The 137,172-nt window shown below is 45.6% G+C and overlaps 2 protein-coding genes across 6 annotated transcripts; one reads left to right on the top strand and one right to left on the bottom strand.

Annotated features, from left to right (window-relative positions):
* Nucleotides 1–19,017: 19,017 nt before the first annotated feature.
* Nucleotides 19,018–113,226, top strand: LOC140420936 (MICOS complex subunit MIC27-like). Of its 4 annotated transcripts, none has more exons than XM_072505104.1 (10): nt 19,130–19,182; nt 47,821–47,928; nt 48,737–48,841; nt 54,240–54,359; nt 74,839–74,893; nt 81,966–82,064; nt 84,489–84,580; nt 85,654–85,752; nt 108,982–109,093; nt 112,896–113,226. In XM_072505104.1, the coding sequence occupies exons 1-10, from the start codon at nt 19,171–19,173 to the stop codon at nt 112,982–112,984; spliced, it is 891 nt and encodes a 296-aa protein (XP_072361205.1). In that variant the 5' UTR covers nt 19,130–19,170; the 3' UTR covers nt 112,985–113,226. The 4 variants fall into 4 exon arrangements, with proteins under 4 accessions (XP_072361207.1, XP_072361205.1, XP_072361206.1 ...); XM_072505105.1 differs by lacking the exon at nt 19,130–19,182 and adding an exon at nt 28,392–28,448; XM_072505106.1 differs by lacking the exon at nt 47,821–47,928 and having other exon boundaries at nt 19,018–19,182.
* Nucleotides 113,227–114,048: 822 nt separating this feature from the next.
* Nucleotides 114,049–136,429, bottom strand: LOC140420937 (diamine acetyltransferase 1-like). Of its 2 annotated transcripts, XM_072505108.1 has the most exons (5): nt 136,381–136,429; nt 124,731–124,814; nt 117,933–118,034; nt 115,525–115,565; nt 114,049–115,416 (listed from the first exon to the last, which is right to left on the bottom strand). In XM_072505108.1, the coding sequence occupies exons 1-5, from the start codon at nt 136,409–136,411 to the stop codon at nt 115,246–115,248; spliced, it is 429 nt and encodes a 142-aa protein (XP_072361209.1). In that variant the 5' UTR covers nt 136,412–136,429; the 3' UTR covers nt 114,049–115,245. The 2 variants fall into 2 exon arrangements, with proteins under 2 accessions (XP_072361209.1, XP_072361210.1); XM_072505109.1 differs by lacking the exon at nt 115,525–115,565.
* Between the last annotated feature and the right edge of the window lie 743 nt (nt 136,430–137,172).

Raw genomic sequence — 137,172 nt, 5'->3', positions numbered from 1 at the left:
GGCCACTGTAGCCCTGCGCCATGTTGCGTTGAGGCCGGCACATTGAAGGAGGCCACTGCGCATGCGCACGTTGGTGCCGGTGCCACTGCGCATGCGCGGATCCCGCAGCGCACAGTTCGCGCCGGGATCAACAGCTGGAGCGGCGCAAAATGTTCCAGCGCCTTGTTGGCCCCCTGTAAGGGCCAGAATTAGTCCTGGCAGTGGCCCGTTCACGGCATTGTAAAACGCGACGGTGTTTACGACGGCATGGATACTCTGCCATGGGATTAGAGAATCCCGCCCATCTTTTAGCCACAGAATGGTGTGAATGTGGAATTAGATACCCATAGGGAGTAGTTAACTAACATAATGATTAGCATAAATGCATCTAAGGGGAAGTTAGATAACTAAGTGAGAGCTAAAGGAAGTGAGATACCCTCAATTACAACTCGAGAGAGATGATTGGTAATACAAAGGCTTTAATTAGCAGAGAACCAGACAGCTGCAGAGAAGTGTGCTCACTGCCCACTGAACATTACCTTATATATGGCTCCCTGGGAGGGCGGAGGTGGAGTCCCCCAGGGTTCCAAACCCGGTCTTAAAGGGATCATGACATGAAAGGTACAGTTATCATTCATCACAGGAAGAGAAGAAAATCTGATGGGATCAGATGGAGAAGGCTGTCCAGAGGCAAGTGTATAGCTTAAACTTGGCTCAAATGGCTCTGTTTTTGTTTTGTAAATTCTCTCCAATTCATTAAATACATCCTGTGAGAACATTTTGAGATGCTCTACAATGCGATTCAGGTGAGATTGATTTCATTCAGTCCCCAATTTGTGTAGATTAGCTGCTCTTCCTGAACAACAGTTAGTTGGAGCACCATATTTAGCCACAGCTCTCCTGGATAAGGGAGGCAGGTTAATCGATGACTGCTGATCGCAATCCAGAAACTTCTGGTTGAAAGTGTGCATGTGGGAAGGTCAAACTCAACTGCCTCCAATGCTCCTGGTTCAAACTTGTACACTAAAGCACACATATGGAAAATGGGCAACTGGGAAGGTGCTGGAGGGCTGCTGAAACCCCTTGTTCATACGAGAGATAAAACAGGAGAAACAGGTAGGACGTTTAGGGATTGAACTGAGTATATAATCTTTTTAAATAGATTTTGTATGGAAACAGTTTGCAACAAAATCTTCACAAAATTATTGGATTTTGTTTTCAGACAGACACGTATTTGGCACGTCCCTTATGTGTAAAGCTTATTAGAATTCTTTATTCACGGAGGGTGGGGAGAGATAAATGGGCCCAATTATTCATTGAACGATATTGATGAAACGTAAAGAGTAATAAACTCCTGAATATATTGCAGTTATCTCTATGATATTTAGTTTGATTGGTGCGCAGCAATTTTTCTCTCACAAAAGGTTTTAATAAAAATATCACCCCCACAATGGATGACATTTCACTGCCTGTATTGAATGGAACTAGAGTTCAGGACGTGATGGACAAAAAGCAGATTATGGTCTGTTATTATGATTTGTACATCCAGCCTCATTAGGCCTTGGAAAAAGAAAGATGCGGGGGAGGGTGAAATTAGTCTACAGACTTGTAGTGCACCGGAGGTCTGTTATGCACTGCACAAGTTTTATTTTCCATTGACTTGAATTTTTAATTTCAAACCAGGAAAAACAAAAGTTATTTTATTGCGAACATATTCAACGTAACATCCAACAAGGGTATGCAGTTTGTACATTTTTTCCCCCTCCCCACCCCGCGACAAAGCTCCTTAAATATAGCCATGAACGGCCTCCACTGTACCTCAAAGGCCTTCTTCGACTCCCTTCAGGCAAATTTGATTTTCTCCCACCTGAGAAACTCTTACAAGTCTCCCAACCATGCTGCAATACCTGGGGGCATGGCCAACCTCTGATTCAGTCCCTTCCCCTACCTCTCCCCCCAGAGCCTGTCATCATTACCCTTATGCTCCGCCTCCCCAACCCCACTCTGAATTGGGCCCACCCAAGATGGCATCCACGCTGTCCAATACCAAACGCGCCCTCCATAACCGCCATGTAGGAAGAGCAATGCTTGAGAGAGGAATCTCATTTCCAAAGTAACTTTGTGATGTGTTATGTACTCTGGGATAACACAGGCTGCAACTGGATGCAGCTGTGCAGCTTTAACCAAAAGATACTCCAGACCTTGAAGTTAGTTCAATCTGATTTATTGAACTGTTAGCACAGTTCTCTGTGTGTTCGACTCTCTGCTAACCTAAGTGTGGTTACTCTGTCTGACTGAACCAGACTAGCTCTTAGCCACGTGCTGGAGGTATGATACTGTACATACACCCTGACTCACTCTGTAGATGTTCATCAGTGGAAAGAGGCGGAGTGTGAGTGCCTCATGCCTTTTATAGTGAGATAGCACCCCTGAGTGTCCTGCCTGCTCATTGGTCATGTCCTGTTCTCTGTGTTCATTAGCTGCCTGTCTATCATTTTCTGCATGTCTGCATATCATGACAGTTTGCTCTATCGTTCTCTAAACTTCAATGGAAAGAATATCAAATGTACTGAAACATCAGCTGCCAGTTCACAAGACACCTGTTTAGTGTTGCTAGCATCATTTCCACTGCCTCTTTTCATTCTATAAATTTTGAGCACAGATTAAAAGTGTGGTATTATGGTATAGAGTTTTAACAATATGTATTTTGTAGTGATAACTTCGATCTTCTGCCATAGAGGAATTTGAGTAATAACATGGTAACATTTTTTATTTCCTCCCCAGATTGTGTTTTTGCCATGATTCAGTAGTAATATTCAATGTGCACCTTAATTATAACAGTTAGTGGCCATTTTACCTGAAATACTGCATTGCCTGGAGAGAGAAGGAAGAGGTTATGATCAGCCGAAGGTTTGCTTGAGAGGCTGGGAGGCGGTGTGGTGGAAGAAATCTCCTCCTCTGTTTGGCCCACAAGCAGTACTGTAAAAAACACTGACATTTACGAGCTGCTGCTCCTGTCTCCAATTCGCTGATGGACAGCTCAATCCCTCAGAAAACCAGTTGGTTGCTGTAATTAGGCTCCCAAAGGTCTCCGAACGATGCCTGCATCCCATAAAAGAGTACATTTTTAAAAGATGTGCAGCGTGAAAGCCCAAATTTTATTGTTATAATATGCCAATATGATGGGAAGTTGGAAAGATGTTCCACAATTTTTAATGTCTCCCCTGCCACTTACTTGGTCGGTTTATTATCAACCCATATTCCTTGTTGGTAATCTGTGATGTTCAGTCTTTAGCACAAAAAGATTTGCTTGAATTTCCCATTTTACATTGCTGTCGTTAAATTTGAAACTCTAACCATTTGATTTTGAATTTTATATGGAATTTGTTCAGGAGTTTGGAAATGTTCTTGCTCTCAATGTGATTTGAAATTGACACCATATCCCTTGGGGAAATCCAGGCAATGGAATCATTGTTTTGTAACTTCACAATCTACACAATGAATATCATCTATTGGCATATAGCATGCCTTGAACAGTGGCAGCATGCCAGTTGCTGGAATATCTAGAATTAACATGGAGGTTACTTAGATTGGCATCACTGACTGTATGCATATTGAACTATTTCTGAGGACGCAATATAGTTTGATGGAGTCTGAAAGGTAGTGTGGATGCAATTGACATGCCGTTTCCCTTGGAGACTACATTAAGAGCAGAGTCGGTGATATCTCTTTCAGGACTATTCCCTTTGTGCCTCACAGCTATTTAAAATGCAAGCACCGATTTATTTTTCAACTGCAGGCTTGCTTTTTCAAAATGTAAAGGGCATTAAAAGAGGAATTAAATGGGTCGACAGTTTGACAGGTCCACAGACCTCACCCACTTTTTATGCATGTTCGCGTCTACTCTTAACAACCCAAAGGGGATAGCTGAACCTCTCCATCAGGGTAGCTTGACCCCTTCAAAGATCTCCATTGCCTTTTTCTCTAATTCGTAAAGCCCATAAACAGTGTTTCAGAAACTTGATGACCAAAATCGCTTCTGTTTTAAAAGTGTCTTCATGAACTTCCCTCATTCCACACCCCCGGCAAAAAAAGTGGGTGCCAGGTTTGGGGGAGGAGCAGGACTTCTAGATTCCGGGCCCCAGTTTCAATTTGGCGAAGGAGTAGAATCCTTCCAGCTTTGCGAAAATTCAGGCCATGTTGTTACATTTACTATGACTCCCAGATCTCGTAGAGTATGATCCTATGTGTTACCGTTTGCATCTATCTGCACTGCATTTCATTGTCCGTAGATCTACATTTTAACTAGATCCTTGTGTATTTCCTCGATTCCTTCATTAGATCTGTATGACTCAAGCCTCCCAATAATCAAGTCACATTGTGGTTCTGAATGCAAGTTATTTATGTACATTAGAAGTAATCCTGCATCCACACTGTAAATTCCCCCCCCCCCCCCAGTCCAACATCATACCCCTAATTGGTGTCACAGGCACCTATAGCCTGTTCCTTATCTCTATACATGCTTCACAATGTTTAAACTAATATCGCAATCTTTCCTGAAAGACTTTCTGGAGCTCCATGTACACTGTATCTACATTGTGCACTTGGGATGTAGCTCCCTCAAACAAGTCAAGGAACTTGGTCAGGTAATCTGAAACAATGGCTGGAATTCTCCGCTCATTGCGATTCAATTTTCCTGCCAGCAGTGCAGCCCTGCCAGCGGGTTTCATGGCAGTGTGAGGTGGCTACAATGGGAAATCTCATTGACAATCAGCGAGAAGACACACGGTCAAGAAACACGTGGCTGGCAGACCAGAGAAACTCACACAATATTAATTGAAATTTATTAGATTAAATTTGTATAGGTATCCTCAAGTTTGTCTATAATTATGGATTCCATTCATTTGTCAGATAGGGATGCAAGATTAATTGATTAATGTTGTTGCCTGGATATGTTTTGTCATCTTTGCTGGAAATAGGTTCCAATCCATGTTCTAATCCATAATCTTCTGGACCTCATCAAGACCAGCAGGGCTTTGTAGAATGTAACCCTTGTCCCATTTCAATTCATTTAACAAGAGAATTATATCATTGCAAGGAGAAAATGCTTCCAAAAAGCTGCCATTTCCCTCTAACGCTGAAAAGAATTTATTTTGAAGCCTTATTTTGCTGATATTGATTGTTTTTCTTCTTGCCATTCCAATGCAATATCAATTTTAGCACATTGTCATTTCTGAGAAGACTTCCAATCATGTTGTCTCACCAGTGTATACAGTTGCAGAAGGAGAGCTGGATTCCTGCTGAGCACACTGTCGAAAAAGTTGGCTTCCCGTGTAAACTTCATGCATTGCTCTCTCTTGTTTTGTAAACTGATGAGTAAGGACAAGAAAGATGATGAGAGTTGACAGGGTCGGGACAATGAGCAACAACATTCAAAACTGGAGTAGATTGGCCAGACTTACTGCAGGAATATTAAAATACTTTTCTCGCGGCAGGAGGCCATGAGGCTGTAAAGTTGCATTTCCTGAGTGAGTGCACAGGGCTACTTAAGAAATGGCAACTGTCACTTTGCGTTAAGGGAATGTGCTTGAAGAAAGTCTATCCTGGAAGTGAGCAAGTCATACTACATCTATTCACCTACCATCCTTATAATTTGGAAAGCAGCCAAATGCAATGACTAAATATACCCGAATAAAAAATGGTGATGCTCATCATTTTAAAGCTTCCCCCTTGGAATCATAGTCTACCTTCTATATTATATCTGCACTGAGATATAAATTTGAAAAAGCACATTGGCTGTGATTGCAGTTTCATTATCCTGGTGCATCATTGATGTCAGGTATTATTTTAATTTGTTTCCTTGAAAACTGGGATAAAACTGCACCCTGAGAGAACTGGTGAATAATTGTGCCCGAATGTTAATTTTACATTGAATTTGCTCTGGGCTTTACTCAGGAAATGCAACATCTTTCCTCTGATTTTGATTTCGGTTTCATTTCCAAAGAATGGTTAGAAATACTTCAGAATAAAACTGTAAATCGGGATCCCGCCAAATGATTGAAGTCTAATCTTTTTTTCATAGGAAAGGTTTCAAAAAGATCAATAAAACACAAAGCAAAAAGATGCTGAATAGAGTCAAGATTTTTTTGTCATGGTCAGCACCTGCAACATAACGCTTTGGTCCTTCAATACGTTGCTAATTCTTCACCAAAAGATAAAGCTCGCCTAATCTAAGTGATTACTAACTCCCTGATCACTAACCATAATATTCAACATAGCATCCACTGGGAAGCAAATTAATTGACCCAATACATTTTCACACAGGCAGCACCTTTTAATTGCAGCTTATTTTCTCCCATGTTCAAAGCGACAGCACCTCGCCAAGCAAAAAGTCAGAATGTTTGGTAGATGTGCACTTAAGGATCAATGATTACGCAATAAATCCTGGGAAGTTGTTTCGGAGACTGGTAGGATGTGTTTTATCATGGCTGCAACAATGATTAGTTAATCACCATAGGTTTTTTCAGTTTTTAAAAAAATTTAGAGTACCCAATTAATTTTTTCCAATTAAGGGGTACTTTAGCATTGCCAATCCGCCTACCCTGCACATTTTTGGGTTGTGGGGCGAAACCCACGCAAACACGGGGAGAATGTGCAAACTCCACACGGACAGTGACCCAGAGCCGGGATCGAACCCGGGACCTCAGCGCCGTGAGGCCGCAGTGCTAACCCACTGCGCCACCGTGCTGCCCTTTAGTCACCATAGTTAATGGTAGCGTGTCAATGTTTTGAAAAAGAAATAGTACTTGGCATTGGAAAAGCAAAGGTTGCTTTTGCTGATTATGATGTTGTCATGTGCAAGTGTCTGTGATGCAAACAGTACAAATTACTTTTCCACTGTGCAGTTACCATGATTGGAAGTTGCAGGGTGCGATTTAACCACCGCGTTGCGCCCTGCGCTGATCTGGGTGCGCCGGTTACATCGGGGGAAAGGCCAAAATTGAGATCTGTGCCGGGCGAGAATCAGTTTACTATCTAACCGGCCCGCTCCCGATGGCGAGATCCAGATCTCACCCAAATATGGTGACTATATCATTAACCCCAATGAGCACCAATTTCCATCTCGTTAGCGAGATTGAAGTCGAATGTAATGGGAATTAACCGGCTCCCCTGCGAGAAATAACTTTGGTGTTGTTTAGCACTCCTTTTTAAAAATGTGAAGCTGGCGCAATGGCTGCCGAGGGGATCTGAGGTGGGGGGTAGCCATTTCCATTTCCTCGCATGCAGCCCAAGGGCACTGAAGTGCCACCCCAGCACTCAGAGGACAGGGGTGGGAGAGATTCCTCAGGGGGATTGGGCTTGGTGGGGAGGCTGATGGCTTCCAGGTTGGAGGTTGCCCCTGGGCTGGGTTGCGGGGAGGGAGGGGGGGGGGGTTGCTGAGGGCCTTATCAACTATGAGGCCTTCAAGCCATCCTTCAATATTGTGGATACCCGTAACAGTGGCAGCTACAGCTGCTGCCTGTATGTCCTACCAAAACTGTCAGGTCAGAGCCCTGTCAAGGATGTTCAACTGCACCTTGAGCGCCAGTGGAATATGTGGATGCCAGGATTTGGTTCCGGTGAGATTTGGTTGTGTGGGAAGGACTGCACAGTGCGGCTCCTGGACAGGGAATGGCGCTGATACATGGAACTAGTCACACATTGATGGACAGATCAGTTCTACGCCAAAGTTCTGGACATGATAACAGATTCTCAGGCTTATCCTCTGGTGAACCACTGTAATAGGAGATGTAAGGTAGGACCTGCACTACAGGTTTGCCGGTAGCTCCTGCCGGCTGGCTCCGCCCACGGAGAACTGTATAAATATGCATGACCTCCAGTGCCCTGCCATTTCGCCAGCTGCAGCAGGAGGCCACGCATCTGACTGTAATAAAGCCACAGTTGTGCCCAACTTTAGTCTTTGTGCAATTGATCGTGCATCATCCTCCATTTCTGATGACGAACCTGTGCGAGGTGACACCGTATGCTTGGGTTTTTTTGTGTAAATAAACTGATATAGCTTTGAACTGGTGCCAATATGGAATGGTGATGCTTCCTTGTTGTTTAATGGTTAATGTGATGTGTGGAATATTGTTTGGCAGGCAAGGAGCTCTGCATGATTCCCGCTGGGTGGAGAGGCAGGTTCTTGGGCTAGATCTTTTATTTTTGAGTTACTTATTTATGCATCATTAAGGAACCTATCGAATCTCTTCACAGGGTGCTCACTAATTCATCCTTCCCGTCCTGGCTTTATAGGGTTAAAGGTCCTGGTGCAACATTTAATTAGCACCTAAACGCACATTCACTCAGTGCAGCTCTGGTGTGTTGGGAACATATTATCCATGGCACCAAGAAGAATGAAATCCTCTACTCTATTGTTCAGCAAGGCTTCCCTGGAGAGATTCTTCCAGGGCATCTAGGACAGGCGAGAGGTCTTATCTCTTCATACTGGGAGCAGGAAGTCCAACAATGTGACCACACTAGCCTAGGAGGTGGTCATCAGGAAGATCTGTGCCTTGGACCCCAAAAACATAAGATCATAAGAACTAAGAGCAGTAGACAATTCAACCCCTTGAGCTCCACCATTCATGGCTGATCTCACCTCGGCCTCATATCCACTTTCCTGCCAGTTCTCCATAATCCTTCAATCCATTACTTTTTTTTAAATGAATTTAGAGTACCAAATTATTTTCTCTCCAATTAAGGGGAAATTTAGCATGGCCAATCCACCTAACCTGCACATCTTTGGATTGTGGGAGTGAAACCCACGCAGACATGGGGAGAATGTGCAAACTCCACACGGACAGTGACCCAGGGCCGGGATTCGAACCCAGGTCCTCAGCGTTGCAATCCCACTGCTAACCACTGCGCCACATCCCGCCCCCTTTAACCCATTACTAATTAAAAATCTGTCAATCTATGTCCCGGCATCCACCACACTCTGCGGTAGTGAAGTTCACAGATTTACAACCCTTTGAGAGAAGTAATTTTAATCATCTCTATTTTAAATCTGCAACCCCTTATCCTAGAACTATGACCTCTTGTTCTAGATTGACCCACAAGAGGAAGTATCCGGTTCACGTCTACTTTGTCAATACCTTTGTCAATATCATTCCTATATACCTCAATTAGATCTTCTTTCATTCTTCTAAATTCGAGACAGTTATACACCTAAACTGCTCATTCTCTCTTTTGTAAGACACCCCTTATCTCTGGAATCAATCTAGAGAACTTCCTCTGAACTGTGTCCAATGCAACTACATCCCTCCTCAAAGAAGGGGACCAAAACTGTACCCAATACTCCAGGTACAGTCTCACCAATGCTTTGAACAGTTGCAGCAACGCTTCCCTACTTTTATACTCTATTCCTTTGGTGACTATCTGTGTGGAATTTGTATGTTCTCCCTGTGTCTGCATCGGTTTCCTCCAGGAGTTCCGGTTTCCTCCCGGCGCTGTGAGGCAACAGTGCTAACCACTGTGCCACCATACCGCCCATGGGCTCACAGTAAGTCACTGACCTGTTTTGTACTGCACATGATTCTCCAAGAGTCTTTTCCATTGGCTTCAACCATTTCCTTTTGTCTACTTAATGTCCCACTCTTTCTTGGTGCTTTTTATGAGTTTTTGAAGTATTGAAATGCTGTGATAAAGTTGCATTGCACAGTAGATTTTGAAAACTTTTTTGCAGTGGGAAGCAGCAATCAACAAATTCTTCAAACTTGCTGATCAAGGAAACACAGATAAAATTGTGAATCATTCAGTCTTTGTCGTCTGGCCTCTTAGAAATTGTGTTGCACAGAGACACCGGAAAGCTCCATGCTTCTCACTGACAGTGAAGACTTCTGTTGTTCAATCATTCCACTTGGTTTCTCAGGGGTTATTTGATCTTTGTACCCTGTGAGGTTACTGATAAAATAGAATCCAGTTACACCCCTTCTATGAAATAATTATACTGAATAATGTCATTCACCCAGGCAGGAATGGAAAAGGTCTTGTGAAGTTTATGTGGGTTGCAAGCATTGGATCTTTTCACCAAATATGAATGTATTGTCACGGTGTTGATATGGTGCAATGTGCAGAACATGTTAATGAGGGCTGAGACAGTCACCAAAATCAATGTTATCGTCTGCACAATATTATAAATAACCAATGGGATATTTTCCTGTCAAATTTACAATATTTCTTGATGTTGACAAAGTAAAATTTGTACACTCTGGTTTGTTTGATAGTCATTGTGAGATCACTTGTAAGACACACAAAGTATCACTGCATTTTGTCATTGTTACTATTACTGTTCGTGACTCATGCTACATACAGATGGGTTCGATTTCTGTGATTGGAGAATCTTCAAAGGGAGGAAAAATATCATTCATTATTGAGGGGTGGAGGGGGGCGTGTGGTTAAGTGATGGGGAGATGGGGCATAGGGACTAAGGGGCTCAAAATAGGAGAATCACCAGGGTGCATGATTTCTGGGCCGTCATGGTGGTACAGTGATTAGCACTGTTGCCTCACAGGGCCACGGGCCCGAGTTCAATTCCGGCCTTGGGTGACTGCCTGTGTGGAGTCTGCACTTTTTCCCTGTGTCTGCATGGATTTCCTCCAGGTGCTCCGGTTTCCTCCCAGAGTCCAAGGTTGGCCATGATTGGCCATGATAAATTGCCCCTTAGTATTCAAAGGTTAGGTGGGGTTATGGGGATGGTGGGAACGTGGGCCTAGGTAGGGTGCTCTTTCCAAGGGTCGATGCAGATTCGACAGGCCGAATGGCCTCCTTCTGCACTCTGGTGATTCTATGAATCCATGGTTCTCTCCCTGGCCTTTGCAGTCACCGGCCGAGGGAGATCACCAGTCAACACCTCATCCTGAGCTCACAGGCCACCTCGGATAAGGATCCTGAGGAGGCATCTGATGAACACCTATCACTGTATTCACCTGCACCCTCGACCAACACAGATAAACACACCTCGGTGGGAGGACCTAGTTTAGAGTAGGCTCTGCGTCACTATCTGCTGATCACCCCACAGACACGGGTCCACAGCAAGCAGAGACAGCTAAGGTCACTGACACTCTGAGGATTGCGGGAGACCAGGTCCCTGCTGAGACTGAGGAGGAGTTTCTGCAATCAGCCCTGAGAAAAATGTTGGAGATACAGAGACAGGCAGGGAAGATCAGGCAGAATTGTCAGAGACATCAACAGACTGGAACGAAGGATGATTGACTCCATCCATGTTCTGTTTGACGTCATGGCTCCGGCATGCAAGCACATTGAGGTCACCACTGGGAGGGTTGGGGATGCTTCGGAGAATCAGGTCCAGGAGATTGGACAGTTTCTGCTGGATTTGAGTTGGACCTGCACTATAATGTTCCAGCGGTGGCTAGAGAGGGTGTCACGGGGCACCTCAACCTCCCTCAAGGTGCCTATTCTTCTCAAGGAGTCAGGGAGGGATCATCAGGCACCCGCTGAGGAGTGTCAGCTGGACAATCTGGAGGGGGTCCAGCCCTCCAAGGGAGTCCAGCCATTCCAAATCCCCTCTGTGTTTGACCTCATCAACTCAAGTTGGTCAGTTCAGGGAGGGAGGAGGCCGCATCAACTCTGAGCAAGACACCATTAGCAGGCAGGGCTTTCAGGCTTCGGGCCTCCAGAGGACGTCTACCAATGACATCGCAAGCAACGGGGCAAAGCAGCGATCAGGCCGCTGTTACCTCTGATATGGATGTTGGAAACACACCAAGAGGTAATGTTAAGAGTTAGAAAAATTAAGGAGTTCTGAATACACCATGGTGGCACGGGTGTTTAATCACTGTACACATTTTGCACCTTTGTAAATATATTTTGCTATTGTTGCTAACTTTTGGTTGGCTCTTAAATTGTTCTGTTTGTTTAACCTTTGCTCTAGAGTCGCCAGGTATCTTTAAGATACCGCCACGAGGTTCAAGTTTGAGTAATGATCAATAACTCAACACACCAATTAGTAAGATTCAAATAAAAGCCCATTTATTATCCACAGTAAATCACTACTCATGCATAAGCTCTACTTTCTAGGCTATTCCTATCACTAAAAGGCCTATACTTAGCTTCGGACGGGCCCACCAGGTCAGGGGAACAAATAGCCTTTTGTTCAGGTCCTGAGTCTGCAGGATTCAAAAGCTGGTATGGACTGGTAGCTAGGAGCGCCTATCTCATAGCGAGCATTGACTTGAGACTTACTTGATTGGCGGCAGCGAGGCAGGTCACTGTCAAGGGTTGGTTCAAGTTGCTGAGTGACCCTGCCAAAGAAGGACGATTTGAACTTGGGGGCTTTACTTTATAGTCCCAGGGGCTTCCCGTCCTTTGGGGCGGACCCCATACCTGGTTCCATGATCACTTGGATCGATTTCTCCAATACTGGAGTTGTTCCCTGATCGTTGGGCGGTCCCTAAATGTCCGTTGGCCTCCCTTTGTCTTGGCTCCTGATGGCGCCGAGTAGTCTGGCTTGGCTTTATTCACCTTAACTGTTGCCATTGTGCCTTGGAATCGCTCATTACTATGCAGATGGCTGCTGGTTTCAGTGCTGTCTGGTTGTTTTGCAGGTTCCAATATACATGATTTCTGTATTTGCTAGTCTTTGCCTGTGTTGGCTGAATTTCCCTTCAGCTTTTGCGGTTCTCCATTTTAAGTCGCGAAGTGGCCACCTCAGGTGGCTACACTATCTCCCTCAAGTCTCAGGTACTGAAATACTCTTCCATGTGATGCAACGTTCTGCAGTCATTCAAGGATAACAGATGACCCTCTCATCATGTATCTCCCATTGTCTCCCTCAGTCTCAGCTCAGGCAGTTGCCATTAGTTCTACATAAGTGACATGAACAAAGTTCCTATATGAACACGAACAGAGGTTTCCAACGTCCTTGTTTCAGATTCCAGTATCCACAGTATTCCGCTTATTTTTCCGTTATGAGCATGATGGTTGATCAATGCTTTCGTAAGTCTTGAGGTCGGAGGACCATATAATGTGGCCCCATGAGTATAGTGCTTGGGAGGTTATTGATTATCCTGAGGCGTCTGCGCTGACTGTCAGGTCAGGGTTACGGTTTAATCAACCATTGAGGACCTGACAGTCCTCAAGCCTGCTGCAGTGTTATCTCATTAGCACGATTGTAGCTGAAGGCTACTCTTTCAGTCGTTCCCAATCTCCACAAGCATGATACGGAGCAATGGAAGTTGGCTGCACTTGGTGACACTTGAAATTTTGGCGCACCTGGTGAAGGCCTCCCGCCCCTTTGATCGCCTCAGCATGCACTTCAAAGGGCCCCGCCCCTCCACCGACTGCAACACGTACTTTCTGAATGTGATTGAGTACTCCCGGTTCCCTTTCGCCATCCCATGCCCCGATATGACTTCTGCCACGGTAATTAAAGCCCTCCACAGCCTCTTCACTCTGATCGGTTTCCCCACCTACATCCACAGCAATCGGGGATCCTCTTTTATGAGCGATGAGCTGTGTCAGTTCCTGCTCAGCAAGGGCATTGCCTCGAGCAGGACGACCAGCTACAACCCCTGGGGAAACGGGCAGATGGAGAGGGAGAACGGGAAGGTCTGGAAGGCCGTCCTACTGGCCCTGCGGTCTAAAAATCTCCCGGTCTCCCACTGGCAGGAGATCCTCCCCGACGCGCTCCATTCCATCCGATCGCTCCTCTGCACCGCGACTAACGGGATCCCTCACGAACGTGTGTTTGCCTTCCCCAGGAAGTCCACCTCCGGGATCTCGCACCCAACATGGCTGACAGTTTCTGGACCCGTCCTCCTTCGGAAGTATGTGCGGATCCATAAGTCGGACCCCTTGGTCAAAAAAGTCCACCTCCTACATGCAAACCCACATTACGCCTATGTGGCCCTGACGGGCGGCAGGACACAGTCTCCCTCCAGGACCTGGCACCCACTGGATCCCACCCACGACACCCGACCTGACACCCCCCCTCCGCCCTCCTGGTTGCCTCATTCACCCCTGCTCCACTCACCCTCCCTCCAGCGAACCTCACCGCAGCCCTCGCCCCAGTAGGATCTGTCCTCCCACTGGTCCCACTCAGGGGTGACGAAGACGAGGACAACACGCTCCCGGTGTCGCAAGTGACCAAGTCGCCGCCCATATCACCACCAGGACTGAGGTGATCACAGAGGAGGGTCAAGGCCCCGACAGACTTAACTTTTAATGTTTTCCACCACCCTGCCGGACTCATTTTTAACAGGGGGTGAATGTGGTGGTCACCACTGGTAATATATTACATGTTTTACGGCACTGCCCATATAGTAGAGGTACAGGGGTAAATCCCTGCCGGCTGGCTCCGCCCAGTAGGCGGCGTATAAATGTGTGTGCTCGCCGGTGCTGCAGCCATTCTGGTTCCAGCTACAGGAGGCACCACATCTTGTTCAATAAAGCCTCGATTATTCCACTACTCTCGTCTTTGTGGTAACTGAGAGTGCATCAGCTACCTTGCTAAGATCTTGACATTCTGCCATGTGTTATGAATGTAGAAATTGTTATATATTTTATATTTGTGGCAGTGAAGCCCTAGTTTAAAATATATACAGGTAGTATGTCTGCTAAAGCTGTAATTAAAGAGGCGTAAACAGTGAGGTAATCATTCATTGCAACTGCTTACTTGGTTACAGATAAAGGGCTAATGGAACATTGTTTACATTTTGGATGTTTCCCTGGAGTGTAGATAATTTATGAGGGCTTGTATTTAGTCCTAGATAAGCATGTCATGAAAATTAGTGGCAGACAGATGACGTCATTAATAGGAGGAGCCAGGTCTGCCTGCAGTTTTGCAGACTGTTATAAGATTTTAAGTTTTGTCATAGGATTTGAGTCTGACAAGACAGAAGTGTACTAGGTCTGCTCTTGAAAGGATCTCTTTCCAAAAGTCTCTTACACAGCTAAGTAAGTTACCTTTATTTATAACTGGAATTTGACCTGTATTGTGTTGATGAATTGTTTTGGTGGCAGGTGTAGATAGTAAGTTAAAGTTTTTTTCCTTTTCTTTAAGAATTGTTTAACTGATAATTGTGCAGCTATTTCTTTGATCTTCATGTGGTTAATTCTGTGATTAAATTAACGTTTTTTTTAACGTAAAAGATACCTATTGGTCAGAGTCATCACTCCTGGTGTGAAGTATCCTTTCCTCACAGTTTTAAAAATTGTTTGGAATTCTCGTCTGGTATCCTGACAGACGAGTGCATTGATGTTTACAGTAATGTTTCTGCCTCTTGGAGGCTGCCATGGTCAGTGAAATGTTGGCACAAAGGTTGAAAGGACTACACCATGTCTACTTTCTTCAGATTGAATTCTGCTAGAGTGCTTATTCCAATACAGAATAGTCACATGTTCCCTAGGATGCTTGGCCTTCTGAGGATGAAGCCATCATTGCCCATGAATGCGACTATTCATTCTTGGATTGATGACTTTCACTGAGATGATGAAGATGTCAAAGAAGGTCTTAATGTTTACCCTGCATCAAAGGGACAGGAGAACTGTGTACGTATCAGCCTGTCTTCACCTTATTCCTCCTGAAACCTTGCCGCATTGAGGGTCTAACGGGAACGGACACTAAGGGTAATTTAGCATGGCCAATCCTCCTAACTTGCACATCTTTGGACTGTGGGAGGAAACCGGAGCACCCGGAGGAAACCCACGCAGACACGGGGGAGAATGTGCAAAAATTCACACAGACAGTGACAAAAGCCGGGAATCGAACCTGGGACCCTGGAGCTGTGAAGCGACTGTGCTAACCACTGTGCTACAGTGCTGCCCACATAAGATGTATACCTGCTCCATGCCTCCTTGTGGAAACTCATCCCCCCCCCACCCCCCCCCCCCCCCCCCCCCCACTTTGCAGTGCTAGGTTGTGTAGGGCACTGCAAACACTGATGATGTGGATCACTGTCTGAGGAGAGTATTGGCGAGCCCTGCCTGATCAGTCCAAACATCTGAAATGCATCTTCAATGGGGGAGAATGTGGGGATGGTCCCTGCAAGTCACAGTGCATATGGCTTCATGCAGGGGAAGGGGTCAAGTTGACAAAAGGCATCTACATCAAATGGTTTGCATGGGAGGACAGGAATATCAACACATATATAAAGATTAGGCCCAGGGTAACGGGGGAGGCAGGAGGGAGATTGGAGTAAGGATGGAGGAGGGACCTGGAGGGTAAGAGAGTGAGGTTGAAAACCAATCACCCAGACAAAAGGCAGCGCCACCATGATCAAAAGCTAGGAATCGCGCAGTTCAAAAATAGTAGTTGGAAAGATTTGCCCAGGGAGGGGTCTGAGAGCATGTGGCAGTAGTTTACAACAGCAATTTTGGGCTCAATAATGGGCACCCTAATACGTATCATCTCAAGACATGTAGATCAAGGCTCAGCTGAGAAATGTTAATGTGAGCTTGGCACCTTAACTCATGGAATGCATTCATGCATCTGTTGAAACTTGCTGAAACATTTGATTTGGTCTGATTGCCCACATGTTCATCACAGAGGCATGTAAAGAACGAAGGAGGATCAAATTATTAAGGAGCCACGATTGCTGCAAGCAACAAGCTCAGCATGACGCTCCACGTTATCATTTGAATAGTCATGGCTTGGAGGCTACAATGCTTGAAATTAGAGCGAGGCTGGGTTAGTTTCTTAGCTAAACAAGGCAGGCTGACAGTAGCTTAATTGAGAGTAAGAACACCTGACTGCATTGACCCTGATGCAAGCTTATTTGCCAATGCACAGTCATGTTGCACAGGGAATGCTCAGCCACTTATAAACATTCAGGATGTGCTTCAGCTAAAGGGAAGGCCTGGTGATGCAATGTCTGGAATGAAGGCAGACCTAAGGTTTCACACTTGCTTCCTGGCTTGGTGATGGAGGGAGAGCATTCCAGCGTAAGGCACAATCATGTCTCTATTCTATCCATTCACAGATCATGTAAGAGCATTGCCCTGAGGAACAAGAGCCAGCGGGGCCTCAGGCAGACCTAGACGAGGGGAGACAACATCGACAGAGGAGCTTTCTGTGGCCAGGGCCTCGAGGGGATGTCTATCATTTAGGGAGCTGAGTGAAAGACAGTGCTAGAGATGCCTTCGCTTGTCTTGGGATATGGTGGATGCTATCGAAAACATTCTCCGAGAGGATCTCATTCACTCCGCACAGTCTGGGAGACCATCCAATGCCAGTTGCGCTGGCATTGCTGCACTCAACATTTTTGCCAATGGATCATTCCAGGACTCTACAGGGGACCTCTGAGGAATCTCAGGATCGTCCACTCAGGTTGCCAGAGCTGTGGGACTTGCAATGATCTTCAGCTTCCCACAAATGCTGGGTTCCATTGGCTGCACACATGTGACCTTAAGAGCAGCCAGTAAGACCTTTGAACAGAGAGGGATTCCACTCTGTATGCAGCTGATCTGTGATCACCAGAAGTAGATAACTTATATTTGTGCAAGGTACCTGGCAGTGGGTATGACTTACTACTTTGAGGGCGCTCAGCTCATTCAGGACTGACTCCTCGGTGATAAGGGATACCCCAGAAAATGTGGCTAATGATGCCTGTTGATCGTCCACATAGTGCATCTGAGGAGAGGTACAATGCAGCATATTTTGTAACTTCTGTAACAAGGTCTTCAATAGAGCAAACCATTGGATGGTGTTGAGGGTAAGATACTGACATGGATCGGGGATTGGCTGGCTGGCAGATGAGTGGGGATAAAGGGGTCTTTTTTAGGATGGCAGCCAGTGACTAGTGGTGTGCCTCAGCGGTTGGTTTTGGGACAACAACTTTTCATAATATACATTAATGACCTGGAAGAAGGAACTGAGGGCACTGTTGCTAAGTTTCCAGATGATATAAAGATATGCAGAGGGACAGGTAGTAATTGAAGCAGGGGGACTGCAGAAGAACTTGGACAGGCTAGGAGAGTGGGCAAAGAAGTGGCAGATGAACTACAAGGTGGAAAAAGTGTGAGGTTATGCACTTTGGTAGGAAGAATGGAGGCATAGACTATTTTCTAAATGGGGAAAAAGCTTAGGAAGTCAGAAGCACAAAGGGACCTGGGAGTCCGAGTTTAAGGTTCTCTTCAGATCAACGTGCAGGTTCAGTCGGCAGTTCGGAAGACAAATGCAATGTTAGCATTCATGTCGAGTGGGCTGGAATACAAGAGCAGGGATGTACTTCTGAGGCTGTCTCAGGCTCTTGCTGGACCCCATTTGGAGTATTGTGAGCAGTTGTGGGCCCCGTATCTAAGGAAGGATGTGCTGGCCTTGGAAAAGGGTCTAAAGGACGTTGACAGGAATGTCCCTGGAATGAAGAGCTTGTCATATGACTAGCTTTGAGGACTTTGGGTCCTCAGCAACTAGAACCCGAGGGCACAGCCTCAGGTTGAAGGGACGATCCGTCAAAACTGAGATGAGGTGGAATTCCTTCAGCCAGATGCAGGTGAATTTGTGGAACTAATTGCCGCAGAGGGCTGTGGAGGCCAAATCACTGAATGTCTTTAAGCCAGAGATAACCTCATCGGTGGTTATGGGTAGAAGGCAGGAGAATGGGGATGAGAAAAATGTCAGACATGATTGAATGGCGGAGCAGACCCGATGGTCTGAATCGCCTAATTCTACTCCTATGTTTTACGGTCTTATGATATTGTGGACAGTAATAATATAATCCAGATTTCTGAGAAGGTGGACAGTAATAATAGAATCCACATTTATGAGAAGGTATCGTTTTGCTTTGGTTTATGTTGGTACTTTTTTCAGTTTGAGTGGTCTCATATTAGTGGTGACCTAAAAAGGGACCTTTGCTTGGGGCGATTTTTTTGTCAGTGACCCTGAGGTTTTGTCCCTGGATCAAAACCCAACTAGGTCACTTTGGACATCGCCCAAACCTCTCACTGAATGGGGGGGACGGGGCATGCGCATGTCTGGAGCCGGAGCTGGCATTGAGCGCAGTGCGCATGTCCAAAAGCCATTGTGCCACAGCTAGCGTTGCATTGTTCTGGAGTCGGCAGTGCTGGCACTGCGCATGTTCCGTTGCCGGGACAACCGACACTTCACATGTTCCGCAGCCGGCGCCGCTAGCATTGCGCATGTTTCGGAGTCAGTACCTGCGGCACTGCGCATGTTCCGGAGCTGTCGCCATGGTGTCTCAGGTGAGTAGTCCTGGGCCACCGCCCGGAAGGGCCCCGGATTCACTTTGCCCATCGAGCTGTCAGGGGAGCGGCCTGCGGCGCCGGGGTCAGTGGAGCCCAGGGCCTCGCTCTTGGTGGCAGTGGGAGGCCGCTGACTGACGGGCCCCCTTGGGCTGAGGTTGGCACGGAGTGTGTGAGTTATAGATCAACATAGAGTGCCTTTAATGTAATCCAGCATCATAATGTGCTTCACAGGAGAATGATAAAACAAAATACAACACCCAGCCGAAAAGCAATATTAAACGAGGTGACCAAAAGCTTGTTCAAAGAGGTTTCTGTCTCTTTAGTGAGCATGACCTCAGAGCTGGACATTATGATCATGGACCTCTATGCTAATTTTGCTCTGGAGGTGTGGTTTACCTTCGTTGTTGGCACATTCACCCGGTCGGCGTGGCTCTTTCAAGATAATCTGTTGCCCACCTCGATGTGGGCGAATGTAAAATAGTCCATTTAGACCGGCAGAGGTAAAATGCTTATTTGAAAGGTGAGAGGGTTGTAGAGCTCTTGAGATGCAGAGGGATCTGGGCATCCTCGTGCATGAATCAGAAAAAGTTGGTATGAAGTTACAGCAAGTGATTAGGAAAGTTAATAGAATTCTGGGGCGGAATTCTCCCCTCCTACGCCGGGTAGGAGAATCGCCGGGCGCCGCGTGAGTCCCGCCACGCCGCCCCGGCACCTCCACGCGATTCTCCTCCCCCCCCCCCCCCCCCCAAAAACCCAGCGCGGCGAGAATCATGGCTGGCTGCTCGGAGAATCGCCGCTTGCTGTTTGTAACGGGCGAGTGGCGATTCTCCAGCCTTGATGGGCCGAGCGGCCTGTCCAACACGTCAGGTTCCCACCGGCGCCTTCCACACATGGTTGCTGCCGGCGGGAACAGTGTGGGAACAGCGCGGGAACGCATGGTGGGAGGCCTGGGGGGGGGGTTCATCTCAGAAGGAGGACCTCCTTTCCTCCGCTGGCCCACAAGATCCATCCGACTTCTTCTTTCAGGGTGGCCGCGGGGAGGACGGCAACCGCCCATGCGTGGGTTGGCGCCGGTCGTGTCATTTACGCGGCGCCGCTTTTACACGACGCCAAGGTGCGTAAATGACGCGGCGCCGCTCCTAGCCCCCCGGGGGCGGGAGAATAGGCGGCTGGAACGGTCTCCGACGCCGGAGTGAAACAATATATAAATTTAGAGTACCTAATTTCTTTCCAATTAAGTGGCAATTTAGCGTGGCCAGTCTACCTAACCTGCACATCTTTGGGTTATGGTGGTGAAACCCATGCAGACACGGGTAGAATGTGCAAACGTCTCACACTCAGGGCTGGTCCTCCACTTAGTAGGCAGCAGTGCTAACTATTGCGCTACAGTGCTGCTCCTTTATTTCATTCTAATGCACATTCTATAAATACTTTTTTGGATATATCTCCCTGGCTAGATTTGATTTGATATATTTATTGTCATGTGTACCAAGGCACAGCAAAAAATATTGTTCTGCATGCAGTCCAGACAGATCGCTCCATACATGACTATATAGAACGTATTATAGATACACAATGTAAATACATAAACATAAGACACTGTGTGGAGCATATGGAATATAGTGCACTGTAGAGAAGATACGTAGTGGACAAGAAGCTGTTTTTGAATCTGTTAGTGCGTGTTTGTGTTCTCAGATTTCTGTATGTTCTGCCCATTTGGAAACATACAGTGCAGATGGAGGCCATTCAGCCCATCGTGTCTGCACCGACCCACTTAAGCCCTCACTTCCACCCTATCCCTGTAACCCAATAACCCCTCCTAACCTTTTTGATCACTAAGGGCAATTTAGCATGGCCAATCCACCTAACCTGCACGTCTTTGGATGTGGGAGGAAACCGGAGCACCCGGAGGAAACCCACGCAGGCACGGGGAGAACGTGCAGACTCTGCACAGACAGTGACCCAGCGGTGAAGCCACAGTGCTATCCACTGTGCTACCGTGCTGTGGTAGAGGTTGAAAGAGAGAATAATCTGAGTAGGAGGGGTGTTCGATTATGCTGCCCGCGTTCCCAGGAGGTGTAGATAGAGTCAATGGTTTGCGTGATGGACTAGGCTGTGTTCACGGCTCTCTGTAGTGTCTTACAGTCTTGGGCCAAGCAGTTGCCATACCGATTGGTGAAGCAGCCAGATAGGATGCTTTCTTTTTGTAAAAATTGCTAAGAGTCATTGTGGAAATGCTGAATTTCCTTAGTTTCCTGAGAAAGTATAGCCGCTGTTGTGCTTTCTTGGTTGTATCATCGACGTGGGTGGACCAGGACAGATTGTTGGTGATGTGGACACCTAGGAACTTGAAGCTGTCAACCAGCTCCACCTCGGCACCATTGGTGCTGTCGAGGGTGTGTATGATACTTTGCTTCTTGAAGTCAGTGACCAGCTCCTTCATTTTGCTGACATCGAGGGAGAGATTGTTGTTGCACCATGCCACTAGGTTCTCTATCTCCCTCCTGTACTCTGACTCATCATTGTTTGAGATCTGACCGACTATGGTGGTGTCATCAGCAAACATGGAGGTGGAGTTGGAGCTAACTTTTGTCACACAGTTGTTTGTGTTTAAGGAGTATAGTAGAGGGCTAAGTACGCAGCTTTGTGAGCCCTGGTATTGAGGACTATTGTGGAGGAGGTGTTGTTTATCCTTAATGATTGTGATCTATGAGTCAGGAAGTTGAGGATCCAGTTGCAGAGGGAAGAGCCAAGTCCTAGGTTTTGAAGTTTGGCTGGGATTGTGGTGTTGAAGGTGGAGATGCAAGCAATGAATAAGAGACTGACGTAGGAGTCCGTGTTGTCGATATGCTCCAGGGATGAGTGCATGGCCAGGGAGATGGCGTCTGCTGTGGACCAGTTGTGGCGGTATGAGAATTGCAGTGGATAAGACATCTGGGAGTATGGAGTTGATGAGAGGGAGAGATTGTTGTCATTGCATTTTAGCAATGAGGAGCCAAGTTAAATTTAAAATCCTTGTTTGTTTGAAACTGTCAGAGGTGGCTGCAGTAAGGCGTAGCTTGCAGTGGCGCTTTTGCTGGTGAGCGAGCCTTTGACTTGGCGGTGCTGTCGGCATCAAGATGATGGTTGCCACTGCGAATGATAAGCTCGGCTTCGTCGTGCAGGTTTTTTGTGCTCACTTTGATGAACTACAAAATACCCTCGAGAGAATAGTGGAAGCGGAGAAGAGAATCCTGTTGTTTGATAGAGCAATTTGCCTGATGCAGCCTCCCCTTCAGTCCTTGGAAATCCTGTTGCATGGGATGTCATCTATCCTGACCGGCTGAGGGAGTAGGGGCTGGACAAGGAGTGTTCATGCGCCTGGTCTCTTGCAAGGAGTGGAGGGGCAATTTCCTGACCAATTTGAGGTTTTGCTGCCATGCTTTTACAATCTTGATTTGAAGGTTGAGTGTTTCATTTTCGATGCCTGGGGTCAGTTGGAGGCCCTGGCCACTGGTCTTATGCTATCCTGCCCTCAATATTCACCGTGAGGATTGAGGCGGGTGGATGTGTCACGTCGTTACCCCCATGGCTGGGGCCTAGTTTCCTTGCGGTTGGACCGAAGGTGCTTTTTTCGTTGTAAAATTGGAGGGATCCTGAGGGTTTCTCAATGATCCTGTTGTGGCTTTGGTCTCTCTGAGCAACATAGATGATTCATCAATAATCCTGGAGAGTATTCCCTTGTGAATTATACTGTTGATTTGATGTTGTTCTCCTTTTTTTCCTGACAAGGTTGTGCGATATACGAGCATGAGGGTCGTTTGTTATCCTATTCTGGTTAACTGAGTCGGTAATGTGACATGTGGTTTGTGCATAGGTTTGTCCTTTTTTAGGTGCTGTAATCCTTGCATTTATGAAGAGGGAGTGCATTTATTCATCCTTTAACTCATTTATAGAGAATCTAAGTAGAGCGATGGCAAGATGGTGGGTGGATAGTTGGTGATGGGTGGTATGATTAGAGAAGTCCTCACTTGTATTGAGGAAAGCCATTTTATTTTGTTACTTTGACGCTTGAGAATCCGTTCTTATCTCCTATGAAAGCCCAGACAAATCATGTATCCTGGAGAGGATTGGGTTCCTTGTGATTCATTTTTGTGATTGATGTCTCTGGAGTTGTTGGAGTGGAGGGAAATGAATGGTGGAGCGTGCCCGGGTGTGGTTGAATCTGTTGGAGTGAGAGTCAGTATGCTGTGGATCTGGGTTGTTGGAGCCCTTTGGTTTGAGGGTAGGCTTGATGGGGGGGAGATAAGCGCCCTCCTCCAAGTGGTCATATATGGTGGCTTACTGAGTGCCCTCCTCTTTGTAGTCGGATCTTCCATGGGGAGGCAGTGTTTGAGGCAGCAGTGCTTTGTTCCCTAATACCCTCCTCGCAGGCATACAATGAGATATGTGTTTTCTTTCTCATCTGGGTGGGCAGCGCGAGATTGCAGGTCCTGATTTGGTCCAACGGGTTACAGGGGGTGGGGGTGGAGGTGGGGTTTCCCTCACCATATCGGGGGAGAGGAGGGGATTGGTCCCCTCCCAAGATGTCCAAGTGATGAGTATCTTGACGATTCTTCTTCTTGGTGGTGGCATCTCCTTGGTTGAGGATGACGTGTACTGCCCTGGGTGTGGTTAGTGAGTGAGGTCAGCTGAGCGGTGAGTTTTGGCATGTGCTGGGTATCCTGGGGGTACGGACTACTACATGTAAAGAGTGTGCTAGACGAGGCCTGTACCTGTACTGTTCTGTGGCTGGTATCCTGTTGCGCCCTTACGCTTGTGAAGTTCCTTATTGAAGGCACTTAGGGATATCTAGAGAGGCTGATTCTTGATATTTTCTGAGCATCCTTGGTTTATTGACTCCTTGGTTCATGGGGTACGGGGGCTGGTTGCAGTCTTGTGGTTAATACCCCCCCCCCTTCCCCGGGACGTACCTTCGCCAGGATGTTATGAGAGGCTGAATGAGGTTTGAATGAGCAGCTTGTTCTCTTCTTTGTCTTATGGTGAGGGGTGTGTGCTGGAGGATCATGGGTTTGTTGCTGCATCCTGGTCCTTTTTTTCCTCAGACCCTCCATTCCTGGTGGTTTTCCTTTTTATCCTGTCTCGGTTAGCTTGTTGGGAAGCACTGACGTCACTGAGTATAATCCTAACCTATTGTATAAATATTTTCTGATCTTCTCTGTGTACAAATGTGGAGTGACGATTGTTCTGTACTGTGCTTGAGGTTGGGGTTTTGTTGCATCTTGTATATGTAAAATATCTCTTTGGAACTGGGATTCTTTATCATTTTTTATTTTGGGGTTAAAAAATCCGTATAGACTTCTGTTAGGGTACAGACAGGTCTGGTATCCGAGGGGAGGAGGTTATTGCGTGTTATTGGTGCCTCTGGTGTTGCTGGAGTTGTGGGAGATACCTTCTGGTGCGTGCCCGAACATGACATGAACCTCCTGAATTCTCATGGTTGCTGCAAGCAATCGCCGTGTGGGAAGGTGTGCACCATTTTACCATGTTTTCATGGCCTTCTCCTCCTCTCCCTTGTTCTCTGGTAATGTGTATAGAGAAGCTAAATTGATTCTTGTAATTGTACTGGGCCAACTGTATTGCTGTTCTTGTGCCCTGTATCTATGTATGTTGGGCCATTTCTGCTATGCGGGACCATTCTTGTGGTTTTGTTGCATTATTTGATCAAATTAAAAAACTTCAATAAAAATACTTTTATAAATTTTTTAAAAAAAATGTAGGGAGGGTATGCTTCCTTTTTATAGGACATTGGTGTGACCACATCTGAATTATTGTGAACAGTATTGAGCTCCTCATTTAAAGAAGGGTGTAAATGCATTGGAAGCAGTTCAGAGGAAGTGCACTCAATTGATTCCGGGGATGAAGGGGTTGAGGAGAGATTAAAGAGTTTGACCTTAGACTCACCGAAGTTTAGAAGGATGAGAAGGGACCTGATCGAGGTATATAAAATACTAAATGTGATTAAAAGTAAATGTAGAGCAATCTAGAATGAGAGACGCGTATATAGCTTGAGGGGCGGTAGATTTAAAATTGAGATGAGGAGGAACTACTCGCAGAGAGCGGTGAATATGTGGAACTCGCTGCCTCATGGTACGGTGGGGTCCGAATCATTAAATGGTTTCGAGAGAGCGATAGATATATTTCTAATTTTAAAAAATGGGTCATAGGTATATGGGGATTGATTTGAGACCTGGAAGAGATGAGTCAAGATCTGATTGAATGGTGGAACAGACTCAAAGGGCTGAATCGCCTACTTCTGCTCCTAATTCCTATGTTCCTATGAAGCAGTTCAGAGAGGGTTTACTAAACTGATACCAGGACGGGGCAGGCTATTTAAGCGGAAAGATTGGGCAGGCTAGGCTTGTACCTGCTGGAGTTTAGAAGAGTTAGGTGACTTAATTAAAACACAAAATCCTGAGGGGTCTTGACAGGGTCACGTGGAGAGGATGTTTCCTAATGTGAGAGAATCAAGAACTAAGGGTGACTTCTTAAAAATAAGGAGTCGCCCATTTAAGACATAGAGATGAGAAGGATTGTTGTGAGTCTTTGGAACAGTCTTCTTCAAAAGGCAGTGGCAGCACAGTCTTCGAATATTTTCAGGACAGAGCTAGATAGATTCCTGATTTAAATTTAAAAAAAAAAGAGGGTGAATGTTTACCGGGGGTAGTTGGGAGGTTACAATCAGATCAGCCATGAACTAAATTATTGAATGGGAGAACAGGCTTTAGGGGCTGAGGGTCCTGCCCCTAATTGGTATGTTCGTGTAATCTCTTTTACCATTGATCAGCATCAGACTTTATCAATCTTTATTGGAAGCATCTCCAAAAGTTTGCTTCCCTTCCTTGACCGCTCTGCTTCCATTTTCGGTGATAGACTGATCACGGATTCCCACAGCAACCTCCACTACAGCTCCTCACACCCTGCTCCCTGTAAGGACGCCATACCATTCTTGTTTCTCTGCCAACATCACATCTGTTCTGATGATGCTACATTCGAAAATGGTGCTTCTGACTTGTCTGCTTTTTTTCCCTAACCGAGGCTTCCCTCCCAGTAGTTAACTGGGTATTCAACCATGTTTGACCCATTTCACACAACTCTGCCCTCACCCCTTCCCCTACTTCCCAGAACTATGTCCTCACTTTTCATCCCACTGGTCTCTGCATTCAAAGGATCATTCTCTGCCATCTCCAGCATCTGCTCCTTGCTCTCCCTCTCAGAATTCCGCAAGGATGCACTCCTCCAACATGCCCAACTCCCTATTCCCTTCCCATGGAACCTTCCCTTGCAAGCACAGAAAATGCAACAGCTGCTCCTTTCCTTTCTCCCTCCTGCAGCGTTTAAGCAGCTTTTCATTTCTACTTCCCTCAATTTGATTTATTGTATTCACTGCTCCCAATGTGCTCTCCTCTACTTTGAGGAGACTAAGCACAGACTGGGCTACTGTTTTGCTTAACACCTTTGCGCAGTTTGCAAGCGTGACCCCAACCTTCCTGTTGCTTGCCATTTTAATTCCGCACCTTTCTCTGATCTCACAAGTGTCCTTGGCCTGCTATGATGCTTCAGTGGAGCCAACGGTGCTAGCTGGGGGGCAGCATCTAATCAGTATAGGCAAATTGCAGCCCTTGGAACTCAACATTGAGTTCAATAACTTTAGATTTAGATCTTTCTTCTCCATCTTAAATCCCTCCCTTTAAAAAAAATATTTCATACATGTATTACCTCAATGCAAAAAACCCTCTCCTCCTCTCTCACCAGACCATCTGTTGTTTGTTCTTAAACTTGCTACTTTTTGTGACCGTATCTTTTGCTGTAACAAGTTCTCCCTCCTTTCAGTTCTGACAAAGGTTCCAGACGCGAAACAAAGCATCAGCATCTATCTCCCTGATAGATGCTGATAGACCTAGAGTTTTTCTGGCTTCCTCTGTTCTTGTTTCAGATTCCAGCATCCGTAGTATTTTTTTTATTTTGGAAATATTGCATTTGGTTCCCTCATCTAAATCATTGAAAGATATATTGTGAACTGATTCTTGTGGTACCCCACTAGTCACCGCCTTCCCCATCGAAAATGACCCCTTTACTCCTACTCTGTTTCCTGCCTGCCAGCCAATTCTCAATTCATTGGAATATTACTCCTATTCCCATGTGTTTTAATTTTGCACATTGACCTCTTATGTGGGACTTTATCGAAAGCTTTCTGAAAATCCAAATACACCACATCCACTGGTTCTCCCTCATCTATTACGCCCAAAAAACCTCCAGTAGGTTTGTCAAACATATTTCCCTTTCATGAGTCCCTGTTGACCTTGTCTAATCCCATTGATATGTTCTAAGTGCCCTGTTATCACATCCTTTCTTATAAACGCTAGCATTTTCGCTACTACTGATGTTAGGTGTGTAATTCCTTTCCTTTTTTAAATAGTGGAGTTATATTTGCCACCCTCTAATCTGCAAGGACTGTTCCAGATGTACAGAATTTTGAAAGATCGCAACCTACATGCAATCCACTATTTCCATGGCCACTTCCTTTGACACTCTGGGATGTAGATTATCAGGCTCTGGGGATTTATTGGCTTTCAGTCCCATTAATTTCTCCAGCACTTTTTATTTAGTAATACTAATTTCTGTCAAATTTCTTCGTCTCACTAGACCCCTGGTTACCTAACATTTCTGGGAATTCATTTGTGTATTTCTTCGTGAAGACATACCTAAAGTAGTTGTTTAATTGCTCTGCCATTTCCTTGTTTTTTATTATAAAATCTCCTGTTTTGGAATGTAAAGGATGTACATATGTCTTCATTAATCTCTTTCTTTTTAAGCACTTTTAGAAGCTTTGCTAAGAAATCATAATAATATGAAAATCAAGGAAATACAGTAATTGTGAATGTGTTCTTCTGATTAATTGTAGTTTTTTAAAAATTTGAACTGTAGTGGTAGAGACAGTTTGGCTAGGTTGATGGAAAAGTGTTTTTGATATGTTGATGTGCCTAGCAACTCTGTAAACAGATGCTTATCTGAGGCAAGTTGGTCACAATGGAGAATAGAACTTCAAGAGCTTGAGTAAGATGTTAAGAAGTTCAAAAGAAGGAATGAGGTGTGAGCTTTACTATTACATTCTAAAAGGTGGACTTATGAAATGAATAATTAAGAGTGGCTTCTGAGGAGTTTAGTTCAGAGAACAGAACATGAACAAGGCCAGCTATATATCAGGAGCAATTTCAGCCTATGTAAGTTAGTTGTTTTGAGACCTCAGCCCACAGCAGGAAAAGCGGTGTGAACTCTCAGCAAACTGTGTCTGTGAAAAAGCCTTTTTGAACAAACTGCCCTACGTCTGAATCAGCCCAGAAATATCTAACTGCCTGTTGTGTTAAACGTTGCTGAATTTTGCCTGTAGTTTGTAAAAGCCTATAGGACGTTTGGGGAGGATTAGCTCTGAAGTTAGAGAAATAAAGGGGTTTGGAACTGCGTAAATTTAGGGATATGTTGTATAGCCATTGAGTTAGATAAGTGTATTTCTAGTTAACTTTCTTGTTGTGTGTTTCATTGTTTAATAAACATTTATCTTGTTTAAAAATTATCACAAAGCTACTATCCAGCGCAGACAGGAGAAGCCAGGCTGAAGTTGGCTAATGCGTGAATTCTGTCACGTTAAAATCTTGGAAAAGTCTGAGCTGGTTTGGAGCCCAAGTTCTAGATATTCCAGGGCTAGCCTGTTGTCACTTCCATTAAGATGCATTTTGTCTAGGCAGCATGTTGGCGCAGTGGGTTAGCCATGCTGCCTCAAGGCGCCGAGGTCCCAGGTTCGATCCCGGCTCTGGGTCACTGTCCGTGGGGAGTTTGCACATTCTCCCCATGTTTGCGTGGGTTTCACCCCCACAACCCAAAAGGTGTGCAGTTTAGGTGGATTGGCCATGCTAAATTGCCCCTTAATTGGAAAAAATTAATTGGGTACTCTAAAATTTTTTTTTAATGATGCATTTTGTCAGGAATCCTTGTGATTGCCCCACTCTTATTTAGGGCTTTTCCATCTTTAGTTAGTTTGCTCTTTTGATATTGGCATCATTTATGGTGAGAGTTGCTGCCGTATGTGAAGAGTTTTAGTGCAGTGTTTTTATTTCTGTAGCAGGGTAATAATGAATATGGTGTATTACAATTCATTAAGGCAAACAACAGAGTATGGTTTATTAAGGGATCTATGTGCTTTAAATGATTGCATCAAAGGGGACTAGGGAATGTATGTAACTTAGTAAAGGGATTTTTAGAGGGATATAGTTGTACTAGAAAGTTCATGTAAAATTCTACACTTAGGGTAAAAAAACACCACCCAACTGACGTGCAAAGATGCACAGGCACTGCTAGCTGGATGCTTATGTGGTTAAACAACCAGCTAATATCAGTAAACCTCAGGCACCTTCATGGCCCATATCAGTAGTTTGAATGCATGGTGACCTCTGTACTACTTCAAAGACCTGACTTATCAGGCAATGCTAGCAGCAGTGGAAGGCCGGGCCTGGTTGGAATAAGAGATTAAAAGGAGTCTCTAACGGTGGTCTTTCCTTTTCCTTTTGGCAATAAAATGATGCCATGGGGTAGGAAGGTCACCAAGAGTAATAAAGAGTGTGCCAAGAACATGGTTATAAGTATTTACCAAGTTTGACGGAGAGCTCTAACATTTTGTCCTTAAGCTGCACTGTTTCCAATATATGTTTGTCAATTATATAAAAAAAGAGGAGCCTCTAAGATATAGGGAAGACAGATCATTTTGGGGATAATGGACAATTGTGAAAATCTGCAACTCCTTTTAATATGAACCTAAAACAGATAATGTTGAAATTTAGGCAATGTACAAATACCTGACTTTTACTGTATGAATATCACCTAGCTTTCCAGTTGGGTACAATCCTGCTTCAGAGACACTCTCTGAAGTATTCCTCTCCAAACGTGTTCGCAAAATTTACAGTCTTTATGTACTTGAGTCGCCTGAGATTATTTTTTATAATAATCTGCTCCATAACCTTTCCAAATGGGTTTTTTGACCCAGTGTAATTGTTTTTAAAAATATATAAAACGCACACTATGCAGTGCCTAGTCTGGTTGCAGCATGTGTTTCTGTCTCCAGCCTCTTGTAGACTACACTGTCTTCTTGTAAGATTCTGTAAAGACTCTGTGGAGTTTAAAAAAGAAAATGTGAAGAACGGTGATACTTTTATGCAGTCTGTTACAACCTCTCCTCTCCCAAAAGATACCTAAACTGAGAACTCAGTGGGGTTAAACATGACTGTGTCTGCCTCTTTCACTGAATAAACTCTACATTTTCTACATTACAACAGTGACGATGCTTGAAAAGTGCAATTGGTTGTCAAGCTTGTCTTTTGAATTATGTCAAACCGAGACTTCATCCCCTCTCTCAGGTGGATGTAGCACTATTTTGAAGAAGAGCAGGAGAAATCAGATATATTGGCTGATTGTAATCCCTCAACCAATACCCAGAAACAGATTATCTGGTCATTGTCACATTACTTTTGTGGGAATATTGATAGCTACTTCCTAAATTACAGTGTAGTTTTTATATGTTCATGGGATGTGGACTTCGCTGCCAAGGCCAGCATTTATTGCCCATTCCTAATTGCCATTGAACTGAATGGCTTCCTAGGTCATTTCAGAGGGCAGTTTAAGAGTCAGGAGTCACATGTAGGCCAGACCAGGTAAGGGTAAAAGATTTCCTCCCCTAAAGGACATGAGTGAAAGCAGATGGGCTTTTACGACAATCAAACAATAGCTTCATAGTCATCGTTAGACTTTTAATCTCAGATTTTTATTGAATTCAAATTTCACCATCTGCCATGGTGCGATTTGAACCTGCATCTCTGCATTACTAGTAAATGACAATGCCACTTAGTGTGTATACTTAAAAATACTTCTTTAGGTGTAAAGTGTTTTAGGGTGTCTTTAAATGTGAGAAAAACTCCCTTTTTTCCTTTGTTGTTGGTGAATGTGGCCTCAACTTTTGGCATTCCAAAGATGTCTGTTGGCGACTGACACAACTTTGCTTTACAGCTCATGGAACAGACCTTTCAATGTCACTGTAGCCCATTAGGAAAATCCCACCCAGACAGTGAAACGTTCCAATGCTTCTACAAACTAACAAGTTGTACAAGGACCAATTATGGCATTTACTAGCTTTTATCTCTTCAGCCACATTGCTGCCTTTCACCGTAGTTGACAAATGGTGATAGATGTCCATTTGTGAATATCTCATGTAAGAGATGAACATTTACACATCCGCAAGAGCAGTCATCCAAATAATGAAAAGTGCTGCAAACGTTTTTCTTCATGAGCAGAAGACACACCCTACCCAGGATATTGGACAGCATCCAACAGTCGGCAATTTGTTTGCCACAATGAAGATAATTAATTCTTCATCGTAACCAGACTGATGCCTGGCACCGTCACAGTAACCATTCTTAATTCATCATGAAACTGATGCAGTTTAAGGTCTTGTTTTCTTTAATTAATTAAACAGGACTATATGATTGTTGGGAGTTTGTGAATAATAAAATCTTAGTGGGGATTTTGTGCATCTAGCTACAGGTTCTGTGATGCTGGAGGGGGCTGGTTTAGCTCAGTGGGTTAGACAGCTGGTCTGTGATGCAGAACAAGGCCAGCAGCGCGGGTTCAATTCCCGTACCGGCTAAGAATTCTGAATTCTCCCTCTGTGTACCTGAACAGGCGCTGGAATGTGCCGACTAGGGGCTTTTCACAGTAACTTCATTGCAGTGTTAATGTAAGCCTACATTATTTATTTATTTGTTTATTTATTTATTTTAATTATAAATAGAGCCATGGGCTGTGTTTAAAGAGGAAATTGTATGTTTCGGTACAATCAAGATATATTCTCACTAGAACGAAAAATAGCACGGTAGCACAATGGTTAGCACTTGCCTCACAATGCCAGGGGCCTGGGTTCGATTCCTGGTTTGGGTCACTGTCTGTGCGGAGTCTGAACGTTCTCCAAATCCAGAGCTATCTGTTTTCTCGTTCTCTCTTGGTCTGTGGCAAAGCATGTCAGTGTGAATATCAGACCTTTCACCAGAAGGGCCTGTATTATATATTCATACCATTTGTCTACGTCTAAGATACCTGTCCTGATGAACTAGATTTCCAGGCTGTATTCTGTTTCCTTAGTTATTTTCTTACCTGGGAAAGATTATATACTTAGAAATTAATATTGGAAGTTTTGATACATTTTGCATTGGCATCCAGGGTACCAGGTTCGATTCCCTGCTTAGGTCACTGTCTATGTGGAGGCTGCACGTTCTCCCCGTGTCTGCGTGGGTTTCCTCCGGGTGCTCCGGTTTCCTTCCACAGTCCAAAGATATGCAGGTTAGTTGGATTGGCCATGATAAATTGTCCTTCGTGTCCAAAAAGATTAGGTAGGGTTACTGGGTTATGGGGATAGGGTGGAGGTGTGGGCTCAAGTAGGGTGCTCATTCCAAGGTGCAGACTCGATGGGCCGAATGGCCTCCTTCTACACTGTAAATTCTATGTCATCAGCCAAAATTTTCTTTGCTTTGCCTTATTCCCAGCACCAGTTTCCCCTCTATAAATGTAGGTTATCAGTAGCTGTGAATTGAGGGGGGAATGGGTGTAACAAGTAAACTTGACCTTCTGTGCAAGGTTTTCTTGGTTAATTCTACTTGTTTTCTTAAGGACATTCAGTGGATCCTACTGTCTTGCTGAAACAGAGTTCAGTAGTTAATTTGTTGCTATTTTGCTCTCGAGTCCCAAATCATGCAAAACGTCATCCTTTATATACAAAGCCTCACACTAAAATCACTCTCAATGTGATCACAACTAAAGCCCTGTGACATTCATTTGATTTGTGAAATCCTTCACTGCATTAAATGGAGTGCAATGGACAGATGAAATCCATAGCAGGGCGAGTTTCTTGCAGCCTTCAGATCTCCCTGGTATTTGGCACCAGTGTTGTACAGCATATAATGATCGCACTTGAAGGTTAATAGTTGCGATCCTGCAAATTTGTGGTGAAATATCGCATTGCTGACTATTGAAAATCGTTCACTTCCTTCCATAAGCAAAATTGATGTATTCCTTCACTGATGTTGACAGGATGAAACCTTTTGCCCTCTAGGTGGAGCACTAACCATACAGAGCTAATACATAAAAAATAACTGATTCTTGATTTACAGGAATTTTTTAAAGGGATGTGTTTTTTTTTCATACCTTTCAGAAAAATGAAGCAAATTTCAGTAAATAAATAGTTCCATGTTCAGCATTGCACAGAAAATTGTATTGGCATCTTTGGATTTTTGCAGTTGTGTGGTGTGTCAATGTTCACGAGTATTTTTCACTGAAACATAAAAATAGAGTAAAATAGAGCTTTATTGTCCAGGTAGAAGTGGAAATCTGTCTTTGGCTTCACATATATAGCATAACATATAATCATACAGTCATTAGTTAAAAACCAGTAAATACTTCATGTATGTCTACATTCATACATTTGTACCATACAAACATATTACATTGCACTCTGCCGTTAAAGCACTTACTGTAGTTAGAATAAAAATAACAAATTAGATTTATATTCTGTTATTTAGAAATCTTATGGCCCTGAGAATAAGAGAAGTTTTGAATAGATTTTCCTAGCAATAGGCATTCTAAAGCGTCAGCCTGAAGGGAACCTTTCAAATTGACGATATAAAGAGTGAGAGGGATCACCATGATGGCCTGAGTTTCCCTCAACGGCATTGCTAAATACATTATCGGTTGTCTACCAATGATTGACAATGTTGACAATTCTGGCCAGCTTACTTTTGCAATTCACACTCTGGTTCCCAGACCAGACTGTCATATTGAATGTTTAAAAAATTGAGGGCAGAGAAGGAGACCACTCGGCCCATTGACATGCCGGCTGAAAAAGAGCCAGTGAGTTTCAGAGACCCAGCACACACTCTTGGGTGAAATATATATCCTCTGCTCCCTTCTAATCCTTTTTTATCTTGTTAACTTTCACTTTAAGTCTATGCTCCCTGGTTATTGAGCTCTCTGTCCTTCATCATTTTGTACACCTCAATAAAGTCTCTGCTCAGCCTTCTCTGTTCCAAAGAACACTACTCCAATCTTTCTTCATAGCTAAAATTATCCAGTCCTGACAAAACCCTTTCCAACCTCCTTTGTACTTTCTAATGTGATCACATCCCTCTTGTGGTGACCAGTATTGGTTGGAGTCATCTCACTGTGGCCTAGATAGTGATTTATACATTTTCAATAGGATCTTTCTGATCTTGTATTCCACATCCTTAACTAATGTAGGAAAATATCCTGTATGCCGCCTTCAATCATATTATCTACCTGTCCTGCTATCTCTAGGACCTGTGGACATGCATTCCAAGGTCCCTCTGCTCCTCTACACTTCTCAGTATCCTATATTTTATTGTGTATTCCCTTGCCTGGTTTTCCTTCTTCAAATGCATAACCTCACATTTCTCTGGGTTGTATTTCAGTTGTCATATTTTCTGCAGCCCTGACGAGCCCATTGATATTGTCCTGGAGCCTATAATGTTGGCTCTTTTCTCTCCCTACAGATGCTGCCGGACCCGCTGAGAAATTCCAGCATTTTCTCTTTTGATTTCTGACAAATGCTTTTATTGTGTTATCCAACCCTGCATGCACTTTGACGTTTGGTGGCGGGTATTGGTTGGAGGTGGTCGGGTGTTGGGGTGGTCTAGATTTGGGTCTCCGGCCCTTTTCCTTTGTAAATGCATTCTGTCTCCTTGATGTCTCCCACTGCTCACATAACTGATTTACCTTCTTAAGCTGTTTCCAGTCCACCTTCGTTAACTCTCATCTCAGCTTACTAAATTTGACCGTCCCAAATTTAACTGAATTATAATTACTACCGCTAAAAGGTTCTCACACCGATACCTTCTACCTGCCCTGTTTCGTTCCCTAACACTAAATCCAAAGTTGCCCATTATCTTGTTGGGCTTGCTGTGTACTGGCAAAAAGGTTCTCCTGAATTCATTATCAAAATTCTGCTCCTTCTGTACCTTTTATATACTGATTTTATCCCTGTTTATATTAGGGCCATTGAAATCCCCTATTATTACTGCCCCATTGTTTCTTTCTTCTCAGTCATTTGCCAACATAATTTTCCCTTCTAACTCCCTTTGCATGTATGGAGGTCTGTAGGTTGCTCCCAGCATGGTGGTACAGTGGTAAGCACTGCTGCCACACAGTGTCAGGGACCTGGTTTCGAACCGCTTTTGGTAACTGTCTGTGCGGAGTCTGCACGTTCTCCCCATGTCTCTGTGGGTTTCCTCCGGGTGCTCCAGTTTCCTCCCACAGTCCAAAGATGTCCAGGTTAGGTGGATTGGCCATGATGAATTGTCATTTGTGTCCAAAAAAAGTTAGGTGGGGTTACGGGGATGGGGTAGGCTTAATGGGGTGCTCTTTCCAAGGGCCGGTGCAGACTCGATGGGCCAAAGGGCCTCCTGCACTGTAAGTTCTATGACTCTATGTGCAGGTTAGGTGGGGTTATGGGATTACGGGTTGGGTGGGGAGTGGGCCTAGATGGGCACTCTTTTGGAGGGCCGGTACAGACTTGATGAGCCCCCATTTCTGCCCTTATTGAAGCCATGTTCAGTGATAGCTGTGATATCATACTTCCATGTGTCTACCTGTGCCCTCAGTTCATCTGGTTTATTCATTAAACACCTTGATTGGAGGATATTACATCCATTATTGATCATATTGTAAGTATTTTGTAGCCTTTGTTTCCTCTGCCTTTCATACTTGCTTATTAATTTTCTGCCTTCCATCTTCAGTTTTGTTTCTTTTCCTTTTGAATCCATGCTCAAGTTCCACCCCACTGCAAAGCGAGTTTAAACCCTCCCTCACGGTATGAGAAAACCTCCCACCACAATATTACCCTGTGCCTTGTTTATATTCAAACTGTCTGCTTGTATAGGCCTCATTCTCCCCAGAATCCGTCCCAATATCATTAGAATCTAAAGCCCTCCCTCCTGCACCCCCTCTCCATTTATTCAGCTATACTCACCAACATGTGGCACTGGGAGTAAACTGCCGATTACTGCCTTTTAAGGTCCTACTTTTTAAATTTCTTTTCTCTCCACCAGAATCTGCTTTTAGGATATCATCCCTCTATCAGTCTATAACAGATACTGATATAAGCAATGACCTCTGATTGTTCACCCTCCCTTTACCAAGTGTTCTGCAGCTGCTCAGTGACATCCTGGACACTGCCACTAGGAAGGCAACATACCATACCATCTTGGAAACATGCCTGCTGCCACAGAAACGCCTGTGTGCCACCCGCCATCCCACTACTGAATTATCACAGTTGATTTCCTGACTTTCCTACCACACACAACCACCCACTGTATAGTTGAACCATCTGTGTTGCCGAGATCTTGGCGTTCACTGCAATCTCCAGAAGAAACGTGGTTGCTTCACAGCTCCAGGGTCCCAGGTTCGATTCCCTGCTGGGTCACTGTCTGTGCGGAGTCTGCACGTTCTTCCCGTGTCTGCGTGGGTTTCCTCAGGGTGCTCCGATTTCCTCCCACAGTCCAAAGACGTGCAGGTTAGATGGATTGGCCATGCTAAATTGCCCTTAGTGTCCAAAAAGATTAGGAGGAGTTATTGGGTTAAGGGGATAGGGTTGAAGTGAGTCAGTGCAGACTCGATGGGCCAAATGACCTGTATGTTCTGTTACTATGTTACAATGCTACAATCGGAATATCCTTTGAACAGGATCCGCTCTTTCTTGCAGAATTGCTTTAAGAACACAGTAAATCTAATATTACAGAATTTACATTCACGCAAGTTTACAAATGTTTATTAGGGGTAGCCAGGAATGTGGGGTTGAGGTTACAATCTGATTAGCTATGATCTTATTGAATGGAAAAGCTGGCCTAATTTGTATGTTTGCATGCCAAAAGTTTTTAAAAAATGTTTAGACCTGAATTTAGTTGTTTGAGAGCAGAACTGTAAGTTGAATCAAAAATCTGTTTCAGGGAAGTTATCTATACTCTGAGCAGAGGACTGTTCTTTAACGTCGCACGGCCCTTTCTGCTTTTTCACAGAGCATAATTTTGTGTGGAATTGTGTGGCATCACTGCAAATGAAGTTGGTCTTCAATCTTGAAGTATTAAGTCAGATCATTAACCTTGCATGTGAATGGAAGTGTACTTCCAGCTGGCCTTGTGCTCACTTGGGGAATGCGATGGTATAGAATTGCCACGGTGTTTCATTCTTCAAACAATTTTTAGCGTTGACTTGGAAACTACAGTCGGTAAATTGTGGGAAAGTAAACCAGCTCCCTGACACAGTTATGTCAATGCATGCAGGGATTACCAAGACAAGGCATTAAACTAACTTGGTTTTCTGAAGATTTCCTGGTGGCGTGCTCAAGGTAGAGCCAAAGTAACAAGCTGGAATTACTCTGAAATCCGTGTCGGCTTTAGTTAAAACAACAAACTTGCATTTATATATATATTCTTTCATTCATGGCTTCCGTACATTCCAAGTGCTTTGCAACTCTTTTAGATGTGTAGTCACTGCATGTGGCATAGGAAATATGACAGACAATTTGTGCACAGCGGGACCCTCTAAACACCACTTGAGGTATTGACCAGATCATCTGTTGGTGATATTGATTGAAGGATAACTGTTGCCCGGGATCCTTCCTGGCTCTGCTTTGAAATGTTCCTACATTACAACAGTGACTACACGTCTTCAAACTACTTCATTTGTGAGATGTTTTGTGATTTGCAAAATCACTTTGGAAAAGATCATATTGCTGTGGCTATTGCAGTTATATACAATAATTATTCCTTCTCTGCTCCATACACTTTCTCCATTGTAAGGAAATTGGATTGAGGATCCATCAACCCACCAGTCGTGTACCCCCCCCATGTGGTCATTTTGTAGAGACCTAAAAATTAAAACACTCTTGAAATGATTTGCTCATGCACATCACTAGCCTGATCCAATCCTCTTTTGACCTCCCGACATGTGTTTTCCACAGGGATCACTGGACCTTTTATGTTTTTCTTCCACCTTTGGAAACTCCAAACCCTCCAAGAATTGCCTCATCCCCTCCACCCCAGCTGGGACTCCGACTCATACAGCCAACTGTAAAATTCCTTCAACACCCCATTCACCCTCGCTGGGTCCAAAATCATGTTTCCCCCCTCTATCCTTCACTCTTCCTATCTCCCTGGCCGCCTCCCTTTTCCTGAGCTGGCGCGCTAGCATCCTACTGGCCTTCTCCCCATACTCGTATAATGCCCCTCTCGACTTCCTCAACTGCCCCACCACCTTCCTTGTGGATATCGGACCAAACTCTATCTGCAGCTTCTGCCGCTCCTTCAACAACCCCGTCTCCGAGTACCTTCTATCCACCTGGAGGATCTCGCTAACCAGCCTATCCATCTCTGTCCGCTCCACTTTCTCCCTATGAGCTCGTACCAAAATCTGCCTTCAGTGCCTTCCATACCGTAGCTGCCGAAACCTCCCCTGTGTCATTTATCTCTAAATAATTCTGGATGGCCTCCCTCACCCGCCTGCACACCGCCTCATCCGCTAACATCTCCATTGCGGACGCTGGCCCCCCCTCCTTGCTCATCTGTAAATCCATCCAATGTGGGGCATGGTCTGACACAACAATCGCCGAATACGCGGCATCTACCACCCCCGCCAGCAAAGCCCTGTTCAAGACAAAAAAAAATCAATCCTGGAGTACACTTTGTGTACTTGGGGGGTGGGGGGAGAAAACTCTTTGGTCGTCCAAACCTCCACAGATGTACCCCTCCCATCTGTTCCATAAACCCCCTTAGTCCCTTCGCCGCGGCTGGCACCCTTCCTGTCCTTGAACTCGACCGGTGTAACCTCTGATCTATGGCCGTATTAAAGTCCCCCCCCCCGATCAGCCTAAGTGAGTCCAAGTCAGGGATCCTCCCCAACATCCGCCTCATAAACTCCGCGTCGTCCCAGTTTGGTGCATAGATATTCACTAATACAACCACCATCCCCTCCAGCTTCCACCTCACCATAATGTACCCCCCCCCACCCCGAGCCTGCCACTATGCTCCCTACCTCAAATGACACCCACTTATTGATCAAGATCGCTAACCCTAGTTTGAGTCTATCCCAGAATGAAATACCTGCCCAACTCACCCCTTCCTCAGCCTAATCTGATCCACTACCCTCAGGTGTGTCTCCAGTAGCATTTCCACATCCACCTTCAATCTCTTCATTAAGGCGAAGGTTCGACTCCCCGCTGGGTCACTGTCTGTGCGGAGTCTGCATGTTCTCCCCGTGTGTGCGTGGGTTTCCTCCGGGTGATCCGGTTTCCTCCCACAGTCTAAAGATGTGCAGGTTACGTGGATTGGCCAAGCTAAATTGCCCTTAGCATCCAAAATTGCCCTTAGTGCTGGGTGGGGTTACGGGTTATGGGGTTAGGGTGGAGGTGTGGACTTGGGTAGGGTGCTCTTTCCAAGAGCCGGTGCAGACTCGACAGGCTGAATGGCCTCCTTCTGCACTGTAAATTCTATGATCTATGATCCCTACCCGCCGATCAACCTTCTTAGGCCAGCCTCCAGCCCGTGTCCCGCGCCTCCTCAGGCCCACACTCGAGCGCCCACCGCCATCGTCCCCCAGTTTGTCTCCAAGCGCCAGTCCCTTCCCTGTCAGCAGATCTTTTCTCTTCCCCCCCCCCCCCCCCCCCATAACAAAATAACAATCTCACCCTCCCTCAACAAACTGATCAACTGCTCCACACATTTCCCTACGTCCGATCCCTTGCTGCACTCTGGAAGGCTAACAATCCTCAGGTTCTGCCTGCGCAACCTGTTCTCCAAATGCTCCACTTTCTCTTGCAGCCTCTTCTGGTCTCTTCATCAGCCCCATCTCCCCGCCATCACGGCTAGCTGCTCATCGTCTCAGCAACCGCCTCTTCCACCTCCTGGATCGCCTGGCCCTGGGCTTCCAATCTCTGCTCTACACGATCAATCTCCGTCTTAACCGGATCAAGGTAGTCCTTTCTTTGCTGAGCAAAGCTTTCCTGGAGAAAGACCACCAACTGCTCCGTTGACCACTGGGCTGGCGGTTTCGGTCCCTGACCTTCCGCCATGTTCTCCTGCGCTTCAGAATCCACTCCCATCTTCGACCAACGATCTGTCCTTTTCAGACCACTTCTGGTCCACGAATTCATACGCTGGTGGGGAATCCTTCTCCTCTACTTCACCAGTCTCCTGTTTTGTCGATCAAATCCATTATAAATTGGGGGAAAAGGTCTACCACGAGCGGGAGCTACCAAATAAGCGACCGCTTACTCCATTGCCACCACTGGAAGTCTCCCCTTTATGTTTTACTTGAATTACCTCAGAGCAACTGAGGCAGTTCTGTAAGTCCCTACTACAGGAAATCTGAACTGCGCAAACCTGATCTGTGCGAGTGTGCATTTATCTGCTAAGTCACAAGGTTAACACACAATCCCAGTCTTTCTGAAAAGGCATTGATATCTGCAACCAGGAGATGCAGCGAAAGATTGAGGATATAAATGACAAAAGTGGGCCCTTTTGTAAAATCACAAGCTACAACAGTCAAAATTAAAATTGAAAGATAAGCTAAGTGCAGCTCGGTTGCGTTTAATTAGAAAACAGTTAAACCAAATACCTGGCAGCATTGCTACCAGAAACCATCCAATTTCATTTCTTCAAGTGAGTATGAAATAGATGAAGGGAGATAATTGGAACATTGGCTTCCTCTCTACCTATCTCTATAACCATCCATTTCTAGCCCTACAACCCTTCGAGACTTCTGCGTTCCTCTAATTCCAACCTCTACGGATTTTTCATTGCTCCCACATTAGCATTCATGTCTTTAGCTGCCTAGGCCTGAGGCTTTGGAATTCTCTCTGAGCCTCTCAACTTCCCCTAGCTTAAGACACTCCTTACCACCTACCTCTTCCGCATGTTGAAATATAATCTTGCGTGGCCCCGGAGTCTGATTTTGTTTGATAACACTCAAGTGCCTTGAGATGTGTTATTTTGTTAAACGTGCTGCATAAATACAAATGGTTATTGAATACTTCTAGAGGGCGAGTGCATTTTTTGGGGACCCTGGTGAAACAATACTGGAAACATGAGGAATTCCAGGGTAGCCAGTATGTCTGCACTTTTAAGTGGGAAGATGGGGTTGTAGTGGTAATGCCACTGGACCAGTAACCCGAATGCGCTGGAAATGAGGCTTAAAATCCAACCATGGTACCTGGTGGAATTCCAATTCAATGAATAATAATAATTTGGAATAGAAAGCCAGTCTCAGTAATGCTAACCATGATACTATCATCAATTGTCATAACCCATCTGGTTTGTTAATGTGCCTTAGGAAAAGAAATTTGACATCCTTACCTGGTCTGGCCTACCTGTGATTCCAGGCCCACAGCAATATGGTTGACTCTTAACTTCCCTCTGAAAAGGCCCAGCAAGCCAATGGCAAGTAGAGATGGGTACCAAATGCTGACCTTGCCAATGACACTCATGAAATAATATTTTTAAAATGCAGTGCCAGGATAATGCACTAGTAGTGGAGCCACAATCAGTTTTTGATGTGGGCTGTGTAAAAATGTTAATTTGATACTGACTTGATTAGGCAACGTTGAAGAAATTGAGTAGGGGCTGGTTTAGCTCACTGGGCTAAATCACTGGCTTTTAAAGCAGACCAAAGCAGGCCAGCAGCACGTTTCAATTCCCGTACCAGCCTCCCCGAACAGGCGCCGGAATGTGGCGACTAGGGGTTTTTCACAGTAACTTCATTGAAGCCTACTCGTGACAATAAGCGATTTTCATTTCATTTTCATTTTCATTTCTTTCTGTCCAGTCTGGTCTCAATCAAAAGGCTGAGTTCGGATTTAGAAATTCCTTTGGTTTATTTCAAATAGTTTGCAAGCTTACACTCCCTCTGATGAAGGCAGGAGACCCATGTCTCTTGAAACTCCTAGAACGAGTGAGACAAAGGGAGGCAACACATGTCTCATATACATTCATGCAGTATCAAGTTCCACGTACACGAATACAAGATTCCGATAGGCCCTTTCCGTGACATGTTCCGTGACATAATCTAACTGCCACTGATTCTGATAGGCTCATTACACATTCCTTTCCTTCCTCTGGGCCTCTGCCTCCCAGCATCCTTTATGGCATCCTTTGTGCAAAGAACCAGTCCTGATAGCCACCCCTCCCCCTCTCGCCATGCTTTGCCCATCTCTTTGTTCACTCCCTGCAACCCGAATTAATGTCCATAATGCACTATTCTAACTGGTCATCCCGGTCTAATGCTCTTTTCTTTAGTTCAGTTCCTCAACGTAATATTAACGCAAACACTGGGGGTTCACCTTCTTGTGCCAAAGAATGAAATCCTGCTTTAACCATCAAAGAAATTTGTAGTCCTGAGGTTTGATTAACGTTATGGTAATATAGTGCTTCATCTTGGCTCGGGGCTGCCCACCAGGACTCGATTAAGATGACTGTTTATGTATAGTATCTTTGGATTGGATTGAGAGACACCAAACTCCGATTTCAGTATTTAACAAAATTCCCAGCTTTCCCAGTTCACCGTTGATGTTACTGTTCGACAAAGTTTGAATGTCAGTTGTATGATTTCCCAGACCACAAAATGTGACCGTTTTTTTCTATTTGTGATAATGCAATGCACTACAGTAAATTTTATTTTCTTTCAAATCAATCTTATTTACTAAATGCATGCTGAAATAACTAATGTATTTTTCAACTTGAAGCAGTTACTTTCTGGTATTTTGCCCACTCAAACAGTGGGTGGGATTCTCCGGTATTCGGCGGGCGGGCCGTACCGGCGCCAAAGAGTGGCGTGAACCACTCTGGCATCGGGCCGCCCGGAAGGTGCAGAATCCTTCGCACCTTTGGGGGCTAGGCCGGCACTGTGATTGCCGCCGCGCCAACTGGCGCCGAAGGGCCTCCGTGCTGGCTATGGCAGAGCTTTACGCATGCCGGCGCGGAGTAAAGAGTGCCCCCACAGCACAGGCCCGCCTGCAGATCAGTGGGCTCCGATCGTGGGCCAGGCCACCTTGGGGCCCCCCCGGGGCCGGATCCCCCCCCCCGGGGCCGGATCCCCCTGTGGCCGGATCCCCCCGAGGACTCCACAGGCCGCCCTCAGAGCCAGATCCCGCCGGTACAGACCTTGTGTCATTCATGCCGGCAGGACTGGCCGAAAACGGGCGGCCGCTCGTCCCATCGGGGACCAGCGAATCGCCGGGGGGGGGGCCACTGCCAAATGCCCCCGACCGGCAAGGCGCGATCCCCGCCCCCGCCAAAAGACCGACGCCGGAGAATTCGGCAGCCGGCGCTGGAGTGGCGGGGCGGGATTCATGCGCCACCCTGCCAATTTTCCGACCTGGCCGGGGGGGGTCAGAGAATCCCGCCCAGTGTGTGTGTTCACAAGTAACTTGCTGTGCTACTCAAGTATTTTTCCAACAGCTTTAGCTGCAGATGCATAGGAAGAAACTTGATGCACAGAAGCAATTCATAGTTTTTAGGTTTTCCGTTGAGCAAATGCAGAGGGTTGTAAATCTGTGGAATTCCCTACCCAGTGTACTGTGGAAGATAATATGTTGAGTATACTCATTGCTGAGATTGATTGGTTTTTGGACATTAGGGGATAGTGCAGACAGGTGGATGGGAATTCAGCCCTGATCTGATATAATGGTGATTCAGGCTCGAGTGGCCTATTCCAATGCTACACGTAGACATACAAGTTAATGATTTCAACACTTAAGCATGGTAGCACAGTGGTTAGCACTATGGCTTCACCGCGCCAGAGTCCCAGCTTCGATTCCTGGCTTGGGTCACTGTCTGTGCGGAGTCTGCACTTTCGCCTTGTGTCTGCGTGGATTTCCTCTGGGTGCTCTGGTTTCCTCCCATAAGTCCTGAAAGACGTGCTGTTAGGAAATTTGGACATTCTGAATTCTCCCTCTGTGTACCAGAACAGGTGCTGGAATGTGGCGACTAGGGGCTTTTCACAGTAACTTCATTGCAGTGTTATGTAAGCCTACTTGTGACAATAAAGATTATTATTATTATTAAAGATCTGCAAATATCTAAGAAGGATATTTTAATATGGAATTTGTAACTTTTTGATCTTGGCCTGGATGTCCATTGTATGTTTGGAATACATGATACATGCAAATACCTTGCTGATGCATGCAAATACCTTGTCGATACATGCAAATACCTTGTCAACACTGCAGTGCAACGTGTTTACATCAAGCTGCAACAAATTACCATATTTTTGCAAAACAAATAACAGCTGTTGCTGCCTTTGACAGCATAATGCCATGTTGAATATTAACCTTGAAACTACTTGAGTGTAGCACAGTGAGTTACTTGTAAACACACACAACTTCTCTCATAGTCTTTCTCCTACATGAAATTCTTTGGTATGTTAATACAAGAAGTGATTGTTTTGTGCAACTAACATGCAACAATATAATTAGCTTTCCAAACAAGCTACATGGTGTGTGCATCATGAATGAAACGGCAATGGTTTCAGCACTTTTGAGCAAGAGTTTGGATGTGAATTTGCAGTATTTGTTGCATCTGATAAGAAAAATTAATTAGAACAGGCTAAGGTTTACCCAGCTACGCTTAATCACGTGCAATCATTTTGATACAAATCACCAACTATGGTGATGAAGTGGCACGGTAGCACAGTGGTTAGCACTGTTGCCTCACAGCTCCTCCAGGTTCGAATCCCGGTCACTCTCTGTATGGATCCGGTCTGCACATTCTCCCCGTGTCTGTGGGGGCTTCCTCTGTGGCTCCACCTTTCTCCCACAGTCCAAAGATATGCAGGTTAGGTGGATTGGCCTTAGTGCCAACAAAGGTTGGTTGGGGTTACAGGGATAGGAACGAGGTGTGGGCTTAAGTAGGGGGCTCTTTCCAAGGGCTGGCGCAGACTCGATGGGCTGAATGACCTCCTTCTGCACTGTAAATTCCATGGATTCAACATAATTATACTTTGGAAAGAAGTTCACTTCCTGTTCCATTGCCACCTTTATGGAAGTGGGCATAACTGGCTTGGCCAGCATTTATTGCCACCCCTAATTGCCCTTGAGAAGGTGATGGTGAGACACCTTGAACTGCTGTAGTCCATAGGAAGTTTCAGGATTTTGACTAGCCAACAATGAAGGAACGGTGATATATTTCCAAGTCAGGATTCTGTGTGGTTTGGAGAAGAACTTGCATGTGATGGTGTTTCCATGTATCTGCTGCTCTTATTCTTCTGGGTTGTAGAGGCTGTGGGTTTGGAAAGTGCTGCCAAAGGAGCCTTGGTGAGTTCCTAATACTAATAATCTTTAATAATCTTTATTATTGTCACAAGTAGTCTTACATTAACATTGCAATGAAGTTACTGTGAAAATCCCCGAGTCGCCACACTCCGGCGCCTGTTTGGATACACTGAGGGAGAGTGCGCGTGGGTTTCCTCCTGGTGCTCCGGTTTCCTCCCACAGTCCAAAGATGTGCTGGTTAGGTGGATTAGCTATGCTAAATTGCCCTTAGTGTCCAAAATTGTCCTTAGTGTTGGGTGGCATTACTGAGTTACGGGGATAGGGTGGAGGTGTGGGGTTGGGTAGGGTGCTCTTTCTAAGAGCCTGTGCAGATTCGATGGGCCGAATGGCCTCCTTCTGCACTGTAAATTCTATGATTCTATGTCCTGGAGCTGAGATGATTGACCTCCAACCACCACAACCATCTTCCTTTATGCCAGGTGTGACTCCAACCAGTGGAGTTTTCCTCCTGATTCCTATTGACTGCTGTTTTGCTAGGGCACTTTGATGTCATACTTGGTGAAATGCTGCCTTGATGTCAAGGACAGTCACTTCTCACCTTACCCCTTGGGTTCACCTCTTTTATCCATGTTTAGACTAAGGCTGTAATAAGGTTAGGAGCTGACTGTCCCTGGAGGAACCCAAACTGAGCGTGAGTGAGCTGTTTATATCTGAGTAAGTGCTGCTTGATAGCTCTGTTAATGACCCCTTCCATCACTTTGCTGATGACGGAGAGTAGAATGGTGGGGCAGTAATTGGCTAGTTGGATTTGCCCTACTTTTTGTGGACAGGGCATGCCTGGGCAAATTTTCACATTACTGGATAGATGCCAGCGTTGTAGCTGTACTTGAACAGGTTAGCTAGGGGCGTGGCAAAGTCCAGAGCACATGTCTTTGGTACTATTATTGGAATATTGTCAGGGCCCATACCAATTGCAGTGCGCAGTGCCTTCAGTCATTTCTTGATATCCCATTGAGTGAATCAAATTGGCTGAAGACTGGCATCTGTGATGATGGGGCTCTCGGGAGGAAGCGAATAGGATCATCCACTCGGCACTTCTGGTTGATGAAGTTTACTAATGCTTCAGCCTTGTCTTTTGCACTGATATGCTCCATCATGGAGGGTGGGGATACTTGTGGAGCTGCTGCCTCCAGTGAGTTGTTTAATTGTCCACCACCATTCATGGCTAGATGTTTCAGCTTAAATCTTACACTTTAGTTATGGGATTGCTTAGCTCTGTCTGTTGTATGCTGCTGATGCTGTTTGCCATGTAAGTAGCCAGTCCTGTGTTGTAGCTTCATCAGGTTGACACCTCATTTTCATTGTTGCTGCTCCTGGCATGCCCTCCTCACTCTTCATTGAATCAGGTTTGGTAATAATAGTAGAGTGGGGTATATGCTGGGCTACGAAGTTACAGATTGTATACAATTCTGCTGCCGCTGATGGCCTAATTCGCCTCATGGATGCACAATTTGAGTTGCTAGTTTTGTCCAAACCTATCCCATTTAACACCGTGATGGAGTGTATCCTTAATTTAAAGACAGGACTTTGTGTCCACTGATGATTGTGCAAAAGTCACTTCCACCAATACTGTCATCGACTGTCATGGCATCTGCAACAGATATATTGGTGCAGATGAGGTTAAATAGGTTTCTCTCTTCTGTTAGTTCCCTTACCACCTGTCCAGCAGCTGTGCTCTTTAAGATTCAGCCAACTCGGTCAGCAGTGGTGCGACCAAGCCACTTTTGGCAAAGGACATTGAAGTTATCCATCCAGATAACGTTCTGTGCCTTTGCCACATCCTTTGCTTCCTCCAAATGGTCTTCAACAAGGCGGAGTGCTGATTCATCAGCTAAGGTGAATGGAATCAGCAGGGGGTTTCCTTGCCTATGTTTGGCCTGATGCCAGGAGAATTCTGGGGTACATAGTTGATGATGCGAACTGCTAGGACTACTCCCTCCTGAGTGTATACCACCAACACCTCTGGACAGGACATTCCCAGGGCTGATGATGGTAGTGTCAGGCACATGGTAAGGTATGATTTTGTGACTATGACTGTCAGGTTTTTGCTTGACCAGTCTGTGGGACAGATCACCCAATTTTGGCACAAGCCCCAGATGTTAATAGACTTTGCAGTGTTTGGTATTTGCCATCGTCATTTCCAGTGCCTGATGGTCCGTCCTTTTTTGTAGACTTTACAGCAGTTTAATACAACCAAGTGGCTTGCTAGGACTTTTCAGAGAGCAACTCCGAGTCAACCCCATTACTGTGGGTCTAGAGTCACATGGCGACCAGTCAGGGTAAGCATTTTAGTGAGTTGAATTTTTACAGCAATTAGCAGTGGCTTAATGGGCACCGTTATGAAGATCCAGAATTCTAGATTTATTAATTGATCTGCATGGTAGCACAAGTGGCTAGCACTGTGGCTTCACAGCACCAGGGTCCCAGGTTCGATTCCCCGCTGGGTCACTGTCTGTGCGGAGTCTGCACGTTCTCCCCGTGTCTGCGTGGGTTTGCTCCCGGTGCTCTGGTTTCCTCCCGCAGTCCAAAGACATGCAGGTTATGTGGACTGGCCATGCTAAATTGCCCTTAGTGTCTAAAAAGGTTAGGGGGGTTATTGGGTTATGGGGATAGGGTGGAATTGAGGGCTTAAGTGGGTCGGTGCAGACTCGATGGGCCGAATGGCCTCCTTCTGCACTGTATTTTCTATATCCATGTAAAGGTTCCACCAGTTGCCATGGTGATATTTGAAGCCGTGTTCCTGGAGCATTTAGCCTGAGCCTGGATTACTAATCTGGAGACATTAGCACTACACCACTGCCTCAGCATAGTCACTTGGTCCTTACAAAATGAAGCTGTGGTTGTTTAAATGGGAAGCTGAAAGAAAAATAGCTCTTTGCAAGCCAAGTTTATCATTATCATTTTCAAATTGCAGAAAATAACCAGCATCATGATATAATGAGGCACCTTTTTCAAGAAATCTAAGATTGAGTGAGAGAATAAACTGATGTAACGACTCAAGTGGTTTGTGTAAACCTCTAGTGGTGGCTGTTGAAAAATGAGTTAATTTAGTAGAAATGCTGTGTAATTTGATTTTATTTCTCCCAGGTTGTCAAATTGTCAGCTCTTCCAGGTGGCCTGGGTATGGTCTCTTTCACAGTATATGCTTCAAGTAAAAGTCCCCAGGATAAGGATTTAGTCAAGCCTGAGCAGGTGAGATTTTTTTTTCAAAACATGTTTAACAATGTGGGATTTTTCTTTTCCCTATTTTAATTTGTGAAGTCACCAGCCAAACATGTTCTAGTGAAGGGTGTATAATGTTGCTGAATAACTCCAGTTTTTCTCATTTCGTAATCTGCCTGTGGTAATTAAAATAACATACTAATCATTTTAAATGAGATCATGCAAACTTGGAAAACTGTTTCATGTAAATGAAACATTTTTCCATTCCCCAACTTCAATTACCTCCTGTAACTTGGTGATGCAGTTTATGTCTGTTCAGTGACGTCAGGATTCAGCATTAAGAGAATGAGTGTTCATCTAGACCCTGGTCCACGTACAGAGGTTGGTAAAGTTGATCAAGGAGAGGCCGTTCATAGAATCACTCAGTATAGAAGAAGGCCACTCGGCCCATCGATTCTGCACCGACCCTTTGGAAGGGTACCCTACCGATGGTCAGTCCCCCAACCTGTCCCCTTAACCCAGCAACCCCACCTAACCTAACCGTTTGGACACTAAGGTGCAATTGATCATGGCCAATTCACCTACCTGCACATTTTTGGACCGTGGGGGGAAACCGGAGCATCCGAGGAAACCCACACAGACATGGGGAGAAAGTGTAAACTCTATACACACACAAGGAAGTCGGAGTCCCTGGAGGTGTAAGGCAGCAGTGCTAACCACTGTGCCACCATTGAATTAGATTGATTTGTTACCTATCTGTTGGTAGGGCTGCAAGCCTGAATGGCACTCAGATTAAACTCCTTAATACAATTTTGAAGAATGAACCTGTACTTATGTAGAATCATAGAATCTCTACAGTGCAGGAGACCATTTTTCTGCACATCAGGTCTGCACCGACCAAGAGCACCCCATCCAGATCCACTACCCTGCCCCATGTTGCATCTTTCACATCCTCGGCACAGCCCAAAGCAATTCACAGCCAATAAAGAAATGCTGTCTACAATTTAGTCATTGTTGTAATGGAGAAATGAATGGCAGTCAATTTGAACACCTCTTCAAATTAATATGCTTTTCTTCAAGTTGTGTCATGGCAATGTCTGCATATACCTGAGGGATTAAATGTCTTATTTGAACGATGGCACTCCCTTATCATCCCTTTTGCTACTGCAACCTAGTCCTCCCTCTACAACAGTGAAATCATTCTGATTGTACGTTTCCACCATGTAGCTGACTTGGAAAGTTAAATTTGCAGAAAGAACTGCTGAACGGTTCAGTGTCTATTATGATTCAGCTGCAAAGAGACCATTTAATGAGGCACATCTTTACAGTTAGGAAGTTGATGTAATGCACACACTTATTTTGCGGTGACTTGTACAACTCTACATGCTGCTTCTCAAAGAGTTCCTGGTATTTGTTGTCCATCCAACAAGGGCTAATGTTCACCCTTTTTGATTGAAATTGCGAAAGGGGAAAGGTATGAGGCATGAGTTGGCTAAGAAAGATTGGGAAACTGTGTTGAAAGGTTATGATGATGGATGCGCAATTGCTAATGTTTAAGGAACAGTATTATTTAAGGGATTTTAGGGATTGCAACATCCATTCCTTGTGCAAAAACACAGCAAGGAATGCAGCCCAACCATGGCAGATTGGATGGTGACTAATATAACCCCACTATTTAGAAGGAGGGAGGGAGAAAACAGTGAATTACAGACTAGTTTAACATCAGAAGTAGGGAAATTGCCAGAGATTATAAAGGATGTGATAACAAGAGACTTAAATAATGATGATCACATTCACCCTGTGTCAGCGTGGGTCTCACCCCCCACAACGATGTGCAGGGTAGGTGGATTGGCCACGCTAAATTGCCCCTTAATTGGAAAAAACTAATTGGGTACTCTAAATTTAAAAAAATATATCAATGGGATTAGACAAATTTAATATGGATTTATGAAAGGGGAATCATCTTTGACAAGCCTACTGGAGTTTTTTGAGGACATAACCAAAAGAATAGATAAAGGAGAACCAGTGGATGTGGTGTGTTTGGATTTTCAAAAAGCTTTTGATTAAGTCCCACATAAGAGGTTAGTGTGAAAAATTAAAGCATATGGGATTAGTGGTAGTTTATTTGCATGAATTCGTTGACAGACAGGAAACAAGAGTTGGCCTAAATTAGTCTTTTTTGAAGTGGCAGATAGTGACCAGTGGGGCCATGGAGTGCTCAGCGGTGGGCTCCAGCTCAATGATTTTGATGTGAGAACCAGGTAGTAGTGTTCTAACAACATGAAACTTGATGAGAATGTGAGTGGTGAGGAATGTTAAGAGGCTTCGAGGTGATTTAGACGAGTTACGTGAGTGGGCAGATACATGACAGATTGGAGTGCAACCAGGATAAATGTGGAGTTATATCCTATACGGCCCATGGCACCAGGTTCAAAGCGGGCTGTCAGCGGCATGCGCAGCTGCATGGCTGCCTTTCCAGCTGCGGTAATGGTGTTGCCTACCCATCCACCCCGGCCCTGGCAGAAAACCCTGTTGTAGCAATGGTAGAGGGAATATGAACTCTTATATTTTGAATAATCCCGGAGTCGGCTTCCGGCGGGGGAAGAGAGCGGTCGCGGATAGAAGAGTTCCTGAGGGGGAACACAGTTGCGTCACTTTCCCTGCGAAGAACTTGCCCCTAAGTGCGCCAACTTGGCCGACTGGGCCCCTGCACAGCAAGAGAGTGCGGAAGAAGAGGAGCAACCCGGACTCCAAAACGGAGCAAAGTCGGAGACCTGAGCGCTCCGGAGCAGAGCGAGCGACAAAGAGAGAGCCCCCCGGGGAGAAGGAGAAGAGGCCACAAGGGACCGGAACGGTAAGCTGCGGCCCGGGAGAGGGAAGGTGTGCGAGAGGAGCCGGGGCCGGAGACCTGGAAACGACTGGAGAGAGTCAGCCCCCCCCCCCGAATAGAGATAGCGGATCGGAGCGCGGGCCGGCTCAAGAAGCCTTTCTCTCTCTCTGGTCCCAGGGTGAGTGAGGAGGAGAAAAAGAAAACAAGAACTTCCTCTTTTGGGGGTGGGGGGCGGGGGAAACTTAGAAAAGATAACTGTTAAAGGGACAGAAAATTGCCTCTCTTTCCACGTTTCTCAAAAAAGAAAACCAAACTTGCCTGAACAGAGGGGGAGAAAAAAAAAGAAGGGGGGAGATAAAAAAAAGGGGGGGGAAAAAGTGGGGGGGGGGGAAGAAAAAGGTTGGGAAAGATGCCAGAAGGGAGCCAAAGCAGTGGGAGAAAGGACACCAAAAGCAAACTGGGCAACACGCGAGCCCACTCAGACGAGCTAATCGGCGCACGAAGCGGCGGAATGGAAGCCTCGCCTCAACAAAAGGAACTGGGCAGACAGGAGCATTTTCCCCCTGGGCCAGAGGGGAACTGGAAGGCAGCCTTTGCCGAGGCGCTGAGGGAACACCAGCAGGAAAGTAATACAGGGACCAAAGCAGACATGGAGGCCGCAGTACAGGCAGCAATGACCAAGGCCCTGGCGGAGGTGCAGCTCGCCCCGGGCAGAGCAAAGAAGAAACTGGAAGCCCAGGAGGGGACCATTAAGGAGCTGGAAAAAGCCGCGACTGACATGAGCGACCGGATCACGGCCCATGAGAAAGAGGTGGCGAGACTGGGCACAACGCAGTGGAGCCTGAAGAGCAGGGTGGCCGACCAGGAAAACCGCTCAAGAAGACAAAATGTCAGGATAGTGGGCCTACCAGAGGGGATCGAAGGTAGAAAACCCACGGCCTACGTGTCTGAGATGCTGGGCAACTTAGTGGGGAGGGAAACTTTCCGCAACCAACCAGAAATGGACAGAGCACATCGGTTGCTGCACCCAAAGCCCATGGTGGGGAACAACCGAGGGCAGTTATAGCTAAACTAAACTGCACCGGTACAAAGACAGGGAAACAATCCTGTGCTGGGCCAGGCAAAACAGAACCTGCGAATGGGAAGGACACTTCATTAGAGTGTACGAGGACATTGGGGCAGACCTCACCAGGAGACGGGCTGAATTCAATAGAGCGAAAGTAGCCCTTCACAAGAACAATGTGCGCTTTGGTATGCTGTACCCAGCGAAACTCTGGGTCACAAACCAAGAAAGAGAGTATTTCTTTACAGCCTCCGCCGACGCAAACCGGTTTATCGAGAAACACGGGCTGGAAAACCAACAGCGAAGGTAGAAATACAGGGCCCCTGGCAAGAGGCAACAACATACCGGGGGGGGCGGGGAGGGGGGGGGGAGGCAACGCCAGGCCCACCCCCACCATGGCGAGAACGTGGGAGCCATTCACCCAATTATTCCGGGACTTGTTTGTGGCCAACAAACGAGCAGAAGATAGCCAGGTAGCCAGGAACCAGGGGAAAGCAGCCAAAGCATGAGAGGGAGAGATAGACCGGGAGAGGGGGTGGGACTGCTTAATCTAAGAAGAAGGAAAGGTGAACCACAAAGGGAGGGGGGGGGGGGGGGGGGGGGGAGAGAGAGGGGGGGGGGGGGGGGGGACAGGGAACAATAGAGGAGAGCCAGGAAGGTGAGGGGGGGCAGGGAAACGTTAACTAACTTGACATCCACAGGAACAAAGAAAAAGGAGAATACAGGCGGAGATGGGAGGGCTGGCAGAAGCGGTGGTGTGCACGAGAAGACAACGGCGGCAAAATCCATCCGGGGGAAGCAAGGAGCAAGACCGGCACCAGACCCATTCGAGGAGTGCCCTCCGGAATTGGCTCTCCGGCACATTTATTTAAAAAATAATAATATTTTGACAAATCTCCAGTTTATTAAAGAAGGTACCACTGAAGAGTGGAGATGGAGAAAGGACTTAAATACACTACTTTTCAGTTCCTGCTTCTCACACTGCATATCTGCATACTACAGATCTCAATGAGTGCACTTGTGCACAAAACGGCTTGTAATTCAGCAGTAGGGCTGGAATGTTCCGTTTTTTAATACTGGTGTGATCTTCCGGTCCCGACCGCAGAGAGGTGCATTCAGTGGGAAACCCGGTTGGAGTGGGACCAGCAGATCCTGCTACTGACCAATGGCAGGCCTCCTCCGCCGCCACAAAATACGTGGTGGGGCGTGTGGAAAATCCTGCCTGAGTTCTATGGGGAATGTACGGGGAATGTACCGCTATGCAGAAAGTGTCTTTTTATATAACGAATAATGCTATGTACTCCCTCTGAAGATGACTAAACTACCTTCCTGAGAGCTGAATGATATTGGCCAAACTAATTGTCATTTCAGTCAAAAAGTTAGAGCATTTAAACAATAGCTATCCTTATACCTTAATGTACATGATAAAATCTTCTATTTTTATGTACGATTTTTGATGCAAAATCATCTCTGCAATTGTGATGCAAAAAAAAACCTTGTTTTCATTTATTGGAATGTAATTTGTTGTTTTTAAGCTTTCAGTTTACAATGAACCTTCCACAAACTCTAAGTACGTCACTGAACAGCCTGGTTGGCTCCTACAGCGGATTTCTGGTGTGAGGCAAACAGTTGAACCATTTGCAGCTCAATGCAAGGTACTGTATAATCACCCATTTGCGTTTACTTGTGCTGTGTGTGCTGTAAAATTATTTGAGCCAAAAATTTGTGCAAATATTTTTACAGCAAGATTCAAAACGATGATACATTTCTTTTGAAATTCCAAATGTCAGCACAGAACCTCCAAAATTGTTTTACAATTTAATATCGGTCATTATTTTGTTGGAAAAAGCCTGTAAATATTGTTTGAGTGAAAGAAAATCTACGGTTACCGTTGACTCGACTTTTCACATTTCACAAAATCCTCACTACGACGGGTATTGAGCCAATGAAATGACCCTGGGAATGGGTATAGGGTAGAAAGCGCCACTCGCTTGTTTAAGGAAAAATCTGCTCCCAAGAGAAAGATTAAAACATTAAAACATATTTACCTGTTGGGTCGCTGCAGCATGTACAACTTTACTTAAATGGTTTTGTGACCACAATCTATTCATGTATTTACATGATTTTACAAGGATGCAATGGTCATAAAACATTCTTGTATTTTCTGAAAAAGAAGCATCTAGACACTGTTATGAATGAATACAGCAGATCCTTATGAACACTGCATTGGTTGCACTCTATGACTAAGTATCGGATCTGAAAGGATGGAACGATCTGATGAAAGTGTGCTGTTTCTGCCCAGTTTTGGCTTGGTGCTTATGTATTTACTTCCAATCACAAACAATCAGTTTTTAAAAAATGACTGAAAACGTATTTCATACATTATTGCACATTTTATTGATTAATGGCTGGACAGAGGAACAATTCAAACATGAACAATCACGGCAAATTGATTCAAACTGTAAATGACTGACTTGTTCCCATTATAATTGTAAGTGTTTGGAAAATGCAATGCTACAAGGGGTGGTAATTTCCTAGGATTATTAATTTCAAAAAACTGAGCAGGAACCAGTTAGTTTGAAATTGATAAAATAGAATTGACATTTTCCACAAATAGTTTACATAAATATGTCCTACAGTGGTAAGAAATGTAAAAGTCTTATTTAAAGGCTAGCTTATTGCATTATAGAGCCAGAATTTTACACCACAGAAAGAGGCCCTTCGGCCGATCGTATCTGTGCTGGCCCTCAAACATCTATCCAAATCCTATTTTCCAGCACTTGGGCTGTAGCTTTGTATGTTATGACATTTCAAGAACTCCTCTAAATGCGTCTGAAGTGATGTGAGGCTTCCTGCCTCTACCAGAATTTCAGGCAGTGAGTTCCAGATTCCCACCACCTTCTCGGTGGAAAGGTTTTACCTCAAATCCCCTCTAAATCTCCTGCTCCAGAGCAAAATGGCTAGATGTGGATCTAGCGGGGGGAGGGGGGGGGGGGGGGAAACAGGGTTGCTGCTGCATTGGCCAAAAGGGAGCTGGAAGTAGGAGAGGTAGTCGGGGCGGGGGTCCGCCGCCTGGGGGACTGGAGGGTGCGGGAGGTGTGGGCACGTGGCTGGCCTAGAAAAGGAGATGGCTAGTCGGCAGGGGGGGGGGGGGGGTGCGAGTAGCCCCCCCAATCCGGCTGATAACTTGGAATATGAGGGGCCTGAACGGGCCGGTCAAGAGGGCCCGGGTGTTCGCGCACTTAAAGGGACTGAAGGCGGACGTGGTTATGCTCCAGGAGACACATCCGAAGGTGGCAGATCAGGTTAGGCTGAGAAAGGGATGGGTAGGGCAGGTCTTTCATTCAGGGCTGGATGTGAAGAACAGAGGGGTTGCAATACTGGTGGGGAAGCGGGTGTCGTTTGAGGCAATGAATATTGTAGTGGATAATGGAGGTCGATATGTGATGGTGAGCGGTAGGTTGCAGGGGGTGCGGGTGGTACCGGTGAACGTATCTGCCCTGAATTGGGATGATGCCGGATTTATGAAACGCATGCTGGGTCGCATTCCGGATCTGGAGGTAGGAAGTTTGATAATGGGGGGGGGGGGACTTCAACACGGTGCTGGACCCAGCACTGGACCGGTCTAGGTCCAGGACGGGTAAGAGGCTGGCTGCGGCCAAGGTGCTCGGGGTTTATGAACCAGGTGGGGGGAGTGGATCCATGGAGGTTTGTCAGGCCGCTGGCCAGGGAATTTTCTTTCTTTTCCCACGTCCATAGAGCCTACTCCCGGATAGATTTTTTCATTTTGAGTAGGGCGCTAATCCCGAAAGTGGAGGGAACGGAATATTCGGCCATAGCCATCTCGGACCATGCCCAGCATTGGGTGGAGCTGGAGTTGGGGGAGGAGAGGGACCAGCGCCCGCTGTGGCGCCTTGATGTGGGACTATTGGCGGATGAGGAGGTGTGCGGGGGGTGCATTGAAAGATATTTGGAGGCCAACGACAATGGGGAGGTGCAGGTGGGGGTAGTCTGGGAGGCGCTGAAGGCGGTGGTCAGGGGAGAGCTAATCTCCATTAGGGCCCACAGGGTGAAGAGAGAGGGGAGGGAGAGGTTGGTGGGGGAGATTTTAAGGGTGGACAGGAGGTATGCAGAGGCCCCCGAGGTGTGGCTACTCAGGGAGCGACGGAACCTCCAGACGGAGTTTGACCTGTTGACCACAGGGAAAGCAGAGGCACAGTGGAGGAAAGCGCAGGGGGCGACGTATGAGTATGGGGAGAAGGCGAGTCGGATGCTGGCACACCAGCTTCGTAAGAGGGATGCAGCGAGGGAGATTGGTGGAGTTAGGGATAGAGGGGGGAAATACGGTGCGGAGTGCGGTGAGAATAATCAAGGTATTTAGGGACTTCTATGGGGATCTGTACAGGTCTGAGCCCCCAGCGGGGGAGGAGGGGATGCGACGATTCTTAGATCAGCTAAGGTTCTCGAGGGTGGAGGAGGAGGAGGTGGCTGGTTTGGGGGCACCGATCGGGCTGGAGGAGCAGGTTAAAGGATTGGGGAGCATGCAGGCGGGGAAGGCCCCGGGTCCGGATGGGTTCCCGGTTGAATTCTACAGGAAATACGTGGACCTGCTGGGCCCGTTGCTAGTGAGGACTTTCAATAAGGCGAGGGAGGGGGGGACCTTGCCCCCGGCAATGTCTAGGGTGCTGATTTCTTTGATCCTGAAGCGGGACAAGGATCCACTGCAATGTGGGACAGATGTGGGAGGTGCTCGGGAAGCCCGGCAAATCATGTCCGTATGTTCTGGTCGTGCCCGGCACTGGATGGGATTTGGAGGGGTTTTGGAGGACTATGTCCAAGGTGGCGAAAGCCCGTGTCAAGCCGAGCTGGGGGTTGGCACTATTTGGGGTAACGGACGAGCCGGGAGTGCAGGAGGCGAAAGAGGCCGGCATTCTGGCCTTTGCGTCCCTGGTAGCCCGGCGGAAGATTTTGCTATTATGGAAAGATGCGAAGCCCCCTAGTGTGGAAGCTTGGATCAATGACATGGTAGGGTTCATCAAGCTGGAGAGGGTGAAGTTTGCCTTGCGAGGGTCTGTGCAGGGGTTCCTCAGGCGGTGGCAACCGTTCCTAGACTATCTCGCGGAGCGTTAGGAGGAGGTCAGCAGCAGCAGCAGCCCAGGGGCGGGGGGGGAGGGGGGTGTGAGGGAGGGGGGGTGGGGGGGGGGGGTTCTTTTGGGGGGGTGTTTGGGTGGGTGGGGGGGGCTTCCTATTGGTGCTTTTAAATGTCATATGGGGGTTATCGTATATAGGGGAAATCCAATGTATAATTTTTGATTGTTGTGTTCTTGTTTCTTTTTGTTGCGGCGGGGGGGTGGGTGCGGTTTGTTGAAAATCTGTTGAAAAATTTGAATAAATATATATATTTTTTAATTAAAAAAAAATCTCCTGCTCCTTATCTTAAATTTATCCCCTCTGGTTCTTGACCCCTCTACTAAGAGGTCTTCCTATCTACCCCATTTATGAACCTCATAATTTTGTACACCTCAATGAGGTCCACCTTCAGCCTTCTCTTCATAGCTGAAACATTCCAGCCCAGGCACCAGGTGAATCCCCTCTTCAACCTTTCTGGTGCAATCACATCCTTCTGACCAGAACTGCACACAGCACACAACCTCTGACCTAATGAGCATTTTATACAGCTCCATCATAACTTCCGTGCTCTCATAATTCTGTGCCTTGGCTAATAATGGTAAGTATATTAACCACTTTATCTACCTCCAGGAATCTTGGACATGCACACCAAGGTTCCTCGGGGCCTCTGTATTTCCTACCATTATGGACGGCACGGTAGCACAGTAGTTAGCACTGTTGCTTCACTGCTCCAGGGTCCCACGTTCGATTCCTGGATTGGGTGTCTGTGTGGAATCTGCACGTTCTCCTGTGTCTACATGGGTTTTCTCCGGATGCTCCGGTTTCCTCCCATAGTCCAAAGATGTGCAAGGTTAGGTGGATTGGCCATGCTAAATTGCCCTTCGTGTCCAAAATAGGTTATGGGGATGGGGTGGAGGTGTGGGCTTCGGTGGGGTGCTCATTCCAAGGGTGGTGCAGACTCTATGGGCCAAATGGCTTCCTTCTGCACTGTAAATTCTATAATTCTATGATCATACTGTCAATTGTGTATTCCCGTACCTTGTCAGTCCCCCCAAAATGCATCGCCTTTCACTTTTCGGGATTAAATTCCATTTGCAACTGTTCTGCCTATCCAGCCTGTTTATATCATCTTGCAATCTAAGGTTTTCCTCCTCACTATTTGCCACTCACTATTTGCCACACCACCAATTTTTGTGTCAGCTGTAAACTTACCTCTTACTTTTGTGTCTAGATCATTAATGTATACTACGAGCACCAAGAAACCAGCACCAATCCCTGTGGTACACTACTGGACACAGGCTTCCAGTCACAAAAACAACCTTTGACCATCACCCTCTGCCTCCTGCTGCTGAATCAATTTTGGATCCCATTTGCCAAATTGCACTGGCTCCCTTCTTGACCAATCTAAAATGCTGGTGTCCATGGGGCAAACATCAACTGGATTGCCCTCATCTACACACATAGGGCGTCATTCTCCGACCCCCCGCCGGGTCGGAGAATGGCCGTTGGCCGCCGTGAATCCCGCCCCCGCCGAAGTCTCCGGTACCGGAGATTGGGCGGGGGCGGGAATCGGGCCGCGCCGGTTGGTGGGACCCCCCGCTCAATTCTCCGGCCCGGATGGGCCGAAGTCCCGCCCAGAAATTACCTGTCCCGCCGGCGTAAATCAAAGCTGGTATTTACCGGCGGCGTGGGCGGGCTCCGGGGTCCTGGGGGGGGCGCAGGGTGATCTGACCCCGGGGGGTGCGATCGGGGCACACCGATCCGCGGGCGGGCCTGTGCCGTGGGGGCACTCTTTCCCTTCCGCCTCCGCCACGGTCTCCACCATGGCGGAGGAGGAAGTGACTCTCCCCACTGCGCATGCGCGGGAAACTGTCGGCCGCCGCTGACGCTCCCGCGCATGCGCCGCATTTCCACGCCAGCTGGCGGGGCAACAAATGCCATTTCCGCCAGCTGGCGGGGCAACAAGCGCCATTTCCGCCAGCTGGCGGGGCGGAAATCCCTCCGGCGTCGGCCTAGCCCCTCAATTTGGGGCTCGGCCCCCAAAGATGCGGATCATTCCGCACCTTTGGGCCGGCGCGATGCCCATCTGATTGGCGCCGTTTTGGGCGCCAGTCGGCGGACATCGCGCCGTTGGGGGAGAATTTCGCCCATAGTGTCCGCCACAAAAAATTCAATCAAGTTTGTTAGACATAATTTCTCCATGCCACAGTCTTGCTGAATATCCATGATTAATCTTTGTGACTCCCAAGTGGAGATAAATTCTATCCCTCAGAAAGTTTTCCAATTATTTCCCTGCCATTGATGTTAGACTCTGTCCTGTAATTACCTGGTTTTTTCCCTACTTCCCTTCTTGAATAATGGCCCAGTTGTGATTCTTTTGCCTAACAAGGAGTAGATCATTCATTTTCTAGTCTATATAAATTATTGTTAGGTTAGTTAAATATTCATGAATAAATGAAGCAAATATGGAGTTCCTGACTGCAGCAAGCCCTCACTTAAAGTTATGGTTATGAGCCTGAAAATCACAACTTTAAATGGCACAACTTTGTGAATCATGGGCTCTCAAAGGAATTGACATTAGAGCCAAAGTTAAGTTCCTTTGGACATTTCACGCCAAGAAACATCAATTTACACATTCAAATACTGTACCATACATGTGCATAGTATGTATTCATAGCTGCAATAGCTTGCAAAATAAAAAGATGGGGTTATGGGGTTACAGGGATAAGGCAGGGAATGTGCCGAGGTAGGGTGCTCTCAGAGAGTCAGTGTAGACACAATGGGCCGAATGGCCTCCTTCTGCACTGTGACGATTCTATGAAAAATCACTGAATATACCCAAAATCCTATATACATTGAAATTAAATAACACTAAATCATCCACACAACTGAGTAGCACAGTTTCTCTGCCTCACTCACAGCACTCTTGAAACTCAGCTCAGCATTTTGCTTGCGTTTTCCCAATCTGTGTCTCCCTCCTTTACTATGTGTCCCTCTCTCCTGTCCCAGTCTGTTTCTGTCTCATTCTCACTTTCTCTCCTTTCTCACTCACTCTCTTGTCCCACTCTCTCTTGTCCCACTTTGCCTCTCTCTCTCTCTCTCTCTCTCTCTCTCTCTCTCCCCTTCTCTCTCCTTCTCTCTCTCTCTCTCCTTCTCTCTCTCTCTCGCTCTCTCCTTCTCGCTCTCTCTCTCTCTCTCTCTCTCTCTCTCTCTCTCTCTCTCTCTCTCTCCTTCTCTCTCTCTTCCTCTCCTTCTCTCCCTCTCCTTCTCTCTCTCCTGCTCTCTCTCTCTCCTCTCCTCTCTCTCCTTCTCTCTCTTTCCTTAAACCATAAGACATAGGAGCAGGATTAGGCCTCTTGGCCCATCGAGTCTGCTCTGCCATTCAACCGTGGCTGATATTTTCTCATCCCCATTCTCCTGCCTTCTCCCCATCTCTCCTTCTCTCCTCTCTCTCTCCTTCTCTCCTTTCCCACTCTCCTTCTCTCCTTTCCCACTCTGTCTCTGCCTCTGCCCTGCAGGGTGCTGAACAAGGCGATTTGGAAAAGTTGGGGTTTGTTCATAGAATTTATGGTGCTGAAGGAGACCATTCGGACCATCGAATCTGCACCGGCCCTTGGAAAGAGCACCCCACCCAAGCTCGCACCTCCACCCTATCCCCGTAACCCAGTAACCCCACTTTACCATTTTGGACACTAAGGGCAATTTAGCATGGCCAATCCACCTATCCCGCACATCTTTGAACTGTGGGAGGAAACCGGAGCACCCGGAGGAAACCCACGCACACACTGGGAGAACATGCAGACTCCGCACAAACAGTGCCGCAAGCCGGGAATCGAACCTGGGACCCTGGAGCTGTGAAGCAACTGTGCTAACCACTGTGCTGCCGGGTTGCAGCAATGGAGTTGGGAGGGCCACACAAGAAGCCGGAGGGGTGGTGTGGGGTGAGAAGCTTTGCCCCTCCCAACCTCCCCACCCCCAGGTTTCTCACTGTATCAAATCAGCGGCCGACAGCTTCCCATCCCTGACCTGAACCTGATCCAGGATCACAAGCCTCGATTTTTCTCTCCCTGCAGCCTGGGTCTTTGGTGATGGTGCGAGTCCAGCATCACAACGTGGCAGGGCCAGAGGGCAAACAATATAAAATCCTAAATGACAAAGTAAATCAAAAAGAAAGGTCCCGAAGAGAATTCAAGTGAAATAACTAATCCGGGGCGAAATATAGTGAGGACTTGCTGTTCTCTTGAAGACTGGAATGGGACTTATGGAGGTATCGGAGAGTAGTGTAGACCAGACCAGTAGCTGTGCTGCTCCTACCTCTGGTTTCTTATTCAAAATCACAGTTAGCACTCATCCTCGAGAGAAATCTGAACCCAAACTGCTTCAGAATTGGAAGGGTATAAAAGCCTCAAATGTGGAATGGTATTATGCTACAGTCTCTGCTGCCAGTGCATTCAGGAAGTAAAACTAAATACAAAGTGCAGTTCCAAAGGATAACCGATGTGATTGTGATGATTCTGAGTATCAAAACCTTGATTTTCCTGTGTGTGCATTGTGGAAGTTAGACCCAAAACTGTGTCCATTCCTGCACCCATTCTCCCAATCCCAACATATGCAACAATAGCAATATCCTGCCAATCAAAATAGAATATGCCTGAATATAAAATTTGATGTCAATAGGGCATATTATGAAGTGTCTTAATTGCACCATTTAAGTAAATCAAATGCTATGAAACAGAAGTTTTAAATCTAAGAACTCAGGAGTAGGAGAGTCAAGTGGAACTTTCCTACCTGAAAAATAAGAGTCTTGATATATTACTGAAGGAGGCTATTAAAATAGACAATACAAATGAGTACAGAAGGCAGTGTTGGGACTATATGAAGGTCAATAGGTTAGGTCAGTGTTTTTTTCTGGGGACTAATTTTTACCAGCCGGCCGACCTTCGCTACCCACCATTTTCTCTTGCCTTGTTTGCTGCTGACAAAATGGGGGAATCGCAATCGCGCCCAATGCACGTTTCGTCGACATTCGGGGGTTGTGACCTGTTCTCTGCCTCCCTTCAGGCAGGAAGATTATATTGAATTTTTAAAAATAATCTTGTCCTGCGTCTCAGATTGCAGCAACCGGCTTTTAACAATGCCAGCTGCGAGCAGCCTTAAAAAATAAAAAAATGCGGGCGTACTGTGCATGCTCAGACTGCGCCCGCATTTTTTGATATGGTCCCGGCCGTCATTTTGAAGGCCGCTCGCAGCCGGCTGTTGCGTGCAAATTTGTGCAATCGAGGAGCGCCATGATGCACGGCTCCGCAACCCTCCCGACACCCGCCCGGGACCCACCCCGCGGGTCGTGACCCCGACTTTGAAAATGCCTGGGTTAGGTTGATGTCTGAATAACGATCCTAATGCTGTTTCCTGTTCCTAAAACTTAAGTTCATTCTTTACTGTAAAGGTAGTTTGTGTTAGTAAACCATCCTTTATTATTGTTCTTGTACCATGAGATTTTACAGTATGTATTTCACGTTTTTAAAGATTCCTGTCGTTTGTGCTGGTGATAGGTCCATTTTCAAATACAGCCAAATATTAATTCTTCATTTTTTTTACCATTAAGCTCTCACTTCACATTGCTGAATTTTAATTGCCAAATACTTCGGCTTTTCTGTTTAGCACACCATAAAATTGAATTGACAACATTTGTCTATATTTATAAATGGTTTAAATGTGCAATGTGCCATTCACTTTTTATGTAAGGCAGCGTTGCTGCGGAGCATCATTTGTTTGAAAGAGGTCTATTGTTCTCATTGTGGAGTATTGGTCACTTATTAAAATTGAAGCTTTTCCTCTCTTGCATTGTTTCACTGTGTTGCCTGGGTGGTTTTACTTATTTATTTTGGGTTTAAGTGTATTTCTGCTCCTTGTTTACATGAACTGCTGGAACTTTTGGTGTAGAAAATGGTAGCAATTGTTTAATGTTCCACAGAGGCCCCACTGTCACTGCCACAAGATATATTATGCCTCCATGTCAGCTGAAGGTATGTTTCACTATCTCTTCACAAATTGCTTCAACCATGTCCAGCCCCTGCATCATTGTTGTCACAACATTTTATGACTGCCTACCACCATAAAGTTGGATTCTGTTAGCAGCGATTAATGACTTTTAATGACTATACATTAACATCAGTGAATGTTAATTAAGAAAGGTTCTTCCATTTAAATTTTTCTTTTTACCACTTTCCCATGCAGTCATTTTCTTGCTTGATTTATTTCCATTCTCTATCTCACTATTTGTATTGAAAGTTTCTGGCAGCTCCCATATCTTTTTTAACCTCTCCCCATTTCTATTAAACAGTTAATCGTTTTCTCCCTTTTTTTATGCATTGAGCAAAGCTGGCTTCTACTAAGCCGGCATGTTCCTGGCTGTCATGTTCTGAAGAAATAAACCAAAGCTGAGAATTTTTGTTAACCTGCCCACTGCATAATGTTTATATTGATATGGATCACTTATCAAATGGGTTAGCAACCTTGTTTTTTTCAATCTTTCATCAATAAAGCCCCAATAATCTATTACGTGACTGTTTTTCTCATTCAACTCACCAGTTGCCCCAGTAACTTCCACATTTTGATACATGTAAAAGGTCTGTTTTGGAGCCAAAGAGAAACCGATTATTTAAAATTGGGTCTGTACCACATCAGACCAGTAAAATATGTGAAGCGCAATGATTACTTGCATAAATTTCAACAGGAAGCCAAATATTTGCATCTGCTCAGTTATCACCTCGGCAGACTCAAACAGTAGATTATTGAACATTTTATTACTAAAACACTTTGATGCTTCAAGTGGTTTGTTTGATCGTGACGTTTAAGGGGCATCTTGACAAATACATGAATAGGATGAGAATAGAGGGATACGGACCCAGGAAGTGTAGAAGATTTTAGTTTAGATGGGCAGCATGGTTGGCACAGGCTTGGAGGGCCGAAGGGCCTGTTCCTGTGTTGTACTTTTCTTTCTTTGTGGTACATTAGCTGGGGAAAAGTTGTATTCCAGTGCATAGGTAAGCCTGGATAGAAAGATGAAGAAAAGGGATCGAAGAAGTTGACAGCAGAAGAATGGATCCTGGGCCTGTGAAGCAAGGCACTATCTGGGGTGCCAAGAAACATAGAGAAGACTGTTGTTAGTTTTAGGAAACTGTTAAATCAACAAAAACTTGCATTTATATAGCTCCTTCACTTAGCAAATTGTCCGAAAGTGCTTCATGGACGATGTTAATCCAAGCCACAGAGGGAGAAAGCAGGATAAGAGACAAAAGCTTGTCAAAATAGGTTTAAAGAAGCAACTTAAAGGAGAAGTGAGAGGTGTAGCATCTGAGCAGTTTTGGGAGGGAAATCTAAAGATTAGGACCTAAGCTGCTGAGAGCATGGCCATCAATGGTGGAGCAGTTAAAATCAGGGGCATGCAAGTTGCCAGTATAGAGGGGTGTAGAACTCTCGAACATTGAGCTGGAGGATGTACATCATAGGGGTGTAGGGTTTGCAAATGATTTATTAAAAATTATACCAGGACCTAGTGTAGGCCTTAAGCACCGGGATGATGGGTGAATTAAATTTGGTGTGAGATAGGACACGCGCAGTGTTTTAGATGAGTACAACCTTTAAGAAGAGTGGGAAATGGGAGCTGACAAGGAGTGCATTACAATCATCAAATCTGGAGCTAACAAAGCATGGATGTGGGTTTCAGTTGCAGATGAGTTGAGGACGAGTTGGGCAATGTTGTGATGGTGGAAGTATGCAGTCTTGCTGGTGGTTTGGTTCAGCCTCTCTCAGTTGCCAGGAAGAATGGAATCAGTGGCTGGGCAGCGGAGCAAACTGAAAACACTGACTTTGGTCTTCCCATGTTTAGTTGGAGAAAGTTTCAGTTAATCCAATACTGGATGGCAGACAAGCAGGCTGACAAATCCGAGACAGCAAGGGATCAAGAGAAGTGGTGATGAGGTAAGCTGAGCTCCTCAACTTGCATATGAGACCTGACGCCATGTTTTCGGACAATATCTCTCAAGGGGCAGTGTGTCAATGAGAAATAGAAAGGAACCAAAGATAGAATCTTGAATGAATCCAGCATAACTGCAGGAATGGAAAGAGAGGCCATTGCCGGCGATTCTCTGGTTGCAATTGGATACTGAAGAATGGAAGTGGGTGAGAGCAGCCTCACCCAGCTGGACAATGGAACAGAGGATGGTGTGGTCAACCATGTTGTAGACTGTAGGTAAGTTGAGGAGGGAAAGTTCCCCATGGGCACATAGAATGTCATTTGTGATTTTGGTCAGTACCATTTCAGTACTGAGGCAGGGATGGAAACCTGATTTGGTCAAATTGCAGAAAAGACGGGCACTGATTTGGGAGGTGGCATGTTGGAGGATATTTAGAGTATAAACAGAATCTGGAATCGGATGTTGCATCCATTGGTATCTCTTGGTGTAACAATGAAGGAAAAATGCCACTGGGAACATTTTCAGAAGCATTGCCACTGGTCATGTGCACTAACAATGTTGCTGCAACTGAAGAAGAGTGCGAAAATAAAATATAAAATAGAAATCACGTGTGGTTAAAGAGACAAATCGCGAGTGGTTAAAGAGACAAGTTGTGCAGAAAAATGAATTTACAAGAACAATTTTTTGTGAGGAATGTTCCAGGAAAAGATGATAGAAATTCCCTTTGTGAAACTAAGCTGGTTTGATGCAGCTTCCTTTTGAAAAAAATGCCTGTTTGCAAACTCTCTCTATTTCCTCCATTGCCTGTCCTGTGTATTGGCATAATTGCTGTCTCTGCAGTCTGCCCACTTGTTCTCAGAATGCTGTGGTGCTTGCAGGTGATGTAGGAGACACTACACAGTCCTTGCTTCTCCCGGCATTAACATTGAATTATTTGCTGAATTACAACATAACCTTTTCTTAACTGCAGATCAGCTTTAATTGTATGCACACAGGATAGATGTTATTGTAGCATTGTTCATATAGTTCTGGTCCCAGAGCAAGAACATTTACGCTTATAAATTACTCTTGTGCAATTAAAGAAGACCGTTTAACATGCTGGAGTTGCATTCTGCTATTTTAACTGAGACATTAAACACTTTGTTTAAAAGTGAATAGGTTATCACTAGATTTTAAAGTAACAAATGAGAACATGTTGCATGCACACACATTTGGCTGTTAATATTGGTAACAGTTGTCTTTGACAGCTTATTCATGTTTCACGCACCCATTCAGGTTTATGGGGGGGCGCAGGGGGGCACAGTAGATAGTAAAGCTTTTCAAGGAAAAGGCAGAAGATTGGATAAGGTCAAGGTGCTTGAAGGAAACCAGAGAGAGAAATTCAGAAAGATCAAGGGGTCATTGTAATGGATACCACAACACTACCATAATTGATTTGGCTGAGTGATTGAAAGTGTAACCCAGCACAGAGGCTTTGGTGAGGGCCATGTCCATGTCCACACCTATGAGCAAAGCTTCAGTTGAAGTCAAAAATTATTTGTTCTGGGGATGTCGGTTAAGGAAAGGGTATTTTTACATAGTTCCATGGGATCCTTAAAGTGCAGGTTGGGGATCTTGTTTTTCATATCTGATCTAATATATTCTGGAATAGTTTCAGCTGACAACCTTCTGACCCTGAGGTGACATTGATACCAACTGAACTAACGCTTTCTTACAGGGTTTTGGCTTTCAAGTACAGCCCTGAAACCTTTCCTGGAATATTGTTTTTCACCCAGATAGAGTTAATAAACCAGAAATGTGATAACCAGATTTTATTTTCCAATCTGCTAGTGACAACGTTTTAATAAATTTATTTCTATCAGAGATGTAAAAATGCCTGAATCAGCACAGTTTGTTATGAAAATAAAGGGAACCAACTATTTCTCTGAACTGTACTGTTCACATATTAGTGGTTATGTGCAGTATTTCAATCAAGATATTAGAACTGTGGTCTGAATCTTAAAATGATGCCGTTGTTCTGAAAGAATTTAACATAGAAGGTTTGTAATTATCGATGACATCCATAATATGCAATGAATGAGTTGCTCCAAGATTTGAACCCAGTTTCTTTGGAAATAATAACTCAATTTTAATGTTTTAACATTTAGGCCATAGCTGTAATATTTTTAGGATATAGTAACTTACTGTATGTGAGCATCACAATGCAGTGATTCATGTTGTGTTTCCTTTATTTACATATTTTCTGTCTGTGCTTGTTTTGTGTTATATTTTCAGTTATTAAAGATATTGGTTCTCAAACCATTGTGGTGAATAGATTGCCTAAGCAGAAACTGATGTCATTATTTTTCCGGAAGAATTCTTAAGTAAACAATTATTCCACTTGTGTTTCTGTGAATAGTAAGAACTTTGTGACGTGAATTAAGAATGGTAGATACTGCTTGAAGAAGTTTAAATCCTCAAAACCTCACAAAGATTTACCAGGATGTTGCCTGGAATGGAGAAGTAGGTCTTACGAGGAAAGGTTGAGGGTGCTAGGCCTTTTCTCATTAGAAGGGCGAAGGATGAGGGGCGACTTGATAGAGGTTTATTTTTTTTAAAAAAATATATTTATTAAGAATTTTAACACAATTTTTCACCCTTACAAACAAAGCCCCCCCCCTGTAACAAAAAGAAAGAAAGCACACATAGCAAGACATGAACATGGTAAATCGATATGATACAGAGCTTTGTACATTGGATTCCTCCCGTACATGTCAGTTTTTCAGATCATTCATGTATTTTCTTGCTCAAATACCCCCCAAATAACCCCCCCCCCCCCCCCCCCCCGGGTTGCTGCTGCTGCTGACCGACCTTCATCTAACGCTCCGCGAGGTAGTCTAGGAACGGTTGCCACTGCCTGTAGAACCCCTGCGCAGACCCTCTCAAGGCAAACTTTATCCTCTCCAGCTTGATAAACCCTGCCATATCATTTATCCAGGCCTCCACGCTGGGGGGCTTTGCCTCCTTCCACATTAGCACGATCCTTCGCCGGGCTACTAGGGACGCAAAGGCCAGTATGCCGGCCTCTTTCGCCTCCTGCACTCCCGGCTCGTCCACTACTCCAAATAGTGCTAGCCCCCAGCTTGGTTTGACCCGGACTTTCACCATCTTAGATACTGTTCCCGCAACTCCCCTCCAGAACCCCTCCAGTGCCGGGCGTGACCAAAACATATGGACATGGTTCACTGGACTTGCTGAGCACCTCCCACATCTGTCCTCCACCCCAAAGAACCTACTCAGCCTCGCCCCCATCATATGCGCTCTGTGAACTACCTTAAACTGTATCAGGCTAAGCCTGGCACACGAGGAGGAGGAATTAACTCTACTTAGGGCATCAGCCCACAGCCCCTCCTCAATCTCCTCCCCCAGCTCCTCTTCCCATTTACCTTTCAGCTCCTCTACCAAAGCCTCCCCCTCTTCTTTCATCTCCTGGTATATCACCGACACCTTGCCCTCCCCGACCCATACACCCGAGATCACCCTGTCTTGAATCTCCTGTGCCGGGAGCAACGGGAATTCCCTCACCTGTCGCCTCACAAAGGCCCTCACCTGCATGTACCTGAAATCATTTCCCGGGCGTAGCCCAAACTTCTCCAGTGCCCCTAGGCTCACAAACGTCCCATCAATGAACAGGTCCCCCAATCTTCTAATCCCTTCTAATGCCAGCTCTGAAACCCCCCGTCCATCCTCCCTGGGACAAACCGATGGTTACCCCTGATCGGGGACCACACCGAGGCTCCCATTGCACCCCTGTGCCGTCTCCACTGTTGGTAGAGGTTTATAAGATGATCAGGGGAATAGATAGAGTAGACAGTCAGAGACCTTTCCCCCGGGTGGAACAAACCATTACAAGGGGACATAAATTTAAGGTGAATAGTGGAAGATATAAGGGGGATGTCCTAGGTAGGTTCTTTACCCAGAGAGTAGTGGGGGCATGGAATGCACTGCCTGTGGAAGTAGTTGAGTCAGAAACATTAGGGACCTTCAAGCGGCTATTGGATAAGTACATGGATTACGGTAGAATGATGGGGTGTAGATTAATTTGTTCTTAATCTAGGACAAAAGTTTGGCACAACATCGTGGGCCGAAGGGTCTGTTCTGTGCTGTATTTTTCTATTTTTCTAAATGACAAATTTGATTGTGTTACAATAGCTCAGGTCTCTGAACTAAAAAAAATCTAGTTATGATAAAACATGACCTGGTTTTCCATTTTCAGTGACGGGGTTCGATTATTAAGCCATCAGGTCAACAGCACTCTAGTGATGAAATTGTGCTTCACATGGGAAGAAAATATCCCAAAATAACTGCCTGATAATAGTGTGTGCATCTCTCAGCCTGTGCATGGACACATTCTGAGAATGATTGCATAGGCCCTGCCTCTTTTTTAAAAAAGAAAATCACTTAAGAGTTCTTGCCGCTGAATTTTGAGGGCAGATCCGACACCAAGTTCGTCGCATCCAACTTCCAAACCATAGAAATATTGCAAAATACAGCAGGGGATATTCTTATCTCATTTAAATATGTTGTGCATGTATAGGATCCCTACAGTGCTGTAGGAGGCCACTTGGCCCATCGAGTCTGCATCAACCCTCTGAAAGAGAACTCTACCTAGGCCCAATCTCCTGCCCTAACCCCACCTAACCTGCACATCTTTGGACACTTAAGGGGCAATTTTAACATGGCCAATCCACCGAACCTGTGAAATGGAAGGAGGCAGGTACACAGTCAAGTACATTTGGATAAAGCAAATACCCACAAGCAGCAACTTAACTTTACCTGTTTTTTTTATGTGAGGGAGGAATATTGGCTCACATGCCAGGAAAATGTTGTGCTCTTCTAAAGTAGCATGATGCCATCTTGAAATTTGGGTCTCCATTTTGATGTCTGCCCTCTGAAGATGGAGCACGCCTTTAGTACTGCACTGACATGTCAGTCTCAATTCTGTGTTGAAGTTATTTATTGACTTATTTTGAGAACTGTTCTTTAAACAGTGAGCAACTTTGCTTTATTTGATTTGGGTGACCTGCGTGATTAGGTTAATCATGCTGTCTGGGCAAAGTGCTTAGTTGAATTATGGAATATTTGGAGGGAGAGTAATGCGATGAGAAATCTGGAGCTGAGCCAGCAAGGGTTCCCTTGCTGAACAAGAGTCCAAATAAATCCTGTCTCTCTGCATATGCTATACTTGAGTATGTGGCGGAGCAAACTTGCATCTATGTAGCACGTTCCACCATCCTTGGGTGCATTTCATAGCCAATAAAGTTATTGTGAAGTGCAATCGCTTTAATGTAAGGAAATAAGACAGCCAATTGACATTCATCAAAGTCTGACAAGCAGCCATGTTAAATGATCAGATAATCTTTTTTATGATGTCTGTTGAAGGGTAATTGTTAGTTAGGGGCATCAAGAGATCTCTGCTTTTCTTGTAAAAAACATAGTGCTAATGGGATCTTATGCCCACCTGAGATGATAAATGGTCCCTTAGTTAAAGTCTCATCTCAAAGAGGGCACCTCTGCATGTGCATCACTGACGTACAAGATTATTAAAAATGAGTCCATATGCCATTTTGAACTGGCTTCATTTTAATGGCTTAAGTATAATCTATTAAGCCTCTCTGCTCTGAACCTATTCAGTGTTCATTATTATTTAGAATTCTTCTTTTGTTCTACATTGCTCAATATATCAACTCGCATTAAATTTCACCTGGCATCTATCTGCCAAACCTATCTCTGGCCTCCGGATGTCACGTACAGTCCTCCTCACAATTAGAATGCTCCTTATTTCATTTTGTTATTACCCACTGAGCCTAAATTGAGATTATTTTATTTATATATTATTTGGCCCCATTGCTGACACCATTACATTCCAATCCAATTAATTCTATTCAACACTTCTTTTCCTTGTGTGTTTGCCAAACTTGCTACCTGGGCTGGTTTAGCACACTGGGTTAAATCACTGGCTTTTAAAGCAGACCAAGGCAGGCCAGCAGCAGGTTCGATTCCCGTACCAGCCTCCCCGAACAAGCTGTGGCGACTAGGGGCTTTTCACAGTAACTTCATTGAAGCCTACTTGTGACAATAAGCGATTTTCATTCATTTCATTTCACTACCCTTCAGCATTGTGCACCTCTGTGTGATCAATAAGCCTAATTATATGGCACCCATCAAGGAGCCAGAAGCTGAGTGGGTGCGCATGGAAGAGGCCTCCTGCAAGGGGACCTCCCTCCGGGCCGTCGCCACGGCGGCACCCCCATCCCCACCCGAAAAACATTCCAGCAGCCCTGTTCCAGTCCTGGAACCAACTACGGCAACAATTTGGCCTGACCAAAATGTCGGACAAAGCTCCCAACTGCAACAACAGCGCTGACTAACGCCACCTTTAAAAAGTGGGGACAGGACGGAGGGACACGGACGGCAGGATCGCAACAATGGGTGAACTGACAGAGAAATCCCAGCTAGCCAGGGGGAACGAGCCAAGGTACCTGCAACTCAAAAACTTCCTCCGTATCCACAACCGCCACAACATACATTGCTGGAAGAGTTACTGGACGCAAGCATCCTAGATAAAGGGAACTGTAGCGATATGTATGACCGACTGGTAGAAAGGGCCGACACCGTACTGGACGCAACAAGAAAGAAATGGGAGGAAGACCTGGGGATTGAAATAGGGTGGGGATTCTGGAGCGAAACACTGCATAGGGTCAACTCCACCTCCAAGTGCGCAAGGCTCAGCCTGATGCAACTAAAAGTGGTACATAGAGCCCAGGAACTCGTATGAGTAGGTTCTCCCTGCAGGTGGAGGCTAGGTGTGTACAGTGACAAGGAGGCCTGGCCAACCACGCCCACATGTTCTGGTGTTGCCCCAGACTTGTGGGGTACTGGACAGCCTTCTTCGAGGCAATGTCCAAAGTGGTGGGGATGAGGGTGGAGCCATGCCCGAAAGTGGCAGTCTTCGGGGTATGAGATCAGCCAGATCTATTCCTGGGGAGGAGGCAGGGGCCCTTGCCTTTGCCTCCCTGATCGCCCGCCGTAGAATCCTGTTCGGCTGGCGGTCAGCAGCACCACCCAAAGCTGCAGACTGGCTGTCCGACCTCTCGGAATCCCTCCAAATGGAGAAAGTCAAATTCGCCATCCGAGGGTCAGACGACGGCTTTCACAGAACGTGAGAGCCATTCACCCAATTGTTCCAGGACCTGTTTATGGCCAACTATCAAGCAGAAGAATACCTAGGTAGCCAAGAATCAGGGGAAAGTAGCCGAGGCGGGGGAGGGAGGGATAGACTGGGGGGGGGGGGGGGGGTATAGCATCTAAACCTAAGAGAAAAGAAAGGCGAACCACAGGAGAGGGGTGGGTGTAGGGGGCAGAAGGGGGGGGGGGGGGGTAGAGGTGGAAAAAGGAGGAGACCGGGAACAATAGAGGGGAACCAGTGAGATGGGGGGAGGCAAGACAACGACAGCTGGAAGGAGGGCACGGGAAACAATAACAAACTTGGCATCAACGAGCAGAGAACACCGAAAATCTGGGCGAAAGACGGCTGAAGCGGAGGTGATCGCGAGACGACAACGGCAGTGAAAACCACCCGGGAGAAGCAAGTGACAACACCAACACCGATTTATTTGCGCATTGCCCTCTGTAATTGTTTCCCTGGTGCCCAAATGTATTTGGACCCCCCAGTTTCCCCCCCCCCCCCCCCCCCAACAAACAGATGCCTACTTATGTGATATATATATATGTATAATATATGTATTCTATTTTGTGTACAAATTGGTGAATATACTTTGTTCATTATATGGCATCCAATCTAATGCCTTTTGAAAAGGAAAACAGTTATTGCATTTCCTTTATTAGCTTCTCTGTCACCTCTTTAATTTGTCAGTTTTTTACAAATCCACGTTGGCTATCCTTTATTAACCCATACCTTTCCCAGTAAGTATTCATTTTATTCAATATTTAGACCTCCAGAAACTTACTGGATAGCCACTGCCAACATTCAATCTGTGGCCACCTATTTTATCCACATTTCCCTTGTGAACAGAAGTGTGTTTTTAACACTTCAAGCCTCTGCTCAATTTCCATAACCAAAGATATTTGAAACGTTTTGGTCAGAGCCTCTGATTTTTTTTAAAAATCTTCTAGTTTTTTCTGATACAGACCACTAAGGCCCAGTACTTTCCCATTTGAGTTCCACCAGTTTTAGGCACTACCGAGTCATTCATTATCCTATTTAATTTCCCCATCTCGGCCTCATAGCGAATTTAATTTCCCCATCTCTTCCTCATAACTAACAATACTCCCACTACCACATTTTCCTGTAAAACGAAAAAGACAGAAGTTCTCATTTAGTACTCGGCCTTTCCTTCATCTTGCAACACAGTGGTTTGCGCTGTGGCTTCATAGCGCCAGGGTCCCAGGTTCGATTTCTGGCAGGGTCACTATCTGTGCAGAGTCTGCATGTTATCCCATGTCTGCGTGGGTTTCCTCCCACTAGTCCTGAAAGACGTGCTGTTACCGATTTTGGACATTCTGAATTTGCTCTCTGTATACCTGAACAGACGCCGGAATGTGGCGACTCGGGGCTTTTCACAGTAACTTCATTGCAATGTAAGCCCACTTGTGACAATAAAGATTATTATTAACAAAATTGATTTTATTTTCCAACTCCTGTTCTACTCATTAGCTTTACTCTAACTGTTTTGTACTTATATATTTATGACATCACTATATTTCCTGGCATAACTTTCTTCCTCCTCTTACATTTCTATTATTTTTGCATCCCCTCTATAATTTGTGTTGGCTCTAAAAAATTTTGTAAGTTGCTTTTTATTTTCTCTGTTCACCCAAGAAACTCCAACTTATCTGCTTTTCCTCACCAAGCATTTTCCAGCTTTTAATTCACTTCCATTATTTTCAGTTTAATTTCTGTCTCTATAATTGTTTTTTTTTCTGGTGCTGTTAAAGTTACAGAATTCCATCTTTTTTTTCCTAGGGTGCATATAATGCTATTAAAAATGGTGCAGAAAATACTATTGCATTTGGGAAAGGTAAGTGTGGTTACGTTTATTTTAGTGTTTCTTCTTCCAGAGCTTGGGACACTGAAGGGATTTGGAGCAGGTCCACTGTTTTCCTGACTGAGGCTGGCTGACACAGCAGTGGTCAACCCTGGGACCTTCTGGTTCACCTGCAGCTGTTGCTAAACCATCTGCAGCAGGAGGGAAATGTGTTCCTTTAATAAATGCTCATCGGTGGATTCTGTTTGTTAATAGGATCCAAGCTGGTTGGTGAAATCACAGCCAAGACTCACAGCTTTTCATTATAGAGAGAGAGGTTATTGACTTATTCAGTCGCACAACTGCCCTCCCACACAATCCGATGTGCCTATCCCTCATTTATATGCTCTTTTGTGACCAAATGAGCAAGAATTAACTAATTGAATTAACTAATTGAAAGCCTCTTAAAGAGACTGTAACAAAAACACTTCCAAAAATATCCTTCCTTCATGTTCCTTTCGATAAAACAAAAATCAATAAATTAAACACAAATGAGGGTAGGGGTGACAACCCCTGGTTGGGCACTGTAACCAAATCAAAACATCAAAGGAGGCTTATCTGACTAACTAACCCAAAATATTATTTCCATGGGATGATGGTGCACCCCAGCCCCCACGGGGCCCACCAATTACAGAATGCCTAAAGCGTATCGGCCACCTGGCCGCGAAGCTAGTTACAGCAGCGGGGCAGACAGTCAGTCAGGTCGGATGACTCCTCCCTCATGCTGATAGTGAATTAATGCTTCTCACTTGTTTTCTTAACCGTAATGACGTAATTGACAATGACAAACCAGAACAATGTAGTTGACAAGACACTGTTTGCATGTCATGAATCTTTGATTACTGCGAGTTTACATCACGTCATTAGCTATTACGTACTACAATTAAAATAGGAAAGGAAAAGCTCTAAAACAAATTGATTTCTAAAGATGGCACTGCTTTGGAACTAAAACCTTGACCACATAAATACAGACTGATCCAGAACTTGGTAAGGAAATGTATGAAGTACAGTACTTTTTAAACTCTTGAAAGCTGAAAAAGAATGTTTTCTAGCAAAACTAAAATGAACCTGTGTGAAGAGCCAAGGTTGAAAAGAAGTATGGTTTTAAAAACATAAATCAATGTGCAGTGATCATGTGGCATCAGGCTAGGGTTTAAAAACCTGAAGGGTGATGGGGAGACAGAGAGGTGAAGAATACAGCTGCTTTATATTTAAGGAAGGAATGAGTTGAGCAGAAGTCAGTTCTATATGTCTTTTAAAAAAAAATGAGGTTGAAAGGAGGACGAATAGTGTCCAGTTGCATCGTTTGTGCTCGTCAACTACAATGATGCGAAGTACAGAGAAGTGAGTCCATCGTAACAATACACTGAAGTTTTGATGAGGTAACATAGAACATACAGTGCAGAAGGAGGCCATTCGGCCCATTGAGTCTGCACCGACCCATTTAAGCCCTCACGTCCGCCCTATCCCCGTAACCCAATAACCCATCCTAACTTTTTTTTTGTCACTAAGGGCAATTTATCATGGCCAATCCACCTAACCTGCACGTCTTTGGACTGTGGGAGGAAACCGGAGAACACGGAGGAAACCCACGCAGACACGGGGAGAACGTGCAGACTCAGCACAGACAGTGACCCAGCGGGGAATCGAACCTGGGACCCTGGCGCTGTGAAGTGGATACACTTGTGCTGCCCAACAAAAAGTATTGATGAGGATAATGCTGTTTTGTGTAGATGGACTTCCACAATGCATTTGATACAGTGCTGCACAACAGACCTGTGAGGTAATTTGGAGCTCATGGAATAAAGGGGACAGTAGACGGAAGAGAGTGCAAGCGGAGGACCCTGGGACAGGCAGTCAGCAGCACTAAGAGGACAGTGCTAGAGGAGCAAAACAAGCCAGGCAGTCAGCAACACCTACTACAGGGAAGTGTGAATGGAGGACCCTGGGACCAGGCAGTCAGTAGCACTGAGAAGAAAGTGCCAGAGGAAGGCACCAACCAGACAGCCGCACCACAAGGAGAGTGCAAGTGGAAGACCCAACCAGTCAGCACGGCCACCGATGACCTAAGATCACAAGAGAAACAGAAGTTAATTGGTTGATGAGAAACTGCTTTTAAGAAAGATTATCAAGAAACTGAGATTTAGAAAAACACTATTTTTAAAAACAGGACTAGTTAAATTTATTTCCCTATTACTTAAATGTAATTTGAGGCCAGGTAAAATAAAGTTACATAAGTAAACAAAGCTAAAATAACGTAAGTGAAGCACATTGAAACCATGGCAGGACAGTTCGGACATGTGGAATATGTATCTTCTAGTATGTAGGGAGTTGTGGATGCTCATGGTGTCCCAGATGACCACATGTACAGGAAGTGTTACCAGCTGCAGAACCTTGAACTCTCTGGGTTTTGGAGCTCAGGCAGCAGCTGTAGTCACTTTGGCCCATCCACAAGGCTGAGAGGATTATACTGCAGCTTAGGAACCTGGAGGCGGGCGGCACATTGGCTAGTAGCTAGCACTGCTATCTCTCAGCGCTGAGGATCCAGGTTCGATCCTGGCCCCGAGTCGCTGTCCATGTTGAGTTTGCACATTCTCCCCGTGGTCCGCGTGGGTCTCACCCCCACAACCCAAAGATGTGCAGGGTAGATGGATTGACAATGCTAAATTGCCTCCTAATTGGAACAAAAAATGAATTGAATACACTAAATCTTTTTTTTTTTAAAGGAACTTAAGAGGCATAAAGGGAATGCGTGACCGCCAGGCAGTCCAGGAAAACTAGGCAGGTAGTGCAGGAGCCCCCTGGGGTCCGGCTCACCAATCAGTTTTCCGTTTTGGATAGCAGTGGTGTCCCGCAGAAGTGCAATCGAAGCAACGTTTGTGGCACCGCAGATGACTCTGTTGTACAGGAGTGGGGAAAGAAGCAAGGAAGAGCAGTAGTGATAGGGTATTTAGTAGGAGAACAGACAGGCGCTTCTGTGGCTGTAGATGTGACTCCAGGATGTTATGTTGCCTCCCTGATGCCAATGTCACGGTGCAGTTGCAGGACATTCTTCTGGGGGAGGGTGATCAACCAGAGGTCATGGTCCACATTGGTACCAACGTAAGTAGGAGAGGGGAATGAGGTTCTGAAAACAGACTTTAAGGAGCTCAGAGAAGATTGAAAAGCAGGACCCCTAAAGCAGTAATATCAGGATTACTCCGTCCCACGTGCAAGTGAGTATAGAAAGAGGAGAAATCCTGAGATGTTTTACCAATCTATTAAGAGCAAGAGAGTTACTCAGGAAAAGATTTGGCCTAGCACAGATGAACATGAGTTGATTCGTAAGATGTGGGCAGGGTTCTCAATGGGTACTTTGGCTCTGTCTTCACTAAGGAGAGAGATGATTTTTATCCATTCTAGTTAAAGAACAGGAGTGTGAAATATATACAATAAGAGAGTATATAATGGAGGGACTGACATCCTCGAAGGTAGATAGTCACCAAGGGCCAGTTGGATTGTCTCCCAGGCTGTTGAAGGAAGCCAGGGAGGAAATAGCGGATGCTCTACAAAATCATTTTCCAAACCTCACCAGATATAGGTGAGGTACCAGAGGACTGGAGGTCTGCGATTGTTGTACCATTATTTAAAAAGGGTAGGCAGAAAATGTCTGACTTGACTGGTGGGCAAATTATTGGAAACAATTCTGAGACACAGAATAAACAGTTACTTGGAAAGGCACGGATTGATCAGGGATAGTCAGCATAGTTTAATTAAGGGAAGACAGTGTCTTATTTTTTTGAGAAAGTTGCAAGGTGGATTGATGAGGGTAGTACAGGGAATATTGTCTACATGGATTTCAGTAAGGCATTTATTTAACAAGGTCCCACATGGCAGGCTGGTCAGAAAAGAGTGATCTCATGGGACACAAGGGAAGGTGACAGGTTGGATCAAAAATTGGCTTAGTGTCAGAAAACAAAGGGTTGATGAATGTTTTTGCAAATGGAAAATAACTTCCAGTGGTGATCCACAGGACTCCGTATTGAGGCCCTCACTTTGTTATATATATTCATGACTTAGACTTGTGTGGGTGGTATGATTGGGAAATTTGCAGCTAACGCATTGGCTGTGTAGTTCTAGGTGAAGAGGATACCCGTCATCTCCAGAATTATATCAATGTCTTGGTTGAGTGAGCAGAGAAGTGGCAAATGGAATTCAATCCAAAAAAGTGTGAGGTAATGCATTTGGGGAGGGCAATCAAAGCAAGGGAACACTCAGTAAATGGGAAGACATTGAGAGAGGTTGAGCAAATGGAAGACCTTGGAGTGCATGTCCAGAGATCTTTGAAGGTGGCAGAACGGGAGAACAATGTGGTCAAGAAAGCATAGGGAATTTTTCCTTTATTGGACAAGGTATTGAATACGAAAGCATGGATGTAATGATGGAGCTGTATAAAACGCTGGTCAAGCCAAAGCTTGCGTGTACAGTTCTGATGAGCATGTTACAGGAAGAACATAATTGCTCTGGAGAGAATGCAGAGGAGATTAACAAATATATTTAAAATTGCAGCTATGAGGTGAGATTGGATCGGCTAGGGCTGTTTTCCTTAGAAGAGAGGAGGCTAAGGGGTGACCTAATTGAGGTTTAAAATTATGAGGAGCCTAGTGTAGAGAGGAAGGCCTTGTTTCCCCTAGCTGAGGGGTCAATTACCAGAGGGTATAGATTTAAGGTGATTGGTAGAAGGATTAGCGGGGTCACAAGGAAAAGCCTTTTCACCCAGCAGTGATGGGCATCTGGAATTCACTGCCTAAGTTGGTGGTTGAAGCTGAAACGCTCAACTAATGTAAAAGGTACACTAGTAGCTGCACCTGAAGTGCTGTAACCTGCAGGGCTAAGGACCAGGTGCTGGAAAATGGGTTTTAATTAAGCGGTTAATTTCTTTTATTCTCTTTGGCCGGTGCAGACACAATGAGCTGAATCGTATCTTTTCTATGGCAACGTGGACATGAAATGGGCTGAGTAACAAGAGCCATGGTGGACGGTTGTTTTTTGGACAGCAGGAAGGTTTATAGTGGAGTTCCCAGAGCTTGGTGTTAGGACCCTGCAGCTTCCTGATATATATATGAATGACCTAGACTTTGAGTTACAGGGCACGATTTCAAAATTTACGATGCTCTGTAATTTGAAATCAATGTGAACTATGAGGCGGATAGTGTAGAACTTTAATAAGACATTGGTTAGCGGATTGGGCGGACAAATGGCAGATGGAATTTAATGCTGAGAAGTGAAAAGTGATTAATTTTGGTAGGAAGAATGAGGAGTGGCAGCATTAAATAAAGGGTCATAAGAGCAAAGGGATCTGGGTGTAGTGTCGTTCAACCAGTTTGTCTGTTAATTTACATGTATCTCATATTAACCTTGAATGTTCGAGCATAAGATAAATATTGTAATTTATTTAATCATTTGGACCTTGTATCGTAACGTTTATTTTTGTTTGTTCAAAACCTGTGAAATCTTGTGGCTTTATTCACTTAGCAAGTGTCTTGAAAGTTTTTGTTACCTTTCACAAAATGTTCCTGGTCCCTAACCAGATCTTAACAAGAACTTGGCCCACAGAAGATTTAAGGCAAAGATTTCCTCTAAGTTTATAATGGATGGATTTATATGTTCACTATACCTCCGGATTCATCGTGGGCAAATGTGTGCATTGAATTAATGCAATTTGAAAGAAAGATGTGAACGTCAAGCGGAATTGTCAGCAAAAGTCTGAATTGTGAGTGGAAGAGATTGTTCTGCTCCGCAAGCAATAATGTGGGGAGCTAGAGAGAGAGAAGACACAGGATGAAGGCATTGAATGGTAAAGAAACTTTAGAAGAAAATTGCTAGCCAATAACATAGCTTCAATGGATAACCACGTGTTAGTATTGTATTTGGAGGTACATGGGCAAGACCTTGTCAGATATCGAGTGAATGGCAGACACTAGTACCCCCATTTGAAGTGTTGTAACCTGCAGGGCCAAGGGCCAGGTGCTGGAAAATGGGTTTTAATTAACCCAGGAAGGTTCCAGAGGTGTTTAAGATGGACAAGAAGCTCATCAGTCATGTTCGTGCCTGAAGCCAACTGGCTGTCATGGATTTTAAAGTGAAGTATACTTTCAGAGTTAGAACTTTTGAAGCCACAGAACTTAAAACAGATTTAAATGAAATAGTGATTAGCACAAATAGTGTTTCTTAGGGGATGGAAAATGTCCAAGAATCCAAATTGGTCTCTGCAGTCAAAACCAAAGTAGTTCTTCAAGTTCTCTGTACTTAGCGTGTACTAGACCAGGACAGCATTGGCGGAACCTTGCAAACAGCAGCCTGTTGCACAGACAAAAGAAAATGCAATGACCTTCGAAAGTAGAACACAGTAAGCATCAGTAAAGCTCATTCACCCTATCACGCTTGCTTCGGCATCTGGGAATTGAAATTTGGGGAACTAAAAAATTAAGTTGATGAAGAGCAACTGGAAGGACTTGTGAAGATAAATAGAAGAGGATATCGTTGTGAAATTGGAAGTGATTCCAACAACCAAGCGCAAATTGGAAATAGATGAAAGACAACTGGAAGGACATGCGGGGTGCGGAAAGAAGCAACTGCCAAGGGAAATGGTTAGGATGCTTGCACTGCCAGTGTAAATTAGTTGCAGCATTAGTGCATACAACTATGAAAAATTTGTAAGTGTGCCATGAATAAATGATTTTTAAAAGTGATTCACTTATAAATTGCAGATTCCATCATGGAACTAGCACTTTGTCGCCCATTATTAATTTCACAGAAGTACCTATGTTTTGCACCAGATTCCATTTTCAAAATTTACAAGTGAATGATGTTTTTTGTCATTTTGCAAGTACAGAGTCACTAATGCAGTGCAGTTGCCAGGATTTCAGAACTTTGCTGGGCCACGGTACATGCGAGATTCATTCCAAACTTGACATTCTAAAACCAAGCAGAGGTTGCAAGCATGCAACAAATTTCTGAGCCATAACATTAGGTCTTGTGCTAATCTCCATAATGGAGAAAATTTTTCATATTTTTCTCTTTCAAGGTGCCTATGTCTTTCTCAAGGATCCACCGGAAGGATTCTTACCCAGAGTGGGCGTGATCACAGTATCTGGATTGGCTGGATTAATTCTGGCAGCACGAGGTAGGTAGTAACCATGAAACAATCGTTGCTTTAGAACACAGGATAAATTCTTTGGATACACACACACATATATATATTAGTTCGCATTACTTCAGATTTCTTTCCTTTAATTGTGGCTGTCAATCTATTTTCATAGAATCAGCAAAATGAAGGGGGTCATTTTATCTGGCTTATTGTATGATCAGTATAGCTAGACCCATTTCCATTTATAAAACCCCTATCACAACTTCAGCTTCCCAAAGTGCATTGCAGCGAACAAACATTTGAAGGATAGTCACAGTTGTAATGTTGGAGAGACAACAGCCCGTTGGTCTGAAGCAAGGATGCCTCAAACAGCAATGTATTAAATGATCAGGTTATCTGCTTCATTGGTACTGATGAAGCATGAATATTGGCAAAGACACGAGGGAGACTCTGTTCTTCCACTCATGCCATGGGATCAGTTTGTGTTAACCGATGGACAGATGGGGCTAGGTTTAAAGTTGACACATCTGAAAATGCAGCACTCCCGCCATAGTGCACTGGATCTTCGGCCTAGATTATATGCTGACATTTCTGAATTGGGGCTTGGAGCCATAGCAATGTTATTATACTGATAATTGTTGGTTTAAACCCAGTTCCATCTGACTCGAGCAAGAAGTACAAATTGAATCCACGTCAATTTTTCAATGGTCTATGATGCATTAAATCCATTGAAGTATGATACCCAGTCAAATCTTAACGTTAGTTTGCTCTTCATATTCGACCAGAAAAATTGGAGCAGAGGCAGCACCAGGAAAGGAATCTGGCTGCTTCATGGTTAGACTTGCTGCAAGGTTAGGATACCAGTTAGTAAGGGATGTTGCTGCTAACTTTAGCCTTAGTTTAATTGCTCTTGTTCTATCACCTTTGCTCTTGAGTCGCCAGGTATCTTTCTGATACCGCCAAGTCCGAGTAATGATCAATAATCTAACACACCACTTAGTAAGAGTTAAATCAACGCACACTTATTATATACAGTAATCAATGCTTATGCATAAATTCTACTTCAAAGCTACTTCCTACAACTAACAGGCCAATACTTAATTTTGGAAATGGCCCACCAGGTCAGGGAAACGAATGGCCTTTCGTTTGGGTTCTGAGCCTGCGGGATTCGAAGCTGGTACAGATCGATGGCTAGGAGTGCCTATCTCGTAGCGAGCGTTGAAGTAAGACTTACGATTTGAGCTGTTGTAGAAGGCTAGCAGAAGGGTGGCAGGAGGAAGAAGGGTGCAGAAGGGGTAGCAGAAGGGTCGATTTGAACTTGGACTCTATTCTTATAGTCCCCAGGGGCTTCCCGCCTTTCGGGGTGGACCCTGTACCTGGTTCCAAGTGATTGGACTTTGTCCCAATCACTTGGTTCGATATTCTCCAATGCTGGAGCGATTACTTGATCGATGAGCGGCCTTGGGGTGATCGTTCACCTCCCTTTGTGTAGGCTCCTGTTGGCGCCGAAGAGTCTGGGTTGGCTTTGTCTAAATTGTTGCACATTGTTCCCGGGGATTGCTCATTAGTATTCAGATGGCTGGTGTTTTGTTGAGCTGATGACTGCAGGTATCGATCTTGTCTGGCCTTCCCAGATGTGAATACACAATTTACCTGCAGCTGCTTGTTTTAGTCCTGTTGGCTGATTTTCCCATCAGCCTTTTCCGTTCGCCATTTTAAATCGGGGTTAGCCATTCTAAATCGGGAGTTAACCATTTTAACTGGCTACAGGGATAAATTAACTGTTCAGAACTCTTCACGCACTGAAAATCATTTTACTTAAATGTTCTCATTTCGACAATGGCTTCTGGCTTCAAAGGCAGGAATTATCAAGAGCTCAACTCAACACCATTTACGTGCCCCGATTAGTATAAAAGGACTGGTTAGCAGCAACATTGTTGGAACTCTATAACAGATAGGCTACCTGTTTTCGATGTTGTGCAGCTCAATGACATCAGGAAGTTTGTATTAAGAAAAAGAAAACACCGTATTACTTAAGAAGGAAGAACATAGAGACCCGAATTGATATGAAAACAGCTGAAGAGAAGAACAAAGAAAGTTGAGAAGTGTTTTTAACTGAACAGCTGACTGAGGAAAAATGGCATGGAATGAGACACTGGGAACTGGGAACAATTCAACAAAATCCTTGAGAAAGTGGAATGAGAATAATCGAGAGACTTGGAAGGCTTACATCGGATGAGAAGGACCTAGCTTCCATGATACCATGATAACCAAGAAAAGAGTTAGTGTTTGAAGTTGACATACCCCCACTACCCCACCATTTCCTCAACCACTAAATAAATGCGATTCCTCAGAGTATGATCATTATTTTAAGTTGATTCAGTTTGCAGCATGGCTTCAAAAATCTTACGTCACCTTTTTTGTGATGTTATTTGCACTAACTGATTTGACTTTGTGTAGGTCCACAGTTTAAGAAGGTGGCGTATCCTGTGGGACTTGCAAGTGTAGGGATGGCCATTTGTTACCCTCAAGAAGCTCTTTCAGTAGCAAAGGTAATATTTTGTACCATTTTTATTAGTGTTATGTTTTTCCTATATGTAAATGACTATTATGCAGTGCTTAAAACAGTGATGAGGTTTGGGAAAGGGAACTTTACTTACGAAGTGGCTGGGCATACTCGACAAATTGAATGAACCTCGGGTTTTGGTGTAATGATTCTAAGAAAGATTATTGAAACCTGCATGGACTCGAGATGTTTTCTTTTATGAGATGAACAATGAATTAATCTGCTGCTCAGATGGAGATAATGTTGTAAAAATTAGGGGTGAAATCATTTAGATGGGGTTAGAATTATTTTTCCATTTTGGATTTACAGACCAAAGTGACAACTTTTGTTGAACCAAAATACTTTGATCAGTCGGCATTGAAAGCATTTCTTAGTGGTCAAACAACAAGGATTTACGTGGATATATCGTGTTTAATGTAGTAAAATGTCCCAAGGTGCTTAATGAGCGATATTAATAAAAAGCTTCTATTAACACAAGCACAGAAGGACAAATCAGAAAGATGCCCAACAGCTTGAACAAGAGACCCAACAGCTTGAACAAGAGACAGCTTTATAGGAGTGTCTTAAAGAATGACAGAGAGGAGAGAGGTAGAGAGGTTAAGGGGGTGAATTTCAGAGCTTAGGACCAAGGCAGCTGAAAAAGTGGCCAGTAAAAGTGGAGCAATTAAAATTGGGGATGCAGAAGAGGCCAGAATTTGAGAAGCACAGCAATCTGAGGGTTGTAAGGCTGTTTACTGCAATTATGAAATGGACAACCGAGTTGTGGATAAGCACAAGTTTTTATAGGCCTAGAATGGCAGCTGCTGTTGAAACTGGGAACATTTTTATTTCCTGTATCCTGGATAAGTGGGAGTTTCATGACATTTTATTTCATCAGCACTTTTATTTGGCATGTAATTGGTAATTTTAAAATTCCAAATGATACATTCCCTTTGGATTTTGATAATTCTGAGAAAACGTGGCAGTGTGCATTAATTTACCAAACATGCATGACATGATCAGAAAAAAGTATGTGCTGGCATACACCTTTAAGCAGTGGGTGCTATCTTTTTCCTTCAGTTTTCTGGCCAGAAGATGTATGCTGTCGGCCAAGGCAGTTATATGGTTGCTCGAGCTTTCTGGAAAAGAAGCGCTGCAAGGAGAGAGAGAGACCTGGAGGTAATTAAGTTTCTGTGGAAAACCTTTCATTGAACCAGGAACCTTACATAGCATTAAAATTGGATGAAATGTATAAGTTCTTTAGTTCATATAAATAAAACACTGTTTTTAGAACTTATATATATAGCTTGCAACTACTTACATTTTCTGCATTTACAGCTTATACTCTATACGATCAATTATTTTACATTTTTAAACAGGCAAACATCAATATGATTATAGTCCATTTTAGTCTTCTCATATGTTATAGTCGTGATAATGCTCCAGCAATCACATTTGCTCCTCATGTCATATGGAGAATTAGTAAATTAAACAGTTCTAATAATAAGCTCTATCTGAATAGTCTTCCATTTTGTGTTTTAAATTTGTCAAAGAATTTTAAGGGATTATGGTCTTTATATACAATTGTGTCAGATAAATTGTTACTAAATATTTGTAAAAATGTTGTAACATCAATACCAAACTCAAGGTCTCCTTTTTGATGAATGTTACGTTTTCGAGAAAAATACCCGATTGGTGTTTCAATTCCTTTGTCATCTTCCTTCAGCAGTACAGCACCAACACCCACATCGCTCACATCAATTGCCACCTTAAATGGCTTGGCATAATTAGGTGTCATCGACACTGGTGCACTGGTTAACACAGCCTTCAGATTATCGAATGCCTCCTGATATTCTGCCGTCTACTGAAACTTTGTGTTTTTTTAGAAGCTCAGACAGTGGAGCAACCATGCTGAAATGTGGCACAAATTTCCAATAGAAACCACCCATGTCCAGAAATCTCAGAACTTCTCTCCTAGTCGATATTATTGCAAATTCTCCAATAGCTTTTATTTTTACGTTCCGTGGAGCCATCTCCCCCTGTCCAGTGGCATGGCCTAAGGAGGTGACTTGAACTTTTTCAAATTCACTGTTCGCCAAATTTACACCAACGCAGCTTCCTTTAATCGTCTGAATAGATGTTTTGAAATGTTCCAAATATCCCTTCCATGTTTCACTGAACACCACCAAATCGTCATTGAAGACTGCACTTTGTTGGTTAATCTTTGGAATGTTGCTGGTTCATTCTTCATTCCAAATGGGCATGACCGTAAATTTATACAGACCATTTGGCGTCATCAAAGCTGAAACTTCCTTCACTCTATCTGATGAAGGTATTTTCTAATATCCAGTGTGGGTGGCACGGTAGCACAGTGGTTAGCACTGTTGCTTCACAGCTCCAGGATCCCAAGTTCGATTCCCAGCTTGGGTCGCTGGGTGGAGTTTGCATGTTCTCCCTGTGTCTGCTTGGGTTTCCTTCGGGTGCTCCGGTTTCCTCCCACAAGTCCCGAAAGACATGCTGAAAGACATTCTGAATTCTCTCTGTGTACCCGAACAGGCGCTGAACTGTGGCGACTAGGGGCTTTTCACAGTAACTTCATTGCGGTGTTAATGTTAAGATTATTGTGACAATAAAGGTTATTATTATTAGAAAGTTTGGTAATAAAATATGCTTGTCCCACCTTTTCAACACAGTCTTTCAAAGGAGTAGGGTTCTTCAAAGGAGGAGTAGGGTTCGAATCTAACTTTATAACTGCGTTAACCATTCAATAGTCCTCACACAATTGTTGTGTTTCATCCGGTTTGTGGTACCATGACAATCGGTGAGCTCCAGTCGCTGCAACTCACTTCAGTGATATCCTCCTTAAGCATGTTGTCGATCTCCTTTTGAACCTGTGCTACCTTTAGTGGATTGAGCCTGTATGGATGTTGTTTAATGGGAATAACATCTTCTATATCAACATCATGCAGAATTATTTTCATATTTCCCAATTTATTCCCACATAAGTGACAGTAATAACTCTTTCAAGTCATTTTCCTCCAAGAGGTAACTCAATAATTTATCCTCATTCAATATAATTTGAGGAATGTCAAATTCAGAATCGTCTGTATTTATCTACAACAACTCCTTCCTCCTTTTTTCCTTCTCTATCAAAATACCTTTTTAGCAGATTAACTTTTTAAAAATTAATTTGGAGTACTGATTATTTTTTTTCCAATTAAGGGGCAATTTAGTGTGGCCAACCCACCTAATCTGAACACTGTTGGGTTGTGGGGGTGAAACCCACGCAGACACAGGGAGAATGTCCGCACTAACAAAAGTACAAATTTTTGATTTATCTGCCTCTTTTTTTCATCGCAGGTTGTGATAATTTTAAATGTTTCTTTGCCAACTCACCAACCCTAGTTAATATCTCCCTAAAGTTTGACACAGTCCAACAACGTAGTCTCCGACCACTGACTCACTAATATCTCTGATCAATTTAAGTGGTCATCTCACCTCATGACCAAAAATCAATTCAAATGGACGGAATTTAGTTGACTCATTAGGTGCATCCCTAATTGTAAACAGTACAAATGGAATTCCTTTATCCCAATCCTCTGAATAATCCGGACTATAGGCCCTCAACAAGGTCTTTAGAGTTTGATGCCGTCTTTCTAATGCCCCTTGTGATTCCGGAGAATGCGCCAATGAGTTAAATTGCTTTATTCCAAAGCTATCCGTAACTTCCTTGAATAATTTTGACATAAAGTTGGATTCCTGATCTGTTTTAATTTATTTTAGTAGTTCATATCTTGTAAAGAATTTGGACCCTCTTGGATGTAATGGTTCTTAATGGAATTGCCTCCGTAAACCTAGTAGACACATCCATTATGATCAACCGATACTGATTCCCACTATTGGTTTTAGGCAGGGGTCCCAAGCAATCAATTAGGACCCTAGTTAAAGGACTTTCAAATGTTGGAATACGCATTTAAAGGTGCTGGTTTGATTCCCGCCTGAAGTTTCCCTATTATTTTTTTTAAAAAATAATTTTTATTAAAGGTTTTCATAAAATATCAATAACAAAATGAGAAAGAAAAAAGAACCCAACAGGGTTAAGTACAAAATACAATCTAAAAAAAAAAGCAACCCCCCAAACCCCTCCCCCCCCGTACATAAATAATAAATTAATATTAACACCCCGACTTAACACAACAGGTGTATACACCCCCTCAGACCCTCCAGTGTAAATAACATAAACAAAAATAAAGTAAACCCCCCCCACCGAGCTGCTGCTGCCATTGACCAATGTCTATCGTTCTGCCAGAAAGTCTAAGAACGGTTGCCACCGCCTAAAGAACCCTTGTACCGACCCTCTCAAGACGAATTTCACCCTCTCCAATTTAATGAACCCTGCCTCTCGTTGATCCAGGATTCCATGCTTGGGGGCCTCGCATCTTTCCACTGAAGGAGAATCCTTCGCCGGGCTACCAGGGACGCAAAGGCCAGAATTCCGGCCTCTTTCGCCTCCTGCACTCCCGGCTCCTCTGCCACCCCAAATATTGCGAGCCCCCAGTCCGGTTTGACCCTGGATCCTACCACCTTTGACACCGTCCTCGCTACCTGAAGTTTCCCTATTACCTGACGTGTGACATGTAAGTCAAAAGTCAACTACATCCTTATGCAGTCCAGCCCAATAAAAATAGTTTTGTATTTTTGCTTGAGTTTTCCTTACTCATAAAGAACCTCCTTTTGGAACCTCATGCACTACCAGTAAAACCAGGAATTTCTATAACCCACAGGTAATACCACTTGATGAACTTCTGCCCATTCCTCATTTGCTTGGATATGTAACGGTCTCCATTTTCTCATGAATACATTATTTCTAATGTGATAATACTCGGGTATACACTCATTCCATTTCCATATATGCTTTCTGATACAACTGCTTTATCTCTGAATCTTTCAGTTGGATCAGTTTTAACTCTTTGCTCTTCCACATGAGTTCTCACTATTGCGAGAAGCGAATCTTTAAATTCCTCCAAAATAATTATATCCCTAAGAGCATATTATTGGTCTATTTTCAATTCTCTTATCCACCTATCAAAATTATTTTGTTTAATTCTTTCGTATTTTATATGTGCCCAACCTGGTTCTTTTCATGGATTTCTAAACTTATGTCTGTAGGCTTCTGGCACTAGTTCATATGCACTTAATATGGTTTTCTCACCTCATCATAATCAATAAATACATCCTCTGATAGTGATGCAAACACTTCACTTGCAATACCAACTTTGTTTGAATCAACAGTACCCACATGGTCTTTGGCAGCTTCCACATCTTTCTCATCAAATCTTGACAATGCTTGAATATATTTAAACAGATCCCCACTAAGCATTTGACCGTCCTCATCTTCTGCTTTTAACTCCAACCTTTTAAGGTGATGTTTTCCTGCAGTGCTAGTTTCCAAAGTTCAAATTCTCTCTCTCTCTCCTCATCCCTTTCTTCCTTTGCCAACCTTTCAATTTAACATAGATTAACATGAATTTACAGTGCAGAAGGAGGCCATTCGGCCCATCGAGACTGCACCGGCTCTTGGAAAGAACACCCTACCCAAGGTCAACACCTCCACCCGATCCCCATAACCCAGTAACCCCACCCAACACTAAGGACAATTTTGGACACTAAGGGCAATTTTATCTTGGCCAATCCACCTGACCTGCACATCTTTGGACTGTGGGAGGAAACCGGAGCACCCGGAGGAAACCCACGCACACACTGGGAGGATGTGCAGACTCCACACAGACAGTGACCCAAGCCAGAATAGAACCTGGGACGCTGGAGCTGTGAAGCAATTGTGCTATCCACAATGCTACCGTGCTGCCTTATTTCTACCTTAATTTCTACCTTAATCCTTCCAATTGCCTTTTGAAAAGCCCTCTATTTTTCCTTGTCTGCCCACTCTTTTCCCTTCTCTCTCCCATTTCTAATGTCTCCTTTTCCTTTGCTCCTGCCAATCTCCTTTTCTTTTCCTTGTGTCGTTGCCAATCTCTCTCTTCTTTCATTTCCAATTCTTCAGTTCTCTTTATTTCGCTTTATCTTTTTCCTGAATGTCTAATTGTTTCATTTATAATTAAATTCTAATGATTCAGGCGTCTCTCTGGCAAATTTAAATATTAGCTTTATGGCTTGTATTATCTTTACCTTCCTCACCCCTTTTAGAGAAGGTTAACTGTAACTTCTCTGTCGAACCCAAAAGTTTTGATTTGTAAACCATCCCGCGTAATCGCTTCCATACCCAGGAAGATTGTTGCAACTGAAAGACCCATCTTCAGTCACTTGCTATGTAAATTTCAAAACCTGAAAGAATGCAATCGTTCCACACACACACTCACCGTGTTTAAGTTCAATAACACCAAGTCAAACAAGGAAGAATACTTAAAAGCCTGATCACGGAAGGCTCCCCCAATTTTATTATGATCCCAGAGCAGACCCCCAAGAATGGCTTTGGTACTGAACTGAAACCCCAATATTTTAGTTTATTTTAAGACTGTGTGGAAAGAATGGTTCGCTCCAGGATTGATTGCATGAAAAAAATAGGGCTTTGGTATTTCCAGAGCAAAGCAATTATAAATATAATATTAAACTTTTAACTTCACACCCGAAAAAGAACAGCTTGCAGATTACCCCTTAACACTTGATGCACGATCAATGACCACAAAAGCGAGGTTGTAGTCCAACTGAAGGCTTTAATAAGTTAGATGTTTCCCCCAGTAGCTCAGGTACAGAAAGAAGGCTGTTGGGGCAGCACGGGCTCTTATACCCCACCTTGCAGGGCGGAGCTACCATACAGCTTGACCAATAGGAAACATACAATATCTACAATGGTGTTCCAGCATTAACAGGTACCGTAATACCTCTACACAGACTACCACATTCACCCCCTGTTTAAAAAAAAAGAGTCCGGCGGGGCTGGGGGCTTGATGTTACAAAATGGTAACGTGGTAGAAATTATAGTTATGGAGATACAGTACTACATCCGTACAGCGTTTTTGCCTTATTGTCGTAACTATTTACAGATTCACAATTAACTATATACACTTTATAATGAAGCAATCAGTCGATCGGGGGCCCTGGTCGTCCTCTGTGATCGTCGAAGCTCCGGTGGTGACGCCGGTGGAGGCTAGGGCGTCTGTGACTCCGGGAGCGGGGCCTCGATCTCTGTGGCAGCTTCAACACCCCTTGTCGGAGCTGGTGGGGAAAACGGTTGACCTGGGAAGGGAGCGTCTGCAGGGTGCGCCGGTGAGTGGGGGGGCCTAGACTGGGCCGGCGGAAGGACTGACCCTCCTGGGAAGGGGGCGGCTGTAAGGTGCACCAGTGGGAGGGAGGGTGGGACTGGTGGCTGGGGTGTGTGTGAGGATCCGGCGGTCGCCAGGTCTCGTAGGGAGACCGTATGTTGCCGGCCGTCGGGGTACGCCACGTAGGCGTACTGGGGGTTAGCATGGAGAAGATGGACCCTCTTGACCAACGGGTCCGACTTGTGCGCCCGCACGTGTTTTTGGAGCAGGATGGGTCCGGGAGCTGCCAGCCAGGTTGGGAGCGAGGTCCCAGAAGAGGATTTCCTGGGGAAGATTAGGAGACGTTAGTGAGGTGTTTGGTTGGTCGTGGTACAAAGCAGTGACCGGATGGAGTGGAGGGCATCCGGGAGGACTTCCTGCCAGCGGGAGACTGGGAGATTCCTGGACCGTAGGGCCAGTAGGACGGTCTTCCAGACCGTTCCGTTCTCCCTCTCTACCTGTCCGTTACCCCGGGGGTTGTAACTGGTCGTCCTGCTCGAGGCAATGCCCTTACTGAACAGGAATTGACGCAGTTCATCGCTCATAAAGGAGGACCCTCTATCACTGTGTATGTAAGCGGGGAACCCGAACAGCGTAAAGATGCTATGGAGGGCCTTGATGACGGTGGTTGCGGTCATGTCGGGGCAGGGGATGGCGAATGGGAACCGGGAGTACTCGTCAATCACGTTCAGGAAGTACGTGTTGCGGTCGGTGGAGGGGAGGGAGCCTTTGAAGTCCATGCTGAGGCGTTCAAAGGGACGGGAAACCTTTATCAGGTGCTCTTTCTCTGGTCTGTAGAAGTGCGGTTTGCACTCCGCGCAGATCTGGCAATTCCTGGTGGCTGTCCTGACCTCGATGGAGTAGGGCAGGTTGCGGGTTTTAATGAAATGGAAGAATCGAGTGACCCCCGGGTGTCCGAGGTCCTCGTGGAGGGCTCGGAGGCGGTCCACTTGTGCGTTGGCACATGTGCTGCGGGACAGAGCATCAGGAGGCTCGTTTAGCATCCCGGGACGATACAAGATCTCGTAGTTATAGGTGGAGAGTTCGATCATCCACCGCAAGATCTTATTGTTTTTTATCTTGCCCCGCTGTGCATTATCGAACATGAAAGCAACCGACCGTTGGTCAGTGAGGAGAGTGAATCTCCTGCAGGCCAGGTAATGCCTCCAATGTCGCACAGCTTCTACAATGGCCTGGGCCTCCTTTTCGAATGAGGAGTGGCGGATTTCGGAAGCTTGGAGGGTACGTGAGAAGAAGGCCACGGGTCTGCCCGCTTGATCGAGGGTGGCCACCAGAGCTACGTCAGACACGTCGCTCTCGACCTGGAAGGGGAGGGACTCGTCGATGGCGTGCATCGTGGCCTTTGCAATGTCTGCTTTGATGCGGCTGAAGGCCTGGTGGGCCTCTATTGACAGGGGAAAAATTGTGGATTGGATCGGGGGATGGGCCTTGTCCGCATAGTTGGGGACCCACTGGGCATAGTAAAACCCTAGGCAGCGCTTCAGGGTCTTGGAGCAGTGAGGGAGGGGGAACTCCATAAGGGGGCGCATGCGTTCAGGGTCCACGCCTATAACTCCATTTCGCACTACGTAGCCGAGGATGGCTAGGCGGTCGGTGCTAAACACTCATTTATCATTGTTATACGCAAGGTTAAGGATCTTTGCGGTCTGGAGGAATTTTCGGAGGTTGGTGTCGTGGACCTGCTGGTCGTGGCCGCAGATAGTGACATTATCGAGATACGGGAATGTTGCCCGTAAACCATACCAGTCAACCATTCGGTTCATCTCGCGCTGGAAGACCGAAACCCCGTTAGTGACACCGAAGGGAACCCTTAAGAAGTGATAGAGCCGCCCATCTGCCTCGAAGGCAGTGTACTTGCGGCCACTAGTGCGGATGGGGAGCTGGTGGTAGGTGGACTTAAGATCCCCCGTGCAGAAGACCTTGTAATGCGCGATCCTGTTTACCAGGTCGGATATGCGGGGGGAGAGGGTATGCGTCCAGCTGCGTAAACCTGTTGATGGTCTGACTGTAGTCGATGACCATCCTATGCTTCTCCCCGGTCTTTACCACCACTACTTGAGCTCTCCAGGGACTGTTGCTCGCTTCAATGACTCCTTCCCCCAGTAGCCTTTGGACCTCTGCAGACAGTGAGAGGGGTATCGGGCCGCCGAATTTGAAAGTTAGACTTTGGAGATTGCACTGAAAGTCCAACCTTGGGAATGTGGCCGCGCAGAGGTGGGGAAGGACGTAGAGCCGGTAATTTTTAAACTCCCTTCCCTGGACCGTGAGATTTGCTACACAAAACCCCTTTATCTCTACTGAGTGGGAACCGGCGGCCAGGGAGATTTTTTGATTAACGGGGTGGACGGGGAGAGAACAGCGCCTTACCGTGTCGGGGTGTATGAAGCTCTCCGTGCTCCCAGAGTCGATTTAAGCAGGACGTCTCGTGCCCGTTAATTAGCATTGTTGTTGTAGCAGTTGAGAGTGTTCGAGGCCGGGACAGGTCCAGGGTCACCGAGGCTAATCGCGGCAGCAGTTGAGTATTTTCTTTGGGCGGTGTGTGGTCAGCCGAGCTGGGGTCCTGGAGGTCCATCCAAGATGGCGGCGCCCATTGGTCGCACATGGCTGGGGGTGCACAAAATGGCGGCGCCCATCCATCGCACGTGGCGTCCGCAGGACAAGATGGCGGAGCCCACGGTCCGCACGTGGCCCTGGAGGAGGAAGATGGTGGCGCCCACTGGCCGCACGAGGACCGTGGAGAGGGTTGTGGTGGCGGTCCGCATTCGCCACCGTAGACCTTAGCGACCGCACGGGCCTGGCATACCTTTTTACCGCATCCCTTGCAGGTGGATGCGTGGGCCGGACAGCGCTGCCGGGGGTGCTTGGCCTGCCCGCATAAGTAGCAGCGGGGCACCCCGGGATTGCCAGGCTGACTTGCAGCACAAGCTTGTGGGGGGATGGGAGATGTGTCGGGGTCGGCTGTGGATCGGTTCCATGCTGCCCAGGGGGCTGCCGCGCGGTCGGGGACGTAAGCGCGGGCGTTTCGGGAGGCCACATCCAGGGAGCCTGCAAGGGCCCGTGCCTCCTTGAGGCCTAGGGTGTCTTTCTCCAGCAATCGCAGGCGGTTTTGAGGACCGCACGCGTCCTGCCACGAAAGCGTCCTGGACCACAAGTTCTGTGTGGTCGCTCGCCGAAACTTGCGGGCACTGCAGTTTCTCCCCAACACAAGGAGTGCACGGTAGAATTCTTCCAGCGATTTCCCCAGGGATTTGTCACCTCGTTGCTAGCAGATGTCGGGCGTAGACCTGGTTTACCAGGCGAATATAATGTCCTTTTAGCAGCTCCATTGCTGCATCGAAGTCGTCCGCGTCATCGATGAGGGTGTAAATTTCCGCGCTCACCCTCAAGTGCAGGAGTTGCAATTTCTGTTCTCCCGTGGGTGTGTTTTCGGCGTTCTGAGATAGCCGTTAAAACACGACAGCCAGTGCTTGAAGGTGTCCGCTGAGTTTGCCGCGTGGGGCTGAGTTGCTCCGGCTTGATTCGGCGCTCCGTCCTTTTAAATCTAGCCTATTAAATTGATGCACGTCAATGACCACTAAAGCGAGGTTGTAGTCCAACTTAAGGCTTTAATAAGCTAGATGTTTCCCCCAGCAGCTCAGGTACAGAAAGAAGGCTGCTGGGGCGGCACAGGCTCTTACACCCCGCCTTGCAAGGCGGAGCTACCATCCAGCTTGACCAATAGGGGCTGTTTAGCACAGGGCTAAATCGCTGGCTTTGAAAGCAGACCAAGGCAGGCCAGCAGCACAGTTCAATTCCCGTAACAGCCTCCCCGAACAGGCGCCGGGATGTGGCGACTAGGGGCTTTTCACAGTAACTTCATTTGAAGTCTACTTGTGACAGTAGCAATTTTCATTTCATTTCATTTCATTTCATAGGAAACATACAATATCTACCAATGGTGTTCCAGCATTACCAGGTACCGTAATACCTCTACACAGACTACGACAACACTACTATTCCATTTCCCATTAAACAATAAAACGTACAGAACAGTTTCTGGCTCTGGTTAGAACCCCTTCAGACTCTGGCTGAATATCTTCCGATAGCTGCTTCAACTGGGTGTTTCAGCCTCTTCCTTGTCTTCAGACAAGTCTGCTCTGCTTTAAAAATATTATTACTTTTGTTTGGATGAAAACTGCCTTTTATGTGTGGAAGAACAAGATGATGGTTGCCAGATCAGACTTCACTTCCAAAAGTCTTCTCTCTAACAGCTTCCTCCAAAACTGTCGTTCTCCACAGCTTCTCAAAATGTCTCCCTGAATGATGATCTCTCCCCATTTAAAAAAATATATATATCTTTCCAGGGACCAAAAGCATATTAACTCCCCAGGGACTTCCCCAGGCAAACAATGTATTAGCCCAGACTGAAAAAAACATTCCTTCATCCTTTTCACTTGCTGGTTGCTAAAACCACTGCATTGCAGTCAAATTCCATTCTAACCCCAGGCTTTAAAATCTTAAATTGCCCAGTACTTAAAATCCAATATTCCTAAAGTCTTCCAGTCATCACAGTATCACTAGACATTCTTAATAAAGTAGTTTTTTGATGTTCTTTACCCCAATTGCAAATATAGCATGGGTTGCGAGTAAACTATACTTTTCATATGGGAATGCAAAGCATAAAATGATTCTCAACTTCAGCATTGACTGTGCTTTGTTTTGTATTAATGTGGGCATTGGATCCGCTGCTGAACCTGACCTCTTTGCATTTAGTGGCGTTCTCTTCATCTCCCAATGTTTCTCTCTCATTCCCTGTATTTACTGAGTTCTATACCGGCAAGAAACTCTCCATCACCATTCTTTTTTTTTAAACGCATTTTATTCAAACTTGTACCAAAGTAGGTTACAGCAAGTAAACGCCCTGGGAAACATGCTTCCCAACAATCAACTATACAGTTTGTACAGATTTTTCTCCTTTTTCACCCCCTCCCCCTCCCCATCATCCCCCACCCGCCTGCGATGAACAGCTCCTCAAACATGGTCACAAACATCCCCCACCTTTTCTCAAACTCTCCTACTGAGCCCCTTAACTCATACTTTATCTTCTCTAACCGCAGAAAGTCATACAGGTCACCCAACCATGCTGCTACCCTCCGGTGGCGATGCCGACTCCAGCAGAATTTGTCGCCGTGCAATCAGAGAGGCGAAGGCCAAGACATCGGCCTTCCTCCTCTCCATGAGTCCCGACTTCTCTGAAACCCCAAATATCGCCACCAAAGGGTCCGGGTCCACTCCCTCCTCCACCATCCTGGCTAAGACCGCGAGCACTTCCGCCCAGAAATTTTCCAATTTATCACAACCCCAAAACATGTGTGCGTGATTCGCTGGCCCCCGCCCACACCTCTCACACTCGTCTGCTACCCCCGAGTCATATGCACCCTGTGCACCACTTTAAGCTGTATCAGGCTCATCCTTGCACAAGAGGAGGTCCCGTTTACCTTTCGCAATGCCTCACTCCATACTCCCCAATTGATCTCCATTCCCAACTCCGCTTCCCATTTCTCCTTGATGTTCATCACCCGCTTGCCTCCCTGCTCCCCCAGCCATATATATATCCCCAATTCTTCCCTCCCCTTCCACATCCGGAAGCAGCAGTCTCCAACACCATTCTTAATGAGATTGGTTACCTCAATTCTGAGATGGAACTCTTTCTGCATTACTTCCCTGTTCTAAACTGGCTGCAGGATTTTGGAACAAGCTGATGTATACACATGGCCTTCATATCTCCACCCTTACCCAACCTAGCAACCTCTATATTCCATTCCCCACAGTGCATTTCCTGACTGACTTTGTCCCACGGCGTGGATCACCTGAAGAAAATTGAAGATTGAGTGAGAAGAATTATTAATGAACATGGCACAGTTTTATAACCAGATTTTCTGCAGCCGTTCATTACACAAAGGAGGTCGAAGAAAGAGGAAATGTGCATGGGGCATGAAATGGCATATCATATTCAGGAATTAATCTCACTTGCCGCCTTAGTAGCTAACAGACTCCTAAACGTAACTGTTTCACAGACAGATATTAAGATGGGTCTTGAGCACCTGATGGGAAATGAGCATACCTGTTTCCAGAGGTCATTGGATTCAACAGGGAGGACATCGATCAGTAAAATGTCATGAACAGGTATAGAATATAATCAGAAAGACTACTGGAACATTGACCTTTATACCTTGAGAACTAGTATACGAGGGGGTAATGTAGCAATCATGCTTCAGCGATACAAAGCCTTGGGTTGACCACAGCTGGAGTACTATATGGTAGATGGGGACTTGGGTATAATGGCGCATGAATCACATTGTGTTGTGTTGTCAGGTACAGCAGCTGATTAGGAAGGGAAATAGAATGTTAGCATTTATTGCAAGGGGAAGTTATGCCAAGTTGTACAGGTGTTGGTGAGACCACACCTGGAGTACTGTGTACAGTTTTTGTTCCTTGCTTAAAAAAGAATATAATTATATTAGAAGCAGTTCCGAGAAGGTTCACTCTACAAATTGCTGGGGTGAAGTGGTCATCTTGAAATGAAATGAAATGAAATGAGAAAGGTTGAACAGGTTGGGCTTACATTCTCACTGGAGTTTAGAAGAAAGTTTAGACTGAAGCATACAAGATCCTGAGGGAACTTGACAGGATGGATACTGAATATTTTCCCTTGTGGGGAAGTCTAGAACCAGGGGACACAGTTTAAAAATGGCCGGAGTCCACATTTAAGACTGAGATGGGGGGGAGAGGGCAGCACGGTGGCCCAGTGGGTTAGCCCTGTTGCCTCACTGCGCCGAGGTCCCAGGTTCGATCCTGGCTCTGGGTCACTCCGTGTGGAGTTTGCACATTCTCCCTGTGTTTGCGTGGGTTTCGTCCCCACAATCCAAAGATGTGCAGGCTAGGTGGGTTGGCCATGCTAAATTGCCCCTTAATTGGAAAAATTGAATTGGGCACTCTAAATTTAAAAAAATAGACAGATGGGAATTCTTTTTTGCTTCGGGGTCTGTGGAATTCTCTTCCCCAGAGAGCAGTAGAGGCTGTGTCATTGAATATGTTCAAAGCTGACTTGGATAATTTGATAGATTTTTGATGAGCAAGGGAGTCGATGGTTATTGGGACATGGTAGGATGCAGATTGAGCATGGTTTCATGAATGGCAGAACAGGTTTGATGGTTTAAATAAATTCTGTTCCTATCTGATGTCCTGAGGATTGCCAAACCTGGGATAACTCAACATGTTTCACTTGGAAAGAATACTATTTGGAATAGATGAGCTATGGGGGTATTCGTCAGAACAGTGGCTACTGTTTTTTTTTAAGTGTCGAATCAGGTGACGCTGTAACAACATGTAGATTGTTTACGAATCCAAAACACAGTTTGGGCCTCTGATTTGGCATTAGTTGATACTTTTGCCACATGCAACGCTGAAAAGGGTGTCAGGTGTTTGTGCATCTCACATGGTCACTCTTGAAACTGATGTTCTTGTGCCTGCTTTTTGTTTTCCCCCTCCTCCTAACATTCTTGGGGCTGATTAAGTTCCATTGGTATTTTAGTGCGCTGTATTATCTGGTCCATTTTTGTTTGTAAGTCTGTACAAGGTGGTGGATACTGGCATTAGAAAGTGAAATATTGGGAATTTATATTGGGGAACAAAGAAATGGCTGAACAACTAAATATGGCACGGTGCACCATGGTTAGCACAGTTGTTTCACAGCATTGGGGACCTGTGTTCAATTCCAGCCTTGGGTGATTGTGTGGAGTTTGCATGTTCTTTCCGTGTCTGCGTGGATTTCCTCCGGGTGCTCTGGTTTCTTCCCACAGTCAGAAGATGTGCAGTTTAGGTGGATTGGCCATGCTAAATTGCCCTTCATGTCCAGGCATGTGCAGGTTAGATGGGTTTACAGGGATCGGGTGGGGAGTGGGCCGAGGTGGGGAGTGGGCCGAGGTGGGATGCTCTTTAGAGGGTCGGTACAGACTCGATGGGCCTAATGGCCACATTTTGCGCTGTAGGAATTCTATGGTTCTTGATTCTGACTTCACAAACGACACACAAATAACGGACCAGAAATGTTATGGAACACGGTTTAGTGAGAGGGAGCAACTGAAGAAAATAAATATTAGTGGGTAAATTGATGGGATTGAAGAGCAATAAATTCCCAGGGCCTGATCGTCTACATCCCAGAGTACTTAGGAAGTAGCCCTAGAAATAGTGGATGCATTGGTGGTCATCTTCTAGGATTCTATAGACTCTGGAAAGTTATGCAACCCCACTATTTTAAAAAAGGAGGTAGAGAGGAAACAAAATTATAGGTGTGACGTCGATGGTGGGGAAAATTCGAGAATCCATTATCAACGATTTAATAGTAGAGCACTTGGGAAACAGTGACAGGATTGGACAGAGTCAGCATGGGTTTAACCAAAGGGAAATCTACTGGAATTCTTCTAGGATGTAGCTAGTAGAGTTGATGAGGGGGGATCCAATGTGGTTTATTTTGACTTTCAGAAGGATTTCTAAAAAGTCCCACAACATTATCGTGTAAAATTAAAATGCATGAGATTGGGGGTAATGTATTGAGATGGATAGAAAACTGTTTCCATCAAAGAGTAGGAATAAATGGGCCATTTTCCAAATGGCAGGCAGTGACTAGTGGGATACCACAGGGATCAGTAATGGGGCCTCAGCTATTCCCATTATATGTGAATGATTTAGATGAGGGAACTAAATGTAATATGTCCAGATTTGCAGCTCGGTGGGAGGGTGAGCTGTGAGGAGGATGCAGAGATATTCACTATGATTTGGACAAGTTGAGTGAGTGGGCAAATGCATGGCAGATGCAGTATAATGTGGATAAATGTGAGGTGATCCACTTTCATATCAAAAACAGGAAGGCAGCTTATTATCTGAATAGCTATAAATTGAGAAAGGGGAATGTGCAACAAGACCCGAGTGGCCCTGTACACCAGTCGCTGAAATTAAGCATGTAGGTATAGTAGGCGGTAAAGAAGTCAAATGGTATGTTGACCTTCATAGCGAGTGGATTTGAGTATAGGAGCAGAGATGTCTTGCTGCAATTATACAACACCTTGCTGAGACCACACCTGGAACAGTTTTGATCTCCTTATCTGTGGAAGAATGCTATTCCTATAGAGGGAATGGTGAAGGTTTACCACACTGATTCCTGGAATGGTGGAACTGACGTATGAGGAGAGATTGAGTCGGTTTAATTATAATCACTGGAATTTAGGAGAATGAGGGAGGATCTTCTAGAAACTTGTGCAATTCTAACAGGACTAGACAGTGTAGATGCAGGAAAGATGTTCCTGATGGCAGGGGAGTCCAGAGCCAGGGGGTCCCAATCTAAGGATACTGGGTAAACCATTTAGGACCGAGATGAGGAGAAATTTCGTCATCCAGTGAGTGGTGAGCTTTTGGGGCTAAAGGGATCACAGGATTTGGGGGAAAGCAGGAACAGGTTACTGACTTGGATGATCAGCCATGATCATAATGAATGATGAAGCAGGCTCAAAGGGATTTTTTTCTATTTTGCTACTAATGACAATCACTTTATTGTTAATTTTGCTGAGCAACCTTGGCTAATTTACATGAATTAATAATTTCTAGAGTTTGTACAATTGAGGTTAAGATGAAGTTGGGAATTCAGTTACCCAACTCCTTTTTACAAATGTAGTCAACAACTTGCATTTATATTGTGGTTTAAATAGCTCCTTTAAATGTTCAAAAATGTCTGAATATGCTTAACAGGTGCATTATTTTTTTTAAAAATAATAATTTTGGCACCGAGGCTCAGAGCAGATATCAGAACAGATAAATGCCTGGCCAAAGAGGGAGACCTTACGAGCAGCCTGAAGAAGGAAGTCAAGCCAGAGAAGTTTAAGGAGGGAATTCCAGAGCTTGATCCTCCGCAATTGAAAATGGCTGACAATTGTGTAGCGATCAAAATAGGGGATATATATTAGTCACTAAACCTAGCCACTAAAGGTAAATTCATTTTCAAAAATGAGCCTAGATTTTAGGGAAAAAAATAATACTTCAAATTCATTGATTTGGAACTGATGTTTTTTTAGAAATTAGATCCTAGAAAGGTAATGTCATATGCCTGTACCAAAAACTGAAAATGCTGGAATCACACAGTGAACTGTAAGGATCACACCTGAAAGTTTAAAGTTAACCTGTCATTTTCCTCACAGATACTGAGGGACCTATTGTTTGGTTCCAACTTTTCCTTTTGCATTTTTTGATTTCCAGCGTTTGCACTGTTCTACATTTTTTCTGTCCTTCCTCCTGGTTTCTTTATCCAGTCTGAAATTGCCAGCAGTTGGTGTACTCAAAGCAATTCAGTGGTCTAACTGAAGGCCCCTGGACGTTAATTTTCTTGGCAATAAATGATTGAAAATTATCCACTGCTACATTTTTAAAATTTAGAGTACCCAATTCTTTTCCAATTAAGGGGCGATTTAGTGTGGCCAATTCACCTACTCTGCACATGTTTTGGGTTGTGGGGGCGAAACCCACACAAACACAGAGAGAATGTGCAAACTCCACACGGACAGTGACCCAGAGCCGGGATCGAACCTGGGACCTCAGCGCCGTGAGGCAGCAGTGCTACCCACTGTGCCACCATGCTGCCCTCACTGCTGAACGTTTTTGATTAGCCTTTGCAAATTTAAACTGGCTGGTATAGCACATTGGGTTAAACAGCTGGCTTGTAATGCAGAACAATGACAGCAGCGCGGGTTCAATTCCCGTACCGGCCTCCCCGAATAGGCGCTGGAATGTGGCGACTAGGGGCCTTTCACAGTAACTTCATTGAAGCCTACTTGTGACAAGTGATTATTATTATTATTATTTAAACTGACTGGAGGCCTTTCCAGCTGAAAATGAGCATTAGAATCCCTACAGTGCAGAAGGAGGCTATTCGGCCCATCAAGTCTGTAACTACTCTTCGAATGAGCCCATTTACGAGTGTTCACCTCACCCGATCATCATAACCCCATAACCTAACCTGCACATCCCTGGTCATTAAGGGGAAATTTATCACAACCAATCCACCAAACCTGCACATCTTTGTTCTGTGGGAGGGAACCAGAGCAGGGAAGGGGGAGAAGAAGGTGAAGGTTTTAATGGCAATGGGGATGAGCTCAGGGTGAAGATGGCCGATATTTGGGAAGTGGAGACTGGCAGTCTTAATATATTGAATATGGGGTAGGGTTGTTAAAGCTCAAATTGGGGCTGGAAAGGACACCGACAGTACACTGTCAAGTGTGCTTGAGCGTGACTTCCGGGTGCGGTGATGACCAGCTAAGTCGCACGTTTCGGCACCTCCCGTTATAACGGACTTTTGGGCTCTTATCGGGAGCCCCAATGGCAATTTTCGAAGGCTAAACCCACTGTGAGGCGACATAGAAGGGAGTCCCCCTGGATGTGAATGGATAGAAGAGATAATAGTGACCAGATTGTGGAGGATCCTCTGGAGCAGCGGCAAAGGGAATTGAGAAGCAAGGGGCAGAGGGAGCGGACGTTGGGGCGTATGTGAGCACGATGCTCCATACCTTAATGGGAGCTGAGGCCCCGACGGGCCCCCTGGAAGTGGAGGGAGCGTACCGAGTCCTCGTGAGAAGACCAAAGGCAGGAAAAATGCCTCGAGCAATAGTGGTAAGGTTCCACCGCTACAAGGACAGGGAGATGGTCCTGAGATGGGCGAAAAGACACGGAGCAGCAGGTGGGAGAACGCGGTGATCTGTGTGTATCAGGATTGGAGTGCGGAGGTGGCGAGAAGGAGGGCGAGTTTCAATCGGGCCAAGGCGGTGCTCCACAAGAGGAAAGTGAAATTCGGAATGTTGCAGCCAGCAAGACTGTGGGTTACACACCAGGGTAAACACCACTACTTCGAGACGGCAGAGGAGGCGTGGACGTTTATTGAAGAGGAGAAGTTGGGCTAGATTTGAGAATGAGTGTTTGAAATGAAGTAGCGAGGTGGTGGCAAGGGACTGTGAATCAGATGGGGGCAAATTTTCTTTCTCCTCGGAAGGGGGGGGGACACGAAGAAATGTGGGCGCCGGTGGGGAAGGGGAGGGGGAAGGAAAGAGGGAGCGCGGGCTTTGTTCCCGGGCTATGGAAATTGTGGCGGGAAAAGGGGGCGCAGGAAGGAGGGGGCCTCACATAATGGGAGGCTAAGGATAAACGGGGGGAAGCTGAGGTCAGCCAGAGTTTGCTGACTTCCGGATGCAATATGGGGGGAGCAATTAAGCTAGAGAGGGATCTAGCGGGGGGGGGGGGGGGTTATCTGGGTTGCTGCTGCTAAGGGGCAGGGGGAGCTGTTACGGGATGGGATGGTCGGGACGGGAGGGCACCGTCCGGGGGATAAGCGGGTGCATGGGAACCGGGTGAGGAGCTGGTCTAAAAAAGGGGATGGCTAGTCGACGAGGGGGGGGGGTTAAAGAGCCCCCCAACCCGGTTGATCACGTGGAACGTGAGAGGGTTGAATGGGCCGATTAAGAGGGTGAGGGTATTTGCGCACCGAAAGAAACCAAAGGCAGACGTGGTCATGCTTCAGGAGACGCACCTGAAACTGGCGGATCAGGTCAGATTACGAAAAGGATGGGTGGGACAGGTATTCCACTCGGGCTTGGATGCGAAAAATAGAGGGGTGGCAATACTGGTGGGGAAACGGGTATTGTTTGAGTCGAAGACCACAGTGGTGGACAGTGGGGGTAGATACGTGATGGTGAGTGGCAGATTGCAAGGTGAGGCGGTGGTGCTGGTGAACGTATATGCCACGAACTGGGATGATGCAAACTTTATGAAGCGTATGTTGGGGCGCATCCCGGACCTGGAGACGGGAAAGTTGGTAATGGGGGGGGGGGACTTCAACACGGTGCTGGACCCAGGGCTGGACCGGTCCAGATCTAGGACCGGGAGGAGGCCGGCAGCGGCCAAGGTGCTTAAGCAGATGGGAGGAGTGGATCCCTGGAAATTTACCAGACCAAGGAGTAAAGAGTTTTCCTTCTTCTCCCATGTCCACAAAGTGTACTCCCGGATAGACTTCTTTGTCCTGGGAAGGGCGCTGATCCCGAAGGTGGCAGGAACGGAGTATTCGGCTATAGCCATTTCAGATCATGCCCCACATTGGGTAGATCTGGAAGTAGGAGAGGAAAAGGAGCAGCGCCCACTCTGGAGATTAGATATGGGACTGTTGGCGGACGAGGGGGTATGTGTAAGGGTGAGGGAATATATTGAAAGGTACCTAGAGATCAATGATGATGGAGAGGTCCAGGTGGGAGTGGTCTGGGAGGCGCTGAAGGCGGTGGTTTGAGGGGAGCTGATCTCCATAATGGCCCATAAGGGGAAACCAGAGGGTAAAGAAAGGGAGAGATTGTTGGGGGAGATTTTGAGGGTGGATCGGCAATATGCGGAGGCTCCAGATGAAGGGCTATACAGGGAAAGACGGAGATTGCACATGGACTTTGACTTGTTGACCACAGGTAAGGCGGAGGCACAATGGAGGAAGGCACATGGAGTGCAGTATGAATATGGAGAGAAGGCGAGCCGGCTGCTGGCCCAACAACTTAGGAAGAGGGGGGCGGCGAGAGAGATCGGAGGAGTTAGAGACGAGGAGGGAAAGATGGAACGGGGAGCGGAGAGGGTGAACGGGGTGTTTAAGGTATTTTACGAGAGGCTATATAAGGCTCAACCCCCGGAAGGGAAAGAGGGAATGATGCGTTTCCTTGACCAGCTGGAGTTCCCGAAGGTTGAGGAATAGGAGATGACTGGACTGGGAGCGCAGATTGAGGTGGAGGAGGTGGTAAAAGGAATTGGGAACATGCAGGCAGGGAAGGCCCCGGGATCGGATGGGTTCCCGGTGGAGTTCTATAGGAAATACGTGGATCTGCTGGCCCCACTTCTGACGAGAACCTTTAATGAGGCTAGGGAAAAGGGGACACTACCCCCGACGATGTCGGAGGCGACGATATCGCTGATCCTGAAAAGAGACAAAGACCCGCTGCAGTGCGGGTCATACAGGCCTATTTCCCTCTTGAACGTAGATGCCAAGCTTTTGGCCAAGGTGATGGCGACGAGGATAGAGGACTGTGTCCCTGGGGTGGTGCATGATGATCAAACGGGGTTTGTTAAAGGGAGGCAATTGAATGCTAACATACGGAGGCTGTTGGGGGTGATGATGGTGCCCCCACCGGAGGGGGAGGTGGAGATAGTGGTGCCGATGGATGCAGAGAAAGCATTTGATAGTGGAGTGGGACTACCTGTGGGAAGTACTGAGGAGATTTGGATTTGGAGAGGAGTTCATTAGATGGGTTCAGCTCCTGTACAGGGCCCCGGTGGCAAGTGTGATTACAAATAGGCAACGATCTGACCACTTCTGACTATATAGGGGTACAAGACAGGGATGTCCCCTGTCCCCGTTACTGTTTGCGTTGGCAATTGAGCCATTGGCCATAGCGCTGAGGGGCTCTAGGAAGTGGAGGGGGGTACTTGGAGGAGGAGAAGAGCATCGGGTGTCATTATACGCAGATGATTTGTTGTTGTATGTCGCGGACCCAGTGGAGGGGATGCCTGAGATAATGCAGACACTCAGAGAGTTTGGAGAATTTTCAGGATATAAATTGAATATGGGGAAGTGTGAACTGTTTGTGATGCACCCCGGGGAACAGGGCAGGGGAATAGACTATTTACCGTTGAGGAGGGTAAGAAGAGACTTCCGGTATTTAGGGATCCAGGTGGCCAGGAATTGGGGAACCTTGCATAAGCTTAACTTGGCACGACTGGTAGAGCAGATGGAAGAGGACTTTAGGAGGTGGGACATGGCGCCCCTGTCATTGGCGGGCAGGGTACAGGCGGTTAAAATGGTGGTCCTTCCGAGGTTTCTTTTTGTGTTCCAGTGCCTCCCTGTACTGATTACAAAGGCCTTTTTTAAGAAGGTGGACAAGAGTATTATGAGCTTTATGTGGGCTGGAAAGACCCCAAGAGTAAAGAGGGGGTTCCTGCAGCGCAGTAGGGACAGAGAGGGACTGGCACTGCCGAGTCTAAGTGATTATTATTGGGCCGCCAACGTGTCAATGATATGTAAGTGGATGAGGGAAGGGAAAGGAGCGGCGTGGAAAAGACTGGAGATGGCGTCCTGTAGGGGAACTAGCTTAAAAGCACTGGCGACGGCGCCATTGCCGTTCTCCCTGAAAAAATACACCACAAACCCAGTGGTGGTGGCAACTCTGAAAATTTGGGGGCAGTGGAGATGACATAAGGGAGTGACGGGTGCCTCAGTGTGGTCCCCGATAAGGAACAACCATAGGTTCGTCCCGGGAAGGATAGATGGGGGATTTAAATCTTGGCAGCGAGCAGGAATTGCGAAATTGCAGGACTTGTTCTTAGACGGGACGTTCGCGAGTCTGGGAGCACTGACAGAAAAATATGGGTTGCCACCGGGAATGCATTTCGCTATATGCAAGTGAGGGCATTTGTGAGGCAACAGGTGAGGGAATTTCCGCAGCTCCCGGCGCAAGAGATCCAGGACAGAGTGATATCGGGGGCATGGGTGGGTGATGGTAGGGTGTCAGATATATATAGGGAAATGAGAGACGAGGGGGAGACGATGGTAGAGGAGCTGAAGGGAAAATGGAAGGAGGAGCTGGGGGAAGAGATTGAGGAGGGGCTGTGGGCAGATGCCCTAAGATGCCTCTTCGTCCTCGTGTGCCAGGCTCAGCCTGATACAATTCAAGGTTCTACACAGGGCGCATATGACTGGAGCTAGGCTGAGTAGGTTTTTTGGAGTGGAATATAGGTGCGGGAGATGCGCGGGACGCCCGGTGAACCACACCCACATGTTTTGGTCATGTCCGGTATTGCATGGGTTCTGGGTGGGTGTGGCGAAAGTGATCTCGAAGGTGGTGGGGTCCGGGTCAAACCAAGCTGGGGGTTGGCTATATTTGGGGTTGCAGATGAGCCGGGAGTGCAGGAGGCGAGAGAGGCCGACGTGTTAGCCTTTGCGTCCCTAGTTGCCTGGCGAAGGATTCTACTTGTGTGGAAAGAAGCTAAGCCCCCGGGTGTGGAGGCCTGGATCAACGACATGGCAGGGTTTATAAAACTGGAGCGGATAAAATATGCATTAAGAGGGTCGGCTCAGGGCTTCACCGGGCGGTGGCAACCGTTCCTCGACTATCTCGCAGAGCGATAAGGGAAAATAGGAAAGGCAGCAGCAGCAGCCCGGGGGGGGGGGGGGGGGCTCATTTGGGTCTTCAGGGGTTTTATGTGTGTGTTTATATATTAGTTATTTATATTTGATTTCACAAAGTTACTATCTTAGTTATTATTTCTGTTTCTTATTTTGTTATTGGTAGTTGCCGTTAGTCAGCATATTATTTATTTAAAAAACAATCAATGTATATATTATTACAAAGTTGTAAAATGGGAAATTTTTGTTTGATCGAAAAACTTTAATAAAATATATATATTTTTTAAAGTGTGCTTGAGCGTGGCTGTGGGCCTGAGTGGGTGGATAGGCATGGTAGCTCAGTGGTTAGCACTGTTACTTCACAGCACCAGAGACTTGGGTTTGATTCCCGGCTTGGGTCACCCTGTCTGCGCGGAGTCTGCACGTTCTCCCCGTGTCTGCGTGGGTTTCTTCCGGGTGCTCAGGTTCCCTCCCAGAAGTCCCAAACGACATGCTTGTTAGATGAATTCGACAGTCTGAATTCTCCCTCTGTGCACCCAAACAGGTGCCGGAATGTGGCAACCAGTAGATTTTCACAGTAACTTCGTTGCAGTGTTAATGTAAGCCTAGTTGTGACACTAATAAAGATTATTATTATTAATGCAGAGATCCTGCAAGAAACTAAACAAGACAGCTTCAATCTCAAGTGACTTGCCACAAAAGTGGACAAGTTGACAAAAATTACCAAACAACCTCTGTTAACTAAAGAAATATTAAACTAGCACGTAAATATTCAACTTGTTTGAAATAAGCACTAAAGTAAATTCAGCATTTTTATTGTTGGTGTTAATTGTTTTGTTTTAGGCCACTAAAGCACAGGCGGACCAGCTGATGGAAGCAGAAAACACAGACACTTCACTTACCACGGAATTGCCTCAACAACTACAGTCCGAAGTTACCTTTGTGCCAACGGAAGGTATATAACCAACATTTTCACTGTTGTCAATCAGTTTGGCTTTATTAACATGTATCTTAATATAAAATATAAAATATCTTAATATAATATCACCGTGTGCAGTGGTGGTGAAGTTATTATTTTTTTTTACAAAGGTTTGAATTGAATATACGGCATAGAAACAGAGCATTCGGCTCAACCAACCCATAGAATCGTGGAATTTACAGTGCAGAAAGGAGCCATTTGGCCCATCGAGTCTGTACCGACCCTTGGAAATAGCACCCTACTTAATCCCACATCTCCACCCTATCCCCGTAACCCCATGCTGAGGTTTATATTCTATTCGAGCCTCCCAGCTTTCCTTATCCAAATTCAGCATTGAAACCATTTATTTCATCCTTCCGCTTATTGAGCTTCCCCTTAAATGCATCCATGCTACTTGTGTCAACCATTCCCTGTGCCAGTGAGTTCTACATTCTCACCCCTCTTTGGGTCACCCAGAAGTTCCCCCAAGCACCAATGACAGCATGAAATGTGGATGTTCATTCCCATCTTCTATCGGACTCTTCCGTTATAAGAGGATTCACAGAAAGTGCTGAAGTTACTTACAGCTTGAGTAACCAGATGTCTGCACCCGCCTTTTGGGTAAAGTTAGTTCCTTCTGAATTCCTCATTTTATTTCTTGGTGGCTATCTTATATTGATGGCCTCTAAGTTATGCTCATCCCTGCAATACAAAACATTCTATCTCTATCTGCTCTATCAAAATCTTTCATAAATTTAAAGACCTTTATTACACCACTATCTGCTCTTTTCAGAAGAGATGTGGCCCATCTCTAATTGCCCTTGAACTGAGTGGCTTGCTAAGCCGTTTCAGACAGCAGTTGTGAGACAACCACATTGCTGTGGGTCTGGACTCGTGTAGACCAGACTAGGTAAGGACGGCAGGTCTCCTTCTCTAAAGGACATTAGTGAACCAGATGAGTTTTTAACAACAAGCAACAACGGTTTCATGGTCACTGTTACTGAGACTAATTTTTCAATTCCAGATTATTAAATGAATTTAAACTTCACTAGTTGTCATTGTGCAATTTGAACCCTTGTCCCTAGAATATTAGCCTAGGCCTCTGAATTTACTGGTCAAGTGACAATTAATACCATGCCCCTCCTCGAGATTCAATGTTATGTCTACCATTTCTATCTCCCTGGTAAATGACAAAGCAACATGATGATTTAATATTCCTGCCATGTCTCTAATTGTTAGCTGTGGTATTATCGCGACTATCCCTTAATTCTATTTTTATCACAACCGTCCTTTTTTATTGATATGCCTGCAAAATATTTTACTATATTGTTTCATGTTCCTTGATTTAATCTCATAATTCTCTTTGCCTTCCTTGTTTTTGACTTCCCTCCTTAATCTCTTTGTATTCTCTTTTGTAATTTGCTCCTCTGCTGTCTGTATACTTAATGTATGCCTCTTTCCTAACCCTCATTTGTTACCTTATGACTTTATTCATCCAATGAGTCCATACTTTCCTTTTAGTGAGATATATTCCGAGCACTGATTTTAAATACTTCCCATTGTTCTATATCATTATTTGTCAATGTTGTTTCTCACTTTATTTTCTGAAGTTCTATTCTCGGCACATCAAAATCAGTTTTTCTCCAATTTTAGAGAAAAAAAACCCTCCGAATTCACCAACCAATCCTACCGCCTTATCTTTCAGGTCTTGCTGTCTCCCGCTCCTTGGACTACTCCTTGTTTTGTAAAATAACCAGAATGGCACCGTCACTCACTCTTGACAAATTCTCTCGCTCACCAAATTCCCCGAGTTAATTATTCTGCCAAAGCTGCACTCTGTCAAGCTGGACTTAGTATGTAAGCTAAACCTTCTGTATTTATACCAGCCAGAAATTCTAAACATCCGAGTTAGCCCCTGCTGACCAAGTGACCAACTCTTAACTCGCCACCCAATTTACTAACTGTACAGCTGTCACGAACGGGCAACATGTTTAGCATTGGCTAAGACGATGAAAAAAATGCAAATTAAGGTTAAATTTGACTTAAATGCTAAATGTGAAACTTGACTGAATGTTCTGAGATTGCCCTTTAAATTCCCTCTTACAAATTCCCTGCGTTAAATCAGTACTCTGTTGAAACAGTGCTCCCCAAGGATGCCTTTGTATGTAAACTAAACCTTGAGTGCTTAAACTAGCAGAAATTCCAAAGACCTGCGTTACTTTATAATGCAAATTTCTTTCTATATCTTTTGATTGAATGACCGCTCTCGCTATCTCCGTCCCTCTGGATCGATTGACTTCTCTGGATGCTCTTGCCCGCCTGTCGTCTCTCCACACAAACAGCACCAACCTCCCCATGCATCTGTTTTCTATGACTCGTAGTAGATCACATGATCTTTTGCAGCAGCAATCTATTGCCCTGCTTTTAAAGTGCAGCCTGGTGTAAAACCACAGGTAAAAATGTATCATCCTGGGGGGGGGGGGGAAGTAAAAGGTTAATTATTCTTTGACAGATCTACTAGATATCACTCCTTTTCTTTTTCTGCACTTTTTACAAAGGGTGTCAATTAAAAAATATGTTCTGTTAATGGATATTGGAAACAATTGGCTCTTTTTAGTAAGCGTGATAGAAATTTACCCATGTCACATGTTGTATCTATAAAACCTCAGATACTTTGATCAGTGTATTAATCAAAAAGTTTACCCAGGTGCCCTTATTTGCGAGAAGAACAATGTATAAAACATGTTCAGGTTTAACGCACAATTCCTTCACTCAACAAAGTATGACTTAGCCTGGCCAGCCTCCTTCTCCAAGTCTATGATCACTCAATATGAATATCTTATATATTTATATCTCTAAAAATATGTTGACTATGCACGATCAATTAGACTTGAGGTTATATCATAACTGAAGGCTTTAATAGACTAGATTTGTTCCCCAGCAGCTTCGGTACAGAATGAGGGCTGCTGGGACGGCATCTGTTCTTATACCCTGCCTGTCAGGGCGGAGCCACATACCAACGTCCAGTGGGAAGCTGCTAGGCTTACCCAATGGTCTACAGCCTCTCGGGTACTGCAATACCTGATACTACCACAACTATAAACTTGCCCCCTGCTAAGATTTTACACATTCAATTGACACAATGAGAAGGAGGCTGGCCGGGCTACGGTCACTCGATGTGGGTATCTTCTCTGGGCTTCGAAACTCAGAGTCCCTTCTTGCGATGGTTTCTGCCTGGAGGACTCCTGGGTTATCGCTGAAGATCTGTTCCGATGTTCCTTTCTTTATACTGATCTGCTCGCATTGAGTCATAGGTAGACCATTGTCCCATACAAACCCCAGCTCTTCAATGGGAAAACAGGATACTAATGTTTTTCCAGCATGATTCAATCAAGACCCAATGTTCTCTGAAACACCCTTGTCGAACCAGCTAACAGCCCATTATGGAGTCTGATGGTTTATTTTGCCTGTCCTTCATCCTGCTGCAAAGCTGATCACCAGTGTCTGGAAATTTATTACATATTCATTCAATGGTCTTGTTACCTTTTGTAAACGCGAGTGGGTAATCACAAAGTCCATGTAGCAATAATGTGTTCGGTTTAGTGCTCTTGCAGACGGCCAGTATCTATTCAGCTAGGCCTCGTGGACGTTTCTTGCCTATGTGTATCTTAGCCTGTTTTCATTACCACACAAGTCCAAGCACAACAGTCACGAATTGGTGTTTTTCAGTTGTGTTTTGTGAAGCATATTTCCAAAGTCCAGTATAAAATGACATTTTAACTTTTTGCTCATTCAACAGAAAAGCAAATGGTTGTAATTGACCCTACCTTGATGGACCATGGTCAGTCAAATCCTGAAGATACAGACATGTACAGCACTCGAAGCTAAGGACCCAGATAGCTGCAGGCATTTACAAGCTGCTTTTTGGTAATCAAAGCATCTTTGTTTGCAGTGGAACAAATTTATACCGGAACCTTTAATCACCACCATTTATGCTTGTGTATGAATTTATTTCATTATACAGTGTTTATTTATTTATATCTCTCAAAATGTGTTGACTATAAACCTGCCTCCTGCTAAGATTTTACACATTCAATTGACACATTTAATAAAGAAATGAGATTGCTGTTTCTGTTTCTCCCACGTTGTTTAATGGTGTACACTACATGCAGGAAAATCACATCTTTGTTGCTGGGTATGTATGAGGAGATAGTTTACTCAGAGCTAAATGGGATTGTTTTGTTTACTTAGCACTTATTTTCTCAGCTTCCAATCAACTGGAATGTTATTCATTATTCAGAGGGGAAAAGGCAAATTTCATATTTTTTATTGGATTCTAATCTTTTCTGTTAGTAAGCCGAGGACATGTTGGGGTCTGGGTGGGTGGGTGGCAGGGTGCGTTCTTTTTGGCAAGACTTAACCCAAACAACGAGCACCCAAGGGTGCAGTGCTCTGATCCAGTTTACACCTTAGGGATCACAAAAAGAACATTTCATGGAAATCAGTTTGTTGTTCTACAGCACCATATTTTTTTGCATTCTGAATGCTGGCTCCACTTTCCACATCACGTGGGAATTCACTCTCCAGATCTGTGGTGAGTGACTTGGTCGAGTCTACCTCCACCTTTTACAGAAAATAATTTTCTGTGCTTAAGCAAAAGGACCTTGCTTTGTGAAGAATTTTAGTGCTATTAAATTAGATCCAGAATCTCCCAAGATATTCTTTAAAATATTCTTCTCTCTGCCCCACAGCACACCATGGATAGGGGCAAGAAGGCAGAATGAATCACAGCTGGAATGGGGCTCAAACCTGTATTTATACTGTTGGCACCAATTTGATTCACATTGGGTGTCCAGCCAACACCTTTCCCAACCCCTCATTTTTTAAATAATATGCTTCAACACATGACATAATACCTGGATCCATTTCTAAAAATAGGCAGCTTATAAATGTTTGCAGCAGATATCATTTATTTCTTCAATGATTCAACCACAACAAGATCATTTTGACAAACTTATATTCATATAGAAGTAATTAGGTAATTAAGAGTTGGCACTGTCTCTAGGCTTGACTTGGAAGGGAGCTGCCTAAAGCTTAGTATTCCTAATTGGATAATGGGTGGCTCCAACATGTCAGAAACTGTAGAAGAGAAGGTGGTTTTGTATGTGAATGTTTTGCATTCTAATTATAGAGCAGTCTGTGTAGGTCTAAATGTTGCATTGATTAGATTGAAGCCATAGAATTGCTGTCAAGAGCAGAACAGGTTAAAATTAAAACCACTCCATTTATAGACACATGAAAAATGTTGAGTGAAACCATTCACTCCTGGTGTGGCAAAAAAAAAGAGTAACTGCTTTTCTGTAGCGTGTTCAAATTTACTGCTGAACTATTCTAGAGAAATTAATAAACATATCAGCTTCCAACACAGACATCTATCAGTCAAGATGCAACAAAAATGGTGCCCCCCCCCAGACAGTAAAATATTCTGCTCATCAATGGTTACAGGCGTTCAGAGAAGTCGGTGTCAAAATAAGCTGAAAAAGTGGCCCTGCTTTGCTACATTCCCTCAAATTACACATGTGTTGTTAAATCACTATGTTCAAGTCCTGGCATATATGGCATGATTGTATTTTATCATTTATGCTTTCTCACGTCAAGCGGGATAGAAAATGACAGACATTACCACCAATTGTCACTTAACTTCTATGTCTCCATAGTTTTGTTGAGCAATGCTCTTACAGATATACAGTTAGCTAGTAATGCTAAAAGTCATAGGAAATTTCATTTTGTATTCTCACATTTTTTAAAAAAACTCTATTCACAATACAAATCTGTATTAAGGACTACATGATGAAAACGCTTTAGTTCACATATCAGCTTAGTTAATATACATGAAAATGCACACTCATTGTTGAATCAAGTGTCTGGTCAATTCTAATGCCAGAGGAACCTTTTGCGAGCCCATGCCAGCATGGTATCATTCAGAAATTGAATTCCTGTACACTATGCAAGGCGATGTTGGTAGTTTTTAAATTGAAAGATATCCTCCTGCAGGAAGAATGCCTATATTTTTTTTTAAAAAGTGAAGTTCATTCCCTCAAAAGAATCACATAGCATCTTTCTGCCTTGGCTGTCCTCTGGTGCTGCTTTCATTCCTCAGAGGCCAGTTTGATCATGTTCTCCTTACTGAATTTAAATAGGTGCCACCCTTCTTGTTTTGACAAATCCCGAGCACCACGTTTTGTGTAGTATTCTATAGAGGCCTTGTTCCATCCCACAACAAGAAAATGCATACTGCAACACCTGTTCTGGATTGCTATCTAAACACAGTGAAACAGAAATTTAATTTAACTCAGCGTCAAAAAGAGCTTTAAAATCCTAAAGCACTATATTTGACAGTTTTTGAGAAATCTTGTATACTCATTTACCTGACTAATCCTCTTCAGGATTTCAGATCCTATACCCAAACCTGCAAGCAAAAACCAAAGCTTTCTTTCAAAACATCTTTTCACTTCCGCACAGAAATATTGAGGAATTGACTGATTCCTCATGTCAAAGGACTCAACGATGAGGAAAGGAAAGAGCTGGCCTCTCAAGTCTTCAAAGGAGACAATTGAGAATTTTTAAAGATGCATTCAAGAGGGAACAGAAATTGTGAATGCAGAGAACACTTTTGAGCTAACCGTAACGAGTATGGAAAGGGGGAGAAAAGATAGATACACCAAGGCAAGCCGAGGAACAGATGTCAGAAAGCACGCTATCCGAAAGCTGAAATGGTTTACAAATATGGTAGTGGAGTTAGGATCAATCTAGCTCTTTAGTAACATCTTATGAGGATGGAAGGATATTCCGAAAGATGTGCTTATTAGGTGAATTGGACATTCTGAATTCTCCCTCCGTATAACTGAAGAGGCGGCGTAATGTGGCGACTAGGGGATTTTCACACTAACTTCATTGCAGTGTTAATGTAAGCCTACTTGTGACAATAATAAAGAGTATTATTATTTGTTTCTATGAAAGGATAAGCACAATCTTAATAATTAAAAAAATACCTTTAAATGTACACCAGTAGCATTAAGGATAGTCAATAAAACGTTTCGTGGATAATTGGAAGTGACAGTACACCTTGCCAAGATTGTTGAAGTAAAAAATCTGATACATGGACAGAAGTGGTACATTGCAGTAGGATACCTCTACTAAAGCTAGCATGCAACTACAAGGTAACACCATCGAGACCCACAGAAATGCTGGAAGGATGGAATCCTACAATAAACAGGAGGCTCCTGTTTACTGTAAGACAATTCCACACAAACTTTGAAGAGATAACAAATCGGTTAGACCAAGGAGAGCCAATGGATGTTATCTATCTTGACTTCCAAAATGCCTTTGATAAGGTGCCTCACGGGAGACTGCTGAGTAAAATAAGGGCCCATGGTTTTTGAGGCAAGGTACTAACATGGATTGACGATTGGCTGTCAGGCAGAAGGTTGGGATAAAATGTTCTTTTTTGGAATGGCAACCGGTGACAAGTGGTGTCCCGCAGGGTTCCGTGTTGGGGCCACAGCTGTTCTCTTTATATATTAACGATCTAGATGACGGGACTGGGCATTCTGGTTAAGTTTGCCAATGATACAAAGATAGGTGGAGGGGCAGGTAGTATTGAGGAGGTGGGGAGGCTGCAGAAAGATTTAGACAGTTTAGGAGAGTGGTCCAAGAAATGGCTGATGAAATTCAACGTGGGTAAGTGTGAGGTCTTGCACTTTGGAAAAAAGAATAGAGGCATGGACTATTTTCTAAACGGTGACAAAATTCATAATGCTGAAGTGCAAAGGGACTTGGGAGTCCTAGTCCAGGATTCTCGAAAGGTAAACTTGCAGGTTGAGTCCGTAATTAAGAAAGCAAATGCAATGTTGTCATTTATCTCAAGTAGCTTGGAATATAAAAGCAGGGATGTACTTCTGAAGCTTTATAAAGCATTAGTTAGGCCCCATTTAGAATACTGTGAGCAATTTTGGGCCCCACGCCTCAGGAAGGACATGCTGGCACTGGAGCGGGTCCAGCGGAGATTCACACGGATGTTCCCAGGAATTGTAGGGCTAACACGATGAACGTCTGAGGATCCTGGGATTATATTCATTGGAGTTTAGGAGGTTGAGAGGAGATCTAATAGAAACTTACAAGATAATGAATGGCTTGGATAGGGTGGACGTAGGGAAGTTGTTTCCATTAGCAGGGGAGACTAGGACCGGGGGGCACAGCCTTAGAATAAAAGGGAGTCACTTTAGAACAGAAATGAGAAATTTCTTCAGCCAGAGAGTGGTGGGTCTGTGGAATTCATTGCCACAGAGGGCGGTGGAGGCCGGGACGTTGAGTGTCTTTAAGACAGAAGTTGATAAATTCTTGATTTCTCGAGGAATTAAGGGCTATGGAGAGAGCGGGTAAATGGAGTTGAAATCAGCCGTGATTGAATGGTGGAGTGGACTCGATGGGCCGAATGGCCTTACTTCCGCTCCTATGTCTTATGATCTTATGGTCTAAACTGACAATCACATTGTTCCAACCGACGCTTGTTGGATGCTGTCTCAAAGGATCTTTACTTCGTAGCAGACAGCTCAAGGATCCTCCTTTCCACCATGGACAGACCTGGAAACAGGTGAAACTGCCTTATTTGGGGGCGAGCTCAGTCAGAAATCGTTTATCAAGTGCGGCAAAGTGGAGAATAAAATTTGGTTAATGCGGAGAGGGCTGTCAGTTGAGACACTGGTCTGATGTGTCTTAAACTTAATTGTGAAAAATTAGGATGTCTCCTAAAAATGCAATCAGCAGTACTGCTTACCTCTGTATGGTTCCATTACATAAAAATCTTCGAGATAAATCATCTTCCCAGTCCACGGATCATATGTGAAGTAATACATGGCAAAGCCCACAACTGTGTGCCCTGAGAATAAAGGAATATTTATCTTAGAACATACAGTCCATGAGGAGAGTGATAAAACAACTTTGTAGGGGAGAGAAACGATGCTTGAGGGAAGGAAACAATAACCAGGTCAATGAACATTAAAGTAATATAAAAATTAGCTGACAGATTGTTGGCAGTGGCAGAGAAATACACATCATGAATATGTACATGTCCAAACATACAACTCGTGACTCAAAGAAAGAAATCTGCCTTTTGAATATTAAACTTTTTCATATTGGCTCAGAGACAGGAGTCCAACCAATCAGATACAAAAGGCTAAATGTTTCCAGCCCTTTGGAAACAGGCTGGGAACGGAGAGGGCTGGTCATATGACAAGGTTAAGTGTCATAAGAGGAGCCCGATGTCTTCCCCCTGCCACAGCATATTACCAGCGGCAGAAACCTCAAAGTCACAGCTGCCCACTGGGTGACATTGAGCCAATTAAGATGTACTTGCCACCCATGCCAGCATTTTACCAATACGTGGGAATGTTGCCAAGTAAACCCTGGCGACCTCCCAGTGGATTCACTGTGGAATGAGGGTCCTCCATTATAGCTGCTCCAAGGTTTGAGAGGGACCTTGGTGGCAATGGCCATCCGTGACAAAAACAACACTACCCCCTCCCGCATTCTGGGGCCTTCCTGCCAGGTCCTGGCCAGCTCAGCAAAATTACCTATTTTGAGTTTGGTTCACCAATGATGCACCATCTTCATTTTGAAGTCCCAGCAGTGGCCACCGTCTATTAGTGAGGCTGCCGGGCAGCTCTGGGAGGTGGGCCATCATCCTCAATTGGACGTCGGTCTCAATGGCAGGCTCTTAATTAGCCGCTGCAAGTCAAAATGCTTCTGCCAAACCCATCACCAGCCACCACATTGTCTGTACCTGCTCTCAGTCCTGGTGACAGGACTTCTCAATGTCTGGTAAAATTCAGACCAAAGCTGCCAAAAATTATGATGAAGAACAAAGGCCCGTTGTATGACCTAACTAGAATTATAGTTACCGAATTGATAGATCTTGCCAGCTATACCATGGAGGAAAAGATCAATTATTTTTGGACAGGTGTTCTTAATAGCAGTGTATATAAATACTGGAAGCAAGAAAGTTTCAGGGGCAGTTTGACAGGCTGACAACTGGGAGGGCGGTAGGGCAACTGTGCAGGGCAAGAGGGGTGCACTATGAGTATGGGGAGAAAGCAAGCCGCATGCTGGCGCACCAGCTGCGGAAGCAGGCTGCGTCCAGGGAAATATTGAAGATACGGACTGGGGCTGGGATGTGGTGTCGGAGCCAGGTAAGATAAATTTGAGGCATTTTAGAGAGTATTACCAACGACTTTATGAGGCGGAACCGTGGGGGGGGGGGGGGGGGGAAGAGGAGGGGGACATGGGGCGGTTTCTGGACGAGCTGAAATTTCCCCAGGTGGAAAAAGCAAAGAGGCAGGCATTGGCGGAGTCCCTGGGGCTGAGGGAGGTGCTGGATTGTATCGGGTATGAAGTCGGGGAAGGCCCCAGGGCCGGATGGGTACCCGGCGGAATTTTATAAAGAATTTGCGGCGAGCCTGGCACCATATCTGTTGGGGCGTTTAATGAAGCACTGGAGAAGGGGGAGTTGCCGGAGACGATGATGCAGGCAGTAATCACACTAATCCCCCAAAAAGGGAAGGATCCGGTGGAATGTGGGTCGTATAGACCCATATTACTATTGAACATGGATGTGAAAGTATTGGCTAAGTTGATGGCGGGGAGGATGGAGGACTGTGTCCCGGGGTGGTTGCAGAAGATCAAACAGGCTTTGTGAAGGGCAGGCAGCTCGCGCGTAATATAAGACGGCTGTTGAATGTGGTGATGAATCCATCGGGGGCTCTGGTACCGGAGGTTGTGGTGTCCATGGACACAGAGAAGGCATTTGATCGGGTGGAGTAGCGGTACCTGTTCGAAGTTTTGGGAAGGTTTGGGTTTCGGCCGAGATTTGTGGCATGGGTGCGGTTGCTGTATGTGGCACCAAGAGCGAGGGTGAGGATGAATGATATGAGCTCACAAAGCTTTGACTTACACAGGGGTACGAGGCAGGGGTGCCCACTGTCGCCGCTGCTGTTTGCGCTGGCCATAGACCCATTGACGATGGCTCTCAGAGGGTCGGTAGAGTGGCAGGGGACAACGAGGTGACAGAGGAATCATCGGGTGTCGCTCTATCCCGATGACCTCGTTGAATGTTTAGGATCCTAACAGGATTACGGGCCTGTTGGGGAGATTTGGAGGGTTCTCGGGGTACAAGCTGAATGTAGGGAAAAGCGAGGTATTCCCGATGAATGAGCTGGCAAAGCGGGCTAATTTAGGGGGGGATGCCATTTTACGGTAGCGAGGGATAGGTTTAAGTATTTGGGGATTCAGGTAGCGAGGGAATTGAAAGGGCTCGAGAAGTGGAACTTAACGAAACTGGTGGAGGAGGCTTTGGGGGATCTTAAGAGGTAAGATACACTGCACTTAACGCTGGCGGGGTGGGTCCAAGTGGTGAAAATGAATATTCTGCCAAGGTTTTTTTAAATCTTTCAGGCTCTCCCGATCTTTATACCAAAAGCCTTTTTTCAGAAAGTGGGCACGATTATCTCGGTCTTTGCATGGGCAGGAAAGGTGCCGACGGTGGGAAGAAGGGGTAGAGTGGGTTAGGATGGAAGAGGAATCTTGTAAGGGGTCTAGTTTGAGGGCTATGGTGCCGACAGCATTGCCAATGGCTCCAAGTAGGTATTCAGGGAGCCCAGTGGTGCAGTCCACGGTGAAGATATGGAATCAGCTGAGGAGGCATTTTAGGATGGAATGGATGTCGGTGCTAACGCTGCTGTGCAAGAATCGTAGGTTTGAGCTGGGGGGGATGGATAGTGTATATAGGAAGTGGGGCTAGTCAAGGTGAGGGATTTGCATTTGGAGGAAGGGTTCGCCAGTCTGTAGGAGCTAAGGGAGAGGGTAGAGTTGCTGAGGGGTAGTGAGTTCAGGTATCTGCAGATTAGGGACTGCAATGTCTGGAAGCGGTTCCCTAGGTTGCCAGGATATACCCTGCTGGAGTGACTGCTGCTACCGGATGTGGAAGGGAGGGAAAAATTGGGGATATATATACACATATATAATTGGCTGGGTGGGCAGGGAGGTGAGCGCGTGGTGAAGATCAAGGAGAAATGGGAAGTGGAGTTGGGAATGGAGATCAATTGGGGAGTATGGAGTGAGGCACTGTGTAGGGTATTCGGGACCTCCGTTTGTGCAAGGATGAACCTGATACAGTTTAAGGTGGTGCACAGAGACGTGGGGGCCTCGGTGTGGACCCTGATACGGGGGAACCACCGGTTTGTCCCAGGGAGAATAGATGGGAGGCTTTTTGGGGTGGCACAGGGCAGGGATAAGAAAGTTGGGGGACCTGTTTGTGGATGGGAAGTTCGCGAGCCTGGGTGAGCTGGAGGAGAAGTACGGGCTCCCCCTGGGAAACACCTTTAGGTATCTACAGGTAAGGGTGTTTGCCAGGCGGCAAGTGGTGGAATTCCCGCTGCTGCCACCATGCACGGTACAGGACAGAGTGCTCTCGGGGGTGTGGGTTAGAGAGGGGAAGATCTTGGCAACATACCAGGTGATGCAGGGGGAGGCGGCCTTGGTGGAGGAGCTGAAAGGTAAGTGGGAGGAGGAGTTGGGGGAGGAGATCGAGGGGGGGACGTGGGCAGATGCCCTTGGGAGTGTGAACTCTTCCTCTTTGTGCGCGAGGCTCAGCCTCATACAGTTTAAGGTGCTGCACAGGGCACACATGACCCGGGACAAGGATAAGCCGTTTTTTTGGGGGTGAGGACAGGTGTGTTTGGTGCTCAGGGAGCCCAGCAAACCACACCCGTGTGTTCTGGGCATGCCCAGCGCTGGAGGAATTTTGGAAGGGCGTAGCGAGGACGGTGATGAGGGTGGTAGGATCCAGGGTCAAACCGGGCTGGGGGCTCACAATATTTGGGGTTGCAGGGGAGCCGGGAGTGCAGGAGACGAAAGAGGCCGGTATTCTGGCTTTTGCGTCCCTGGTAGCCTGGCGAAGGATTCTTCTTCAGTGGAAGGATGAGAGGCCCCCAAGCGTGGAATCCTGGATCAAAGATATAGCGGGGTTTATTAAATTGGAGAGGGTGAAATTTGCCTTAAAGGGATCGGTGCAAGGGTTTTTCAGGCGGTGGCAATCGTTCTTAGACTTCCTGGCAGAACGATAGACAATGGTCAGCAGCAACCCGGGGGGGGGCGAGGGGGGGGTACTATTTTATTTTTGTTTGTCTATACTGGGGATCTGAGGGGGTGTATATATGGGTGTATATATTTGCTACGTTTGCTATGTGTTTCGGCAGGTGTTAATTTATTATTTATGTATAGGGGGGGAGGGGGGCATGGGGTTGTTTTGTTTTGTATTTAATTTTATTGGGTTCCTTTTACATTTTGTTGTTGATTTTTGTGAAAACTTTAATTTAAAAAAAAAAATATTTTTTGAAAAAAGGTGGTGCACAGAGTGCATATGACTCGGGTGAGAATGGGCGGGGGCCAACGAATCACGCGCGCACATTTTGAGGTTGCGATAAAATTGGGCGGGAGTGTTCGCGGTCCTAGCCAGGATACTGGAAGAGGAGGTGGATCCAGACCCTTTGGTGGTGCTATTTGGAGTTTCAGAGAAGTTGGCGCTCATGGAGAGGAGGAAGGCCGATGTCGTGGCATTCGCCTCTCCGATTGCTGGAATGGCGGTCGGCATTGGGGGGTAGCACCGGGGTTGACCTGTACGACTTCCTGTGGTTAGAGAAGATAAAGTATGAGTTGAGGGGCTCAGCAGGGGAGTTTGAGAAAAGGTGGGGGACGTTTGTGACCGTGTTTGAGGAGCTGTTCATCGTGGGGGGGGGGGGGGGGGGGGGTGATGGGGAGAGTTGGTGTGGAAAAGGGGAAAAATCTGTACAGACTTTATATTTGATTGTTGGGAAGTATGTTTCCCAGGGTGTTTACTTGCTTTGATACAAGCTTGTAATAAAATAAGTTTTTAAAGAAAGTAAATACTGGAATTAAGACGCTATAAATGACTTCTCATGTTGTTCTTCAGAAATTCTAGGCAATAGTGGATTCATCTTGAAAATCGATTCAATTCCCTGAAAAATGACCTGCTATAAAGTTGATGATTTAAAGTAACATGTGTTCCCACGGCAAGAATGGCAAGAGCAGTTTATTACTTCCAAATCTATATATGAACAGATAAAATCTCATCTAGTTCACTAATATCCTGCAGGCCCATATGTGATACGATGTGGGGGCAAAGTCTCACCTTCAAACTAAGGATATCCTGCATCATGTTGCATTACACTACCACCATGCTAGGGAGGATAGATTTCAAACTGGGATCTAGCGGCTGTGGGCCATCAGAATTGTTTACAATCACAATCCGTAATTTCATGGCGCAACATATTGCTCACTCCATCAATTGAAACAATGCTGGTTCAAAGAAGAGTGCAGGAGCATATGTCAGGTCTAGGACTGGACATCAAAAATGATATGCCTGTAATATCGCTAACACAGGAATACATACACGTTAAACAGTGGAGGCAGCAGGAGTAAAATGATCCCACAACTAATGGAGCAGATCAAAGCTCTGCAGTCTTGTCACATCCAGTCATGAAGGGTGGTGGAAAATATTTCATCCAGCTTTGACAGTGTATCATGTTCTCTTTCCAGCACTGAAGGATCACCCTTAACGATGTGCTCAGATGCACGAGTGAGTATCGAACCCTGGAGCTGTGAAGCAATTGTGCTATCCACAATGCTACCGTGCTGCCCATTAATGGACCTCAGCAGTCCCCGGACTATGAAAGCAAAATATTGCTTGGGGTTTCAGAGTTTGGTGAATAATCAGCTCCCAGCACCACCAGATTAGAATGGCACCATTGGGGGCAGCACGGTGGCGCAGTGGTTTAGCCCTGTTGCATCACGGCGGCGAGGTCCCAGGTTCGATCCCAGCTCTGGGTCACTGTCCGTGTGGGGTTTGCACATTCTCTCCGTGTTTGCGTGGGTTTCGCCCCCACAACCCAAAGATGTGCAGGCTAGGTGGATTGGCCACGCTAAATTGCCCCTCATTTGGAAAAAATGAATTGGGTACTCTAAATTTATATAAAAAAAGAATGGCACCATTGCCTGGCGAGGAGAGCAAAGGAGTCCTGCTTTCCAGCCTCGAGTTAAAATGCCTTCCAAGACTCACTGTCAACCACATGAGCTGACTGACCTTTAGGGCAAAGCACTAAGTGTCCACCAGGAATCCCAAGAGTGTATGCATCAACAAGGTATTGACTGCACGAACAGGGGCATAATTTAATTATCTTTATTGTCACAAGTAGGCTTACATTAACACTGCAATGAAGTTACACATTCTGACACCTGTTTGGGTACACAGAGGGAGAATTTAGAATGTCCAATTCATCTAACAGAACGTCTTTCGGGACTTGTGGGAGGAAACCGGAGCACCCGGAGGGAACCCATGCAGACACGGCGAGAACGTGCAGACTCCTCACAGACAGTGACCCAAGCGGGAATCGAACCTGGGACCCTGGAGGTGTGAAGCCATAGTGCTAATCACTGTGTTACCGTGCTGCCCTTCAAAATGAATTGTCCTTTAGAGAACCCTAGCTAAACAAAATAATCTTACCACTTCGCGTTTGGACCTCTTTTGCTACTTCAGCAATGAGACAGTGATAACAAGGGTGTTCACCAAAGCCATCTTCTAGCAAGTCTGCAACAAAGAATATCAAGGTGACTATTCAATTTCCTGAAGAAAGGTAACAATCCATTATATGATTGTAATATGACCATTAGATTACAGTCGAAAGATTCTCCGACCCCCGCGCCTGGTCGGCGAATCGCGGGGGGGGGGGGGGGGGGTGGTCGCGTGAATTGCGCCACGCCGCCCCAACGCCAGCCCGCCGATTCTCAGATGCCGATTCTCGGGTGCCCTCGGCATCGCCGCCGCGCTGGCGGGGGCCGTTGAAAGCGGCCACCCCGGTGATTCTCCGGACCTCGACAGGCCGAGTGCCCGCCGAGTTCGGCTGAGTCCCACCGGCGTGGGTTACATATGGTCCCATCCGTTCTGTCTGCGGAGGCCGTCCTGGGGGGGGGGGGGGGGGGGGTGCAGGGGGGGGATCCGGCACTGGGGGGTACTCCACGGTGGCCTGGCCCGCGATCGGCGCTCCCGGTCGGCGGGCGGGCAAGTTCCGTAGGGGCCTATGTTCCTCCGCGCCAGGCCCCTATAGGGCTCCACCATATTGCCCGGGGGCCGGCGCGGAGGCGGGAACCCACACGCATGCGCGAACTCGCTCCGGCTATGGCGCGCGTGCGCAGACCCGCGCCGGCCATGGCACGGCGGCTTTCGGGCGCCGGAGCTGCGGACACCACTCCGGTGCTGTACTAGCCCCCTAGGAAGGGGTGGATACCTGCCACTTGAGGCCCGTTGACGCCGGAATGGCTCTTACCGTTTTTCATGGCGGCGTCAGAACTTGGCTGCGGGATTGGAGAATCGCGGCCATCACCTCAGCTGGGGGGGTGGGTGAGGAGTAGCCTTGTAGGGAGTTAGATTTGCCAGAACCTCAGCCCTTGTCCAACAGATTCAAGATTCTTGCTCTCTGTGGACAAAAGCGGCCACAGTAGGGAGGATGAGCAAACTGACCACAGCACCGTGGTAACAGGGAACCATTCAAGTGGGGGAGAGAATGAATGAAAATCGCTTACTGTCACAAGTAGGCTTCAAATTAAGTTACTGTGAAAAGCCCCTAGTCGCCACAAGCGAAATATAGTCTTATCAGGGACAGTATAGTTGGGGGTATAGGCACTGTTCTCTCTGACCAGGATCAAGAGTCCCGAAGGCTGTGTTGCCTGCCTGGTGCTCGGGTTTGGGATATCTCATCTGGGCTGCAGAGGAACTTGAATGGGAGGGTGACAATCCAGTTGTCGTGGTCCATATAGGTACCAATAATGTAGGTAGAACAAAGCCAAAGGTTCTGCTGAAGGAATAGGAGCAGCTAGGGGCTAATTTAAAATGCAGAACCAAAAGAGGTAATAATCTTTGAATCACTACCTGAGCCACAAACTAATTTGCACAGGGTCCATAAGATTAAAGAAGTAAAAGTGTGGCTCAAAGATTGGTGTGGGAGAAATGGGTTCGAATTCATGGGACATTGGCACCAGTATAGCGGAAGGAGGGAGCTGTTCCGATAGGGTGGTCTTCATCTTAAACTTGCTGGGCAGATCGCATATCTCAGGCAGGGCAGGTTAATGAGGCTGATAGTTCGAAAATGAAGGGACAGAACGTTTGGACATCATATTGCTCCAACGAAAAAGACAAGGGCCAGGCTCCCCTACCCGGCGGGGTGGGGAGTCCCGCCGGGATGGAGTGGCGTGAACCACTCCGGCGTCGGGCCGCCGCAAAGGTGCAGATTTCTCCGCACCTTTAGGGGCCAAGCACTCACCGTGAGCCAGGTTGAAAGGACTTCGTCGGACGGCGGAAGTCTGCGCATGCGCGGGAGTGTCAGCGGCCGCTGACGTCATCCACGAGCATGCACAGGGGGGGGGGGGGGGGGGGGGGGGGGAGGGAAAAGAGTGCCCCCATGGCACAGGCCCGCCCGCGGATCGGTGGGCCCCGATTGCGGGCCAGGCCACCGTGGGGGCACCCCCCCAGGGCCAGATCCCCCCGCACGCGCCCCCCCCCCCCCTCCCCCCAGGACCCCGGAGCCCACCCGCGCCGCCTAGTCCTGCCGGTAAGAGAGGTGGTTTAATTCTCGCCGGCGGGACAGGCATGACAACAGCGGGACTTCAGCCCATCCCGGGGGGGTCGGAGAATCCCGCCCAAGATTAGGGAAATTTGACAATAGAACAAACTTTAAAGGGTTTGTGTCTGAATGCACAAAGCGTTCAGAACAAAATTAATGAGCTAACAGTGCAATTAAAGACAAAGGGGATGATTTGGTGGTGATTACTGAGACATGATTGCACGGATACCAAGTCTGGGAATTGAATATCCAAGCGCACTCAATGTTTTGGAAGGATAGACAAAAAGGAAAAGGTGGTGGTGTAGCTTTGTTCGTAAAGGAAGGGAGCAGTGCTATAGCGAGGAATGAGAAAGGCTATGGAGATCAAGATGTAGAATCAGTCTGGGTAGAAATAAGAAATAAGGGAAAGAAGTCCTTGGAGGGAGCAATCTATAGGTTAGAGCAGGGACAGGAATGGTTGTTGCAGGTGCCGGGATTTAGATATTTCAGTAAGCTCAGGGAAGGTGGTAAAAGAGAGGGAGGGGTGGCATTGTTAGTCAAGGACAGTATTACGGTGGCAGAAATGACGTTTGATGAGGACTCGTCTACTGAGGTAGTATGGGCCGAGGTTAAAAACAGGAAAGGAGAGGTCACCCTGTTAGGGGTTTTCTATAGGCCTCCGAAAAGTTCCAGAGATGTAGAAAGGATTGCAAAGATGATTCTGGATAGGAGCGAAAGCAACAGGGTAGTTATTATGGGGGTCTTTAACTTTCCAATTATTGACTGGAAACGCTATAATTCGAGTACATTAGATGGGTCCGTTTTTGTCCAATGTGTGCAGGAGGGTTTCCTGACACAGTATGTAGATAGGCCAATGAGAGGCGAGGCCATATTGGATTTGGTACTGGGTAATGAACCAGGACAGGTGTTAGATTTGGAGGTAGTTTGGTGATAGTGACCACAATTCGATTACGTTTATTTTAGTGATGGAAAGGGATAGGTATATACCGCAGGGCAAGAGTTATATCTGGGGGAAAGGCAATTATGATGTGATGGGGCAAGACTTAGGATACATCGGATGGAGAGGAAAACTGGAGGGGATGGGCACAATGGAAATGTGGAGCTTGTTCAAGGACCAGCTACTGCGTGTCCTTGATAAGTATGTACCTGTCAGGCAGGGAGGAAGTGGTCGAGCGAGGGAACCGTGGTTTACTAAAGCAGTCGAAACACTTGTCAAGAGGAAGAAGGAGACTTACGTAAAGATGAGACATGAAGGTTAAGTTAGGGCGCTCGAGAGTTACAAGTTAGCTAGGAAGGACCTAAAGAGAGAGCTAAGAAGAGCCAGGAGGGGACATGAGAAGTCTTTGGCAGGTAGGATCAAGGATAACCCTAAAGCTTTCTATAGATATGTCAGGAATAAAAGAATGACTAGGGTAAGAGTAGGGCCAGTCAAGGACAGTAGTGGGAAGTTGTGCTTGGAGTCCGAGGAGATAGGAGAGGTGCTAAATGAATATTTTTCGTCAGTATTCACACAGGAAAAAGACAATGTTGTCGAGGAGAATACTGAGATTCAGGCTACTAGACTAGAAGGGCTTAAGGTTCATAAGGAGGAGATGTTAGCAATTCTGGAAAGTGTGAAAATAGATAAGTCACCTGGGCCCGATGGGATTTATCCTAGGATTCTCTGGGAAGCTAGGGAGGAGATTGCTGAGCCTTTGGCCTTGATCTTTAAGTCACCTTTGTCTACAGGAATAGTGCCAGAAGACTGGAGGATAGCAAATGTTGTCCCCTTGTTCAAGAAGGGGAGTAGAGATAACCCCGGTAACTATAGACCAGTGAGCTTTACTTCTGTTGTGGGAAAAATCTTGGAAAGGTTTATAAGTGATAGGATGTATAATCATCTGGAAAGGAATAATTTGATTAGAGATAGTCAACACGGTTTTATGAAGGGTAGGTCGTGGCTCACAAACCTTATAGAGTTCTTTGAGAAGGTGACCAAACAGGTGGATGAGGGTAAAGCAGTTGATGTGGTGTATATGGATTTCAGTAAAGCGTTTGATAAGGTTCCCCGTGGTAGGCTACTGCAGAAAATACGGAGGCATGGGATTCAGGGTGATTTAGCAGTTTGGATCAGAAATTGGCTAGCTGGAAGAAGACAAAGGGTGGTGGTTGATGGGAAATGTTCAGACTGAAGTCCAGTTACTAGTGGTGTACCACAAGGATCTGTTTTGGGGCCGCTGCTGTTTGTCATTTTAATAAATGACCTGGACGAGGGCGTAGAAGGATGGGTGAGTAAATTTGCAGATGACACTAAAGTCGGTGGAGTTGTGGACAGTGATGAAGGATGTTACAAGTTACAGAGGGACATAGATAAGTTGCAGTGCTGGGCTGAGAGGTGGCAAATGGAGTTAAATGCAGAAAAGTGTGAGGTGATACATTTTGAAAGGAATAGCAGGAAGACTGAGTACTGGGCTAAATGGTAAGATTCTTGGCAGTGTAGATGAGCAGAGAATTTTCGGTGTCCATGTACATAGATCCCTGAAAGTTGCCACCCAGGGTGAGGGGGTTGTTAAGAAGGCGTACGGTGTGTTAGCTTTTATTGGTAGAGGGATTGGGTTTCGGAGCCATGAGGTCATGTTGTAGCTATACAACACTCTGGTGCGGCCGCATTTGGAGTATTGCGTGCAATTCTGGTCGCCGCATTATAGGAAGGATGTGGAAGCATTGGAAAGGGTGCAGAGGAGATTTAGCAGAATATTGCCTGGTATAGAGGGAAGATCTTATGAGGAAAGGCTGAGGGACTTGAGGCTGTTTTCGTTAGAGAGAAGAAGGTTAAGAGGTGACTTAATTGAGGCATACAAGATGATCAGAGGATTGGATAGGGTGGACAGTGCGAGCCTTTTTCCTCGGATGGTGATGTCTAGCACGAGGGGACATACCTTTAAATTGAGGGGCGATAGATATGAGACAGATGTCAGAAGTAGGTTCTTTACTCAAGAGAGTAGTAAGGGCGTGGAATGCCCTGCCTGCAACAGTAGTGGACTCGACAACACTAAGGGCATTCAAATGGTCATTGGATAGACATATGGACGATAAGGGAATAGTGTAGATGGGCTTTAGAGTGGTTTCACAGGTCGGCGCAACATCGAGGGCCGAAGGGCCTGTACTGCGCTGTTATGTTCTATATTCTATAGGTCTCCGAACAGTACTTCCGCAGTGGGACACAGTATAAACCAGGAAGTACTAGAGGCTTGCAAGAAAGGTACGGCAATAATCATGGATGATTTTAATCTGTAGATAGACAGGATTAATCAAATTGGTCAATTATTAAAATTAATCAAAAGAAGCCCTAAGAGAGAGTTCATTGAATGTAATAGAGATTGTTTCTTGAAACAATATGTTTTGGAACCAACCAGGGAGCAGGCTATTCTGGATATGTTATTGTGTAATAAGGATGGATTAATTAATGACCTGATAGTATTTGTTTTAAAATATTTTTATTCTCCATTTTCACATTTTCTTCAGAATTTACACCTCACCGACAAACAGTAAACGGTAACAAATACAAAGTCAATCCCCTTATCAACAACAACAATCCCATCCTCCCACCTCCCCCAAACAACGACCCACCTGACAATATAAACATCAAATAAAACAAACCCTCCCAAGAGGAAAAAAAAGAAAAAGGAATCAGGAATCGCCTATGGTCACCATTGAAATATATAGTCCAACCCCCCCCCCCCCCCCCTCCCACAACCGCCCCCACTGATATTCAACGCCATCCAATCCCCAAAAGAGTACCGTGAATGACACCCATGAATTTTAGACACCCCCCCCCACCCCACCCAGTCTCCTCCCCGCCACTTATTCTTGTAAACTCCTCCCCCCCAGCCTCGGTTCCTTCCCCCAACTTTTCACCCCGGCTAGACTCACGGAAACCTGTTCTACCAGGCTCCGATGGCCGCAGCCCTTCCCCCACCTCACTCCCATTCACTGGCCGGCTTAAACCAGCCAGGGTGGAGGCCCCCGTCCGGGTCTCCTTCCCCCTTGCCCGGTCCCAAGAAAACCAAGAAATCCCCTTTAGCACACAACCCCAGCATACACACCCAAGCCCCAAAGAACCATCATTGCAAAAGAAAGTCCCAACTCTTGTCCAAATATACAACGTCATCTCATTTAGTACATGCATCAACATGCAGTGAAAAAATAAAGTTGCATGAAGCTACATCAGTACAAGACCCGCTTTCAGTCCCATTTCTCAATTCTGCCACAGTCCTTCTGCCTTCGCAAACTCCTCCGCCGCTTCCGCCGTCCCAAAATAAAAGTCCTTGGATTTGTAAGTCACCCTCAACTTAGCTGGATACACTATGCCACACTGCACCTTGCTGATGTACAGTGCCTTTTTCACCTGGCTGAAGGCAGCCCACCTCCTCGCCAGCTCCACCGTAAAGTCCTGGTATATACGTATACCAGCTCCAGTCCACTGCACCACCCGCTTCTGCTTTGCCCAGCACAGGACCTTCTCCTGCATGCTGTACCTACGGAAACACACAGTTACTACTCTTGGTGGCTCAATTGTCTTTGGTACAGGCCTCCATGACCGATGAGCCCGATCCAGTTTGTATCGAGGGAGATTGTCCCCCTCCCCCAATAGCTCCGCCAACATCGTGGCAAAATACTCCATCAGCCTCGGGTCTTCCAGCCCTTCGGGCAGACCCACGATCCTCAGATTGTGCTGCCTGGATCTGTTTTCCAGGTCTTCCATTTTGGCTCGCAGACCCTTGTTGGTCTCTATCACTTTCCACAATTCCTTCCCCATCGAGGTGAGTTGATCATGGTGCTGCGATAATGCCTCTTCCAACATTCAGTGTTTCACCTTGCTCCCACACCTCTGCTGCTGCTCTCGATACCGCCGCCCTCACCGGGGCAGCGGTATCTCCTTCTTCATCGCTTCCTTGTGCTTTGTGAACTGTTTTTCAAGTTCCACAGCCATCACCTTGGTCATTTCTTCTGCCGTGAGCAATGCGGCCTCCCCTGCTGCTCCAGCCTTCCCTTTCCTTACCGTTCACGTGCTGACTCTTCCACTCACTGGTGGACTTTCATTAACCCCCTTTTTCACGATCGTTTTTTCCCCAAACTGTGCCTTCTTACAGCTTTTTCAGCCTCTGTTGCCCCTGGGACCGGGCGTTAAAACTCCGAAAATTCTATTCCCGAGCGGGAGCCCTCCAATGTGCGACAGCCTCCCGCCGTTACCGGAAGTCCAATGGCCTGATAGTTAAAGATCCTCTAGGGACTAGTGTTCACAGCATGATAAAATTTCAAATTCAGTTCGAGTGCAAGAAACTGGAGTTAAACAAAGTTAATTACATAGGCATGAGGACAGATTTGGCCCTCGTGGACGAGGCAGGAAGATGAAAAGGTAGGACAGTTGTTTAAGGAGATATTTAATTCCTTCCAACCAAATTATATTCCAGTGAGGAAGAAAGATTGTAAGAGGGGGAAAGCATCCATGGCTGAGCAAGGAAGTTAAAGAAAACTGAAAGACAAAAACTAAGGCAATGTTGCAAGTGACAGGTTGGAAGGTTGGGAAACATTTAATGATCAACAAAGGGTTACTAAAGAAGTTATAAAAAGAGCAACGGTAAATTATAAAAGAAAACTAGCGCAAAATATGAAAAAGGATAGCAAAAGCTTCTACAAGTAAATAAAAGGGAAGAGAGCAGCTAAAGTAAATGTTGGATCAGGCCGGAGAGTTAATAGTGGGAACAGAGAAATGATGGGAGACGCTAAATCAATATTTTGCCTCAAGTTTTTACGGTGGAGGACACGAGTACCATTCCAATAATGGAGAGATATTAGGAAGGGAGGAATTTAGAACAATTATCATCAATAGGGAAAAAGTACTGAACAAACTACTGGAATTGAAGGCAGACAAGTTCCCAGGGCCTGATGGCCCACATCCTAGGGTCTGAAAGGAAGTGGCAGCGGAGATAGCGGATCCATTAGTTACACTATTTCAAAATGCCCTGGATGCGGGAAAGGTTCCAGTGGATTGAAAAATACTAATGCAATGCCCTTATTCAAAAAGGGAGGGAGTCAGAAAGTAGGAAACTATAGACCAGTTAGTTTAACAGTCATTGGGAAATTATTGGAATCCATTATTAATGAAGGAAGAATAGAACATTTGGAAAGTTGAAACTCTATCCAGAGTCAGCATGGTTTTCTGAAGGGTAAATCATGTTTGACTAATTTGCTAAGTTCTTTGAAGATGCAACTAACCAAGCTGATATGTAGTATATCTTGACTCCCAGAAGGCATTTGATAAGGTGCCGCACAAAAGTTTAATACACAAGATAAGATCACATGGGTTAAGGGTAATTTATTAGCTTGGATAGAACTCTAGCTAAATGACAGAAGGCTGAGATAAATGGGTCTTATTCTGGTTGGCATGACGTAAATAGTGGGGTGACACAGGGTTCAGTCCTTGGGCCCCAACTATTTACAATGTGTATGAATTACTTGGATGCAGGGGTAGAAGGTACTATAGCCAAATTTGCAGATGACACTAAAATAGGTGGGATAGTAAGTTGGAATGAGAAAATAAGAAATTTACAAGTAGATATAGATAGATTAGGTGAGTGGAGTTTACGTGCATAAGTGTGACATTATCCATTTTGGTCCGAAAAATGGAAAGGCAACGTATTATCTAAATGGAGTGAAACTTCAGAGTGCTTCGGTGCAGAAGGATCTGGGTGACCTCGTGCATGTATCTCAGAAAACTAGTGTGCAGATTGTCATGATAGGGAGATATTGGGAATTTGGGTACAGAAATGTGGTTCAAGATGTAGCAGGCAATTTAGGGGTTAGACTAGACTGAGGGAAAAGACTGCTAGCAGCAGAGTCAAAAGAATAGGCCCACAGCCTGAGTTACCTTGTCTCATTCAGCCTTAACCTCGTTAGTGGGATGCCTCGGTTCAGCCAGGATGATCCACTCAAGATCCATTGTCATTCGGGGCAACCTCGTTTGACCAGCCATCAGCCCATCACAGAGCCTGATGACCTATTTGTCCGTCAATCAAAGGTTAGTTGCCTATAAATGGCTTAGCTCTTGTTCTTTTGTATAAACGGGAGTTGGCAATCAGCCAAGAAAATGATAAGGAATTAAAGTCTAGAAACCCAAGTGAACCTTTGTTTGAGGGGCTGGGCAGTGCTTAGCGAGAGAAAGAGAAGAAAATGCTGTTCTGAACAGTTACAGAAAGAAGGCTGTAGAAATCAACCAGAGAAGTCACAAAAGTTGCCACTGCGTCAGGCTTTGGACAAGAGTTCTGGACAAATGTCCCTCACAAAAGAAAAATGTCTTTGCAAATGCAAGTAATGTCTTGGACGGTCTGTCGAAGTGGCAAGAGAGCGGCATGGTTATTTAAAGTGATGTTTAATGGGAACTAGCGTCTTCAGGTTAAGAAACTTCTAATAATTTGTTAATGTTAGAGCTGAAGTAAAAGTTTAGATATTGTTTTCTTTTAATAAAGTTTGTTTATAAAATAACCAAATCCTATTTCTTACATTATCATTCCTGGAACAAATCGATCTTTCCGCAACGCTCTAAAACTTTAAAACACTATGGCTTCTGGTCCAGTCTCTTAGACACTGTTGAGACCAGACCAGGCGTCCATAATAAGGTGCAGCAGGTAATAAGGAAGGCAAACTGAATTTTGGCATTTATAGCTCAAAGGATAGAGTCTAAAAGTAGGGAAGAGTTGCTGCAACTGCGTAAGGCATTGGTGAGACCACACCTAGAATATTGTGCATTATTTTAGTCTCCTTATTTAACGAAGGATGTAGTTGCATTAGTGACCGTTCAGAGGAAGTTCACTAGATTGATTTCAAAGGGCAGCACGGTAGCACAAGTGATTGGGCAGCACGGTAGCACAAGTGATTAGCACTGTGGCTTCACAGCGCCAGGGTCCCAGGTTCGATTCCCCGCTGGGTCACTGTCTGTGCGGAGTTTGCACGTTCTCCCCGTGTGTGCGTGGGTTTCCTCCGGGTGCTCCGGTTTCCTCCCACAGTCCAAAGACGTGCAGGTTAGGTGGATTGGCCATGCTAAAATTACCCGTAGTGTCCATAAGGGTTGGGAGGGGTTATTGGGTTGCGGGGATAAGGTGGAAGTGAGGGATTAATGTGGGTCGGTGCAGACTCGATGGGCCGAATGGCCTCCTTCTGCACTGTATGTTCTATGTAATCTATGTAATAAGGGGTTGGTCTTATGAAGAACAATTGATCTGTTTAGGCCTATACTCCCTTGAGTTTAGAAGAATGAGAGGATATCTAATTGAGGTATACAAGATGATAAAAGGTATTGACAAAGTAAACGGAGAGCAGATTCTTCGTCTTGTTGTGCAATCTAGAACGTGAGGTCACAGATTTAGGATAAAGGGTAGCAGATTTAAAACATAGATGAGGAGAAAAAACTTCTCTCAAAGGGCCGGGAATCTGGAATTCACTACCCCAGTGTGTGGTGGATACTGGGACATTGAGTAAATTTGAGGAGATAGATTTTTAATTAGTAATGGATTAAAGGGTTATGGAGAACAGGCAGGCAAGTGGAGTCAAGGCCAACATATGATCAGCCATGTTCGTATTGAATAGCGGAGCAGGCTCGAGGGACTGAATTGCCTACTCCTGCTTCTTGTTCTTATGTTCTTACCAGAAATTAGTATAGCTATTAGTGTGCTTAGGATTGTTCAGCAAGTTCTGCCCAATGATGGAATCACATATAACAGAGGACATTTTGTTTTGGGTTTGCTAAGTGCGGGCTGCTCGAGTACAGTCTGTCCATTACAAACAAGTGAAGCAACGTGCTGTTAGATTCCATCAGCCAATAGTAGGGAAATACAGCCTACATACCTGGCATTGCGCCACCATCCTAATTCAGTCTAGTGCGATGGCGGTGGCAATAAGATAATGTCACTGGATTAGTAATCCAGGGGCCCAGGCTAACAATTTGGGGACATGGGTTCAAATCCCACCATTGCAGTTGGTGGAACTAAAATTCAATTAATAAATCTGGAATGCAAAACTAATATTAACAATTGCTTACTGTTGCAAAAACTAATCTGGTTCACTAATGTCCCTTTAGGGAAGGAAATCTGGCGTCTTTACTCTGTCTGGCCAACATATGAGCCCAGATGCATGGCAATATTGTTTACAACTGTCCCGTGAAATGGCCTAGTAAGCCACTCAGTTCAAGGGCAATTAAGAATGGGCAACAAATGCTGGCCCAGCCAGCATCACACACATCCCATGAAAGCTTAGGAAGCCTATAGTTCCCTATTGCTTTACCTATGCAATGCATCTCCTGACTTGCTCCAAAAACCAATTCAAATTGAATCCAATTCACGGTCCCAACAAAAGAAACATACGAGAACAGACATTACATCCGATCTTGATCTTAGTCAAAATGCTGAGAAATGATTGCGACATGTACAATCTACCCTCTGACAGCATTAGCCAAATAACTTTTCCTTCAGTACATTCTGATGGACAAGGATAATGGCTTACCTTTTTCTGTCAGCTTGACTGCATTTGCCATGTTTTCATATGAAGCAAGTTCCTTTTTAAAATAGAATTGTGTCCATTACTACTTAATAATCAACTTTTACAACTGAAATTAGTGCATTGAAACACGGTTCATCAAAATGCATTCCTTTTGTATTGGTTATATATCTCTCCATTAGGTGGGCTTCTGGTGGTGGCCATGAGTTGAGCGGCCGCACAAAAGGTGGCTCTCATGTAAGATCTTTGACTACGGCCTAACCCCAGCAAACGGGCACCAAAGGTACCTACGATCCCCCACCCTAACCCATCGACCGCACTGCCAAGCAAGGTAGGGAAAAAGTCAAACGCCAAACCGAAAAGCCAGCAGAGACGAGGGGAGGGGAACCTCAGCCTCGGAGCCGGCAGCCACCGTGGAGGCACAGAACCAGGGAGAGCTCCCAGCGCAGACCCAGGCGCTGATGGACAAGCTGACGGGCTACTTCACCTCTGAGATTCAGAGACACAGGGAGGACATGAGGAGACCCCTCCTGGCAGCCGTCAAAACGGCAGTGGAAATGGTGACAGCCCCCATGAGGGAGGCAATGGGCAAAATGGAGCGGAGGCTGGAGGCCCAAGGGAAGACAAGGGATCTCGAGTAGGCCACCACAGACCAAGGGAACTGAATCGCGGTGCTCGAGGCCGAGATGGAGCGCCTGGTCAGAACTCAGATGGAGCTGAAGGACAAGGTTGACGACCAAGAGAACAGGTTGCTTCGGCAGAACTTGAGAATCGTGGGGCTGCCGGAGGGGAGAAACC

The sequence above is a fragment of the Scyliorhinus torazame genome, chromosome 5 (assembly GCF_047496885.1).
Source record: "Scyliorhinus torazame isolate Kashiwa2021f chromosome 5, sScyTor2.1, whole genome shotgun sequence".
Classification (NCBI taxonomy): domain Eukaryota; kingdom Metazoa; phylum Chordata; class Chondrichthyes; order Carcharhiniformes; family Scyliorhinidae; genus Scyliorhinus; species Scyliorhinus torazame.
Note: the sequence above shows the minus strand (reverse complement) of the source record. Positions and strands in the feature narration are given on the sequence as shown.

Coding starts and splice junctions, on each gene's coding strand:
- LOC140420936 (XM_072505105.1), top strand. CDS start 28,407: ATGAACAAGGCCAGCTATATATCAGGAGCAATTTCAGCCTAT. Junction 28,449..47,820: donor CAGGAGCAATTTCAGCCTAT/GTAAGTTAGTTG, acceptor CCTTTTTTGTAG/ACTTTACAGCAGTTTAATAC. Junction 109,094..112,895: donor TACCTTTGTGCCAACGGAAG/GTATATAACCAA, acceptor CTCATTCAACAG/AAAAGCAAATGGTTGTAATT.
- LOC140420937 (XM_072505108.1), bottom strand. CDS start 136,411: ATGGCAAATGCAGTCAAGCTGACAGAAAAAG. Junction 115,566..117,932: donor TGTAATGGAACCATACAGAG/GTAAGCAGTACT, acceptor TTTTGCTTGCAG/GTTTGGGTATAGGATCTGAA. Junction 115,417..115,524: donor TCCTGAAGAGGATTAGTCAG/GTAAATGAGTAT, acceptor CACTGTGTTTAG/ATAGCAATCCAGAACAGGTG.